Source organism: Dendrobates tinctorius, unplaced genomic scaffold, assembly GCF_039654945.1.
Source record: "Dendrobates tinctorius isolate UK_male_01 unplaced genomic scaffold, ASM3965494v1 ptg000011l, whole genome shotgun sequence".
NCBI classification, from domain to species: domain Eukaryota; kingdom Metazoa; phylum Chordata; class Amphibia; order Anura; family Dendrobatidae; genus Dendrobates; species Dendrobates tinctorius.
In genome coordinates this window covers 33,378,569-33,522,747 of record NW_027361679.1, presented here as the reverse complement: position 1 = coordinate 33,522,747, position 144,179 = coordinate 33,378,569, and the positions used below count along the sequence as shown (strand labels likewise).

Sequence of the window (144,179 nt, the reverse complement as noted above, 5' to 3'; positions counted from 1 at the left end):
GGAGGAGGACTGTGATTGAACATCAGGAGTCTCTGACTGGATTTAAGACAGCCGACTCCCTAATTTTGTGCTGGTGATTTTTTCCTGCCCTGAGGTTCTGGTTTCCAGTTCTGTTCCTGCCTTCTCAAGCTAAGTGTGCTCTGCTATTTTTTCACATGAGATTTGGTCTGGTTTACTCAGTTTTTGTGGTCAGCCAGCCCATTCTGGGGCTGTGCTGAATTTCCATTCTTATGTCTCTGTTTATGCCAGTTTGCTTTTTGTCCCTGATCAGATTGGTCTCTTTTTGCTCTGTCTACAGAATATACCAGAGTGCTGATATAGGGAATTGAAGTCTAGCGACTTCAGGGTTTTTGTTATCAGAAAGTGGTTTTTTTGGCAGGGTTTTGTGCATGATTGCAGACAGCATCTTTCCTTTCCTGTCCTTTCTAGTTAGTGTGGGCCCCATCGTTTGCTCAGCCTATCTTTCTATCTGTGCTTGTGTTTTCATCTTGTCTCACCGACAATACATGTTTGGGGGATGTCTATTGCTTTGGGGTCTGCTCTGGGGCAGTTTAGATTTCCCCTTTTCTTGCTTTAGGCTTATTTAGTTCTCTGGCTGTGACGAGGCATCTAGGATCATCGTAGGTACGCTCCACGGCTACTGCTAGTTGTGTGGATAGGATCAGGGGTCTGCAATCCGCTTAGTTACCAACCTCTCTGGTTTTCTGGGGCTTAGCTTGTTTTTCCTCCTTGGTAACTCATTCATAACAGAATCACCAGCCATACCGCAGATTCTAGGGTATTCAAAAGCTGGAGAAAAAAATTGTAAAAAAAAGTGTCAGAATTTTTTTTTTTTAATATGTATTTTTTCCTCTTTTTCACTGGGGCCGTTGGAGGATTTTTTCCTTAATGGAGATTAAGCAATTGTCTGATCGTGTGGAGCAGCTCACTGCTGAAGTGCGAGGAATTTCCACCTATCTCGTTCAATCAAATGCTGTTGAACCAAAAATCCCTACTCCTGATGTGTTTTCTGGGGATCGGTCTAAATTTTTGAATTTTAAAAATAATTGTAAATTATTTCTTGCCTTGAAGCCTAACTCATCGGGGAGCTCTGCGCAGCAGGTTAAAATTGTCAACTCCTTGCTGCGCGGCGATCCCCAGGATTGGGCATTTTCTTTGACACCTGAAAATCCTATTCTGACTAATGTGGATGCATTTTTTCAAGCCTTGGGGTTGTTGTATGATGAACCTAATGCTATTGATCAAGCTGAGAAAGCCCTATTGGCATTGAACCAGGGTCAGGATTCTGCAGAGTTATACTGTCAAAAATTCAGAAAGTGGGCGGTCCTTACTACATGGAATGATGGTGCCTTGGCAGCTCTCTTTCGCAAGGGTTTATCAGAAACCGTAAAGGATATTATGGTGGGATTTCCTGTTCCCTCTGGTCTTGACGATTCTATATCATTGGCCATTCAAGTTGATCGGCGTTTACGTGAACGTAAAACTACACGAGAGGTGTTGCCACCTTTTCAACAAATGTCTGAACCTATGCAATGTGATGGGTTTTGTCTAGGGTGCAACGTCAGGAGTATAGAAGGCACAATAAGCTGTGTTTTTTCTGTGGAGATGCCTCTCACATTATTTCTGTGTTCCCTAAACGAGAGAAACGTTTTGCACACACATTTGCTGTGGGTGGCGTACACCCTAAGTTTCTTTAGGCAATTACTCTGATATGCTCCTTATCCATATTTTCCGCCAAGGCTTTTGTGGATTCAGGAGCGGCTTTGAATCTGATGGATTTGGATTTTGCTAAACGTTGTGGTTTTCCCATGATACCTCTGCGGACGCCTATTCCTTTGAGGGGTATTGATGCTACTCCTTTGGCGGAGAATAAACCTCAGTTTTGGACCCAGGTGAAAATGTGGGTCACCCCAGACCACCAAGAAAATTGTAAATTTTTGGTACTGCATAATTTGCATGATACTATTGTTCTGGGTTTCCCCTGGTTGCAAATCCATAATCCAGTTTTGGATTGGAAATCTGTGTATGTGGTGAGTTGGGGCTGTCGGTGTGCTCTTGGTGACACTCCAGTTTTCTCCACCTCTCCCCAGTCTCATGATGTTCCTGACTATTTGGCTGATTTTTATGATGTATTTAGTGAGAGTAAGTCTGCGTCCCTGCCTCCTCATAGGAGTAATGACTGTGCAATTGAGTTGAGGCCTGGGTGCAAATTTCCCAAGGGTCGGCTTTTCAACTTATCTGTACCTGAACACGAGGCTATGCGATCTTATATTAAGGAGTTGTTGGAGAAGGGTCATATTAGACCATCTTCTTCACCCTTAGGTGCTGGGTTTTTTTTCGTGGCTAAGATGGTTCATTAAGGCCTTGCATTGACTATCGTTCCCTTAACAAGATTACGGTTAAATATCAGTATCCGTTACCCCTGATTTCTGATTTATTCTCCAGAGTTAAAGGTGCCTGCTGGTTTACTAAGCTTGACCTCAGGGGAGTGTATAATCTTATTCTCATCAAGCATGGAGATGAATGGAAGTTTGCGTTTAATACTCCGGAGGGACATTTTGAGTACCTGGTGATGCCTTTTGGGCTCACTAATGCCCCTTCTGTCTTCCAATCCTTCATGAATGATATTTTCTGGGACTTTGTGGATAAGTTTTTGATCATCTATTTGGATGATATTCTGATCTTTTCCAGTGATTGGGATTCTCACGTGGAACATGTTCGGCTGTGTTCCGGATTTTGAGGGAGAGCTCCCTGTATGTTAAGGGATCGAAATGCCTTTTTGGTGTACAGAGGATTTCATTTTTGGGATTTATTTTGTCTCCGTCAACTATTGAAATGGATCCGGCCAAGGTACAGGCCATTTATGACTGGGTTCAGCCCACTTCTTTAAAGGCTCTCCAGAAGTTTTTGGGTTTTGCTAATTTTTATCGTAAATTTATAGCTAATTTTTCTGGTATTGCCAAACCAGTGACTGATCTGACCAAGAAGGGCGCTGATGTGCTGAATTGGTCTCCAGAGGCTGTTTTGGCATCTCAGGAGCTTAAGCGGAGGTTCACTTCTGCTCCGGTTTTACGGCAACCTGATGTCTCACTTCCATTTCAGGTAGAGGTAGATGCTTCAGAGATTGGTGCAGGAGCTGTTTTGTCCCAAAAAGATCCGGTGACTTCTAAAATGAATCCCTGTGCCTTCTTTTCCCGAAAGTTCTCCCCATCTGAACGCAACTATGATGTGGGGAATCGGGAATTGTTGGCCATGATGTGGGCATTCGAGGAGTGGAGACATTGGTTGGAGGTAGCTAGACATCAAGTTGTGGTCCTCACTGACCACAAGAATTTGATTTACCTGGAGTCGGCCAAACGCTTGAATCCTAGACAGGCTAGGTGGGCCCTAAGAATATTAAGGCAGACGCCCTTTCTATGAGTTTCTTTGCTGATTCTCCTATTGTGGCCAAACCTACTACCATCCTAGGTGAGGGGGTAGTTCTTTCTGCCATCTCGCCCGATTTGAGACGTGCCCTGGAAGAATTTCAGGAGGACAAACCTGAGCGTTGTCCTATGGGAAAATTGTATGTTCCTGACCAGTGGAGGAAGAGAGTGATGTCTGAAGTTCATTGCTCCGCGTTGGCTGGTCATCCAGGTATTTTTGGTACCAGAGATTTGGTGAGTCGGTCTTTTTGGTGGCCCGCCTTATCTCGTGATGTCAGGAATTTTGTGCAGTCTTGTGGGACTTGTTCCCAGTCTAAACCCTGTTCTCGTTCTAGTGGGTTGCTGATGCCCTTGCCAGTGCCCAAGAGGCCATGGACCCATATCTCAATGGATTTTATTTCTGATCTTCCTGTCTCTCAGATAATGACTGTTATCTGGGTGATTGGTGATAGATTTTCTAAGATGGTTCATCTTGTACCACTCCCAAAGCTGCCATCTTCCTCAGAGTTGGTGCCCTTGTTTTTACAACAGGTGGTTCGGTTGCATGGGATTCCTGAGAACATTGTGTTGGACAGAGGAGTCCAGTTTGTCTCCAGATTTTGGAAAGCCTTTTGTTCCAAGCTGGGAATTCAGTTGTCCTTCTCCTCTGTATTTCACCCACAGACCAAATGGGCAGACTGAGAGAACAAACCAGACTTTGGAGTCCTATTTGAGATGTTTTATATCTGCTGATCAGGATGATTGGGTCTCATTTTTGCCCTTGGCCGAATTCGTCCTAAATAATAGAGCTAGTTCTGCCACATTGATGTCGCCCTTTTTCTGTAACTTTGGGTTTCTTCCTCGAATTTCTTCAGGGCAAGTGGAATCTTCAGCCTGCCCAGGTGTTGACACTGTGGTAGAGAGAATGCAGCAAATTTGGGACCAAGTGGTGGATAAGTTGTCCCTCTCTCAAGAAAAGGCCCAGCGGTTTTCCAACCAGCATAGGACCATTGGTCCCCGGTTTAAAGTGGGTGATATGGTTTGGTTGTCGTCAAAAAATATCTCTATGAAGGTTGCGTCTCCAAAGTTCAAGCCAAGATTTATTGGGCCTTATAGGATTTTGGGGATTCTTAACCCGGTTTCTTTTCGATTGGCTCTTCCAGTTACGTTTAAAATCCATAACGTGTTTCATAAATCTCTGTTGAAGAGGTTTGTTGAGCCAGTGGTTCCTATGGCGGCACCTCCTGACCCTGTGTTGGTTGAAGGTAATGTGGAATATGAGGTAGAGAGGTAGAGAAAATACTGGATTCTCATCTGGCTAGACGGAGACTCCAGTATTTGGTCAAGTGGAAGGGTTATGGCCAGGAGGACAATTCTTGGGTCTCTGCCTCTGACATTCATGCCGATAGATTGGTTCATGCTTTTCACCGGACCCATCCTGATCGGCCTGGTGGCGTGGATGAGGGTTCGGTGACCCCTCCTCAAGGGGGGGTACTGTTGTGAACTCATTTTCTGGTTTACCTCTGCCTTCTGGTAAGGGTGGTGGAGCTGGCTGTGTTGACCGAGGAGTCGTGAGTTCTCCATCCGGGCTCCCTCTGGTGGTGACAGCAGGTAATGAAGCTGATCTAAATGGCAGAGACCTGCCACCTGAGGAGGAGGACTGTGATTGGACATCAGGAGTCTCTGACTGGATTTAAGACAGCCGACTCCCTAATTTTGTGCTGGTGATTTTTTCCAGCCCTAATGTTCTGGTTTCCAGTTCTGTTCCTGCCTTCTCAAGCTAAGTGTGCTCTGCTATTTTTTCACATGAGATTTGGTCTGGTTTACTCAGTTTTTGTGGTCAGCCAGCCCCTGCTGGGGCTGTGCTGAATTTCCATTCTTATGTCTCTGTTTATGCCAGTTTGCTTTTTGCCCCTGATCAGATTGGTCTCTTTTTGCTCTGTCTTCAGAATATACCAGAGTGCTGATATAGGGAATTGAAGTCTAGCGACTTCAGGGTTTTTGTTATCAGAAAGTGTTGGACATTTTTTGGCAGGGTTTTGTACGTGATTGCAGACAGCATCTTTCCTTTCCTGTCCTTTCTAGTTAGTGTGGGCCCCATCGTTTGCTCAGCCTATCTTTCTATCTGTGCTTGTGTTTTCATCTTGTCTCACCAACAATACATGTTTGGGGGATGTCTATTGCTTTGGGGTCTGCTCTGGGGCAGTGTAGATTTCCCCTTTTCTTGCTTTAGGCTTATTTAGTTCTCCGGCTGTGACGAGGCATCTAGGATCATCGTAGGTACGCTCCACGGCTACTGCTAGGATCAGGGGTCTGCAATCTGCTTAGTTACCAACCTCTCTGGTTTTCTGGGGCTTAGCTTGTTTTTGTTTTTCCTCCTCGGTGACTCATTCATAACAGGGTTCATAGCTAGTACATATATAACCATACATTTTAGTTTTTAACACAAATTAGGTACTGTTCATCCTGATTCTGGTATGGAGTTTGATCCAATGTTCTTTTCACATCTGACACATAAGGAGAACATATAATTAGGGAAAGCTGTAACTAGTTCGTAAATATTTCTAATTGTAAGCCAATTACTACCGTTTGTATGTAATGTCCTAGCTCAATAGGTTTGCCACATCTTATAGGTTAATTTACTGGAACAAGCTTTTGGCTCGTAGAGATCTTTAAAGACATTTAGTAAGATGTTCCCAGGATCTGCCCAAGCAGTAAGTCAGATGAACTTGATATGTAGGTTTCCTAGTGAAACCAAAGGTGCTTTTTATCCATTGGTGCTACTTATAATATGTATGAGGGTATAAGTATTTAAGGATCAAACGCGAAACAATTACAAGACAAAATTGAAGTTGTTCCTCTACTGATAATGTATGTATTTATACAGTGCTCACCATAAGTAAGTACAATCCATTTGAAAAATATTTCGAACAATTTCCAAAATTTTGACAAAATGTAGGCCATTTTCAATTAGGGTTGTATTTACTTTTGTTGATAGCGGTGTACACATTAATGGCTGTGTGCTGAGTTATTTAGAGGGCGCACCAAATTTACACTGTTATACAAGCTGTACACGGACTACTTTATATTGTATCAAAGCATCCGATCTTCAGTGTTGTCCCATGAAAAGATATAATAAAATATTTACAAATATGTGAGGGGTGTACTCACTTTTGTGAAAAACTGTAGCTCTTTGATATAGATAAAGAAGCTTACATCATGGTTAATATTTTTATTTTGTTTTTTAGTCTTATTTATAATATGAATTACATCACAAACTAGTTTATTTTACTGCAGCGTTTTCGAAGGTAATATACACTCCTAGTTCTTTCCACACCTTAAATAATTACAGGGAAAGAGAAAACTTGTACTACCTCTGAGCGCTGCAAAATTGTAATGGATTTTGCATTTAGCTACACAAAACTCATACACATGAGTGTATTATAGCCCCATGCAACCTCAAAATTGTTAAGAGTTGTAGTATGGTGACCATAGGCTTCTCTTGGACTCTACCATATTTCTTTATTTCTCTATATCATATGAATGAAGAAAGATATTTCTATAGTCAGAAAACCTCTATAACTCAGTGCCATAAGGATACACCAAATGAGGCGCAAACAGTGCCAATGATCGAGTAGTTCAAGATGCAGGGATTACCTTAAAGAATTACTACGACCCATACTTGTCTTGATTCGTTATAATAAAAAATGTTGCTAGCCACCTTGCAGATTTTTGCTATAGTCACAATATTGCTTGAAACTTTTTCCAATAAAACACTGATTTTGTGGCACTAGTCTCAGTTATGCCCTATTTTATCAAATATTTTAGTATACATAGGTGTTTTGGAAATGCAGATGTTTCAAGTTTTCGCCCCAATGATAAGTACAATATTTGAATCTCGAACCATTAGAAGGGATTGGCATGGGATTACAGTGGCATGTAAAGGTTTGGCCACCCCTGGTCAAAATTACCGTTATTGTGAACAGTTAAGCAAGTTTAAGATGCAATGATCTCTAAAAAGCCTAAAGATAAAGATGACACATTTCCTTCCTGCAAAAAGGAAATGGGCTGATGCAAAAGTTTGGACACCCTTGCAGATTAGTGTGCTCGGATAACTTTGACCAAGGTTTCAGACCTTAATTAGCCTGTTAGGGTTATGTCTTATTCACTATCATTGTTAGAAAAGGCCAGGTGATGCAAATTTCCCAGCTTTATAGAGCACATGCCGCCTCTAACCTTGTGCCAAAAAAACAACAGCCATGGGTTCTTCTAAGCAGCTGTCTAGCACTATGAAAATGGTAGAGGCCTACAAATCAGAAGAAAGCTATAAGAAGATAGCAATGCGTTTTCCAATTTGCCCTTTTCTCAGTATGAAATATAATTAAAAAATGGCAGTTAACAGGAACAGTGGAGGTCAAGATAAGGTCTGGTAGATAAAGCAAAATTTCAGTGAGAGCTGCTAGAGAGGAAAATCAGAACCAACACAAAAGACCTTCAGAAAGATGTAGGAGACTCTGGAGTTGTAATACATTGTTCTACTGTTCAGAGACACCTGCACAAATGTGGCCTTCATGGAAGAGTCATCAGAAGAAACCTCTCCTGCATCTTCCCCTTAAAATTCGGCTTCAGAAGTATGCAAAAGAACATCTAAACAAGCCTGATGCATTTTGGAATGCATGTGGACCGATGAAGTTAAAATAGAACTCTAGACCACAATGATTAAAGGTATGCGTGGAGAAAAAAGAGCACAGAATTTCAGGAAAAGAACATCTCGCCAACCATTAAGCATGGAGGTGGATCAATCATGCTTTGGGGCTGTGCTGTAGCCAGGGAACATTTTATGGGTAGAGGGAAGAATGGATTCAATGAAATTTCAACAAATTCTTGTTGCAAATACTGTATAATACCATCTGTAAAAAAGCTAATGTTCAAAAGAAGATGGCTGACTACAAGAAAGCATTTACAAGCTGTGATACTTTCAAAAGGAGGTGCTATTAGGTACTAACCATGCAGGGTGCTGTGGTACAGTAAAGGGTGTTTTACTCGATGGGAGATACAGTATTGTGGAGAGAGAGTGCCTGGCCATCAGGCAGCACAACGGTCACAGAGTCGGGTCTATAACCGGGAGGCTCGGGTAAGAACCTTTAGCCCTGGGGATCGGGTGTTAGTGCTTGTGCCTACCGTAGATAGCAAATTTCTCGCAAGGTGGCAGGGACCCTACGAGATCATGGAGAAGGTGGGGCCAGTAGACTACAAAGTACACCAGCCAGGATGGAGAAAGCAGGTTTACCATATTAATTTGCTTAAACCCTGGAAAGATAGAGAGCACCTTGATGGGGATAGTCCGCTGCCAGCGTTTCAGATGGAAAAGGCTCCATTACCTCGGGGCGAGGCAGGAGAAGCCCAACCCGGTGTCAAAATTGCTGATGCTTTGTCTCCTAGACAGGTTCAGGAGGTCCGGGAGTTCATTAGCCGAAATACAGATGCTTTTTTGGAGCTCCCTGGACGCACCTCCCTAATCCAACATGACATTGTCACAGAGCCACAGGCCAAAGTCCGACTAAAGCCTTATCAGGTGCCTGAGGCCCAGCGACAAGCCATCTCGGGAGAGGTAAAAGGTATGCTACAGTTAGGGGTCATCAAAGAGTCTCAAAGTGAGTGGGCCAGCCCAATAGTCCTAATACCCATGCCTGATGGGTCTCTAAGATTCTGTAATGATTTTAGAAAACTCAATGACATTTCAAAGTTTGACGCCTACCCCATGCCCCAGGTTGACGAGTTGATAGAGCGCTTTGGGCAAGCACGGTATTTTACAACTCTGGACCTCACAAAAGGTTATTGGCAGGTACCCCTAACAGAGGCGGCGAAGGAAAACCCTTTGGGTTGCATGGCACTCCAGAAACGTTACAGCGGTTAATGGATATTGTGCTCCGTCCCCATCGCCGCTATGCCTCAGCCTATCTAGACGATATCATTGTGTACAGCACCGACTGGGAAAGCCACTTAGCAAAAGTACAGGCAGTGATAGACTCTCTGTGACAAGCAGGGCTAACTGCCAACCCAAAGAAGTGTTCCATAGGGTTGGAAGAAGCCCGGTACTTGGGTTATGTCATTGGGAGAGGAGTTCTCAAGCCCCAAGTAAACAAAGTAGAGGCAATCCAGAACTGGTCCCGTCACCTCACAGCAAGACAGGTAAAAGCCTTTTTAGGTTTGGTGGGATATTATAGGCGGTTCATTCCCAACTTTGCAACCCTGTCCGCGCCTTTAACAGATTGCTTAAAAGGAAAAAAATCTGTGATGGTCGATTGGAATGATCAGTTAGAGGAGGCCTTTACAAAGTTAAAATGGGCACTGTGCGGTACTCCAATCCTGATCACTCTAAATTTCAAAAAAGAGTTTGTTGTGCAGACTGATGCCTCTGAGATAGGGCTCGGTGCCGTGCTGTCTCAGGAAGTTAACGGGGAAGAGCATCCCGTTAGTTTCCTGAGCCGGAAGCTTACCCCAGCTGAAACCCGATACAGTATTGTGGAGAGAGAGTGCCTGGCCATCAAGTGGGCACTAGAGTCTTTGCGCTACTATTTGCTGGGGAGAACATTTCGGTTGGTGACAGATCATTCCCCTCTTACGTGGATGAGTCAAGCTAAGGAGCGGAATGCCCGAGTCACCAGGTGGTTCCTGTCCCTGCAAAATTTTAAGTTTTCAGTGGAACATCACGCAGGCAGACTATAGGGGAATGGAGATGCCCTGTCCAGAGTTCACTGTATGTCATGGGTCCACCCCCTTAGGGTTGAACATAGGGGGGATGTATGTGGTACAGTAAAGGGTGTTTTACTGGATGGGAGATATGTTTCTCCCAGCAGATTAATGTTTGGCCGGGTTTTTCCCTAAAGACAGGACCTGCGATGATGTCAGGGTCACGTAATCAGCCCATGTGATGTCTATCTCACTGGTGGGAGGGGTTGGGCCCTATGTAATGGAGGTTGGTAATTGCCACAAGGAGAGTGTGTTTCTGGAAGCTACAGGAACTTGGCTGACTCAGCCTGAAACTTGTATACAGGATTCGCATGCTGCAGGACTATAGCAGCAAGACTCGGAAGAACCCCGGGAATGGCACCTGGCGGATGCCGCAGGACCTGACAGCTGCTTAGTTAAGCCTGTCCTGTGCAAGGGGTGAGTCTGGGACCAGTGGTTCTCCAAGCTGGAGTATGTGTATGGCTTTTTCCTTATGTTCTGTTAACCAGCTGGTTACTAAGTGACATTAAAACCACTGAAACTGGACTTTATGCCTGTGTGTTGCCTTGTTACTGCTACCCTGCCATTGCCTACCAGAGCGAATCCCTACAGTACCCAAACTTTTGCATTAGCACATTTTCCTTTTTGTAATTTTTAAAATGTAAAAAATGAAAATATTTATTTTTTTTGCCTAAAATACTAAAGAAATGTGTCATCTTTAACTTTAGGCCCTTTAGAGATCATTTAGTCTTCAACTTGCTTAACTGTTCACAACAACAGAAATTTTGACCAGGAGTGTCGAAACGTTTACATGCCACTGTATAAGTATACCAAAGGAAGACTTTTTTTATTATGTGGTTTAATTTGATAGTGGAAAGTGAGTGGACTGTTTAATGTTTTGTGTGATGATGGTGGGTGTGGACTTACTGCGCCACTGGCCGGGCTTAACCTGGAGAACCATAACTAAACGACTACCTGGTATTCACTAGAGCCTCTGATGGTGAGGATAGGCTTGGTCCGTTAGGGTAGTCACCAGGTGCCACTCCATAACAATACCCTGACCTGCAGGTCAGATGCATTAAAATGAAGCACAGATGGTGGCGGGCAGCACAGGTTTAAAATACAAAGCCGGGGTTAAGAGTGGAGAGAACAGACTGAATGAATAAAGAAGCAAGGTCGCTAACAGGAGAGTCAAACAATAATGCTCCTTGACAGGCATCTAGTGACAAACTGCAGCTAGGAACTAAGTTCAGGCCAGGTGTGGAGGGAGGAGCTACCTATTATATCCACTTCTGGCAAGGGATAGGCCAGAGAAGCAAAACTCTGCAGAACACAATAGTTATAAATTCCTGCAGAGTCTGGCCATGCCTATAGCTGAGTGAAGACTTTCCAGTAACAGGAGGATGTAGCATGGCTGCAAGTGTTGCACGAGGCAGCTCAGCGAGATAGTCTGACACTGGGAGGAGCAGAGCAGTGCACATAGTGAGTAGGATGGCACTTACAAACTGTACGAGTCCCTGGCATGACTCTTTCTTGGTTGTGGTGGTGGTGGTTAGATCTGATCTTATGGCTGGGCTGTTATCAGAGTCTGGTTTTAAAGTTTGGTATATAAAAAAAGGTTTTAGTTTATATTGGATTTTTTTTAACTACCATATAATAAAGATGTGCATGCAAGAGAAGAACGGAGTAACCAGGTGAATGAAGTAAAAACATTTTTCAATCTTTATTCAAATTGGTAGAAAAACATAGTATCAAAAACATGGTTAATAACATGACAACACCACAGGGTAGACACAGCTAAACCCAGGGCAACACCCACTGCCCAAATACCTTATATACCCAAGGATACATGCGGTGTGTAAATAAATATATAAATAGCAAGTGCAAGTGTTGTCATGTTATTAACCATGTTTTTGATACTATGTTTTTCTACCTATTTGAATAAAGATTGAAAAATGTTTTTACTTCATTCACCTGGTTACTCCGTTCTTCTCTTCAATGCATAATTTTTGGAGTGGGTGTTTCTTCTTCTAGAGGGAGCACATTTTATCTCCCTTACTGTGACACTAAGGATGTCACTGAGGTTTTTGTGTATAATAACATATAATAAAGATGAATATCTTTCCTTCATTTAATTTTGTTCCCCTTTTTAGGCATTATTATGTTAGGTTTTTAGGTATTGTTGTGTGTGCTTTATAATCACATGTCACATCTTAAATTAATGTAATAATACGACTCTATAACACATGTCAAACTCTGGCCAGTGGGACAAATATGGAATGCAGGGTGAGTTTACTTGGCTATGTGGGGTCCATTATAATGTTTGGAGGGTTGTGTGGGGATTACAGTTGGGGAATCACACTGCGATGGGGTCATCATATTTTGCTGGGGGTACAGTAAGGTCATCATACCATGCATGTGGAGGAATTCACTGTGGTGGGGTATCATACTGCGGGGGGCACTTTGTTGGTATCATACTTTACTATATGTATTACTATATGTATTATTCAAGGTTTATTTTATCATTTGTTGTTACATATTTAACTTAAGCTATTGGGCCATATGTGTTTTACTGCTCTTACAGAACATATTATTCCAATATTTTATTCTAAGATCTATTAATTAAAATGTACTTTGTTCGTGGTTCAAACCCTTTTAAATTTGTTTCCATGCGAAAAGGTTCATTGCTATATTTGATAAGGAAAAACTTCCTCAATTGTAGACACTTTTTTTTAAAGAAATGTTAAGGTTAGACTATTTCTTTGACTTAGACTTTGTCCAAGCTTTTAGTTTTGACCCTCTGTGCATTTGAGTTTGACATTCCAGGTCTATAGTGTTACATCTCATATTAATGCAAAAGTCGCTCTATAGTATTACACCTTATATTAATGCAGAATTTCCTCTAGTTTTTTTTTTTTTATTTTACTCATTTATATACCGCCATTAATTCCTCAGTGCTTTACAGACATTACTGGCACTGTCCCCGATGGGGCTCACAATCTACTGTAGATTCCCTATTAGTATGTCTTTGGAAAGTGGGAGGAAACCGGAGAACCCGGAGGAAACCCACACAAACACGGGGAGAACATACAAACTCCTTGCAGATGTTGTCCTTGGTGGGATTTGAACCCAGGACCCCAGTTATGGCAGCTGAAAGACAGGAGGATGATGGCAGAAAACTTTTAAGGCTTCTCAAGATTCATCTATAGAGAGGGGAAAACTTACTAGTTAAAATGCACAACAATTTTGACAAAAATTTCTCCAAAAAGTCACAAAAATTGCATGTGTCATATTTGGTATGTGGTTTAGACACTTTTTAAGCCTCTGTCTTGGCTAAGAAACATTGTCAAATATGTCAGATTTCTTGTCCGCATACGCCATTTAGAAAACTGTCCCCTAACACATCTTTAAAAATAACAGTATAGTGAAGAACCCCTTTAATCTGTCCTACAGGGTCCAATGGGAAATACAGTCGTGGCCAAAAGTATTGACACCCCTGCAATTCGGTCAGATAATACTCAGTTTCTTCCTGAAAATTATTGCAAACACAACTTCTTTGGTATTATTATCTTCATTTAATTTGCCTCAAATGAAAAAACACAAAAAGAATTGTCCTAAAGCCAAATTGGATATAATTCCACACCAAACATAAAAAAGAGGGTGGTCAAAAGTATTGGCACTGTTTGAAAAATCATGTGATGCTTCTCTAATTTGTGTAATTAACAGCACCTGTAACTTACCTGTGGCACCTAACAGGTGTTGGCAATAACTAAAGCACACTTGCAGCCAGTTGACATGGATTAAAGTTGACTCAACCTCTGTCCTGTGTCCTTGTGTGTACCACATTGAGCATGGAGAAAAGAAAGAAGACCAAAGAACTGTCTGAGGACTTGAGAAACCAAATTGTGAGGAAGCATGAGCAATCTCAAGGCTACAAGTCCATCTCCAAAGACCAGAATGTTCCTGTGTCTACCGTGCGCAGTGTCATCAAGAAGTTTAAAGCCCATGGCACTGTGGCTAACCTCCCTAGATATGGACGGAAAAGAAAAATTGACAAGAGATTTCAACGCCAGATTGTGCAGATGTTGGATAAAGAACCTCGACTAACATCCAAACAAGTTCAAGCTGTCCTGCAGTCCGAGGGTACAACAGTGTCAACCCGTACTATCTGTCGGCGTCTGAATGAAAAGGGACTGTATGGTAGGAGACCCAGGAAGACCCCACTTCTTACCCCGAGACATAAAAAAGCCTGGCTGGAGTTTGCCAAAACTTACCTGAAAAAGCCTAAAATGTTTTGGAAGAATGTTCTCTGGTCAGATGAGACAAAAGTAGAGCTTTTTGGGCAAAGGCATCAACATAGAGTTTACAGGAGAAAAAAAGAGGCATTCAAAGAAAAGAACACGGTCCCTACAGTCAAACATGGCGGAGGTTCCCTGATGTTTTGGGGTTGCTTTGCTGCCTCTGGCACTGGACTGCTTGACCGTGTGCATGGCATTATGAAGTCTGAAGACTACCAACAAATTTTGCAGCATAATGTAGGGCCCAGTGTGAGAAAGCTGGGTCTCCTCAGAGGTCATGGGTCTTCCAGCAGGACAATGACCCAAAACACACTTCAAAAAGCACTAGAAAATGGTTTGAGAGAAAGCACTGGAGACTTCTAAGGTGGCCAGCAATGAGTCCAGACCTGAATCCCATAGAACACCTGAGGAGAGATCTAAAAATGGCAGTTTGGAGAAGGCACCCTTCTAATATCAGGGACCAGGAGCAGTTTGCCAAAGAAGAATGGTCTAAAATTCCAGCAGAGCATTGTAAGAAACTCATTGATGGTTACCGGAAGGGGTTGGTCTCAGTTATTTTGGCTAAAGGTTGTGCAACCAAGTATTAGGCTGAGGGTGCCAATACTTTTGTCTGGCCCATTTTTTGGAGTTTTGTGTGAAATGATCAATGTTTTGCTTTTTGCTTCATTCTCTTTTGTGTTTTTTCATTTAAGACAAATTAAATGAAGATAATAATATCAAAGAATTTGTGTTTGCAATCATTTTCAGGAAGAAACTGAGTATTATCTGACAGAATTGCAGGGGTGTCAATACTTTTGGCCACAACTGTATCCCTTCTGCGGTGTGGTATTCTCAGGATATGTGTCTTTTTATATCAATAGATCTATTAACTTCTGTGTTCTCAAACTAAGTAAATTGTTTGCAGGTATTCCAAAGCTGATCACGGCAGACATGGTAAAAGATGGAGCTGCTGTAATAGATGTTGGCATCAACTACGTGCAAGATCCAGTTACTGGAAAAACAGTATTAGTTGGAGATGTGGATTTTGAAGGTAGTCCATTTTTATTGTCAAATGTTCATATATATGATAATATAGCCATAACAGTCAAATTAGCTGCTTAACCCTTTCCTCCTCATTTTTTTGTTTTTGCACTTTAGTGTTTTCTTGCTCTTCTTCCAAAAGCTATATCCTTATTATTTTGTGTGGGGAGATCATTAACAACACAGCAATCTCCACTCACGCATCTAACGACATAAGTGATGCTTTCAGTAAACGACAGTGGCATGTAGGGAGTGAAGTCCAAAGAATTTGTTATTCCAACCAGCCGTTGCCCGCTATATGGCAAATTCACCCTCTTGAACCAGTTTCAAACACCCTCACTCAAGTGTACAAATACATAATAGTCAAATCTTACATTACAAAAATAACCTGCAACCTACACATAATAGTGTTGACTTTGCCAAAAGAGGTACAAGATTAGGCAACGAGTGGTGACTGGTAATTAAAGGTTTATGGTTCATCCGGATCTACAGATAAATCAATAATAAGCTGCATAAAAAAATGTTACTATGCTTGGGTGAGCTTTCAGAAGAGCAATGTGTCTAGTTACTTAAGGGGAATCTGTCAGCAGGTTTTACTTAAGGAATCTGAGAGCAGGATGATATAGGGGCAGAGACTTTGATTGCAGTGATATGTCACTAGACTGCTTGGTGCAGTTGTGATAGAATCCCTGTTTTCTGTCTTGTAGATGTAGCAGTGGTCAGAATGATGAGCCTTGAATAACCCCGCGCACACCACTGATTTCTGAGCTGTCTATAGCCCCGCTTACATCTTTGAATGGCAGCTCTCTGTGTATACTTTACAGGAAACTGCCAAACGGTGGTGGGGGTGGGGCTACAAGGCTTTTCTGGACTGCCTGGCACACAACACCTAGTCCAGCAGTGATACAATCACTGTTTTATCAGCAGGAGATTATTAAAACTATAGCAAGCTACTGATCAAGTGTGATATCCCTGGAATCAGGGTCTCTACCCCTACATCATGCTGCGTTCAGATTAAATAGTAAAACTTGCTGATAGATTCCATCTAAATTATCCTTTATTCAATAATTGGATTGCATCTGCCAATTCTCAGCTCTAGGGCTATGTAATCCTAGTAAGTGCAATAAATAAAGTGATTGATTTAAAAGAGAAGTGATCCATCAAGGGGTCTATGCCAGACATCTTGTGTAAAACATCTTGAAATGTTTTTTTTTTCAACTTTTGGCATTTTTACTCCAGTCCTGCCCAGTTTAATCAAAGTGGGCGCAGCTATTCGTGTGTGATGAGTGGCCACAAATTTATCAAAAGCTACACCAATTTAGTCTGGCTGGAGTAGCATTTCTGGTGAGGTGCATGGAAGCTGCAAGATACGCCTAATTCACTAAGTGTCATGTACCTCTTAATGAAGTAGGCGCATCTTACTCCAGCACTGCCTTCTTTAAGACTAGTGTGCAAAACGCTAGTCTTAATGAATTGGGCCCTGAATATTTTTACGTTATTGTAATTATTTGTTTTAAATAATTTTACAATTAACTTAGAATTCAGGCAAATGAGGCAGGACCAGTTTAACAATGTGCCTCCTCCCTCAGAATATTGCTGCCTGGGATATTCTAATCCCCTTCCCTGGTTGTGATTGACAGTCTGTAGTGTCGGTGGTGGGGTGCCGAGCTGGGGGGGGTGGTCCTACTTTTATACCGCGCAGAGATGACAACAGAGACACGATGGAGGCAGATTCTGGGTGCAACAGGTCCAAGTTTATTTCTTCACTTGCCGTCCGACTGACGGCACACCTCACGGCCCTCCGTTTCCAGAGCCGCTTCTCACACCGTACACTGGAGACGTGTCTGCACACACCGTCCCCTCCTTTACTGTCGACGCTCCTGACAGTTCCGTCACTGTGGCCGCCTTAGGCCCATTAACCAACAGCGCTTCTACTGCTCAGTCGTCGTGTCACATACGGTGTCTTACACCCAGTACCTCGTCTCAACTGCGGTCCTTTCCTGTCAGGACCACCCCCCTGACGTCCTCTCTCCTCAGTCCCCCTGGTCTGGATTCTCCTCAGAGTGCACAGACTGTCGTAGTCCTCCTGTCACTTGAGCTCCCCCTGGGGACTGGAATCTTCTGGAACCCTCCCTCAGAATTTATAGCTCACCCGGTTCCTTGAAACTGTCACTCCAACTGTCACCTCGCCCCCCATGACCAACGGTTTCTAAAGCCCTAAGCTGCTGTAAAGTCCTTCGCTCACACTCCACCCTGCCATCTAATGGTCATCCCAAGGTACTGCATGTCCACTACACTTTCCTAGTTGTTTCCCCACTGTAATCACTGACTCCTACCTACACTGTGCAAACCTATCTTTCTTCACTCTGACTAGTCCGTCCGTCCGTCAGGTCACCTTCCCTACACTCCACCTTCCTTTGTCCATTGTCGTCCTCGACAATCGTCATCCCTGCCTTCGTCGTTCTGAATCTACACCTACATTCTGTTGTCGGACCAGAAGTTGAGCCAAACCCACTATCTGCGGGGCCGAACCATACTGGGAGCACTATGCTCTGAGCAGCCTACTGCTACTCACCACCGCGCACGCCACATGACAACGTCTTTCAAATTGGGCAAGGTACACCCGTATTCTCTCTACGGCGTGTATCTTTCCCCTACTCTCCCCTACTGTTACCTTTCACTATCCGGTACGCCATGATCGAGGCCACTCACCTACCAGATCATTGCCGGCGCCCGCCTTTCCTTCTTCAGGGGTGTCCGTGGTGTTGGGGACCTGACCTAGGACGGCTGTCTTTCTCACGTCTTCCAACTCATTTTCCTTCTTTCAATTACATGTCATGGTCGGCGTCCCGGTCTCCCAGACCTCCTCAACTCTTAGATCCCTACCGGATCTCACACTTTCCTTTGGTCCCGCAGACCTTCCCTTACCCGAACCTGTTGCATTTTACTTTGCATATTATACATCATACAACTTTATAATAGCACAAGTACCCCATTTTTTTATAATTTTTTTTTTTTTCCGTTTTCTTTTGCTCATTTTAAAACCAACATATAACAACATAACATTGCATGTCTTCTTTCTCCCCCCTTCCTTGGACATGGACACTCCCTCTCTTCTAAGTATCCCCGCTCTGTCAGTCTAACAAGTAAACACAAACTATCCTGTAAGAGGAACATAGAAAAACAGACATAAAAATCACAGATAAACATTTCTTTTTTTTTTTTAAAAGCTGACCGCGAACTGTCCTTTTGACCTGCACAACGGTGCAACGAACTCCTGACAGTTCAATCCTCCTTTCGGTGGTCAGTAGTATGGGACCCCACAACCGTGGAGCTCCCAGGATGCAAGAAGTGTCCCTTTCTGCAAGATAGTAAAAACGAGCCGTCCCGGGGGTCGTGCAGCCGCCATGCCAGCCTCTCCCCTCTCATGGAGCAGGTTCCAGACTTCCTGCCCCCTGGCCCTCTTCTTCTCTATAACTCCTGCGACCCAAACAGAGGGTCCGGCATGAGCCCTGGAGTCCGGTGGGCGGGACTTAACCGAGGAAGGACGTGGATCAGAGGCGGCCGATGATTCCTGCGGCTCAACAGCCGCTGGGGCCAGGTGGCAAATGGGGACAACCGGGTCCTTGGAGGCTGGAATCACAAGGCCCACTAAGTCGGCCGCAGTCGACTTCAGCAGCGGCATAACCGCGGCCTCAGGACAGGCCGCATCCACTACTTCCAATGGAGCCGGAGTAACGGCCGGTTCCAACGACGCAGCTGCTATCAGCAGGGGGAACGCAGCAGCGTCTTCTTTGGATGACTTCCGCACTGGCGGCTCCAGGCGGGGTACCTCAGGGTCTTGAGCAGGGGCCTCGCACAACTCTGCATACACCACTGGGCCCGATGTACCCAGGCCTTCCGGTGCGCAGGGGGCAGCGTGCTGCGGCGGAATGATGAGGGCCGCTGGCGGAGGCACTGGTGGTGCCGGGGGTACTCTCACCTTCCCCGGCGCTGCGGCCTCCATCACATCAATACGCGGCTTCACCCGCAGCCTCCGTCCCTCGCTCCACTGTCCCGCGGGTCTTTCCCCCAAACTCGGGGGCTCCGCTGAGAAGTCCTCTGCTGGTATTGGTGGCGGCCGTTCTCGCTGACTCCGCTCAGGCTCCGCTCCCCAGCTCAGCATCCCACTGCTCTCCCGTGGCTCTGAGGGCGACTTCTGGCACAGCTCCATCCCCTGCCGCCAGTGCCACTCTACGCGGCCGATGCCCCGACACCTGCAGAGTCTCATACCATCCGTTGGGCAGCACTCAAATGGCATCAGACAGCCGCAGCCAAGTTTTTCTTCTGTGCCACTCCCTCTGTGAGGTGAGGTGTCGGCAGGCCTCTCCACCCTCCTGTCAGGGTCCAATATATGGAAGCGTCGATCTCCAGGCACATACTGCTTCCTTTTGGGATACGTTGGAGGGGGTCCCAGTCCATTCAACATGACTGCAAACACCCGGACCTCTCCTCTGCGCTGAAGCAACACTGCCATACTGCACAGTACCTGGTACCGCCCCGGTTCCTCTGCTGGCCACACAGATCCGCCACAGCGCTTCCCATTTGTATTCCACAGGTAGGTCATTTGTAATCCACAGGTAATTGTAATCCAAAGAGTAGTCCAAGTCCTTTTCCAGTCTTTGAGGCAGGCCTGCCGCAGAAGATGATGTATTAGCGGCGTCTATCCTGCCGACTACGCCAAATGTAGCGTCGGTGGTGGGGTGCCGAGCTGGGGGGGGTGGTCCTACTTTTATACCGCGCAGAGATGACAACAGAGACACGATGGAGGCAGATTCTGGGTGCAACAGGTCCAAGTTTATTTCTTCACTTGCCTTCCGACTGACGGCACACCTCACGGCCCTCCGTTTCCAGAGCCGCTTCTCACACCGTACACTGGAGACGTGTCTGCACACACCGTCCCCTCCTTTACTGTCGACGCTCCTGACAGTTCCGTCACTGTGGCCGCCTTAGGCCCATTAACCAACAGCGCTTCTACTGCTCAGTCGTCGTGTCACATACGGTGTCTTACTCCCAGTACCTCGTCTCAACTGCGGTCCTTTCCTGTCAGGACCACCCCCCTGACGTCCTCTCTCCTCAGTCCCCCTGGTCTGGATTCTCCTCAGAGTGCACAGACTGTCGTAGTCCTCCTGTCACATGAGCTCCCCCTGGGGACTGGAATCTTCTGGAACCCTCCCTCAGAATTTATAGCTCACCCGGTTCCTTGAAACTGTCACTCCAACTGTCACCTCGCCCCCCATGACCAACGGTTTCTAAAGCCCTAAGCTGCTGTAAAGTCCTTCGCTCACACTCCACCCTGCCATCTAATGGTCATCCCAAGGTACTGCACGTCCACTACACTTTCCTAGTTGTTTCCCCACTGTAATCACTGACTCCTACCTACACTGTGCAAACCTATCTTTCTTCACTCTGACTAGTCCGTCCGTCCGTCAGGTCACCTTCCCTACAAGTCTACATGATGTGCAGTCAACATTCTGCCCTACCATGGAGGTCTGATTAGGTGGGATTAGAAGATCTGACTCAGGACTAGTCCAGGGGAAGAGACATCCCATGAGACCAGTCCTGCCTCATTTGCAAATGTAATGCTGCACTTACACTTCATTCTTCAAACATTGCACTGTTAGTAAATATAGAAAACACATTAAAGGGAATCTGTCAGCCTTTTTTTTGCTATGTAATCTGAAAATAGCGGGAGATAGGGGCTGAAACAAAGATTTCAGCGATTTGTCATTAATGAGTCTGTGTGCTGTTGTTTCCCTACAATAAATGCTTTATCACCAGGAGATTATCACTTCCTGGACTACAGTGCACGTGAGCCCTAGTCCAACCACGCCCCCTCCTCAGCTTCCTGTCAATAGACAATGTACACAGAGAGCCTGGTGTGGGCAGGGTTAGGCATCAGAGAGCTCTGCTACATGCTACATCTGAAAACTCTGATTGTGTCACAACTGCTGCACCCAGTAAATTAAGTGATACATCGCTGGAATCAGGGTCTATTTTCCTACATTATGTTGTCTTCAGATGACTTAGCAATAGCCTGGTAAAAATGTCATTTAACAGATTGCAGAAATCCTTATGAATACCGCTACATTAGTGGTTAGGGACAGTAAGGGAATCTGACTGGTTGCATTAGGTAAATTTGGCATATTTTTTAGTCTCGGCCAGGAAAAAATGCTTCAGCATTGGTTATGAGCAGACATAAATTTGATTATTTAACCATTTCTACTTTGTCACTTTCATACATTTGGAAAAATCACACCCTTATTGCTAATTACTGCAAGTCTTAAGGCCCCGTTACACATAACGATGTCCCAGCGATCCCATCAACGATCCGACATGATGGGATCGCTGGGACATCGTTAGTCTGACCGCTGGTGAGCTGTCACATAGACAGACCCTCCAGCGATCAGGCCGCGGCTCCTGGATACCCGCTGTTTACCTTGGAAACCGGCGTACACGCTGGTTTCCAAGGTAAGCATCAGGTATCTAAGAGCCGTGCGGCTCCTGGATACCTGATGTTTACATTAGAAACCAGCGTCCAGCATCGCTGGTCTCTCGCTGCCACACGCAGCGATGCATGCTGGCCAGCGGGAGACCAGCGATCGAAAAACGGCCCAGGCCGATCCAACCCGATCAGCAATACCTGGCAGGGGGGCCGGTCGCTGATCCCCATCACACACAGTGATCTCGCTGGCGAGATCACTGTGGCATCACAAAATCAGCGATCTCGCCAGCGAGATCGCTGTGTGTGACGGGGCCCTTACACGTGTTGTGAAAATCACAAAACCTCTATTTCCTGCTCCATTTGTATTCTCATGTGCCAGTGAGATGTGTTCAGCTACTCTCAATAGAAGAGAATTAAGAGAAGTCGGATGAATATAGTCAGCATGTCAAGGCCAATATGCTAATCACATACATGCAGTCTCATAACCATCTGCTTGCACTGGAAATACCGGAGAATTGTAACATTGGGCGCACCGCAAGTTGTCACCATTTGGCGGTCTACAGTGACTTCAGACTTTTGTCCTAAACCTGGACAACCCCTTTAAACCAGTTTTTGCAATATATAAACTTTGTGAAGAAATTGACCCTGCTGGAATATATACCTTTCTGTTTATAACTAATTTTTTTATAGCATTATTCACTCAACGTTTATTAAATCTTCAAAGTCAGTTCGTTACAAGCACATTAAAGAATCTATGATGTGGCTGTAATTTTTTTTAAACTAAGTTTAATTATATCAATAAATTGATTTGCATTTTTCTAGATTCACTTGGCTGCAACTAAAATATGTAGTAGATTAATGTACAGATCTCATGCCTAAAATGAAATATAAGTGATATTAATTGCAGGTATTTTTCTGTCTTTTATAGAAGTCAAAGAAAAGGCGGGCTATATTACACCAGTTCCAGGAGGTGTGGGACCAATGACTGTTGCAATGCTTCTGAAGAACACACTAATGGCGGCCAAGAAACTTATTTATTAACTAGAAATCCAGCATTTGGTCTTAAAATGTAAACATACACATGTACAAGAAGCCATTTACTCCATCACTCATGCAAATTAGGATTCCAAATAAGTGTCTATAACCACGTTTGGGCCATAATATGGAATGCTTGATAGGAAATCATTATGTCCTTATCATCCAATAGTATCATCCATGATTGGCCTTGACGACATTGCATTAGTATGTCTACATGGCTACATTCTTAGGGTACCGTTACTCTTAGCGATGCACCAGCGATCCCGACAATGATATGGATCGCTGGTGCATCGCTAAGTGGTCGCTAGTGAGCTGCCACACAGGCAGATCTCACCAGCGACATAGCAGCGTTCGGGGGTCACTACTTACCTGTCAGACGCGGTGATCCTGACGTCCTCCAGCTCGCGTCCACGCGTCGCTCGTCGGCGCCACAGGAAGCCCAGCAGGAAGCGCCCGACGAGTAATGGTCCAGGACGTTCTCACGTGACCAGCGATAATCAGCGGGGAGCCGGTCAGAGGTAAGTATCAGACATAGCGATATCGCTAGCAATATCGCTGCTACGTCACAAAATCGGTGACGTTATAGTGATATTGCTAGCGATATCGCTATGTGTAACGGGGGCTTTTGTCATTTAATATGACATTAATTCTTCTTTTGAAAGGACTGCCCTGCCCTGAAAAGGGAAATCTATATGCACAAATAATAAATTGTTTGGGTTGGATTACTTGGCACAAAGACAAGCTCAGCCTAAGTGCACACTCCTAGTTACTAGTGTATTTTTCATTTCATGGGCTACATGTTGGGATTTCTAGGCAATTTTAAAAAGCAACAGTTCTTTTTTACAATATAGATCTAAAAATCATTTAGAAATCTCTTGGAAATTGCTTGTAAAGGTTTATAGAAAAAGTCATTATGGAAGGTCTACATGTAGCCCTACTGTAAGGCATTGAGTGTACGTCTGCTATTCTCAGCAGTTCAGGGTTTCATAATTGCATCAGTCTATAATGATAACTCCATCTAGGACTATAAAGCTTTATAGCAGAATGCACTAGTTAATATTCTCCTAGACTATCTTAGTTTTCAGTCCAAATGGCCTTGTGGGAAATGACAGCCACTCTTAGCACATATACGTACATTATGTGTCCACACTCTGTGACTAATGAAAACGTGAGTTGCACTATAGCTTCACAGGCTCGGACTGGCCCACAGAGGGACAGATAAATCTCCCGGTGGGCCCTATGTGCAGGAGTTAGCCACTTACCCCTCGACATGAGCAGTAGTTAGCCCAATACATTTGACTCACTATCTGTAGGCAAAAGCAGCATCTAATCATCCATTCAACAAGGGACCTCGTAGAAGCCTAGGTACATTTGTGAAGGGTAATGTAACATATGCATGTAGCCACCTATTTTGTTAGTTACAGATACTATAACATTCAGATATACCATAGCTGAGAAATATAGGCAAAATCCTTTAGAAAACTGCATGATTCTACACGATCTGAACCAAAACACGTTTCAGATTTTACACTCTGTGCATCTCTGCTCTAGGTTGATGTAAATTCAATCTGTGGCCTATAGGCTGCTCAGGATTAGTTGCAAGCCTCAGTCATTGACAAGTAGGCAGAGTTTAGGTGTTAATTTTGTAAGGTGAATTCTTCCATACACTGAGATAAGATCTTTTCTAGATTTATTATATACTGTGAAGGGAAGAAAGGTATAATAGCTGCAAAAGTAAAATGAATGAATGAATTTATGCCAATTGTCTGTTGTAAATACATTGAAAACTAGGTGCAATTTACAACCTCAATTTAAAAAAAGTTTGGAGGCTGTGTGAAATGTGAAGAAAACAAGAATGCAATGATTTGGAAATCTTTTATAGGAATTTTATTCGCAATAGAACACAGAATGCAGATCAGAAGTTTTAAACATTTTTCCATTTCATTCGAAAAAATTAACTCGGGTATGTAACGGGAGTGGTGGAACCACTGTGCTTTGGTCCCAGGAGAGCCTGGAGGGGCGTGACTAAGTGCGTACCTGACTTTACACTAGAGCCTCTGATGGCGGGGTTAGGCTTGATTCCCGATTCCCACTATGTGCTACTCCATGACAGACCACGGATGCACAGCAACTGACCCTCAAAGGATTGGCAGCTGGAATGACTTGTTGATAAAGGACAGGCTGGCACTGGCAGGTATGGATTGGTGTGACTGATATACAGACTTGCACAGGTCCAACTGATATACAGATTGACATAACAAATGTTGGCGGGTCCAAGTGATGTACAGACTGGCACGGCAAGGCAGATGCAGGAGGGTCCAGCTATTGTACAGACTGGAACAAGAAGTGCAGGCTGGTTCGGTTGTTATACAGACTGGCATGGCAGGCACAGGTGGATTCGGCTGCTATACAAATTGGCACAGCAGGTGCCGGTGTGTCTGGCTGAAATACAGACTGACAAGCCAAGTACTAGCAAGGAGGTTAGGAATGGACAGACACTAGCGGGAGTAGCAAACAGCGACCTGAGAACTAGCAAACGTGTTTGGGAACAGACTAACAACATTGCACAGGCACCTCCGTGCAAGTGGAGGTGCCTTAAATAATAAGTGTCTCACAGCATTGGCTGGGGACACTTTAGAATGGCACACGCGGCTTCCTTAAGAAGGAGGGAGAGCGTGCTTGCCCTAAGCACAGTGCCCAGGGATCTGCGCTCCGTGCACGCACCTCAGGCAGCATCTAACAAGGAAGGAGGACGAAGTGTGGAATGGGGGCCATGGAAGTGAGTGAGTCGCCGTCTCTGCCGATGGAGAGGGGCAGCATGTAGGAATGCTGATGCTACAATTTAGATTCAGCAACACATCTCCAAAAAGTTGGCAAAGGGTTAACAAATGTCTGGAAAAGTAAGTGGTACTACTTAAAAACAGTTTGAGGGTCAATTTTTAACTAAGTCATATGTTGTGCATAAGAAAAGCATGTTGAGAGGTAGAGTCTCTCATAAGCAAAGACGGTCAGAGGTTCACCAATCTCTGAGCAACTGTTTCTAAAAATTGTGGAACAATTTCAAAAAAATATTCCTCAGTGTAAAATTGAAAATACTTTGAGTATCACACCATCTACAGTACATAATATCAAAAGATTCAGAGATTCTGGAGGAATCCATGTGCACATGGGACAAGGCTGACACAGCATTATGGAGATGCAGAAACAGAGTTTGGGTGATGAACTGTCCGCCGGCAGTCCTGACCATTCACTAATAGAAAACATTTGGTACATTATGACATGAAAAATCTGTCAAAGAAGACCCTGGACTGTTGAGCAGCTAGAATCCTACATCTGACAAGAACTGGATAACATTCCTCTCCCAAAACTCCTGCAATTGGTCTCCACACTTCCCAGTGTTTTATAATCCATTTTCTCTGTCTCATCTGTTTCAAGTTATGATTTTTAAATGAGCTAATTTTTTCAAATGAAATGGAAAAAAATTTAGTTTTCAGCTCCTGATATGTTCTATGTTCTTTTCACAGCGACTACTTTTTTTGGAATTGGGGTTGTATATGAAGTCATGCCTAACATGACTAGTAGTATTACTACTTCTAGTCTACTACTAAATTTCTAACTATTAAAGTCCTAAAATTCAAACTTATCGTTTGTAGCCTGATTCACCAATGGAGTTGACTAATCTGCTCTTCTACAGGTATACTTTGTGCAATGTGTATTACTATTAATAGAGCTCCCCTATACACTCCAAGATCTGTTATAAAATTAACACAAAAATTACCATAATAAAAAATTAGTAAATTCCTCAGATGGTTCACACTAAATTATGCTATGGATATTTATTATTTCTTTGTGCACCTCCTGCTGTTCCCTTTTAATATGCTCATTTATAGAAGATACCCGTCTCCACAGAGCTGAGAATGGAGGTGAAGGAATTCATTCTGTACTTCCAGTCACAAAATATTCTCCTAAGCCCAAGAATCGCTGTGGGTTTGTGGATACTTTACACCAAGGCACATATGACATGGCGAAAAGAGCCTAAGTTTTCTGAACGTCTGCTTGAGTCATCAACTGTTTCTATACGAAGATCGCCTACACCACCCTTACTTGGTCTGTAATAAAAGCTGTGAAAGACCAGCGCCATAAATGTGCTGCATAGTGATCATATGTGCCAAGAGTCAAGATTTTGCTGTGATGGTCCAGTGAACCATGTTGCAAAAGGGGCATGGTTTAGCAAAACTATGCCCCCAAATTTTGATAGTGTTCCTGGGTGTCTTGAGTCGTCCTGGGGATGGGTGTAAATATCCTAGATTTTGCATTCTGAATGCTATTAAGCAGGGGTGATGATGCCGGCACAAAAACTGTGATTGACAGATGACCTCAAATAGCAGCAACCAAGAGCAGAGCGAGCACGGTTCCCAGCTGTTTAACCCATTAGTATAAAAGTGATCAAATCAATGGGATTCATCTATAGCAGACCTCCGCATTCAAACAGTATAATAAAAAAAAATTACAATGCAAAACCATACCTCCCAACTTTTGAAGAAGGGAAAGAGGGATAAAGGTTGCGGTACACAGAGCGACGTGGCAAATTTTACACCATGCCCTGACTACACCCATTTCACAACTAGTCACACCCATGTCCATGCCCCAACCACACCCATTTAGCACTACTGATCACACTGACTGGTACTGAGGGCACAGTGGCTGGCATTATGGGCACAGTGGCTGGCATTATGGGCACATTGACTGGTACTGAGGAAAAGAAAGAAAAGGGAGAGAAAAAAGAAAACAGTGAAAGATAGAAAGAACAGAGAGGGAAAGAAAGAACAGAGAGAGAAAGAAACAAACAAAGAAAGAAAAAGAATGAGGGGAAAGAAAGAGAGAACAGAGAAAGAGAAAGAAAGAGGGGAAAGAAAGAAGAAAGAAAGAAAGGAACAGAGAGAGAAAGAAAGAAGGGACAGAAAAAAAGAACAGAGAGAGAGAAAGAAAAAGAAGAAAGAAAGAACAGAGAGAGAGAAAGAAAGAACAGAGAGAAAGCAAACATAGAGAGAAAGAAAAAGATTAGAGAGAAAGAGGGGGAAAAAAGAAAGAAAGAACAAAGAGAAAGAAAAAGGGGAAAGAAAGAACAGAGAGAGAAAGAAAGAAAGAAAGAAAGAAAGAAAGAAAGAAAGAGGGGAAAGAAAGTAGCAGAGAGAAAGAAAGAAAGAAAAAATAGAGAGAAAGAAAGAAGGGACAGAAAAAAAGAACAGAGAGAGAAAAAGAAAGAGGGGAAAGAAAGAAAGAACAGAGGAAGAGAGACAGAAATAGGGGAAAGAAAGAACACTGAGAGAAAGAAAGAGGGGAAAGAAAGAACAGAGAAAGAAAGAAAGAAAGAAAGAGGGGAAAGAAAGAAACAGAGAGAGAAAGAAAGAACAGAGAGAAAGAAAGAGGGGACAGAAAAAAGAGCAGAGAGAGAAAAAAAAGAATGAGGGGAAAGAAAGAACAGAGAGGGAGGGAGAAAGAAAGAGAAAGAAAAAACAGAGAGAGAAAGAAAGATGGGAAAGACAGAACAGAGAGAGAGAGAAAGAACAGAGAGAATGAAAGAGAGGAAAGAAAGAGAACAGAGAAAGAAAGAACAGAGAGAGAAAGAAAGATTAGAGAGAGAAAAAGATTAGAGGAGAAAGAAAGAACAGAGCAAAAGAAAGAACAGAGAGAAAGAGAAAGAAAGAGGGGAAAGAAAGAATAGAGAGAGAGAAAGAAAAGAAGAAAGAGAGAAAGAAAGGGGAAAGAAAGAGAGAAAGAAAGAGGTGACAGAAAAGATAGAGAGAAAAAAGAAATAGGGGAGAGAAAGAAAGGGGAAAGAAAGAACAGAGAGAGAAAGAAAGAATGAAAGAGGGGAAAGAAAGAACACAGAGATGGAGAGAAAGAAAGATGGGAAAGAAAGAACAGAGAGAATAAAAGAGAAAGAAAGATGGGAAAGAAAGAACAGAGAGAATAAAAGAGAAAGAAAGAACAGAGAGAAAGGACAGAGAGAGAGAAAGAAAGAACAGAGAGAAGGAAAGAACAGAGAGAAAGAGAAAGAAAGAGGGGAAAGAAAGAAAGAAAGAAAGAGGGGAAAAAGAAACAGAGAGAAAGAAAGAAAAAAAGAACAGAGAGAAAAAATAGGGGACAGAAAGAAAGAACAGAGATAGAAAAAAAGAAATGGGGAAAGAGCAGAGAGAGAAAAAAAGAAAGAAAGAGGGGAAGAAATAAAGAACAGAGATAGAGAGAAAGAAAGATTGGAAAGAAAGAACAGAGAGAGAAAGAACAGAGAAAGAAAGAACAGAGAGAAAGAAAGAGAGGAAAGAGAAAGAAAGAGAGAAAGAGGGGAAAGAAAGAAACAGAGAAAGAAAGAGGGGACAGAAAAAAAGAACAGAGAGAGAAAGAAAGAGGGGAAAGAAAGAACAGAGAGGGAGAGAGAAAGAAATGGGAAAGAAATAAAGAACAGCGAGAAAGAAAAACAAAAAGAAAGAGGGAAAAGAAAGAAAGAACAAAGAGAGAGAGAAAGAAAAAGAAAGATCAGAGAGAGAGAAGGAACAGAGAAAGAAAGAACAGAGAGAGAAAGAGAGGAAAGAAAGAACAGAGAGAAAGAAAGAAAGTGGGGAAAGAAAGAGAACAAAGAGACAAAGAACAGAGAGAGAGAGAAAGGAAGAACAGAGAAAGAAAGAACAGAGAGAGAAGGAAAGAAAGATTAGAGAGAGAAAGAAAGAGGGGAAAGAAAGAACAGTGAAAGAAAGAACAGAGAGAGAAAGGAAGAGGAGAAAGAAGGAAAGAAGAGAGAGAGAGAAAGAAACAGAAAGAGAAAGAAATAAAGATTCTATAAAGATACTATAGCAGCCCGAATCACATTGTAATGCCCACCTGAGCCTCCTAATGCAGGACATATCATGATCCGCTCACATGGCCAACATCCCTGAGTCCAAAGCAATCGCGCTGTCGGAGGAGGACACGGTGATGGATCTGAAGCATTACCTCCACGGTTCCGTCACAATCTCCTCCCAAAATTACCTAATTTCCGGTCAGCTTCCAGCACGTCACTTCCGGTCAAACGTCACGTGCGAATTTTAAAGTGCTCCTCGGGGCTCTGCCGTGTACTCGGGAAAAGTAACCTCACGGCTGGGGCAGCGGGGCATACTCAAAATCAGGACTGTCCTGCTGGATCCAGGACGGTTGGTAGGTATGAATGCTCCCCACAATACACCTTGTACATGCATGGCTCTGCACACCTTATACACACGCGGCTCCGCTTTGTATGCCTCATACACACACGGCTCCGCTCCGTACACCTCGCGCACACACGGCTCCACTCCGTAAACCTTGTACACATGTGGCGCTGCTCCGTACACCTTGTACACACGTGGCCATGCTCTGAACACCTTGTACACACATCTCCACTCCGTAAATCTTGTACACATGCGGCTTTGCTCCATACACCTTGTACACACGCAGTTCCGCTACGTACACCTCGTACACACAAGGCTCCGCTCCATACACATAGCTCCACTCCGTACACCCTGTACTCACACTGCTCTGCTCCATACACACGCAGCTCCACTCCGTACCCCCCCCGTACACACACAGCTTTGCTCAGCTCTGTAAACACACGGCTCAGCTCCGTACACTTTGTACACACAGGGCTCCGTTCCATACACCTTGTACACACACGGCCCCGCTCTGTACACCTCGTACACACACGGCTCCGCTCCATACACCTCATACACACACAGCTCCGCTCCCTACACCTCGTACACACAAGGCTCCGCTCTGTACACCTCGTACACACGCGGCTCAGCTCCGTACACCTCATACACACACGGCTTCGCTCTGTTCCATACACCTTGTACACACACGGCTCCGCTCTGTACAGCTCGTACACACACGGCTCTGCTCCGTACACCTCGTACACACACAGCTCCTTTCCGTACACCTCGTACACACACAGCTCCGCTCCATACACCTCATACACACAGCTCCGCTCCCTACACCTCGTACACACAAGGCTCCGCTCTGTACACCTCGTACACACGCGGCTCCGCTCCGTACACCTCATACACACATGGCTTCGCTCCGTACACCTCGCAAACATTTGGCTTCGCTCCGTACACCTTGCACACGCACCGCTCTGCTACATCCACACTGTAAACCCCTCCTGACCCCACACATAACCTTCCCTGATCCAGCACCATGACGGCCAGCACAGCAGAGTCCTGCATATATCGAGGCTCCTGATCATGTGACCCCTGACTCTTCCCCTCCTGTGACCTCATCACAGACCCTGTGCGCACAGAAGAGAACACAGCCTAGCGTCATCATTGCAGGCTGTGAGTGGCTGCGGTGGGTCTCGGAGGGCGAAGATGGGGTGCATGGGGGGTGTGTGCGGCTTATCTCCCTGCAGTGCGGGAAAAATAGAGTCCTGGGCATGTGGGCGGGGCAAAAACGGGGCTGTCCTGCCGAATCAGGGACGGTTGGGAGCTATGGCAAAACTCTCCTAAAACAACAGTATGACTGCATTTTTGGTACCTAGAAAATAGGACAGCATGACAACCTTTAGGTCAAAAATATTGTGCACCCCTGATCTAGAGGTTTATAAAGAACAAAACAGTGAGTTAAGTTATTATATTTTAATTCATTTTATATACTATCTTGTTTTACTCATTCACAGGCTGAAATGCAAACATTCCATACGTTATTCTTTCTTTACAATTGATGTTTATGACATATATTGTTTTACAACCATTTATTACCTGGGATATAAGCTTCAGTTATATTTTATAGACACATAATATTGTGAAATCTTTGTATAGTATTTACTGATAAAACCTTTACATCCTATCTATGCAGTAAATTATTAAGAAACATGTTGTTTGTTGAAAGCATGACTTACTGTATGTATTGTGTTACATCAGAAAAAGTTACTTTGATATTTACGGAGATGCAGGTGTCAGGGGAGTTTTTTCATGAACAGTGAGACCTGCTGGACTATGGCCGTTTCACACCTTACTGGCGCTTCTGCTGGTCAATAAAAGTGACTTGGTGACTGGAATAACCCTTCTTTGTTTGAAATGATGTATTGTTTTTCTAGTAAACTGTATTTGGCTATTTTCTGATCAGCCAATGCAAAAATTAGATTAAAACCTTGAAATAAAACTGATTTACGCAATAAATTAATTTAATGGACAAATTAATGACTGACTTGTTATTGTTATTGGTCAAGCATACTCTTGGGTGCAGCCATCTTTGACTATTGTTCTCCCCCACCACCTCCATCTTTACCCTTTCCACCACCTTTATTATTGCCCTATCTACCACCTTCATCACTGCCCTCTCTACCACCTCCATTATTGCCCTCTCCACCACCTCCATTATTGCCCTATCCATCAGCTCCATCATTGCCCTCTCCACCACCTCCATCATTGTCCTCTCCACCACCTCAATCATTGCACTCTCCACCACCCCAATCATTGCACTCTCAACCACCTCCATCATGGTTCTCCCCCTCCTCCATCATTGCCCTCTCCACCACTCCAATCATTGTTCTCCCCCTCCACATCCATCATTCCCTCTCCACCAGCCCCTTCATTGCCCTCTCCCCCACTCCTATCATTGCTCTCCCCCACCACCCCATCATTGCTCTTCCTCACCACTATCCCCCACCACCTTCATCATTGCTCTCTCCACCACCTCCATCATTGCCCTCTCCACTACCTCCATCATTGTCCTCCACCACCTCCCCAATGTATTGTTAAAAATATATAACCACTCACCTCTCTACATGTTCCCCCACAGCTACAGCATAATTGTTGCTTGAAGTTTTCTGTCTGACACAGGTTTGCGCTGAATGCTGACATCATCCAGCTGCGTGTCTGTGTCAGACAGAAAGTGTGGGCAGGAAGCAGAGGACGGATCCATGCAGGCCAGACTGTCCTCATTAGTAGCCACCCTGCAGGGGTCCCCCTCCAACTCGGGGCCTCAATGCAACTGCACTGGCTTCACAGGTGGTACGTCCACACCTGAAATATCGCTGGAGCTCGAGCGTCATGCTCGTGTCCACGGCCCGCATGTTTTGTAGCTGTTAAACAGCAAATAAACATGCAAGTGGGTCGCCCTCCCAGGGCTGTGAGGTACTCGGTACCGGGCCGGTCCCTCAGAGGGGAATGTCACAGCAGCGGTGACCCGGTCCGTGGCCCTGGGCGCCCATGTAAAAGAGGATTGAGTGGTGGAATAAAGTTTATGAGTGATTCATGACGCCACCTGCGATGTTCGGCAAGGGAGGTGTTAAGCCGACACTGCAGACAGATCCTCTGGGACAGATGGTGGGGTGCAGCGGTGATGTTATAGCCCTCCACAGGTAGGGCTGTAGTCCCAGGGCAGAGTAGATGAAGAGGATAGGTGTTGAGGAAGAGGGTGTAGTGTCTGGCACAGAGATGTAGCAGTGCTGAGGAAGTTGCAGGAAGAAGGCAAGGACACAGCAGAGTGTAGTTTCTTTACCTTTACTTTGTAAGTGCAGTCCAGGGTCAAGATTACAGATGGCACAGGAGCTGATTAGCCTGGAAGCAACTTAGGAATCTCTCTATGAGATGGGTTGTGTAGTCTCTTCTCTAGCGCTTACTTGAGGTACATGCAGTACTGTGTTACACTGACGTGCCTCCTTCTTCTTCCCTTTTGGATCTACCTCGTATGGCAGACAGCTGTAGCCTTCTATCTCCTTTGGCTCACACGTCGCTGTTGTGCCTCCGAGTCTTGGATGGGAATCGAGCATTTACAGCTTCCTATTCCTCTGGTTTCTGTTGCAGGACCTTCAGTATCCATACAACCTTGGAGACCAGGCTCCAGATCATACGCTCCAGCTGGGAACGAGCTCTCAACTCCGCTCAGTCTCTCAGCTTCTCTCTCCACGTCTACACACTTCGGCCTCCTCGCACTGACTAATTTCCCCTCCTGGCCCCCAGAGAGAAGCTCTTCCCCTTAGTATTGGTTCAGAGCTCCCTCTGCTGGCCTGGAGTGGGAACTGTGTTGCATGTTATGGTTAACTGCCAGAGAGACCCTTCATTGCTTCCAAGTCTGACATCACCCTCCCTGGAGAAAGGCAATGCTAGCGTGGCGACCATACTCCTGGGGGCGCCACATTCCCCCCTAGTGCAATTCAGTACTCCTGGACCGATAAAAAAAAACATATGAACATATAAACAAATGAACAATTATCAATGTACAAGATTTAGAAAAAATGAAAAATGCAAAAACCAAAAGCTCCAAAAATAGTCCTGTGACGATTAGTCCATGCGTCAATGTCCATGGTCCATTCCTGGGCAATGGTTAAACTATATACAAGGTGTTCTTACAGAGTCTCTGTAGGCACAAAACTTGAAACGTTACATATATACATGTACAGGTTAACATTTACATTCTTTGCATAACTTATTTAGATGCGAAACCTGAGGGGTGGTATGCCTTGGTTACTATGGACAGACCTACGTAGCTCTGGTGTGGGTAAACTGGGTAGTAGCCGTCTACGGACTCTTAGACTCACCATGGGTATGACAGATTCACCACTGGCAGGGCGAGTATTCTCTGGCTCCACTGCTGGTTTGGCATCTGCTGCCTGAGCTTCCTGATTTTCAGAGTTCTCTTGAGTCACTTCTTCTTGTACTACCAATTGGGTAAAGGTCAAAACTGGCACCACTATGGCATTATTTGCTCTAGTCCAATTTGCAGGGAATTCTCCAAGTACAGTGCTTTCTTCTTCTTCTTCTTCTTCTTCTTCTTCTTCTTCTTCGTTGTTTTGCTCTTCCATTCTTTCTTTTAACTGGTCAGGGCACAATTTCAAATGTTCCCTTGATACTGCTGCTGAGGTTTCTCCCCCATCCTTACTGATAAGGCACATCTTGGTGTTATCGAAGTTTGATGGTAAGATGGTGTAGGGTTCAGCTTCCCTTTGGTCATCTAATTTATGCATCCTCCTCTTCCTTTTTAGGACTTGTTCTCATGGTGACAAGGGAACTGCAGGTGCATGGTGATTGTAGTGCCTTTCTTGTTTTTGTCTTGCCTGAGCTAGACTCTTTTCTACACACTCTTGTACTCTTCGATACTGATGCTGCCTCTCTGTGTCCCAGTCAGCATCTGGTGACGTCACCTCAGGTGTAAGGACTCCCATATCCAAATCAATAGGCAGCTTACCAGGCCTCGCTCTCATTAGGTAGGCTGGAGTGCAGTTGGTGGAATGCACAGGAATGTGGTTGTAGAGGTCTACCAGATCTGGCAACTTTTCTGGCCACAGATTCCTCTCTTCCAAAGGCAAGGTCTTCAGTAGGTCGATCATCACCTGGTTCATCTTTTCACACATGCTATTGGTCTGTGGATGGTACGGTGTTGTCCTTATCTTCTTGCAACTGTTCAAGTTACAGAATTCCTGGAATACTTCCGCCTCAAAGGCTGGACCTTGATCTGTAAGCACTCGCTCGGGGTATCTGTGTGGTTGACAAAAGTGCTGTTGGAAGGCTCTGGCTGCTGTCCTGGCTGTTTGATCCTTGACAGGCACAACTACCAAGAATCTTGAGTAGTGGTCAACGATGGTAAGAGCATAAATGTAGCCTGAACAGCTTGGGACCAGCTTCACATGGTCCAGGGCGACCAACTCAAGTGGCTGTTTGGTTATTATTGGCTGCAGAGGAGCTCGCTGGCTGTTACGGTCCTTTCTGCGCAGGATGCATTGTCCACACTCCCGGCACCAATTTTCAATGGCTTTCCTCATACCAGCCCAGTAAAATCTCTACTGGAGCAAGGCTTCCGACTTCTTCCATCCGAAGTGTCCAGCTCCATTATGGTATGCTTCCAGGACCATTGATGCTTCTCTCTTTGGGACTACCACCTGCCAGACCAGCTCATGAGTGTGGGCATTGATACTCCTCCGGCACAGCTTTCCTTCATAGATGAACAGCCGACCTCTTTCCTTCCACAACTGTTGGGTTTCTTCAGGAGCATCCAACTCTGGGCGTGAGTCAGCTTGTGACAGTAGCTCCTTCACCAGGTGGACTGCGGGGTCACTATCCTGAGTTTCTGCCCAGTCATGATGAGGCAATGGATTTAGGGTGGCCTCTTTCAAGCCAGACTGTCTGTTTCTTACTGCTTGGGCACGTTGGGCCGCAATTGGCCGGTGGAAGACAGGTAACTCGATTTCTTCAAGTGCCTCAGGGTCTTCTCCTGCATATGGCAGATTAGGCATTCTGGTCAGTGCATCAGCATTGGCGTTCTTGTGCCCCGCTCGGTACTTGATGGTGAATTCATAGTTAGACAGCCGAGCCATCCATCGCTGCTCCAGTGCAGCTAGTTTGGCAGATTCCAAGTGAGTCAACGGGTTGTTATCCGTGAAGATGGTAAACTTGGCTGAAGCTAGGTAATGCTTGAATCGTTCAGTCACAGCCCAGTCTATGGCGAGGAACTCCAGCTTGAAGGAACTGTAGTTGTCAGGGTTCCTTTCAGTGGGACGAAGCTTCCTGCTGGTGTAGGAGATCACTCTTTCTTTGCCATTCTGTACCTGTGACAGTACTGCTCCCAGTCCCACGTTGCTGGCATCAGTATACAGAACAAATGGTTGGTCATAATCTGGGTAGATCAGAACTTCATCTCCTGTGAGAGCCATCTTCAGTCGAGTGAAGGACCTCTCCAGCTCCTCATTCCATTCAAATGTAGGACTCTGCTTTCTGGCCTTCTTGGGCTGACCCACCAGAAGATTTTGCATAGGAGTGGCTATCTCAGTGAAGCCTTTGATGAACCTTCGGTAGTAGCCTACCAGCCCGAGGAATTGACGTACTTCATGGAGGTTGCTGGGCTTCTGCCAGTCCCGGATGGCTGTGACTTTGTCAGGATCCGGTGCCACACCTTCGGCACTCACTACATGACCGAGGTACTGAACCTTGGGCTTCAGGAGGTGGCATTTGGAAGGCTTCACCTTCAGGCCAAAGTTGGACAAGGTTTCAAACACCTCAGCCAGGTGCTTCAGATGGTCTTCATAAGTCTTGGAGAAAACAATTACATCATCAAGGTACAACAGGACTGTCTCGAAGTTCTTGTGCCCAAGACAGCATTCCATTAGCCGTTGGAATGTCCCTGGAGCGATGCAGAGCCCGAATGGCATGTAGTTGAACTCACAGAGACCCATTGGGGTGGTAAACGCTGTTTTCTCCTTGTCTGCCTCTGCCACAGGAACCTGCCAATACCCACTAGTGAGATCTAAGGTGGAAAAATAGTTAGCAGTTTTAAGTGCAGCTAATGACTCCTCAATTCTGGGTAATGGGTAGGCATCTTTATGTGTAATGCTGTTAATTTTTCTGTAATCAACACACATTCTCATGGTACCATCCTTCTTTTTCACAAAGACTATTGGGGCTGCCCACGGGCTACAACTGTCTCTGATCACCCCAGCCTCCTTTATTTCCCGCAACATACCTTTGGCACACTGGTATTGTGTTGGGGTACAGGCCGGTACCTTTCTTTTATGGGTGGATGATCTCCAGTGGGGATATGGTGTTGAACCCCTTTTGCCTTCCCAAAGTCTAGGGGGTGTTTACTGAATACCCGCGGATTCTCCTCGGTCACTCTGTAAATCCCATTCTTTTGGTATGAAATGGTGGAGTCAGTTCCCACCTGCAGTTGCTGACACCACTCCTCCAGCTGCTTTACAGAGCCATTGTCCTCCACCTGGTCGGACGAGACCAGGGTTTCTGCTGCCCATATGGTGTTGCTGCTGACAGTAAGCAGCTTAGCAACTGTGGCATACCGAGGTACTATGGCCTCCTCCTCCCCACAATTCAAGAGGCGTACAGGTACTCTCCCTTTGCGAACATCAACTACCCCTCTGGCTGTCAGGACAGTGGGCCGGCTGTCAGAGTACACTGGTTGTACCAATGCTTGGTAATCTTTTCCTCTGAGGCCTATGGCTGCCCGACACCAAATTAACATTTCACATCTGGGGGGTATCACAATGGCGAAAGAATCACTCACTCTGACGCTGCCAATTTCTCCGCCAGAGAGTTCTACCTGCTGTCTTTGCATCAGGGCCTTGATCTCCTTCTGCAGGACTCGTTGTTCACTGGAACCAGCAGTCTCAGCCACCTGTTGCAACAACAAGACAATAACCTTGGAAAGACAATTTTAAATCACATTGGTACCAAGAGTCATCATTGGGTTACATTCTCGTCGATCAATATCTACAACTATCAGACCTTGAGATTTTAACTCTACTCTACCCACTTTAACAGTAATTTCTTTACATCCCACTTGCGGTAAAGACTGACCATTACTGGCAACTACTGTGAGTTCATCACTTAGGCCGCGAGAAAGTTCAGTATCAGCCCAATACCGCTTGTAAAGGATATAGGGCATAGTTGTCACCTGGGAGCCAGTGTCCAGCAAAGCGTTCATGGGGATGCCGTTAATCACCACTGGGAGCACTGGTCTCCCTCCATCATACTTGGCTCGCCAGTTCTTTGGGCCTTGTGGTCCTACTCCTGGGGGTTGGCCCTCTGCCCCAGGGGTTGCTCGTTTAAATAACAGAATCTTGCAAGGTAGTCTGCCTTGTGGCAGTGACGACAGATGGGACGTCTGTCCTTGTCATAGCGATCATTGTTCCTTCCTCGGAATGGCGGGATCCTCTTCTTCTTTAACCACGGGACATCCTCTGGAATGGAGGCGAGCTGGATCTTTTCCTTGGAGGATACCTGCAGGGACTGCACGGTTTTAGCAAATGCAGCCATGCCCTTGGTCAACTCCTGGACCTGAAGACGCAGTTCTGCAGATGGATCTTTGTCCAGAGTCTATGCATCAGCCTCCACAGGGATGGAAGGGAAAGATGTTGCTTCCTGGTGGTATGTAATCGCTGGGCGCCAAGGGGGCGCTGGACGGCTGACATTTGGTTCATGCAGCAACCGGATAGCCCTGTCTTTGAAATCAGCAAAGTCTAGGTCAGGGTTTTGTAGGGCTATGATGCGCAGCTGTGCTCTGTGGGTACTGGATAGGAGTCCCTCAATGAATTGCTCCTTTAACAGTCCGTCTCCATCTTTCACACTGTCTGGATCAATCTGCTTGACAGCCCGCAGCGCCTCCTGCAGGTTAAGAGCATAGTCCTGTATACTGTCCTGCGCTTTCTGCTTCCCCCAAGAATCTCATCTTGATTTCAGCAGCAGTGAGGGTGTCAAAGGTGCTTCTTAGCTTAGTCAGGATCTTTTTAACTGTCTCCTTATCAGTGTCCTGCCAGGCTTTTACCTCTCTCTGTGCTGCACCTGTTAGCTGCCCAATAAGGATGTTCACCTTCTGGCTTTCAGACAGAGGATACACTTCAAACAAACTGCACAGTCTCTCTTTGAAGTCACTCAGGGTATGTTACTCCCCTGAATACTGCGGAAGCCATGCTGCTCCCGGTATGTAAGGCATAGACAGAGGCATTATGGGGACCGCTGCGGTGGGTGCTATTGGAGCCGCAGCTGCGTTGGGCCCTGCATCTTGCGGCGCTGAGGGGTTGGCGGGGGCATCTGCCGCTACATTGGCTCGTGCCGCTGACATTCTCTTCCCCCCTAGTTAACGTTAGCCAGGCCCCGGGGTTGAGTAGGCTTACTGGCTGCAGGCCTCAGCTCCTCACTTCTCACGCGCTGTCCTCTTCCTGAGCGGAACTTCACTGTTTCGCACTCCTCGGCAGGCTCCGCCCATGATGGCCCGCCTCTTTGGGTTCCCGCGTGCGCCAAGCAGCGGGATAATGACGGCAATGGTACAAACTGTCTAATGCACACAACACAGTCTCTGGCACACAGGACCCGGGGATACCAGGCTCCGTAAATCCTGTTCGTGACGCCAAAATGGGTCGCCCTCCCAGGGCTGTGGGGTACTCGGTATCGGGCCGGTCCTTCAGAGGGCAATGTCACAGCAGCGTTGACCTGGTTCGTGGCCCTGGGCACCCATGTAAAAGAGGATTGAGTGATGGAATAAAGTTTATGAGTGATTCGTGATGCCACCTGCAGCGTTCGGCAAGGGATGTGATAAGCCGACGCTGCAGACAGATCCTCTGGGACAGATGGTGGGGTGCAGCGGTGATGTTATAGCCCTCCACAGGTAGGGCTGTAGTCCCAGGGCAGAGTAGATGAAGAGGATAGGTGTTGAGGAAGAGGGTGCAGTGTCTGGCACAGAGATGTAGCAGTGCTGAGGAAGTTGCAGGAAGAAGGCAAGGACACAGCAGAGTGTAGTTTCTTTACCTTTACTTTGTAAGTGCAGTCCAGGGTCCAGATTACAGATGGCACAGGAGCTGATTAGCCTGGAAGCAACTTAGGAATCTCTTTATCAGATGGGTCATGTATTCTCCTCTCTAGCGCTTACTTGAGGTACATGCAGTACTGTGTTACACTGACACTCCTCCTTCTTCCCTTTCGATCTACCTTGTATGGCAGACAGCTGTAGCCTTCTATCTCCTTTGGCTCACACGTCGTTGCTGTGCCTCCGAGTCTTAGATGGGAATCGATCATTTACAGCTTCCTATTCCTCTGGTTTCTGTTGCAGGACCTTCAGTATCCATAGAACCTTGGAGACCAGGCTCCAGATCATACGCTCCAGCTGGGAACGAGCTCTCAACTCCGCTCAGTCTCCCAGCTTCTCTCTCCATGTCTACACACTTCGGCCTCCTCACACTAACTGACTAATTTCCCCTCCCTCCCGGCCCCTAGAGAGAAACTCTCCCCCTTAGTATTGGTTCAGAGCTCCCTCTGCTGGCCTGGAGTGGGAACTGTGTTGCATGTTATGGTTAACTGCCAGAGAGACCCTTCATTGCTTCCAAGCCTGACATCACCCTCCCTGGAAGAAGGCAATGCCAGTGTGGCGAACATACTCCTGGGGGCACCACACAAGCATCTTTGCTACTGGTATTAGTGTGATTGGCCGGCCGCATTGCATCATTGGGTTTTATAGAGGACCCGGTGACAGGATGCTCAGCACACTCTCCTCTAAAAGCAGTTCAAGGAGAGTTGTTATAGGAGGGAGAGCTTAATGTCTGCCCTTCTTAGATACTTGCATCCTTCAGTGCATTTCATATGGCATTGAAGGATGTTTTTAACCTTTTTTAAACTTATTAAACAATTTTAAAAAATGATGTGGAGTGCCCCTATATTTGATATGCAGCCAAGGTAAAGCTGACAGATGCGGGCTGATATTATAAGGCTGGTAAGGTCCATAGATATTGACCACTTCCCAGCCTAAACATATTTGCCTGCAGCCACCTCAGAATTGGTGCATCATATTAGATGCTCCAATTCTGGAACTTTGCCTGGCTGTTTCCAATTGCCCTAGTGTGTTGGCAATTGTAATTTTTTTAGGGTTGATGTCAGCTGTGTAGTGTCAGCTGGCATCAAGCCCAGGGGTTAGTAATGGAGAGGCAGCTGTCAGTGTTAGGAACGGCGGAAAGCACTAGATAAAAATATAAATAAAGTGCTATGGCGCAGGCGCAATGTCAGACGCTAGCATCTGAGTATGGAGCAATAGCGCGCTGGCACTGGTAGTAACTCAATCCCTCACACAAGCGTATTATCAAAGGGAAGGGGTTTCAAATGAGTCATTCACCAGATCATGCATCCATCAAACATTCACTCAGCAGCAAGTATGACTATACTAGCGCATGGCGGAACAGCCGTGCGCGCCTTTTATAGCAGCCGGGACCTTCTGCACGCCTCCAGATCTCTGAGATGGACAAATGAGATTTGGAGCAGGACCTGAGCACATGACTCCCGATCTCCAATGGGAGATCGTCCCATGAGCATGCTCAGTAAGAGGAGAGAAGGACTTAGCCTCAGGAGAGATTTGCTGCAAGGCAATCTCCTCTGCAATCTCCTCTGCAGTGGACAAAGAGCAGGAGACTGCAGAATGTAAGGGTCTGGATTTCTGCATAGCGACCGCAGAAACCTGACTCCTAACAGTCAGACACCAGCATTACTAACCTAGTAAGTTAAAAGGAAAAGAAAACACACAAAAATATTTTCTCTTTTAAAAAACTCCCAGACTGCTCTGGTTCACCAATTTATTAATTTAAAAAAATCCAAGCAGGTCCGAAGTAGTCCAAGGACTCCGTAGTCCACAAATGGCAACCTGAAAGACATAAAATGAGAGAATTACATAAAGGCAAGAGACAGTCCCTTGTTCACCAATTTATTAACCCTGCAGCTCCAACATGGTATATCGCGTTCCCACGACGTCCATCTATTCTGTAGTACAACCTATGGAGCCTCGTTCTAATACCGAATCTTCATTGGTTACACCTTGTCAGGCTGCGCTTCGTGAGACCTGGTGAGAGTGGTGATGTTAGTAAAAAAAATTTTCTTCTATTAATAAATTGGTGAACCAAGGAGTCGGGGAGTGTTTCTTAAATAAAATATTCTTTGTGTGTGTTTATTTCCTGTTAACTTACTGTTTTAGTAATAGGGGTATCTGATAACCACCCTTCCATTACTAACCCCTGGAGTTGATTTCAGCTGACATTACACAGCTGACATCAACCTACAAAAATATTACGCTGATTGCCAATTTTCTTCTGAATTCAGTTTGAATATATACTTTTTTAGTAATAGGGGTATCTGATAACCACCCCTCCATTACTAACCCCTGGACTTGACCCCAGCTAACATTACACAGTTGACATCAACCTACAAAAATATTACCCTGAAACAAGAGGGGATTATAGGGAGAAAAATGGGAAGCACAAGCTTCTAAGTGTAGCAGTTAATTATCAAACGTATATACTCAGTGTGAATACACTCACCTATTTGGTGTCTTGAGATACTGCATGTAGATCCAATCCCTGGATCACTCCATTCCTCTTTCCATTCAGTTTGCTGCAAAGATCTGGGAACTAGTGAGAGCACTGGACAGCGCTTTCATAGGTTATAACACTTGGTGAATGTTTTTCCCAGCAATATGCGCTCCTGAAGGATGATGATGGAACTTGATATTTAGATTCAAGAATGATTTTTATTTTTAATTCAAAATAGAATACAACCGGTTTCGACTGCTAAGAGTCTTCCTCAGGTATAATGTCAAGAATATTCTTGACATTATACCTGAGGAAGACTCTTAGCAGTCGAAACCGGTTGTATTCTATTTTGAATTAAAAATAAAAATCATCCTTGAATCTAAATATCAAGTTCCATCATCATCCTTCAGGAGCGCATATTGCTGGGAAAAACATTCACCAAAAATATTACCCTACTTGCCTATTTTTTTTTAATTCAGTTTGAATATATACAATCGACTCACTCTGACTTCCCCATTAACTGGCCTAATAGGGGAAGCAACCATGTCTCGTCCATCACTTGTCAGACAATTGTGTAATTGTCCTGATGATTGGAGGCAGCGGAGTTGCGTTCCCCTGTCATAAAGGTCACAGAGGGAGGATCTACGCAATCCACCTGGGCGTGATCTTTGACAACTGGTGGCAAGCAGTGGGATATTACAGAGCATCAGTCATCTGGTTTCAGATATCTCTCCTGTCACTGAAAATGTACATGGTTCTTGCAAGAATTCTGTGCAGAGTTTTGAAGATCAGACTCAGTTTTATTTATTTTTACCTGGTACCCTGGGACAACACTGTACGTGCAGCAGTTACACCTCTCTCCCATCTCTTATTTTTCTATCCTATCTTTTGTTTGGCAATTATGGCTGCAGTTGGAGAAGCGTGGTACAAACAACAGACCAATTAATTTCTTGCTACTATCTGTACGACAAAAACTATTGACTCCACTGGCAAAACCAGGCAGCAAATGATTGCGAAACTGTTGCAATTTAATGCAGAGTAAACCCGTCACCTGAGCCCTGATGAAGGGGGGGACAGACATGGCATAGAAGGCGATGCTGTAGAGGTCCCACCTGTGGATGCAAGCTACATCCGCAACCAAAGTAGTTTGGACTCCACCTGCAGATGGCCATACGGCAACTCGGCGAAAACGATCATGAGGAACGAATGAAGCTGATTCTGCAATTCACAGCAACAGGCCAAAAGCAGAGCAGCTCGCCCAAACTAATCAAGAGGCTGCAGTGCGAGAGCGATAAGCTCAGAGAAAATATGAACTGCAGATAACCCAAATCTGGATATAGAGATCTTCCCCATCGAGCAGTGAGTCCAGCAATGCCAACAGCATTTTCCTTTGATGGAAAGGGATGGGACTTGGACATATTTCTGCAGGGGTTTTAAAAACTTACAGACAGTAAGACATTACAGTCTTACATACATACAGTAAGACTTACAGACAGTAAGACAGAAAAGACATCCCAGACCGTCATCTGTCTGGAATGATTTAGGGAATCCTGCTTTGAGAAGGGGGTTGGACCAGATGACCCAGGAGGTCCCTTCCAACTCTACCATTCTATGATTCTACAGTACCATTTGCCCAGTTACCAGTTGGCATGATACTTAACTCCAGGGCTGCGAGACAAGACCTTGGAATTGTTCACTGTTCTCCCTAGAGATCAAGATGAAGACTACGAGGTCATCAAACGGATTCTGATAAAGTACCAGCAGATTCCTGAGGTGTACCGAAAAAAGTTCCGGACAAACCAGCATGGACCCCACGACAGCTACAGTGATGTGGTGGATAAGTTCAGAGTCAACTTCAAGCAGTAGGTCCAAGGAATATCGGTCACCACCTTGAAGGAACTGAAGGACTTGATGGTGAAGGACCAGTTTCTTCTTCTTTGCCCCATGAAGATAGGACAATTTTTGCTGGATTGGGAGCCAAAGAAGGCTGCCAAGGCTGCACAGATTGCAGATACTTATGAGGCCAACCATACACCTGAGGTGTTGAAGTCAGCTGCCGCTAGTTGGAAAGTGGGTTAGCTGGCAACCACCACCAATGCCCCTGCCAGTTAATCTGCAGGTGGTCTCGCTTCCAGGATCCAGCCTGCAACTGATTCCAGCAGTTGCTTTTCCTGCAACCGGACTGGACACCTCAGCTCCACTTGCCCAGCAAGGCAGAAGAATAACCCCACATATAAGGCTAAAGGGCCTAGTGCAGCTGTTCTTTTTGTGGGCAGGGCGGTTGGGAGGGCTGGTGAAAACTTCCAACCCGTTAACGTGGGTGACATCATCACTGTGTGGCTCAAGGATACCGAGGCCGGATTAACCCTTATCCACCCTTATTTGCTGTACCCTGAAGACCTTATTCTTGGGAAGACCCTGTCACATGGATTGGGGAAATCCACCGACCTTTGCTGATGGCTCGGGTTTTCCTAGACTGGGTTGCCGGGAGGGAGTTATGGAAATAAAAAATGTCTTATTGGGAACTGATCTGGGACGTTTGGTTGCCCAGTACATTCCTGACAATCCTCCCAGATCTGGTATGTTGATAATTAGTGATGGGTGAGCACTAAAATGCTCGGGTCCTTGTTGCTCGGGTTGAGCAAATTGGAATACTCGGGTACTCGGACAGAACAACGAGCCCAATGTAAGTCTTTGCGAGACCCAAGCATTTTTACCGTGTTCCCCCCTGGGGGACCTTTTAAGGTCTAAAAGTGTCTGAAAATGATGTAAACACTGCTGAAATGACAAGGGGACATCATAGGGATGACCCCTGGAAGCGTTCCTGACTCCTAGTTCACAGCTTTTAGCAATGTTGTCAGAGTTTCATGCCATTTTTACCGGTGCACCAAAAAACATACCAAAACGGATTTTGCTGGGAAATATGATAAGGTATATCCTTACCAGGATAATGACTTATATACGAGGCAAAATAATTATCACCCGGCCCAAAATGTTCCTCCACCACTTGGGCTATATTCAGACGCAGTGTTTTTGAAGCGTTTTTCAACTTTAACATAGTTTTCAACCAAAACAAATGTATTCACTGGGAAATGCCATTGCAACATTTAATAACCCTAGCTGGCCATGTGGTGTGTGACACATGAGCAGACATATCTTGTTTCATTTATGAAGGAGGGACTTTTAAAGTCACAGAGCCTATTTTTACAGGGACATCAGGCAGTATTAATCTGCTTAAAGGGCCATTATTAAATAGTGGGTCTCCTAAACTGTTATAGCCTATGCAGTGAGTGGATGGGCTGCCAAGAATTATGGCACACCCCAATACCCGTTTTACGAGATGTCCAGAAGGGCTTCAATAAAAAATGTTGCATTGAATGCAAGGCCTGCCCGGCTACCAAGTCATATGCACCCCAATAAGCCTTTGAACCCACACACTGGATGGGCATAGTAAAATCCACTTAACATTATTCATTTTGTACTCCCATACTCTTTTCTTATGCATTGAAGGCAAGGCCTGCCCTGCTGCCAAGTCATCTGCACCTCAATATGCCTTTGAACCCAGGTAATGGATGGGCACAGGAAAAGCCACTTCACATTATTCATTTTGTACTCCCATTCCGTTTTCATATGCATTGACTGCAAGGCCTGCCCTGCTACCAAGTCATATGCACCCCAATAACCCCAATCCCCCCTGGAAGAAACATGACTGTCATGTCCGCCATGTCTGGCATGCCGCAAGATGCCTGGAGCAGTGTGCACGCGCGCCTTACCTCATGGCTACACGCTGTTGCTGGGTAACCATCCATCTCTCTCTAATTCTGCAATCTGCTGTATTCCTGGAAACCCCTGATCATGTGACATTTTCTATGCTCCAGCCCTGCTCTGATTCTGCAATGCGCTGTATTCCTGGAAACCCCTGATCATGTGACCTCCTCTATGGTTCTATCCAGGCTGCTCTCTATGATCCTGGAGGATCTGAACCCAAAGTCCCTCCCTGGTTCTGACCCGGAAGTACTGGTGCTATGGTGCTATATCAGACCGCCCCTCCCTATGGTCAGGGCCTGAGTATCGTGTTGCTTCCCTGCATGGCTGCTTGGCCTGCTGGGTCGCTCCTGTATTCTGTGCCCCTGCACTTTGCTCTGTCGTGCGTCTCTGCACACGCTCTGTGCTTGTACTCCGTCTCTTGTCCCGTGCCTTGTCTTATGTTTGTCCGTTGTGCCATGTTTCGACCTTGTCCTGCTTGGACTTGTGATCCTTCCTATGTTCTCGGTCTTTGCTTGTTCTGCCTTGCTCTCTTCCTATGGTGCTCTGTAGTGCCTCCTGGCATACGCACCAATCCTCCTCTCTTACCTTTTGTGCTCTCTTGCACATTTCTATGTCTAGTCCCAAGGCTCCGCCTTGGCCCGACTCTGGGCTTCGGCCTACGCTCCGCTGCTAGACTCTGTCCTCTGGTGCTCTCTAGCACACTCCCTGACTAGTCCCAAGGCCCTGCCTTGGTCCGGCTCTGGGCTTCGGCCTACGCTCCGCTGCTAGCTCTGTTCTCGCTCTGATCTGACTGTGTGTTTCTGCCTAAGTTTCCGCTCCGTGTTCCGTACCTGCCTAGCTCTGCCTTGTTTCTTGTCTTGCTTTGCTTTGTTGCTTCGTGTGCCCTTTGCATGTGCCTGGCCTTCCTAGCCTCCTGCTTGTGCCTCAGCCATGCACAGCGGGTCTTCTAGACTTGTAATGCCCATACCCTAAGTGTGTTGGCTGGCCAACATTTTCCCCTGTGGGTACACCTCAACCTTTTCCATAACAAGTAATTAACGCCCAGCAAAACCACCCACCCTTGTTCAGAATTGGACACTGGCTGTAGCAGCACGGAACACCTTAACGCTGGTGATCTAGTGGTGGCGGATGCTGAGACCTGGAGAAAAGACTGATTAAAAACTATGCCCAATTTAAAGGAGCGGGTTTCCTAGACTTGTAATGCCCATACACTAAGTGTGTTGGATGACCAACATTTTCCTCTGTGGAGTACACCTCAACTTTTTCCATAACAAGTATTTAACGCCCAGCAAAAACACCCACCCTTGTTCGGAATTCGACACTGGCTGTAGCAGCACGGAACACGTTAATGCTGGTGATCTAGTGGCGGCGAATGATGAGACATGGAGGGAGGCCTATTTTAAAACTGTGCCCAATTTAAAGGAGCGGGTCTCCTAAACTTGGAATGCCGATACACTAAGTGTATGGCCTGGCAAACATTTCCCCCTGGGAGTAGATATCAATATAGTGTGTAGCTTTTTTTTTAGGGGCATCTTAAACACCTTGCAAAACTGCAACATGGTTTCCTACACAGTTGCTGCTGGGAAGGTGCATGGTTTTAGTAACAATATGGCGGACGAATTGTTGGATGAAGTGATCTGGCAGGAATGGAAAAGTACATGATTAATAACAGCAGTGGCTATGGGAGGTATGAGATCCAGGATACAGCCAACAATGATTCGTCGTTTAGCCACCATCAATTACCAGAATCGGTTTCATGCCCATTTGAAGACTGGTGTAACAGATGAGTGTGTGAGACTTGGCCTAAGAAATGCCCATCCAAAATATGTTGCCAAAGACGCACGTGTCTGTATAAAGAGCAAAGTGCAACATGTTCGTGAGATGCTGAATTAGAGAAAGCAGATAAGTGTTGGAGGAAAACCAAACAAACTAATGGATACTTGTGAAAAACTAAGTTTAAAGAGGAGTGCACCATCCGTAACTATAAACACACCCGTGGCACAAGCTTCTTCATCTTCACCCATACATATTACCAATAATATCCTAATGTTCTAGTTTAAGATTAATTGTCCTAGTGTAACGAACACTGTTAAAGGAATGGCACAAAACGTACATAACCACGACCCTTGGAAACACCTGATTTCCTCTTTACAACATATAGATGATGATGGTATTGATGATGACTTAGAAATTTACCACATCCACACCAATAAGATGAAGATCACAGCTGCAAAAAATGTGCAAAAAAGGCAGTGAATGTTTGGAAAATAATTTTCTCTAGGGCAAAGTTTACCTCTTACTAAAGTGGTACCGAATGAGGCATACATTTTACAAAGTCAGCTACAGCTTCATCCGCCCTTGCCGTGATTCAGCAGCGCTTGCAGCTTCTGGCTCAACGACTGGTGTGTGATGCCCCCAGGCCTTCGAACTCTACACTGCAGATGTTGGAAAAGATTTGTGAGCAGTTGGTGAATAGTCTACCAGCATCAACAAGGTTGTCGGTATTCAATTATGTCTTCACACATAACATCTGAGAAGTGGACATGGATGTCTGACATATGTAACATCCTCCAAAACTTTGACGAATCCATAAAAAGAGGGTGAGCGTCAATGACACCATAAATAATGTCTGCATCCTGCTTATCTGTGTTCTAATTTGAAGATTGAGAGTTATTATAGAGCGAAAACATATTTACAGTTTAACAGTTTCAAACACAACAGTCCTAAGTAACAACGATAATAATAATCCAATAATTAAAACAAAACAAAACTAACCTGCTGGTGATAGCTTACAATCTACACTAAGTAACAACGATAACAATAATTGAACCCAAACAAAACAATCCTGCTCGTGACAACTTACAATCTAAATTGAGGTGGGGGAGATAAAAAATTCAGGAGTGTATTTACAAGAAGGTATTTACAATGATGTTTGTACAATGGTATTACTGAGGTTAGTTCTAAAGGCCCCGTCACACTAAGCGACTTACCAGCGATCCCGACACCGATATCAAGGTGTCAGGATCGCTGGTAAGTCGCTATGTGATCGCTGGTGAGCTGTCACACAGACAGCTTCACCAGCGATCTGCACAGCGATGCCGAGTGCCCGGCATCGCTTGCCATCGCTGTAAAAAATAGAATCAAAATAAAACATATAGTTATTCTCACCTTCCGACGTCGCGTTCAGCCATCCTGCCTCTCTCCACGCTCCGGTCCCAGTAATCCTTTGCACGAATGACCGCGAGATGTCACGGTCTCGCGGGAGCGCGAAGTCTCGCGGTCATTCGTGCAAAGGATCACTGGGATCGGAGCGTGGAGAGAGGCAGGATGGCTGCGCGGGACATCGGAAGGTGAGAATAACTATATATTTTTTTTTTTTTATTATTTTTTACACCTGATCGCTGGTCTCCCGCCTGTCACACGCAGCGATGCGTGCTGGCCAGCGGGAGACCGGCGACCAAAGAAATGTCCAGAGGTTTCTTCCAGCGATCAGCGATACCGGCAGGGGGGCCGCTCGATGATCGCTGTCACACATAGCGATCTCGCTGGTGAGATCGCTGTTACGTCACAAAAGTTGTGACTCAGCAGCAATCTCGCTAGCGAGATCGCTTAGTGAGACGGGGCCTTAAGTGTTGGAGGCCTGAGGACAAGGAGGAGGAGGAGAGCATGGTCAGTTGTCCTGTTGGTGAGGACACGGAAGTATTGACTGTTAGCAGTCTTGCACGCATGGCTGAGTTTATGTTACGCTGCCTTTCCCGTCACCCTCGTGTTATCAAAATTTTGGGTGACGGGCATTACTGATTAGTGACACTTTTAGACCCATGCTACAAGGAGAACTTTACAGTTCTTATTCCAGAGGAAGACAGGTGTACTAAAATGTTAGAGGAACAGAAGGCCCTTCTTGCGGAATTATTAAAAAATTCACATCTGAAAATGCTGGCAGCAGAGGTCAAAGTTTGCTGGCGAAGCAAGGAGTACAGGTGAGAGAGACACAACTCCAAGCCAGGAAAGGCAGTGGATAACTGGCAAAGTTTGCCGAGAGTTTTCTCGGACTCCCATAGCCCTGTCCCTGAGATGCGGGGGACTCTCACATGGAGTGCAAGTTTTTGAAAATGCTGAGGGAGTACCTTGCTGAGCATACCAAAGTCCTCTGTCATTCCTTTGTGCCTTCTAATTATTGGTTATCCATGCTGAACACGTGGCATGAACTGGCTCTCTCTACTGCGCACGTGCACTGTACTCACGGTCAAGGAACGCACGGCGCCTCAATCTCTGGCAGTTACTGGGCAAATGGCGCCTTGGTAAATGGCAGTACCACTTTTAGTGGTGGGAGACAATGGGAACTGTCCTTTGCAGCACCACTGCACTAGGGACGGAGCACGCTACTCAGCCTCCTATGCACTGCTTGTCCACGCCAAAAATCTTTGATGTCTTGCCCGCTTTCTCTTAAGCTGGCCCATGCCTCTAGGTCACCAGGTCTGTCTGCTGCATTTCACCACAGCGTCAGCGCTTCAGGTGCATAGTGCACTTCCCCCTTGCTGCTTACTTGGTCACAGCTGGGGATTCACTCCTGCTTTGCTTTTTTTCCCTCACCTTCTGGCCAGGTTCCCTGTCTAAACACGACCCCTCTTTCTGTGTAATGGGGTCTGTCCTTTACCCTATTCCTTCTGTCGGGAAACAGGGGAGGCTGCCTTGACAGTTCCGGACACGGTGCAGCACAAGTACCCGCAGCCCAATCATCCTGACTCGGTACATATCTGGCAAATCAGTTCTTTAATGCAAGCAGCATAGAAGACATATACTTCCAATTTTCTAGAGAAAATTGTACAGTACATCCAGAATAGTTTCAATTTGAAGGACTTTGTGGCTTATATTCCTCAAGATGACACTAGTCTCATACTTAAAATTTTTGGTGGAAAATAATTTCCCCATTGATAGCTTGTGTATGTTTAGAATTATGTTACATCATTTGTGTGATTAATTATTCATACCTATTTGGTTCACATTTTTCTTCAAGGCTTTGGAATATAATGTTGTAAGAGTTAAAGCAACTCGTTGAAGTGTGTTTTACCTCAAATGTGAAACTACTTGTCAATTGTCATCTTTACTATTTCTCCATTGCATGTGCGACTAACCACCTCATTGATGTTATTGAGTTTCTTTATCAAGAAAACAACAGCTACACCAATACCACGTGCTTTTCCTATTAATTCATCATGCTGCTGAAGGAGAGGTGAGATTACAGACCTACATAACATCTGGGGACTGTAGTCAACAAGACACTGTGCCAACACCCACTGGAATATAGCTACCAAGTTGACATAGTTTGTGCACAGCTGAACAGAGTTGTCAGAAAAAATAAAAATTCCTTGAATAACATGTTTGATGGATTGTCTAGTGGAAACACCCTTACAATATTATTATTCAGTTATTTATATAGCGCCATTAATTTCATGGTGCTGTACATGACAAGGAGTTACATACATAGAAGGGCATGGATTTAAACAGACAATAAAACACTATTAACATACAAAAAAGTTAGACTCGAAGTAAAATTGGAACCCTCTCCCATTAAAAACTTCCACATCCTAAAATTCATGTGCAAAACAAAAAAAAGTAACAAAAAAGCCCCAAAACTTTCATTCAATTCTTGGGGTGATAAGGCGCCTAAACGATAAATCCAATGACTCTCTACATATTAATTATTATTCCCTTGTCCAAATGGTGCAAGAGTTGCAGCCATGCGCTGCTGTCATCACGCTGGTCAGTCCTGCTCCTGGCACTTGATGATAGCGGTGACATCCGCCCAGCTTAGGCCAGGTGGAACGCATGTGTTCCATCCTAGCCGGAAGTGTGAGGTCCCTTGCCGCAGTTACATCAGGGTTGTATGCGTCGAGGTTCCCTGACACCGGTGTATCCTACGGACAGGATTGGGGCAAGCGAGATGTAACTATGGTGATTGGTTTTTCCCTCACATGGACATTCACATGTCTACGCAGTTAGTCTCGGATTAGTCCGCGGGTATGTTAAATATCAATTGGCCTCTCCAATTGAGCATGGCCAAGACACCTGCTAACATACAAGTAATACAGATTGGATAGTGATTCTGTCTACCAGATAGCTGCTGGTAGAGGAGCGTGTGACCAGCTTCCAACTCTACGATTCTATGATTCTATGATTCTAAGAAGAATAGGTGAAACGCGCGTTAAGGTGGGACATAGCAACCCTGACTCACAACCTAGGTATATATTCATACAATATGCACTTAATCCATGTGGTTTGAGCTGTAGTACTGCACTGACTATAATTTCAGGTGATAATTGATTTTGTTTACATCTGCACTTTCCGCACAACGAAGGCCAATTGACCCTATAGGTCCTTACAATTGTAGTCACAATGACAGGCCCAAACTGTCAATCTTTAGGAGCGCACAACCCCCTGGGATCAAGAAAGGTGTACTGCTGAATAAAAAGCAATATGAACAACCCTTTAAAGCCTCCGTCACACTAAGCGAGATCGCTAGCGAGATCGCTGCTGAGTCGCAAGTTTTGTGACGCAACAGCGATCTCACCAGCGATCTCGCTGTGTGTGACACGTATCAGCGACCGCCCCCCCCCACCGGGTATCGCTGATCGTGCTCTAATGTCCTGGACATTTTTTTGATCGTTTGTCTCCCGCTGGCCAGTACGCATCGCTGCGTGTGGCAGCGGGAGACCATCGATCAGCAAGCTCCCAGCGCTGTACTGGGAGCTGGTATCCAAGGTAAACAGTGGGTAACTAAGCGTGCACGTCACTTAGTTACCCACTGTGTACCTTGGATACCAGCGTGCTTGCGCTGGGAGCTGGTATCCAAGGTACACAGTGGGTTACTAAGCGACACATGCGCTTGTTACCTGCATCGTCGCTGGTCCTGATCGCTGGCGAGATCTGCCGTTTGACAGCTCACCAGCGATCATGTAGTGACACACCAGCGATCCTGACCAGGTCATAGCGTTGTCGGGATCGCTGGTGCGTCGCTTAGTGTGACAGGGGCTTAAGTCATGTGTGTTAGGCCTGTAGAAGGACAAAAGGAGTCCTTGAAATAGTTGACCACTTTATCTTCATTTTGTGACACCTGCTAACATACAAGTAATACAGATTGGATAGTGATTCTGTCTACCAGATAGCTGCTGGTAGAGGAGCGTGTGACCAGCTTTCCTATGTGAAATGTTTTCATTTGGAGGATGCCAATGAACCAGTTTGGTCACATACCCCGCCAACTACTGGAATTTGGAGAACAGGAAAGCTGTTCAGACTATGAGGCAGGCTTCACTAACAAAGAGCAGGAGCCCCCTGCAGTAGGTGACCAGGAATGTGCACAGTCAGAGAGGAAAGGTATCGCTAGTGTAAGAGTACGAGCAGGAAGGCGGGATTCAGTGACAGGATGCAGGCAGAGCAAGGGTTAACAGGTTTATTTACAGGGGAATACTCCACGCAGAGAGGTAAATAGATAAACAGTAAGGAGATAAAGGGTTAGTCAGGGGAGACAAACGGTACATTAAAGGCAAAGGATATAACATCAGTTCAGATGATGGCAGTTCATTAGCATAAATGTAAGGCAGTCGTTAAACTGAAGCTCCCGCTGCAAACTCAATTGCGCCGCAACGGCTGATGCAGGGTCCTCTCTAGTGGGGTCAGGTAAATGATAATACCCCATCTTCTGGTAACAGTGGTCGGTCTCTGGTACCTTCCACTGCCCCTTGTCCATATAGTGCTGTGGCTATTAAAGGCACAGGCCACAGACCGGTACGAGCCCAACGTGGCTCCTTAACTGATGTAGTGAGGTCACAAAGATCAGGACAACTATTTTGTGTCCACATCAACGTGCGAGTGTCAGTCCTGTGTGGTTTCTCTTAAGCAGCGTGTATGCGGTACTCACGGTCAGGTCGTGTAAGGCACCTGGTACTCTCTGGCTGTCACTGGACGCACACCGCACGTCCCACTCTCCCTGGTCCCCGCTGTTGGCGGCGGGTTATGCTGGTCTGCCTGGCGCTGGTACTCCAGGCCAGAGCACTCCTCTCTTGGTCTGCTGCGACACCCAGCTCGTCTCCGCTCTGGGTGCACGGCTCTGCACAGCTCTCACTGCTGGCACGGCTCTGCTCCGCTGACATGGCTCTCCCTGCTGGCACAGCCCTGCTGGCACGGCTCTGCTCTGCAGGCGATGGGGGCTCCTTCTATATGGCCCGTCACCACACTGAGACACTCTGATGGGGGAAGCAGAGCGAGCTGCTCACCACTCTGCGTGCTGCCCTCTGCACTGCTCTGCGCCAGTGCCAGACTCATTTCTTTTGGCGCGCTTTCTTCTTTTATCTGCTGGCTGCTGCGCGCCCTTTTCTGGCTCTCCCCACGCTCTCCTGTCAGCAGGAACCTCTGTCTCTCTCAGGCTTCTCTCATGCAGCAGAGGGAGGTCCGCCCCACTCAGGCTTCCCCCCGGGAACAGAGAATGCAGCCCTTCTAGGTCCAGACCCGGCATGTAGGTACCCGAGGTCTGGTCTATCTCCTTACACCAGCACAGTGTTCTTGCCCCTTTAGTCTCAGGATCAGTAAGGGTCCCTGGGGCCATACCGCCATTCCATATCCATAGCTACTTACCAAGAATGGGGCTCAAGATTCCAAGAACTGAGATCTGTGGAGCTCAATCTTGAATGGAGCTAAGGTGCACATGTTCTTACTTTGCTCTATTCAATGCTTGCAGAACTCATGGAGAAAGCCAAGCCTATTTCAGGATCCAAAATCTTTTTCCTGGGATTGCTTGGTGTTCCATCAGTCTTACCCCTAGCAATAAGTAAGTCATTACCAATCTTATGAATAACTTTTAATTTTAGGCAAACCCCTAAGTGATGGTATATCTAAGTTATGATGTGATATCTTACTGCACAGTGCCCCTCTACCTTTCCGATACTGTCCTCACCTTTCAGAGGTTTATAAGAATTCATACACTTTTAAACGTCTTAAGTTCAACCTGCATGTAATATTAAACATTTCTGCCCCATGGTTACAAAAGTTTCAGATAATTAGCCTACAAAACTGAATTCGCTGACTTTCTCTGAGACTAATGTCTACCCTCGGCATACTATCTATAGAAGTATCCTAATTGCTGAGACGAGAAAGTGCTGTAAATATTTGTGACGTGATTCAGTTCACCCACGCGTTTCGTTAAACTGATGTCCCTAGGGAGGTATGTGGTAGGTGGACATCCAGACAGTTGTGACTGGTTTGAGAAGACACATTATTCTGTGTTCTTTATAAGTCAACAGAGGAGAAACTTCTCCGGTCTAATACTTGGGAGGAGACAGAAGGTAGCAGGTTAACAATGGCTTTACACATTGAATTCTTAGTACTGACATGTGGTAGGTTTCTACTTTTACTTTTCATGTAACAAATGTCTTCTGTATTATTAGACTCATTTTCTATTTGACTTATCTGAGGTTATGGCTGTTCGTCTAGTTCTGTCAGTGTGTTTGTCTGAAAAAGAATGCTACGCTATGTAACTTGGACTCATATCTTTCCTTGACTAGGGTTCAACTTTTGATATATCAGTAGGATCCATGGAAGGGTGGGTTTAACACTTGAAGAAAAGAGTGGCTGTCTAGGCACTTTGGATAATAATTCAAGATAACATAGGTTTATCTCTGATTTTGGAATTTTCTAAAATAGGTGGCAAATATACAGTATATTTAACAAATGACATAGTTGTACCTTAATTATGGCTATGTGGTAGACCCTGCATTTTCTGTAGCACCTACCTTATAAAGTTGCAGAACTACTATTGACATGACTCAGTGTGGACCAAACTGATTTATAGATTAAACAGAGTAACATGAAAGAACATGTTTAGGAAATCCCCTTGTGACATAATATCACACACGACATAGTAGAGGTGGTTCATATTTACTCTCCTCTGTTTATCGATAGCTCCATGCTTATATTTATAATTATTTTATGTGATTTATAATTATTTAAAGGCATAATATTACCAACATGTTTAGCCTATTTTTACTAACTATGCAGTGGATACGGAAAGTATTCAGACCCCTTTACATTTTTCACTCTTTGTTTCAATGCATCTATTTGGTAAATTCAAAAAAGTTTATTTTTTTCTCATTAATGTACACTCTGCACTCCATCTTGACTGAAAAAAGCAGAAATGTAGAAATGTTTGCAAATTTAATAAAAAAGAAAAACTGAAATATCACATGGTCATAAGTATTCAGACCCTTTGCTCACTCATATTTAAGTCACATGTTGCCATTTCCTTGTGATCCTCCTTGAGATGGTTTTACTCCTTCACTGGAGTCCAGCTGTGTTTAATTAAACTGATAGGACTTGGTTTGTAAAGGCACACACCTGTCTATATAAGACCTCACAGCTCACAGTGCATGTCAGACCAAATGAGAATCATGAGGTCAAATGAACATGCCAATGAGCTCAGAGACAGAATTGTGGCAAGGCGCAGATCTGGCCAAGGTTACAATAGAATTTCTGCAGTACTCTAGGTTCCTAAGAGCACAATGGCCTCCATAATCCTTAAATGGAAGAAGTTTGGGACCACCAGAAGTCTTCCTAGACCTGGCAGTCCAGCCAAACTGAGCAATTGTGGAAGAACAGCCTTGATGAGAGAGGTAAAGAAGAACCCCAAGATCTCTGTGGCTGAGCTCCACAGATGCAGTGGGGAGATGGGAGAAAGTTCCACAAAGTCAACTATCACTGCAGCCCTCCACCAGTCAGACCTTTATGGCAGAGTAGCCTGACAGAAGCCTCTTCTCAGTGCAAGACATATGAAAGTCTGCATAGAGTTTGCTAAAAAAAACACATGAAGGGCTCCCAGACTATGAGAAATAGGATTCTCTGGTCTGATGAGATGAAGATAGAACTTTTTTGTGATAATTCTAAGCAGTATGTGTGGAGAAAACTAGGCACTGCTCATCATCTGCCCAATACAATCCCAACAGTGAAACATGGTGGCAGCCTCATGCTATGGGGGGTGTTTTTCACCTGCTGGGACAGGATGACTGGTTGCAATTGAAGGAAACAAGAATGTGGCCAAGTACAGAGATATCCTGGATGAAAACCTCTTCCAGCGTGCTCTGGACCTCAGACTTGACCGAAGGTTCACCTTCCATCAAAACAATGACCCTAAGCACACAGCTAAAATACCAAAGGGGTGGCTTCAGAACAACTCTGTGACCATTCTTAACTGGCCCGGCCATAACCCTGACCTTTAGCATCTCTGGATAGACCTGAAAATGGCTATCCATCAATATTCTCATCCAACCTGACGGAACAGGAGAGGATCTGCAAGGAAGAATGGCAGAGGATCTCCAAATCCAGATGTGAAAAACTTGTTGCATCATTCCCAAGAAGACTCCTGGCTTTACTAGCTCAAAAGGGTGCTTCTACTTAATACTAAGCAAAGGGTCTGAATACTTATGAAAAAAGCACACATGAAATGATAGGTAGACTCACCAAAACCTTGACTAATGCACTAGCAGGATGCAGCAGACCTCCATTGATAAAGGCTGGGGCAGCACAGGTGCATCCCACTGATGAAGACAGCCAGTCACCCAACCAAGCAATGGAGGGGCTGGCTGCCTAGTGGAACAATGCACAAAAATAGGCTTGAATAGGACATAAGTCACACATATAAGTGTGGTGCAAAGTGTCTGAATATTAGCAGGCAGGCCGCTCAGCACTATATATATATGAATCACACAGAAAAACCAAGCCAACATAAAGAGGCCTAGCTGCATCCTGCAAAAATGATAAAAAGTGCAAAAAAGATGAAAAAACATGGGGTATTAGTTACTATTTTGGCCAGACAGATAAGCTCGCAACCCACACATCAAGGGTCCCCAAATTTTGTGAGTCCCTAACACTAATCTCAAATAGCGAACATAGAAAAAATCCAAAATAACACATGAAATGAAAGGTAGACTCATCGAAACCTTAACTAATGCACTAGCAGGATGAAGCAAACCTCCATTGATAAAGGCTGGGGCAGCACAGGTGCATCCCACTGATGAAGACATCCAGTCACCAAACCAAACAATGGAGGGGCTGGCTGCCTAGTGGAAAAATGCACAAAAATAGGCTTTCATAGGACATAAGTCACACATTGTTTGGTTGGGTGATTGGCTGTCTTCATCAGTGGGATGCACCTGTGCTTCCCCAGCCTTTATCAATGGATGTCTGCTGCATCCTGCTAGTGCATTAGTCAAGGTTTTGGTGAGTCTACATTTCATTTCATGTGGATTTTTTAAATTTTTTCTATGTTCGCTATTTGAGATTTGTGTTAGGGACTCGCAAAATTTGAGGACCCTTAACATTTGGGTTGTGAGGTTATCTGTCTTGGCCAAAATAGTAACTAATACCCTTTTTTTTCATCTTTTTTGCACTTTTTATAATTTTTGCAGGATGCAGCTAGGCCTCTTTAGGTTGGCTTGATATTTCTGTGTGATGCATATATATATAGTGCTGAGCGGCCTGCCTGCTAATGTTATGGCCATCATTAATAGGCTGTTCAGACAATTTGCACCACACTTATATGTGTGACTTATGCCCTATGCAAGCCTATTTTTGTGCATTTTTCCACTAGGCAGCCGGACCTTAAATTGTTTGGTTGGGTGACGGGCTGTCTTCATCAGTGGGATGCACCTGTGCTGCCCCAGCCTTTGTCAATGGAGGTCTGCTGCATCCTGCCAGTGCATTAGTCAAGGTTTTGGTGAGTCAACCTTTCATTTCATGTTTGTTTCTTTGAATTTTTTCTATGTTTGCTATCTGAATACTTGTGAACATGTGACATTTCAGTTTTATTTTTAATAAATTTGCAAAAATTTCTTTATTTCTGGGTTTTTTTTCAGTCAAGATGGGGTGCAGAGTGTACATTACTGAGAAAAAAAATGAACTTTTTTAAATTTACAAAATGGCTGCAATGAAATAAAGAGTGAAAAATTTAAAGGGGTCTGAATACTTTCCATACCCACTGTATATTGGTGTACTTAAGAATAGGTTCTCATTTTTTCCCCTTCAATTCCATTATGTTATTTTACTTCTACCAGGTATTATATCTGCTTGCTTCCTTAAGATAAATGTCAGTGGAAATGCCCATTGAAGCATTCTGAACTTAAAGAGCTGTCACTTTTTGTAAAAATTTTTTTAGTTAAATCCTTATAAAAATCCATGAATTCCCCTGATTCTGCCACTATATTACAGAGATATTCAAATTTGTTCCTTCTAGAGAGCAATATGTGAATTCTCTGCATGCAGACCAACTGGGCATTTCTTCAAAGTTTTCTCTGGGGGAATGTGCTTTGACCCCTCCCTCCCAGATGCTGCCAATTACAGCTTGGCAGTTGATCTAGCATTCTTGTACACTGCCGAGCTGTGATTGAAAGTATCTGAGAGGTAGGAGTGAAAGTTCACGTCACCAGAGAATACACTGAAGAAACATCCAGTTGATCTGCAAGCAGAGATTTCACATGCTGCACTTCAGAAGAAAGACATGTGAATATCTCTGCAATGGAGTGAAGCAGCACAAAATGGAAAAGAATGGCAGAATCAGGGGAGCTCGGGCATCTTTGCAAGATACTTAACTCATTTTTTACCAAGTGATACGTTCTCTTTAAGACAAGCAGTTCCCCTGTCTGCTATCTTCCTTTTGTCTTACTGAAGGCAGTACAATAAATTTTTCATTCAGCCATTAAGCCTTCTCTTGTTAGTCATAGTGAACTGATAGCATTCAATCTTGTACTGTAGGCTACAGGATATGTATCCTCTTGATGTCAGAACCAGTGAGAACAGAGAGTGTCAAACTGATGCAGCGTAGAGCAAGTCCATATTTGATGAGGTCTGAAAGGAACTGGCAGTTAGAAATAGGTTAACCAGGTTGGGAGTGAGGTAGAGTTGGTGGTGCTATGTTGATGATAGTAGGGTTAATAGAAAAGCAGTGCAATCAGTAGAATACCATTTAGTGTGGATGTTGCATATTCCTGCTCATGAGTCTTGATTTGGAAATAGCATGTGACACCCTAACACAAATTTTGGTAGCTGGTGTGAGATCTTTAGGTGCTGATTCTGTAGGTACAATTTAAGGAGAGAAGGTCAAGAATGGTACTCCTATTCAATTCACCGGTTTTAAAATAAACTGGAAAGCGGTACCATGAACAGAATCCCTGGACTGCTGTGGTGTGAAAGTGTAATACAAGGGGCACCGGGGTGGTAGTCCGGACCGGGCTTACCCACTAAACACTGTCTGTAGACACCCTGGCCCCTTGTGCATGCAATCTGTGATGGATTCAGTCTTTTCCCCAGAGTTACCTTCTCTCCTCGGGCCACAGCAGTCCAGGTAGTTAGGAGTCCAGAGATGCAGCTATATTCCAACAGGGAAAACGTCACTTTTTTTTTAACAGATTCTAAATGATGGACATCAAAGACAATTTTCAAAACTGGATTTCCTGCTCTCGCCCTGATATTTGCTGCAGTCATACCCACAATGGCCGCAGCAGCCGAGGATCACAATTATCCAACCGCTGGAACCTGGGCCCCTGAGACCCCTTCAGCGAAGGCCCCTCCAGAATCCAGAGGGCCTGTGTTGCAGTCCATTTTAGTCCTTGGTGGTCTTTGGCCAGGAGCAACAGACCTCTCCCATCTGGGGGGTCTGGCAGTGCCCTGTCTGTCTGCACTAGTCAAAGATCCCAGCAGTTCTGAGGAAGCAACAGCTTCCTCCTTCCTCGTGGCTGCAGACTCAGCCCCTTGTTAACCATTGCTATCCCTAGCTCTTATGGCATTTAACACCTTTCTGACATATGACGGACTGTCCCATCCAGGTGACCTGGTCCCGTATGACCGTGGACGGGATAGTACGCGATACCGGTCTGCCGTGCTAAGGGGGGAGTGCGGCTAATTGCGGCCTGGTATCAGCTGATTCTCACAGCTGACACCCTGCACTAAGTGCCATGAGTGGTCACAGACCGCTCTCGGCACTTTAACCCATGGCACACTGCGATCAAATATGATCGCAGTGCTCCGGGAGCAGGCAGAGGGGCTGTCAGCTGTGACAGCCCTCTGCCTTTGGATCGGAGACCCCTCGGCATGATGTTGGGTCCCGATCGCTCCCATGGTAACCTGATGTTGTCATGACGACATCCGGGTTACCAGAGCTCAGAGACTTCCTGTCATGGGCAGTGCATGCCAGGAAGTCTCTGAGGTTAGTGACAAATCCCTACAGCACTGACAGCTTACATGGCATACAGATCTGCATGCAATATAAGCGATCAACCTGCACAAAATGAGTGTCCCATAGTGGGACAAGGTGCAAAAGTTAGAATGAAATCAAAAAAATTAAAATAATTGTAAAAATATAAAAAAAATAATAAAAAATAATAATAAAAAAAATCAATATTTATTCCATTATTAAATCAATATTTGAATAAAAAAATCTAAACAATAAAAGTACACATATTTAGTATCGCCGCGTCCGTAACAACCTGACCTATAAAACTGTCCCACTAGTTAACCCCTTTAGTGAACACCATTAAAAAAAAACAAGGCAAAAAAACAATGCTTTTTCTTCATACCGCAAAGCAAAAAGTGGAATAAAACCCCATCAAAAAGACAGATATAAATAAATGTGGTACCACTGAAAATGTCATTTTGTCCCACATAAAACAACCCGCCTTATAGCTCCATCAGCAGAAAAATAAAAAAGTTATAGCTCTCAGAATAAAGCGATGCAAAAATAATTATTTTTTCTATAAAATAGTTTTTATTGTATAAAAGCACCAAAACACAAAAAAACATATAAATGAGGTATCCTGTCATCGTACTGACCCGAAGAATAAAACTGCTTTATCAATTTTACCACACGTGGAACGGTGTAAACGCACCCCCCAAAAGAAATTCATGTATTGCTGGTTTTTGTTCATTCTGCCTCCCAAAAATCGGAGTAAAAAGCGATCAAAAAATGTCATGTGCCTGAAAATGCTACCAATAAAATCGTTAACTTGTCCCGAAAAAACAAGACCTCACATGACTCTGTGAGCCAAAATGTGGAAAAATTATTGCTCTCAAAATGTGCTGATGCAAAAACTATTTTTTGCAGTAAAAAGCGTCTTTTAGTGTGTGACAGCTGCCAAACATAAAAACCAGCTATAAATAGTAAATCAAACCCCCCTTTATCAACTGCTTAGTTAGGGAAAAATATTAAAATAAAAAAGTGTATTTATTTCCATTTTCCCGTTAGGGTTAGGATTATGGTTAGGGCTAGGGTTAGGATTAGGGTTATAGTTAGGGTTAGAGCTGGGGCTAAAGTTAGGGTTGCAATTAGGGTTAGGGGTGTGTTAGGGTTAGGTTTGTGGTTAGGGTTATGGTTAGGGTTGGGATTAGGGTTAGGGGTGTGTTGTGGTTAGGGTTGGAATTAGAATTGGGGGGTTTCCACTGTTTAGGTACATCAGGACATCTCTAAATGCGATATGCGTCTAAACTCAATTCCAGCCAATTCTACGTTGAAAAAGTCAAATGGTGCTCCTTCCCTTCCGAGCTCTGCCATGCGCCCAAACAGTTTACCCCAACATATGGGGTATCAGCATACTCAGGACAAATTGCACAACAAGTTTTGGAGTCCAATTTCTCCTGTTACCCTTGGGAAAATAAATAATTGGGGATGAAAATATCATTTTTGTGAAAAAAATATGACTTTTTATTTTTACGGCTCTACATTATAAACTTCTGTGAAGCACTTGGGGTTCAAAGTGCTCACCACACATCTAGATAAGTTCCTTAGGGAGTCTACTTTCCCAAATTGTGTCACTTGTGGGTGGATTCCATTGTTTAGGCACATCAGGGACTCTCCAAACGCGACATGACGTCCGATCTCAATTCCAATCAATTTTGCATTAAAAAGTCAAACGGCGCTCCTTCACTTCCGAGCTCTGCCGTGCATCCGAACAGTGGTTTACCTGCATATATGGGGTATCACCATACTCAGGACAAATTGTACAACAACTTTTGGGGTCCATTTTCTCCTGTTACCAATGGTAAAATAAAATAAATTGGATCTGAAGTAAATTTTTTGTGAAAAAAGTTAAATGTTCATTTTTTTAATCATTCCAAAAATTCCTGTGAAGCACCTGAAGGGTTGATGAATGTCTTGAATGTGGTTTTGAGCACCTTGAGGGGTGTAGTTTTTAGAATGGTGTCACTTTTGGGTATTTGATATCATATAGACCTCTCAAAGTGGCTTCAAATGTGATGTGGTCCCTAAAAAAAATGGTGTTGTAAAAATGAGAAATCGCAGGTCCACTTTTAACCCTTATGACTTCCTAACAAAAAAAAAAATTTTGGTTCCAAAATTGTGCTGATGTAAAGTAGACTTTTGTGAAATGTTATTCATTAACTATTTTGTGTGACATATTTCTCTGTTTTAAGGGTATGAAAATTCAAAGTTGGAAAATTGCAAATTTTCCGTTTTTTTCACAAAAAAACACGTCATATCAAAGAAATTTTACCACTAGAATGAAGTACAATATGTCACAAGAAAACATTGTCAGAATCATCGGGATCCATGGAAGCATTCCAGAGTTATTACCTCATAAAGGGACAGTGATCAGAATTGTAAAAATTGACCTGGTCATTAACATGCAATCCACCCTCGGGGGTAAAAGGGTTAAAGGAGAACATACATAATATAGTATAATACATTGCAAGATATAAGACACACATATAACCATACAGGTACATCACTTAGGTACATGGGAAGTACTTGGGGGGGGTCACACGGAAGAAGGAGGGGGTGCAACTGAGGGGACTGGCCACCTCATTACAAATGAAGGCTCAGTTATTAAGCTAGAGTGTGTAAAAGAACCATCCAACACTGGAAATTGAGAGTAAATATATTTTATCTGAAAGTGGGGCATGAGTTAAAATATACTTACCAAAACTTACCCATGAAATCCCTTACAGCTCTGGTCTCTTGCCTTCAGGCAGATAATGTGCTATCAAAATAAGTGACTGCTGCGTTGATAGCACCAAGGCAAGTCTAGTAATTGGATGAAATGATCATGTGGATAGATAGTAAATGATCACCTACCAGGTGGGAGATTAAATGGATGAATATTGGCTAGTTTATTGTTTCAAGGTATTCCCTGCCCTTTGAAAAAATATTTCCGGAACAACCAGGTTTTACCATTAATTTTCCCATACTACATAGTCAATCATGTGTACAACATTCCAATCATAGAATATGTCAGATTTTATTGCTATATGAATACACATGACAAAAAAGAGCACCGCCAACTTTCAAAGACTTATACTGTACATCCTAAAGTAAATGTATCTGTTCAGATGATGGTGTCCCTTTACTATAATAATGTAAGGTTCATTTTCTTTCAAGCTGTAATGACAGTATTTAGTGAGGATCCTGCAGGCACCTTATCCCCAACGGCCAAAAGAAGAAATTCAACGCCAGGTATTTTAGAAATATATTTTCTTCAATAATAACTCTGAAATATCAGAGCTTGCAATAATGAGGAAATACAGTGGCTTGCAAAAGTATTCAACCCCACTGGCTTTTTACCTATTTTGTGTTTGAATATTTTTGTAATCCGAATTGTGTATGATGCATCAGCACTAAATAGTCTAAGTTGGTGAAGTGAAGTGAGAACAATATAGGCATAAATTATATTTATGGGATCAAATAATAGAAAAGTTGGCATGTGCATATGCATTCACCCCTTTTGCTATGAAGCCCTAAAATTTTTGGTGCAAGCAATTATGTTCATAAGTCACAACACAAGCTTAGTACCGTTACACATAGCGATGCACCAGCGATCCCGACAACGATATGGATGCTGGTGCATCGCTAAGTGGTCGCTAGTGAGCTGCCACACAGGCAGATCTCACCAGCGACATAGCAGCGGTTCGGGGGTCGCTACTTACCTGTCAGACGCGGCGATCCTGACGTCCTCCCGCCCGCGTCCACGCATCGCTCGTCGTCACAGCAGGAAGCCCAGCAGGAAGCTGACGACGAGAAATGGTCCAGGACCTTCTCGCGCGACCAACGATGAGCAGTGGGGGAGCCGGTCGGAGGTAAGTATCACATGTAGCGATATCGCTAGCAATATCGCTGCTACGTCACAAAATCGGTGACTTTACAGCGATATTGCTAGCGATATCGCAGTGTGTAACGGGGGCTTTAGTGAAAGGAAGTCCATTTGTGTGGAATCTAAGTGTCACATGGTCTGTCAGTATATACACACTTTTTCTGAAAGGCCACAGAGGCTGCAACACCATTAAGTAAGGAAGGACCACTAACCAAACACTACGAAGACCAAGGAGATCTCCACACAAAGTCAGGGACAAAGTTGTTGAGAAGTACAAGTCAGGGTTGATTTTTAAAAAAAACAAAACAATCTCTGATGATCCCTAGATGAAATTTATCATCACCAAATGGAAGAGACTGGGGTACTTTCCACACGACCACAATAAGCTGTGCACTCCATAGACGTGGCCTTTATAGAAGAGTTGGACAGAAAAAAAAGCCTTTACTTACACACCAAAATTGTAAGGCTCGTTTAGAGTTTGTCAAAAGACATGGGAGACTCCCCAAATGTTTGGAGGAATTTCCTATGGTCAGATGAGATCAAAATTGAACATTTTGGCCACTAAGGTAAACGTGATGTCTGGCGCCAAAGCAACACTGCTCACCACGTCAAGAACACCACCCCCACAGTGACACAGTATAGTTCTAATAATGTTACTTGAATTTTGATAAAATGCAAAATGGATCTGATTTTGCCCACAATATGAGAGCCCTCTATTCACATCAGTGTATGCCGCTACACGTAGTATATGACGTCCACTGCATTGCTGTCAAACAGATGTGCTGAAAATGCACAAAGTGATTAATTTAGTGTAGATTTTTTTTATCCATGGTTACTTCTTATCATGTAATGATTTAACCCCTTCCCAAAGTGGTCAATTTTAATTTTTGCAATTTAGCTTTTTCCCCTTGCCCTTTTCCAAGAGCCATAACACTTTTATTTTTGTAAATATAGCTGTATGAGAGCTTGCTTTTTGCAGGACAACTTATATTTTAGATTCACACTATTCACTTTACTATACAATGTGCAGTAAAATGGGGAGTTAAAAAAATTGCGCTATTGCTTTTTGGTTCTGTTTTTTACGACACTCATTGCGCAGTAAAAATAAGGCATCATCCATGGGGCCTACAGGTATGACTAGTTTGAGCTGTCTACAACCTGTATGCCCATATTAATAGGTCACATCGCTCAAATGAGGTGACAGATTTTCTTTAACTTGTCTGCTGGATCTAAAAATTGGTTAAATGTCATTTGTGCTTACAGTATGTCGAAATAGGTTAGGTATGCTGAGATTTTTTGCCTTTAATGACCCTTTAGTCTATAAATCAAGTCACACCTGCACATACCTGAATGTGTTACGTAAGACTGCACCTTTTCTCTAACCTGTGGTTATCTTATTAGAATGGAAAGACAAAGTGCTATATGATGGCGAGTGCCCCGAAGATTTGGCCAGCTTCTGTATTAATGGTCACTGTATTATTCTTGAATCTCTTGAAGAGCCCTTATGCAGGTATTAGACATCATAAACTACATATTGCCTCTTAATATTAATAGAATTCTCAATGTATCAATGAACTATATAACAGCAATCTAATATTGGTATTTTTATTTAAGAGAATTGCACAGTTCTACATATCACAATAATCCTAGCAACTGTGGTGGGGGGTCTATTTATCAAAAAAACTTCTAGCATAAGGGTATGTGCACACGGTGCGGATTTTGCTGCGGATCCGGATCCACAGGCATTGTACAGTACAATGCAAATCCGTGGGATTTAAAAACCGCAGTGCACATGATGCGGATTTTTCCGCGGTTTTAGATCCGCAGCATGTCAATTCTTTCTGCCGATTCCGCAGCGGTTTGACACCTGTTCCATTGTCCAGGTGTCAAACCACAGGAAAATCCGCAGGTAAACCGCAGGTCACTTTACCTGTGACTTTACCTGCAAATCCGCTCGGAAAAATCCACAGATGATTCCGCACTGGATGCACTCACCCTAACGTGGGATCCAGTCTTTGAAATTGACACTCTTTTGCTGCTTAGAAGTCTAGTCAATCACTAAATAGGCTCATCCAGTGGACGCCTTGGCATAAAAAGAGAAGACATTTTAATAAATGCAATTTATACTGAAAGTTTTCCCACCAAACTATCTATCAATCTGCTCTGCTCAAATAAAACACCATATGTAACGCAACAGGTGCCTTTTTATATACCATATACACTATATTAAAGAAGCACTCCTACTCCCATCAAAGTTTTTATCCGGTTAATATTTTGTTTAATAATATTACACAGACCTGTATACTTACAATTGATCATTTTTCCCTTCTACCCAGCTAATTCTTCTCTTTGCTGTATGTAGAAGCAGAATGTCTCTTGTCCCTGCATTTATCATTCCTATCTTCAAACCCTGACTCAGTTGCTCCCTCCTCACCTCTGCCAAGGACTTTTTCAGTGACTCATGACTCTTACAGGGAAAATTGACCTCCTGTTTATATACAGAGCATTGAAGGATTGAGCTTGTTAGTTTTTAATCGTGATGTCACAGGTCTGATGGAAAACAGAAGAATTAACTGGCTAGAAGGGCAAAATAAGCAATTGTAAGTACACAGTGCTATATATTATGATGACTGCAATTTAGTAAGAGGATACAAATTTTCATGGGAGGAGGGCTTCCTTAAGTAGGTTCAAACCACAGAACAGATGTGATCTTCTGTGTTATTCTCTTTCTATGTAAGTTCAATCCCTTGCTTTTGTTGGTTTTGGTTTACAAGTACTGATGCACATTGACAAAAACACGTCCCATGAAACTTGTCTAGTGTGTATTAAGGTTTATTTTTCTGCAAAAATGGATCAAAACCAAAGAAGCACCCAAGAAACAACTGAGTAAAACCACCAGCTGAAGTAAAGCCAGTCTTAAGCATGTGCTTTGCTTAATGTCAGTGTCACATGAGTACAGACATAGTTTAAATTCCATTTTCATTAATATGTGGGTGGATTGTAATGTAAAAGCCGTGACATACATAGCATGTGACAAGAAACACTAACAATGAATGTCACCATCCTTTGGAATATAGTTAATATTATAGTTAATATGTTTTCTGCAATGTACGTACAGTATGTAGTAGAGCCAAATTTGCTAGAGTTAATAGATCTTAGTTTTGTTGCTTGCCTCAACTCATCAGAAAATTTTATAAAACTACAGTAGTGCTAGAAAGTTTCAGAATCCTGCACAATTTTTCACATTTCTGCACAAATTTAACCTAAAACTACATCGTATTTTCACACAAGTTTTAAAAGAAGATAACTAAACCAAGTCAAACAAATAGGTCAAAAATATTAGATCTGGTCATTTTTTTTATTGATGAACATGATCCCATATCATTTGTCTGTGAGTTTACAAAGTATATGAAACTTTAGGCTGTGTGCACACGTTGCAGATTTTATGCGTTTTTGCAGCGTTTTTTCGCTGCAAAAACGCATACAAAAATCAACCCATTGCATTCAATGGGATTCCGCTCATGCTGTGCTAATGCTGCGTATTTTTCCACGGCGGAATCGCATCGCGGAAAAATACGCAGCATGCTCATTCTTTGAATCGCAGGGATTCCGCACACATAGGAATGCATTGATCCGCTTACTTTCCGCATGTGGCTAAGCCCACCATGCACAAAGTAAGCGGAAAATGTGCGGATGGTACCCAAGGTCTGGAGAAGCATAGGCAATCTCAATAGTAAAAAGTGTTTGACGAGTGTGACCAACCTGTCAATCAGTTTTCCAAGCGATGCTACAGATTGCTAAGATCTATTTAAGTCTGATCTTCACAACACGTTTGTGGATATGTACTGTATCATGAAGAGGAAAACAAGGAGTCAGCTCATCCATTCTGAAATACAGAGTTCGGAGACCGCCAATGCCACAGGATGATTAATCAAAACCAAGGATTCCTGCATCAAAGATCTTCTTAAAAACATCAACATTCTTTGATAAGTATAAAAATCAGGTTATAGTATAGAAGTCATGCAATGACTAAAGACCTTTCTGCCTGAAATGCGCCTGCCCTAGTAAATTCTTCATTTAGGTTGTGGCTAGTGATGGGCAAGCACTAAAATGCTCGGGTGCTCGTTGTTCGGGTCGAGCAAATTGGAATACTCGGGTACTCGGACAGAACAAAGAGCCCAATGTAAGTCTATATGAAAACCCGAGCATTTTTACCTCGATCCCCCGGGGGTTCTTTTAAGGTCTAAAAACGTCTGAAAATGATGGAAACACTGCTCAAATGACACGGGGGCATCATGGGGATTGCTCCTGGAAGCGTTCCTGACTCCTATTTCACAGCTTTAAACAATGTTGTCAGAGTTTCATGCAATTTTTACCGTTGCACCAAAAAACATACCAAAACGGATTTTGCTGGGAAATATGTTAAGGTACATCCTTTCCAGGTTAATGACTTATATATAAGGCAAAATAAATAACCCCAGACCAAAATGTTCCTCCACCACTTGGGCTATGTTCAGACTCAGCGTTTTTGAAGCGTTTTTCATCTTTAACATTGCTTTCAACCAATACAAATGCATTCACTGGGACTTGTCATTGTAACATTTACCAACCCTAGCTGGCCATATGGTGTATGACACATAAGCAGACAAATCTTGTTTCATTTATGAAGGAGGGACTCTTAAATTCACAGAGTCTATTTTTACAGGGGCATCAGGCAGCATTAATCTTCTTAAAATACCATTATCAAACAGTGAGTCTCCTAAACTGTTATAGCCTATGCAGTGAGTGGATGGGCTGCCAAGAATTACTACACACCCCAATATCCCTTTCACGAGATGTCCACCAGGGCTTCCATAAAGAATGTTGCATTGAATGCAAGGCCTGCCCTGCTACCAATTCATATGCACCCCAATAAGTCTTTGAACCCACATACTGGATGGGCACAGGAAAATCCACGTCACATTATTGATTTTGTACTCACATTCTGTTTTCTTATGCATTGACTTCAAGGCCTGCCCTGCTACCAAACCATATGCACCCCAATAACCCCAACCCCCCCTTGGAAGAAACAGGGAGGAGGATCTCTTAGCAAAAAATGTCCCATTAAAAAGGAGCTGGTCTCATAGTCTTAGAATCCACATACACTTAGTGTATGAGCTAGCAAACATTTCCCCTGTGGGGTACACCTCAACCTTTTTCAGAACAAGTATTTTACGCACAGCCTAACCACCCACCCTTGTTAATAATTCGACAATGCCTGTAGCTGCATGGAACACGTAAACCCTTTTGATCTAGTGGCGGTGGATGATCAGACATGGAGGAAGGCCTGATTAACAAATAGGCCGAATTTCTAGGAGCGGGTCTCATAGACTTGGAATGCCCATACACTTATTGTATGGGCTGGCAAATATTTCCCCTGTGGGATACACCTCAGCCTTTTTCAGAACAGGTATTTTACGCGCAGCCTAACCACCCACCCTTGTTAATAATTCGACACTGCCTGTAGCTGTACGGAACACGTAAACCCTTTTGATCTAGTGGCAGTGGATGATGAGACTAGGAGGAAGGCCTGATTAAAAAATAGGCCCAATTTCTAGGAGCGGGTCTCATAGACTTGGAATGCCCATACACTTATTGTATGGGCTGGGAAATATTTCCCCTGTGGGATACACCTCAACCTTTTTCAGAACAAGTATTTTACGCACAGCCTAACCACCAATCTTTGTTAATAATTCGATACTGCCTGTAGCTGCACGGAACACGTAAACCCTTTTGATCTAGTGGCGGTGGATGATCAAATGTGGAAGAAGACCTGATTAAAAAATAGGCCCAATTTCTAGGACCGGGTCTCATAGACTTGGAATGCCCATACACTTAGCGTATGGGATGGCAAACATTTCCACTTGGGGGTGTACACATTTTTTGTATTTTGGTGACGGGCATCATAACACCCTTGCCAAAACACAGAGTGGCCAGAGCATGACTGAATACGTTCACCCTGGTATTCAAGTGGTGGTGGACGGTGAGGATGAGGAGAAGGAAGAGGAGGACACCAAATAACCAAAATCAGGAAGCGTATATCCATGTTTGGTTGTGAAGAGGTGCATGGGAATACACCTCCCAAAAAAACACTACATTGGAGTTTATGCTTCACTGTCATCATTTGGTGGTGTAGAGAAGTCAGGCTCAATCCATCCCTTGTTCATTTTTATAAGAGTCAGCCTGTCTACATTTTCTGTAGAAAGGCGAATGCACTTATCTGTGATAATGCCACCAACAGTACTAAAAACCCGCTCAGACAAAGCGCTAGCGGCAGGGCAGGCCAGGACCTCCAATGCTAAGAGAGCCAGCTCATGCCACGTGACCAGCTTGGATACCCAATAATTAAAAGGAACAGAGGAATCATGGAGGACGTTTGTACGATCTGCAAGGTACTCCCTCAGCATCTTAGAAAAGATTGCATTCTTCAGATGCATGGGCGATGGGAGGGTCTTAGAAAACTATCCCAGAACTTTGCCAGTGTTCCCCTGCCTCTGCTGGAGTGGACGTGTCTGTTTCGCTTGTCCTGCTTGGTTGGCCAACGAACTGTTATCTCTGCCGCCAGCGTTTTGAGATGGGAATTTTTTTTACTAATTCTGCAACAATGGCCCTATGTCTGCCACTGGATCAAGAGATTGAAAGTTATTCTTGTTCCATGGGTCTAAAAGTGTCACTAGTCAGTAATGACTGGTACCCAATATTTTGACAATACGAGGTTCATGGGAAAGGCAGCACAACATAAAGTCAGCCATGCGTGCCAGTCTGGTAACAGGCAAGCCTTCTGTGTCCTCACCAATAGGATGACTGACCAAGGTGTCCTCCACCTCCTCCTCCTCCTCTTCCCTGTCGTCAGGCCATCCATGCAGAACAGATGGTATGACAGTTGTGTTTGTAGTCCCACCTATAGCGCATGAAAGTAGCTACTGTTCTTCCTCCTCCTCCTTTTCCTGTATGGTTCCTTGTTCCATGTCCTCATGCTCCACCTGCAATGCCTCCTCTTTCATTGTGAGCAGAGAGCTTTTCAGAATGCAAATGAGCGGGATGGTGACGCTAATTATGGCATCATCGCCGCTCACCATCTTGGTGGACTCCTCAAAGTTTTGGAGGATGCTACATATGTCTGACATCCATGTCCACTCCTGAGGTCTTATGTGTGGAGTCAAACCTGAAAAACGCCCGTCTTGTTGATGCTGGTATTCAACAACTGCCCGCTTCTGATCACAAATGCTTTCTAACATATGCAGTGTAGCATTCCAACGCGTGGGGACATCACATACCAGTCAGTGAGCCGGAATCTGCAATCGCTGCTGAAGCATGGCAAGGGCAGCTGAAGCTGTAGCTGACTTTCTAAAATGTGCACACAGGTGGCTTACTTTAACCAGCAGATCCACCAGCTTCGGATAGCTTTTTAGAAAATGTTGAACAACGAAGTTCAGCATATGGGCAAGACATGGTACATGCGTCAATTCGCCTCGCCTCAAAGCCGCCACCAGGTTCCTGCCATTGTCACACACAATCATGCCTGGCTGGAGATTCAGCGGTGTCACTCAGACATTCACACATCTGCCTGCTCTTTCAGAGCTGTCAACAACTCTTCAGCATTGTGCGGTTTGTCACCTAAGCAAATTAGCTTCAGCACAGCCTATTGCTGCTTTGCTTTGGCAGTGCTGCAGTTCTTCCAGCTTATGAATGATGTGCTCATGTCGGACATGGAGGCTGAAGAGGAGGAGGAGGTGCAGGAGCTGTACACAGTGGGGGCATCCCTGATTGACGTAGGGCCCGCAATCCTTGGCGTCAGGAGGACGTGTTCCATCCCAAGGTCTGACTGGGTCCCGGCTTCCACTATGTTAACTCAGTGTGCTGTCAGCGAGATGTACCGTCCCTGGCCACAAGCATTTGTCCACATGTCAGTGGTTAGGTGTACTTTCCCAGTGACTGAATTGTTGAGGGCACAGGTCTGCTTGTGTAATGCCGGGATAGCACAGCGGAAGAAATAGTGGCGGCTGGGGACAGAGTACCTTGGGACGGCCACCACCATCAGGTTGCGGAAAGCTTCCATTTCCACGAGCCTAAAAGGCAACATTTCGACCACAAGCAGACGAGAAATATGAGAATTGAGTACTGTGCCCTGTGGGGCGTTGGCTGCGTATTTCCGTTTATGTTCCTCTGACTGGGGTATGGGCAACTGAAGGCTGTGCTGGGACAAGGACGTGGACGTGCTTGATGATGGTGCTATTTGACTGTGGGCAACGGTAGGTTCAGGGCAGGAGGCATCTTCGCATGCACCGTGGACAGGGGATTGGTTTGCACGCACAACATTGGAAGATGTGGTGTCAACCGCAGACACTTTTCCTGCAGTATGGGGTTGGGCCCACAAAGTCTGGTGCTTTGCTGCCATGTGCCTGATCATGCTGGTGGTGGTATGGCTGGTGGTTTTGCTACCCCTGCTGATGCTGGCATGACAGGTGGTGCAAATGGCCTGTTTGGGGTTATCGGCAGAGTCTTTCAAAAATAACCAGACTCGGGAAGACCTAACAGTTGGACTGGCAACTTCCGTCAGGTTGGTGTTATGGGGAATGGTTGCACTCCTTCTGTCTGCAGCCATCACACTGCTTCTTCCTGCCTGAAGTGGTACCATGCCTACCTCCCCCTGTGTGCTGCTGTCCTCGCTCTGCATGTCCTCCTGCCATGTTGGATCTGTTACTGCATCATCCACCACCTCATCTTACACTTTCCCACCCTGGTCCTCCACCTGACTTTCTGGCAATTGTGTCTCATCATCGCCCACCTCTTGTGACCATGGCTGCTCAAAGATATATGCATCACTACATGGAATATTATCTTAACCCACTTCAAGTGGCCCGGGTGAGAGGCACAATTCTCCAAATGGAAAATTGAACAGCTCTTCGGAGTGTCCGAGTGTGGGATCAGTTGTCTCAGGGCACTCAGCGTGGTGGGAGGAAGGAGGATCAGGGTAAGGAATATGAGAAAGAGATTCACGGCTATAGCGCCACCTGTTGGTAGTAGCGATCCTACAAGTCACAATCAACCCTTTAACGAGTCTTGTAATATGACTTAGGATAAAAGCCAAATCAGAATCTCAATTTGCAGACACTTTCAAGTCCTATTTTTCTCTGAAGAGGCAATTTGCATAGAATATTATACACGTTCACTACAAAAGGGTGAATTGGGAGGCAACTTGTATGCGATACGTGTGCTGCAAAAACAAAATTTTACCTATCTGGACTTTAGGTAAAAATGTGCTTTGCCTTATCAGATTTAATAAGTACATTAACAGACTGCAAAACAAATTCAATGTGTAGGCCTAAAATGGCCAAATTTCTGACAATGATAAATGAGGCCTGTTAGGGACATACCAAAACGACAAATGTGTGGCCTATTTTTTTTGTTTTTCTTTTGGGCTAACTACTGCTGAATATAAGTACAGTGACACCCAGGCCAAAAAATGGAAAACCAGCCTAAACTGGCCAAACTTTCAGCACACACAAATATGATCTGGCACGGAGACACCACACTGAAAAATGTGTGGCCTGTTCTTTTTTTTATTTTTTTGCTAAATACTGCTGTATATAAGTACAGTGACACCCAGGACAAAAAAAGAAAACCACCGTAAACTAGCAAAACTTTGAGCACGCACAGATATGAGCTGGCACGGAGATACCACTATGACAAATGTGTGTTTTTTTTTCTTTTTTAATTTTTTTGCTAACTACTGCTGCATATAAATACAGTGACACCCAGGCCAAAAAATGGAAAACCAGCCTAAACTGGCCAAACTTTGAGCATGCACAGATATCAGGTGGCACAGAGATACCACACTGAAAAATGTGTGGCCTGTTTTTTTATTTTTTTGCTAAATACTGCTGTATCTAAGCACAGTGACACCAAGGACAAAAAAAGAAAACTGGCCTAAACTGGCCAAACTTTGAGCACACATAGATATGAGCTGACACAGAGATACCACACCGAAAAATGTGTGGCCTGTATTTTTTTATTTTTATGCTAAATACTGCTGTAAATAAGTAGAGTGCCAGACAGCAAAAAAAAATTGATATAGGGCTAAAAAGACCAAAATTTTTAGCAGACGGATGGATGAAGTGTGTCACAGGTATACCACACTGTAAAATGTGGCCAATATGTTTTTTTTTTTTTGGGGGGGGGCAGAAAAATAGTGTCAAGAAATTGTGTAAGATACTCAAAAAAAATCTACCCAACTCTACCACATGAAAATTAAAAATATTTCTCTGCGCACTCAAACGGGATGTTTAGGACTCCTTTAAAATTGCTAGATTTTTGCGCTGTGCTAGGAAAAGGATTTGGCTGTATTGTGCACTATCAAAAAGCAAATGGAGGGAAAAAAAGGGCTCTGGATTACTTTGCAATAAAAAAAGCTCTATTAGCCCTGGCCAAAAAAATTTCAAAGCCAATTACACCTGGGCTAGCTATATGGCCAATATATCCCACAGGTAGCAGCAGCAGCAGCACCAGAACACAGGAAGGGAATGGACCCTATTGATGTATGCAATGATCTATATACACACATACAGTGCCTGCAGGCCTTGCACTGATGTGTATAGAGCGACGTACACTACCCTGCCAACCTAACTCTAGAACCTATATACTCTGTAATTACGGTAATACGGTCTGTATTTTATGGCCGAAAAACGCAGAAATGTTCCCTGAACAGTGATCCATATGTCATCCGTTGGCAATACTAGGATGCGATTTTTGTGCATCTAAGCATCCGTATGACATCCGTTTTGCATCCATATGCCGAGGTTTTCTCGCCGGCTTGCAAAATGGACACATAATGAATCCCAATGACAGGTTTTAAAACACAAATGAAAGAATAGATATAGACACATAGAATATATATATATATATATATATATATATATAAATATATATATACACTATATATACACACACATGTCATGACTAGAGTTGAGCGATACCGTCCGATACTTCAAAGTATCGTATCGGATGGTATCGGCCGATCTTTAAAAAAAGTATCGGTATCGCCGATTCCGATACCGGAAGTCCCATTCAAGTCTATGGGACTTCCGGTATCGGAATAAGAAAAACCCTTTCCTGCCCTTGTACAGCCTCTCTGGGGTCTGTACGGGCCTTTCGGGGGGCTGTGCCGGCCTGCCAGGGGGTCTGTGCAGGCTCCGGTGGTCTGTGCCGGCCTGCCGGTGGTCTGTGCAGGCTCCGGGGGGCTGTGCCGGCCTGCCGGGGGGCTGTGCCGGCCTGCCGGGGGGCTGTGCCGGCCTGCCGGGGGGCTGTGCAGGCTCCGGGGGGCTGTGCCGGCCTGCCGGGGGGCTGTGCCGGCCTGCCGGGGGGCTGTGCAGGCTCCGGGGGTCTGTGCAGGCATCGTCCGATGGGACTACAAGTCCCATCGGGCGATGCCTGCTACCATGACAGTGATTGACACATTAGCCAATGATGGGACAGTAGTAGTCCCATCATCCGGCTAATGTGTTAAATGTAAAAAAAAAAAAAAAAAAAAAAAAATTACATGCTACATACATACAACATGCATACTACATACATGCTACATTCATACTACATACTACATACATGCTACATTCATACTACATAAATACTACATGCAACATACATACTACATATATACTACATGCATGCTACATACATACTGCATGCTACATACATACCACATATATACTACATATATACTACATGCATGCTACATACATACTACATGCTACATATATACTACATGCATGCTACATACTACATGCTACATACATACTACATATATACTACATGCATGCTACATACATACTGCATGCTACATGCATGCTACATACATACTACATACATACTACATGCTACATACATACTACATATATACTACATGCATGCTACATACATACTACATGCTACATACATACCATATACATACTACATGCATGCTACATACATACTACATGCATGCTACATACATACTACATGCTACATACATACTACATATATACTACATGCATGCTACATACATACTACATGCTACATACATACTACATATATACTACATGCATGCTACATACTACATGCTACATACATACTACATACATACTACATGCTACATACATACCACATATATACTACATACATACAATACATTCATACAATACATACATAGACATACAGTACATATAACATAGAGTAACATACTTACCAATACTTGTCACATTGTTCCCCGAAGCCATTGTCTTTTCCGGGATAAATATTAACATAACAAACCACAAAAATACTCACCCACGATCCGAAGCAGTCCACGAGTGTGTCCCACGACGATCTTGGGTAGAGAACTGCAGCATCAGATGATGCTGCCGTTCTCTACGGGCTGCAGGAATCCAATGACGGAAGGTAGGTATCCTTCCGCACTGTATTCCTCCGCCACTTAAAAAAAAAAAAGTCCCTAGTCTCACTTTATGCCATTGCTGTGTGGGAAATTCCCACGCAGCAATGGCATAAAGTGAGACTAGGGACTTTTTTTTTTTTAAGTGGCGGAGGAATACAGTGCGGAAGGATACCTACCTTCCGTCATTGGATTCCTGCAGCCCGTAGAGAACGGCAGCATCATCTGATGCTGCAGTTCTCTACCCAAGATCGTCGTGGGACACACTCGTGGACTGCTTCGGATCGTGGGTGAGTATTTTTGTGGTTTGTTATGTTAATATTTATCCCGGAAAAGACAATGGCTTCGGGGAACAATGTGACAAGTATTGGTAAGTATGTTACTCTATGTTATATGTACTGTATGTCTATGTATGTATGTATTGTATGAATGTATTGTATGTATGTAGTATATATGTGGTATGTATGTAGCATGTAGTATGTATGTAGTATGTATGTAGCATGCATGTAGCATGTAGTATGTATGTAGCATGCATGTAGTATATATGTAGTATGTATGTAGCATGCATGTAGTATATATGTAGCATGTATGTAGTATGTATGTGGTATGTATGTAGCATGTAGTATGTATGTAGCATGCATGTAGTATATATGTAGTATGTATGTAGCATGTAGTATGTATGTAGTATGTATGTGGTATGTATGTAGCATGTAGTATGTATGTAGCATGCATGTAGTATATATGTAGTATGTATGTAGAATGTAGTATGTATGTAGTATGTATGTAGTATGTATGTGGTATGTATGTAGCATGTAGTATGTATGTAGCATGCATGTAGTATATATGTAGTATGTATGTAGCATGTAGTATGTATGTAGTATGTATGTAGTATGTATGTGGTATGTATGTAGCATGTAGTATGTATGTAGCATGCATGTAGTATATATGTAGTATGTAGTATGTATGTAGTATGTATGTGGTATGTATGTAGAATGTAGTATGTATGTAGCATGCATGTAGTATGTATGTAGCATGCATGTAGTATGTATGTAGCATGCATGTAGTATGTATGTAGTATGTATGTAGTATGTATGTAGCATGCAGTATGTATGTAGCATGTATGTAGTATGTATGTAGTATATATGTAGTATGTATGTAGCATGTAGTATGTATGTAGCATGCATGTAGTATGTATGTAGCATGCATGTAGTATGTATGTAGTATGTATGTAGTATGTATGTAGTATGTATGTAGCATGCAGTATGTATGTAGCATGTATGTAGTATGTATGTAGCATGCATGTAGTATGTATGTAGCATGTAGTATGTATGTAGCATGCATGTAGTATGTATGTAGCATGTATGTAGTATGTATGTAGCATGTAGTATGTATGTAGTATTTTTTTTTTTTTTTTTTTTTTTTTAACATTTAACACATTAGCCGGATGATGGGACTACTACTGTCCCATCATTGGCTAATGTGTCAATCACTGTCATGGTAGCAGGCATCGCCCGATGGGACTTGTAGTCCCATCGGACGATGCTTGCACAGACCCCCGGACATCAGCACAGCCCCCCGGCAGGCCGGCACAGCCCCCCGGCAGGCCGGTACAGACCCCCACAGGGTGCACAGACCACCGGCAGGCCGGCACAGCCCCCCGGCAGGCCGGTACAGACCCCGGGCAGTCCACACAGCCCCCCGGCAGGCCGGCACAGCCCCCCGGCAGGCCGGCAGAGACCCCCGGAAGGCCCGAAATGACGGCGCATCATGATGCGCACACACCGCGCATCATGATGACGTCAGGCCGTCAATCAACTGAACTTCCGATTCCGATGCCGAATTCCGATATTGAAAAAATATCGGAAGTCGGTATCGGAATTCCGATACAGCAAGTATCGGCCGATACCCGATACTTGCGGTATCGGAATGCTCAACACTAGTCATGACACATATATATATTTATATTTCATAGAGTTCTACATAGCATAATAGCCGCTAAATTAATTGCTGGCTTCTGTAAAATCATTACAAAACCCGACATGAAATGACACATGGTTTACATACATTAAACCATTTCATTTAGTTTTTTATATGTCTTTGAGTAATAATTAGATTAGGGTATGTGTGTAAAATTTGGACATGTAGGTGTTAAATTAACAGGTTAATTCGTTGAAAAAAATTGCGTGGGCTCCTGTGGTATTTTCACCACCAGAGAGGGAAAGCCAGTGAGTGAGGGCAGATATTAATAGCCTAGAGAGGGACCATTGTTTTTGGGCCCGCCTGGCTAAAAAAATCTGCCCCAGCCACCCCAGAAAAGGCGCATCTATAAGATGCGCCTTTTCTGGCACTTAGCCTCTCTATTCCCATTGCCTTTAGCGATGGATCATGGGTTAATAATGGGTTAATGTCACCTTGCTATTGAAAGGTGACATTAAGTCGAGTTAATAATGGAGAGGTGTCAATAAGACACCTATCCATTATTAATCCTATAGTACTAAAGGGTTAAAAAAAGACACACACACATTAATTAAAAATTCTTTTAATGAAATAATGACACCAAGTTTTTGACAAAATTTATTATGCTGCCAATACAACAAATGCCCTTGTTCTGTAAAAAAAAACTAAAATAACAAACCAATAATATCCATGCCTGGCTAAGTGCCAGAAAAGGAGCACCTTATAGATGCGCCGTATCTGGGGTGGCTGGGGGCAGATTTTTTTTAGCCAAGGGGAGCCCAAAAACAATCCAACCAGATATATTTTGTGCAAAAGAAGAAATTCAAGACCATTATTACATTACGCCAGGAGTGGTCGACTAACAAAGATGAAAGGTGAATAATTGTCCTCAAAGTCGCAAAGGGACTCAAGGTATTGTCTACACAACTAAAGGTGTCTCTCTCATGTTAATTTTTATGAATGAGTCCATCATCATGAGGCCACTAATCAACAATGGTGTGCATGGCAGGATTGCAAGAAAAAGCCACTGCTCTCCAAAAAGATCACTGCTGCCCATCTGTAGTTTGGTAAAGATAACCTGCACAAGTCAGAAGGCTATTGGAACAATTTTTTGTTGATGGATGAGACTGACAGCTTTTTGGTTAAAATAAGAAGCGTTATGCTTGAAGAAAGGAAAACAGAGAATTATAGCATAAAAACTGATTCCATTTTTGAAACACCGTGGCGATAATGTTATGGGTTGGTTCTGTTTTGCCACATCTGGGCCAGATCTGCTTTCCATAATTGTTGTAACAATGAATTATGATTTATTTTGGCAAATTAAAAAGGAAAATGGCAGGACATCTGTTCATGAACTGAATCTCAAGAGAGTATGGGTCATGCAGTAAGACAATGTCCCACAAGTTGTTTTACAAAAGAATGGCTAAAAAAGAATAGGGTTCAAGTTTTGAAATGGCCAAGTTACATACCCGACCTTAATGGTATAGAAATTTTGTGGAAAGACCTGAAGTGATTGTAAGATGGACATATTGCCTCCTTTTCCCCCTTGAATAACAAATGTATTGTTATATCATGTAATGTGAATTGTGTGATGCATTAATGGTGTAAATGATGTGTGTTGCTTGACAGTATAGACAGTAAGAGTTAATGGTTGGGACTAGCCCTGAGTGGGAGGGGTTAAGAAGAAGGGACATGTACAGTTTCCTGTCAGGAAGTTAGAAATGGCCCAGAGTGCATAGAAAGAGGACCTAAGGTCTGATGTGAATAGTTCCGCATGACATGGGTGTCACTAAAGAGAGAGGAGGAGACAGACAGAGGATAGTGAAAGCCTAGCTAAAAGAAAGAGAGAGAAGTGACAGAAAGAACAGAGTGATCGATCGGAGACTGGTCCTGGGTCAGGATGCCAAGCAGTGTGACCCAGAGTTTATAACTCATAGAGGTCACGGGGCTAGATGGGACAGAGTACGTAAGACAAAGAGAGTGCCCTAGGCGGGAGTTCTAGAGCATCAGAAACAGAGAAGGTAAGTAGCAGCCATACTGATAATATAGTTCCCTAAAGCGGAAATAAGATGCAAAACTGTGGTTTGAGAATAGGATTCATACTAACTGGACTGTAGAACTAAGCTGGGTTATAGTGAAGTAGAAAGGAATTTTGAAGATAGAGGATAAGTGAGTAAAGAGGAAGAAATTGGAACTGTGTGTGAAAAGTTCATCAAGTTCTGTGCTTTCTATCTCCTGTATATAATCCCCTCCAAGTTATCATTGAAATTTTTTTTTATTTTTGACTGGTGGTCTCCCTCATTGAACTGTCAAACACCGAGTCCTGGCCAACCCAAGTCATTGGTTACGTGCAGCCTGCAAAGGTGTAACACCCCCCAAAGCACAAGTCAACACACCCAGCCAGGACCCCCATCTTCACGTAACGTGCCACGCAATTACACGAGCAGTTCATCTGAGAAAACTCACCAACACAACCGAGTTGAAGTTGTTTTGTAGTGAGGAATTGACTAAAAGTCATCCAAGACGATGTATAGGATTAAGAAAAAAATTACTGGAATTGTTTAGATGCAGTTAAGGCAGCACAAGAGAGTTACACCAGATACTGCAAGCAACAATTCACATACTTTTGCCCCTCACAATTGTGATAATTGATTATTTTCCTCAATAAAAAAATTATGATATTTTTGACTCATTTATTTGATTTGATTCTCTTTATCTACTTTTAGGATCTGAATAAAAATCTAAAATTTGTGCAGAAATATGGACAATTCGGAACAAATTTTCAAGCACTACTGTAGTTTTTTTTTGCAAGGATTTATCCCAATGTATGAATACACTGAATTACAAATCTTCTTTATTGTGTCCAGCTATAGAAATACACAAATTAAATTAGTGCTGCTGCAATGTCATGCTTCTATTTCACTACATACAGAATGCCCAAGGACACACTCATACAGATTGCTGCAGCTCTTATCAGTGTGTCCGTCACATGTCTCAGATAAGGTTTTATCTTGTGGAAGTAAACAATAAAGGCTTTAATTTGCAGGTGTAATTCTGAATTCACAGGAGAAAGATGTGAACAAATTATTTTGTCAGCAATAAAGATAAAAGAAATGGAAGCAGCACATATCGCCATTGGGATAGGAATAGGGTTATTAATAAGCGGATTGATTGTCGTTATCTGGTTGAACAAGGAAAAAAGGTATGCATCAAGCCTCTCTGTTCTAATGCTGCATTGCACATATTTATCTTTTTATCCTTTTTTAATTGGTTTTATCTAATGGAGTGAATTTAACTGAAATATTTCAAAATCCATGTTATTTGTATTAATGATACTAAGGAAACAATTTATGCATTAACCCTCACTATAGGAATAGGATATAAAGCGCAGTGCTCACCAGCGGACACCAAATGGTATACAGAGCTTCAAAATTCCTCTCCGCACATTGCTTACATCCTTAACGACCGCCGATCCGCCTTTTAACGGCGGCAGTTAAGGGTACTTATTCCTCAGTGCCGCTTTTTAATGGCGCTGAGAAATAAGGGTATTGCGCCCCCCAGCATCGGAATTTCTCCGGGGTCTCCGGTACTGCGGGTAGCTGAGACCCCAGAGAACATGATTCGGGTTGGTTTTTACCGACCCCAGTGTTTCGATTGCCTTTATTCACGGAATAACGGCGACCACAAAAAAAAAAGACTCAGATTTCCCATTTAATTTCTCTCTCCTCTGATGTGATTGCACATCAAAGGAGAGAGAAATAGGGTCCCCTGATTCCCCCCGATACCTCTGGTGTCCCTGCATTCCCCCTGTGAAGTCCCCCTGCCGCCGGCGTCTTCTTACATGAAGAAAATGGGTACATGCACAGTGCGCCCTCCGAGATCTGTCGGCTGGCAACAATAGATTTTTCCAATTGGTTAATTTTGATCACTGTGATAGGGTCTATCACAGTAATCAAAATAAAAAAATAGTAAATCAAACCCGCTTTTATCACCCCTTTAGTTAGGTGAAAATAATAAAATAAAAAAATGTATTTGTTTTCATTTTTCCATTAGGGTTAGAGTTGGGCTAAAGTTAGGGTTGGGCTAAAGTTAGGGTTGTGGTAATGGTTGGGATTATGGTTAGGTTGGTATTAGGGGTGTGTTAGAGTTAGATTTATGGTTATGGTTAGCGTTAGGATTAGGGTTAGGGTTGTGGTTAGGGTAATGGTTAGGGTTGGGATTAGGGTTAGGGGTGTGTTGGGGTTAGGTTTGTGGTTAGGGTTATGGTTAGGGTTGGGATTACATAGTAACATAGTATTTAAGGTTGAAGGGAGACTTTAGGTCCATCTAGTTCAACTCATAGCCTAACATGTTGATCCAGAGGAAGGCAACAAAAAAAAACATGCTCAGACTAGTTCACTGGATCAATGCCCTATCAAGGAATATAATATATATACCCTATAACATTATACTTTTAAAGAAAGGCATTCAGCCCCTTCTTAAGTTTTAGTAGTGAATCACTCATTGCAACATCATAAGGCAGAAAGTTCCACAGTCTCACTGCTCTTAGAGTAAAGAATCTGCGTCTGAGATTATGATTAAACCTTCTTTCCTCCAGATGTAGAGGATGCCCCATTGTCCCTGTCACAGGTCTAAGAGTTAAAAGATCATTAGAAAGGTCTTTGTACTGACCCCTCATATATTTATACATTGTAATAAGATCACCCCTAAGCCTTTGTTTTTCCAAATTAAATAACCTCAAGTGTAATAACCTGTCTTGGTATTGCAGACCCCCCAGTGCTTTAATAACCTTGGTCGCTCTTCTCTGCACCTGCTCTTGTTCAGTTGTCTTTCTTATACACTGGAGACCAGAACTGTACACAGTATTCTAAGTGTGGTCGCACTAGAGACTTACATAGAGGTAAAACTATGGTCTCCTCATGGGCATGTATGCCTCTTTAATGCATCCCATTATTTTATTTGCTTTTGCAGCAGCTGCCTGACACTGGCCACTAAATGTGAGTTTGTCGTCCACCCATACACCCAGGTCTTTTTCAGTGATGGTTTTGCACAGTGTTTTACAATTAAGCACATAATTATACATCTTATTTCTTCTGCCCAAGTGCAGGACCTTACATTTATTCCCATTAAAGCTCATTTGCCATTTATCAGCCCAAGCTTCTAGTTTACATAAATTTTCCTGTAATATTAAATTGTCCTCCTCTGTATTGATTACCCTGCAGAGTTTAGTGTCATCTGTAAATATTGAAATTCTACTCTGTATGCCCCCCAAAAGGTCATTAATAAATATGTTAAAAAGAAGCTGGCCCAACACCGATCCTTGCGGTACCACACTGATAACCGTGACCCAGTCTGAGTGTGTGTAAGAGGGTGAAGAGGAGGAGGAACCTAAATGGGGTTACCTTTCCTGCTCCATGTCTGGAACCACCTGGCCAGGCAGCAGCGTTTCCTGATGGAAGGTTATCAGACCTGGACCGACCCTTCCATGTGACTGCGGTAGGCGGGGACCTGTTAGAAGGGGCTGCGTGCAGGAAGCAGAGGAGTGTCAGGGCGGGAAAGTACAGCACTGCAGAGAGAGCTGCGAGTTGCCCCACTTCTTTGGAGCGTGAGAACTCTCCGGCTGAGGACTGAGACAGACCGACAGCACGCAGTGAGCGCCCTTTGTGTGAACGCGGACCCGCTAGCCTCCGTGACTGGAGGAGACTCCTCTGACAAGTCTGAGACAGATGCTAGTGCCTGCAGACCTAGGGTGCGTATTGACAGGCCAGAGCACCTGAGAGAAGTCGCTGAACTGACCAAGGAGCGTGGTATCATTCCTGTGGATACACGTACTGAGTGTAGACTTGTGACTCAGAGTGGTGACAGCAGGACCCCCTCTCACCGCCCAGCATCCTATTGTTTACCCCAGAGGCCATTTATTCTTTCTGGACAGAGACTTGAGAGACTGCATGTGCCGCTGTTGATGGTGCCAACGTTGGAGAATTAGACCCTTCAAATCAAGCCTTCTTCAGACTGATAAGTTTATTCTGCTTCGGTTTATTAACTTAAATACCGTATTACCATTTATCTGTTGCAATTTCCCCCCTGGTGCTCCTCCCTGCATGGAGTGAATATCCTTGTAAATAAACCCTTTAACTCTTGGTCTGTCTCAGATCGGTGGCGACATCCTTCGTACCTGCAGGTTATCACAATTGCTCCATTAATAACCACTCTTTGTTTCCTATCCCTGAGCCAGCTCTTAACCCACTTACACATATTTTCCCCTATCCCCATAGTTCTCATGTTATGTATCAACCTTTTGAGTGGCACCTTATCAAAAGCTTTTGAAAAGACCATATACACCATATCCACTGCATTCCCTTGGTCCAGTCCAGAAATTACTTCTTCATAGAAACTCATCAGATTAGTCTGGCAGGAACGGTCCCTCATAAACTCATGTTGATATTGGGTCATGACTAGTGTTGAGCGATACCGTCCGATACTTAAAAGTATCGGATCGGATGGTATCAGCCGATCTAAAAAAATATCGGGTATCGCCGATTCCGATACCGGAAGTCCCATTCAAGTCTATGGGACTTCCGGTATCGGAATAAGAAAAACCCTATTTTTGCCTTGTACAGCCTCTCTGGGGTCTGTACGGGCCTTTCGGGGGGCTGTGCTGGCCTGCCGGGGGGGTCTGTGCAGGCTCCGGTGGTCTGTGCCGGCCTGCCGGGGGGCTGTGCCGGCCTGCCGGGGGGCTGTGCCGGCCTGCCGGTGGTCTGTGCAGACTCCGGTGGTCTGTGCCGGCCTGCCGGGGGCTGTGCCGGCCTGCCGGTGGTCTGTGCAGGCTCCGGTGGTCTGTGCCGGCCTGACGGGGGGCTGTGCCGGCCTGCCGGTGGTCTGTGCCGGCCTGCCGGTGGTCTGTGCCGGCCTGCCGGGGGGCTGTGCTGGCCTGCCAGTATTCTGTGCAGGCATCGCCCGATGGGACTACAAGTCCCATCGGGCGATGCCTGCTACCATGACAGTGATTGACACATTAGCCAATGATGGGACAGTAGTAGTCCCATCATCTGGCTAATGTGTTGAATGTAAAAAAAAAAAATTACATGCTACATACATGCTACATACATACAACATGCATACAACATATATACTAGATGTAACATACATTCTACATACATGCTACATACATGCTACATACTACATACATGCTACATATATACTACATGCATGCAACATACATACTACATATATGCTACATGTAACATACTACATATATACTACATGTAACATACATACTACATACATGCTACATACTACATGCATGCTACACACTACATGCATGCTACATACTACATACATGCTACATACTACATACATGCTACATACATACTACATACATACTACATACATACTACATACATACTACATGCATGCAACATACATACAACATATATACTACATGCATGCAACATGCATACTACATATATACTATATATACTACATGTAACATACAAACTACATATATACTACATGCAACATGCATACTACATACATGCTACATACATACTACATACATAATACATATATACTACATGCATGCAACATACATACAACATATATACTACATGCATGCAACATGCATACTACATATATACTATATATACTACATGTAACATACATACTACATATATACTACATGCTACATACATGCAACATACACACTACATGCTACATACAGTGGGGAAAAAAAGTATTTAGTCAGTCAGCAATAGTGCAAGTTCCACCACTTAAAAAGATGAGAGGCGTCTGTAATTTACATCATAGGTAGACCTCAACTATGGGAGACAAACTGAGAAAAAAAAATCCAGAAAATCACATTGTCTGTTTTTTTTTTCATTTTATTTGCATATTACGGTGGAAAATAAGTATTTGGTCAGAAACAAGCAATCAAGATTTCTGGCTCTCACAGACCTGTAACTTCTTCTTTAAGAGTCTCCTCTTTCCTCCACTCATTACCTGTAGTAATGGCACCTGTTTAAACTTGTTATCAGTATTAAAAGACACCTGTGCACACCCTCAAACAGTCTGACTCCAAACTCCACTATGGTGAAGACCAAAGAGCTGTCAAAGGACACCAGAAACAAAATTGTAGCCCTGCACCAGGCTGGGAAGACTGAATCTGCAATAGCCAACCAGCTTGGAGTGAAGAAATCAACTGTGGGAGCAATAATTAGAAAATGGAAGACATACAAGACCACTGATAATCTCCCTCGATCTGGTGCTCCACGCAAAATCCCACCCCGTGGGGTCAGAATGATCACAAGAACGGTGAGCAAAAATCCCAGAACCACACGGGGGGACCTAGTGAATGAACTGCAGAGAGCTGGGACCAATGTAACAAGGCCTACCATAAGTAACACACTACGCCACCATGGACTCAGATCCTGCAGTGCCAGACGTGTCCCACTGCTTAAGCCTGTACATGTCCGGGCCCGTCTGAAGTTTGCTAGAGAGCATTTGGATGATCCAGAGGAGTTTTGGGAGAATGTCCTATGGTCTGATGAAACCAAACTGGAACTGTTTGGTAGAAACACAACTTGTCGTGTTTGGAGGAAAAAGAATACTGAGTTGCATCCATCAAACACCATACCTACTGTAAAGCATGGTGGTGGAAACATCATGCTTTGGGGCTGTTTCTCTGCAAAGGGGCCAGGACGACTGATCCGGGTACATGAAAGAATGAATGGGGCCATGTATCGTGAGATTTTGAGTGCAAACCTCCTTCCATCAGCAAGGGCATTGAAGATGAAACGTGGCTGGGTCTTTCAACATGACAATGATCCAAAGCACACCGCCAGGGCAACGAAGGAGTGGCTTCGTAAGAAGCATTTCAAGGTCCTGGAGTGGCCTAGCCAGTCTCCAGATCTCAACCCTATAGAAAACCTTTGGAGGGAGTTGAAAGTCCGTGTTGCCAAGCGAAAAGCCAAAAACATCACTGCTCTAGAGGAGATCTGCATGGAGGAATGGGCCAACATACCAACAACAGTGTGTGGCAACCTTGTGAAGACTTACAGAAAACGTTTGACCTCTGTCATTGCCAACAAAGGATATATCACAAAGTATTGAGATGAAATTTTATTTCTGACCAAATACTTATTTTCCACCATAATATGCAAATAAAATGAAAACAAAACAGACAATGTGATTTTCTGGATTTTTTTTTCTCAGTTTGTCTCCCATAGTTGAGGTCTACCTATGATGTAAATTACAGACGCCTCTCATCTTTTTAAGTGGTGGAACTTGCACTATTGCTGACTGACTAAATACTTTTTTTCCCCACTGTACATGCAACATACATACTACATACATGCTACATACATACACACTACATGCTACATACAAGCAACATACATACTACATACATGCTACATACATGCAACATACATACTACATACATACTACATACATGCTACATACATACCACATGCATGCAACATGCATACTACATATATACTGCATATATACTACATGCATGCAACATTCATATATACTACATACAATACATACACTCACTGGCCACTTTATTAGGTACACCTGTCCAACTGTGTGTTAAGACTTAATTTCTAATCAGCCAATCACATGGCGGCAACTCAGTGCATTTAGGCATGTAGACATGGTCAAGACAATCTCCTGCAGTTCAAACCGAGCATCAGTATGGGGAAGAAAGGTGATTTGAGTGCCTTTGAACGTGGCATGATTGTTGGTGCCAGAAGGGCTGGTCTGAGAATTTCAGAAACTGCTGATCTACTGGGATTTTCACGCACAACCATCTCTAGGGTTTACAGAGAATGGTCCGAAAAAGAAAAAAAATCCAGTGAGCGGCAGTTCTGTGGCCGGAAATGCCATGTTGATGCCAGAGGTCAGAGGAGAATGGGCAGACTGGTTCGAGCTGATAGAAAGGCAACAGTGACTCAAATTGCCACCCGTTACAACCAAGGTAGGCAGAAGAGCATCTCTGAACGCACAGTGCGTCGAACTTTGAGGCAGATGGGCTACAGCAGCAGAAGACCACACTGGGTACCACTCCTCTCAGCTAAGAACAGGAAACTGAGGCTAAAATTTGCACAAGCTCATCGAAATTGGACAGTAGAAGATTGGAAAAACGTTGCCTGGTCTGATGAGTCTCGATTTCTGCTGCGACATTCGGATGGTAGGGTCAGAATTTGGCGTAAACAACATGAAAGCATGGATCCATCCTGCCTTGTATCAACGGTTCAGGCTGGTGGTGGTGGTGTCATGGTGTGGGGAATTTTTTCTGGGCACTCTTTGGGCCCCTTGGTACCAATTGAGCATCGTTGCAACGCCACAGCCTACCTGAGTATTGTTGCTGACCATGTCCATCCCTTTATGACCACAATGTACCCAACATCTGATGGCTACTTTCAGCAGGATAATGCGCCATGTCATAAAGCTCGAATCATCTCAGATTGGTTTCTTGAACATGACAATGAGTTTACTGTACTCAAATGGCCTCCTCAGTCACCAGATCTCAATCCAATAGAGCATCTTTGGGATGTGGTGGAACGGGAGATTCGCATCAGGGATGTGCAGCCGACAAATCTGCGCCAACTGTGTGATGCCATCATGTCAATATGGTCCAAAATCTCTGAGGAATGCTTCCAGCACCTTGTTGAATCTCTGCCACGAAGAATTGAGGCAGTTCTGAAGGCAAAAGGGGGTCCAACCCCTTACTAGCATGGTGTACCTAATAAAGTGGCCAGTGAGTGTACATATAGACATACAGTACATATAACATAGAGTACATACTCACCGTCACTTGTCACTTTGATCCCCGAAGCCATTGTCACCTGAGGGATAAATATCAAAATAAAAAAACACCAATATACTTACCCCGATCCGCAGAAGTCCACGAGGGTCCCACGTCCATCTTGCGTGGAGAACAGCAGCATCAGCTGATGCTACCGTTCTCTACCAGCTCCAGGAATACAATGACGGGAGGTAGGTATCCTTCCGCACTGTATTCCTCCACCACTTAAAAAAAAAAAAGTCCCTAGTCTCACTTTATGCCATTGCTCCGGCACAGACCACCGGAGCCTGCACAGAACACCGGCAGGCCGGCACAGCCCCCCGGCAGGCCGGCACAGACCCCCGGAGCCTGCACAGACCACCGGCAGGCCGGTACAGACCCCCGGACAGTCGGCACAGCCCCCCCGAAGGCCCGAACTGACGGCGCATCATGATGCGCACAGACAGCGCATCATGATGACGTCATTTCGGCAGCCAATCAGAGCCACAAAAGTGGCTCATTGCATTTTGGACTTCCGATTCCGGTATCCGATACGAAAAAAGTATCGGTACTCTGTATCGGAATTCCGATACGGCAAATATCGGCCGATACCCGATACTTGCGGTATCGGAAAGCTCAACACTAGTCATGACGTTATTCTTCTTCATCTCTTAGAAAACCCTCCAGGATTTTACCCACAGTAGAGGTTATGCTTACTGGCCTATAATTTCCAAGTTCAGTTTTTGTCCCCTTTTTGAATATTGGCACCACATTTGCTATACGCCAGTCCTGTGGTACAGACCCTGTTATTATGGAATCTTTAAAGATTAAAAATAATGGTCTATCAATGACTGTACTTTTCTGCAGTACTCGGGGGTGTCTTCCATCCGGGCCTGGAGATTTCTCAACTGTAGTGTAGTAGACGCCGCTATATTTCCTACTGGGTTAAACAGGTGACATTTAATGGAGAATTTTTTGTTATCACTGATCATGTTATCCATCATGGGATTTTCTTGTGCACATACTGTTGAAAATAGTCATTTAGCATGTTGGCTTTTTCCTCATCCTCATCCACCATTTCACCCAGACTATTTTTAAGGGGCCAACACTATCATTTTTTAGTTTTTTATTATTTATGTAGTTAAAGAATATATTGGGATTATTTTTACTTTCTCTGGCAAGGAGTCTCTCTGTCTCAATCTTTGCTGCTTTGATTTGCATTTTACAGAATTTATTTAATTTTCTGAATTTATTTAATGCCTCATTACTACCTACTTGCTTTAATTCTTTAACTGCTTTCTGTCACTTATTGCACCCATTTAGCCATAGTGGTTTCCTCCTATTTCTAGCATGTTTATTCCCATGGGGTATACAGTATACTGTGCTCAAGTCCTATTCAGGATGCTAATAAACGTCTCCCATTTTCCTTGTGTACTTTTATGTCTCAGAATATTGTCCCAGTTTATTGCACTAAGATCATCCATTGGAAATTTTCCTTCCTGAAGTTTAGTGTCCTTACATGAAAACTTATTATTTTGTAATCACTATTACCCAAGTGACTCCCAACCCTTATATTTGATATACGGTCTGGCCTATTGGTTAATATCAGGTCTAGCAGTGCCCCCCTCTTCTTGGGTCCTGAACCAGTTGTGAAAGGTAATTGTCAAAAACCTATTACCGTATATACTCGAGTATAAGCCGAGGCCCCTAATTTTGCCATGGAAAACTGGGTAATCTTATTGACTCGAGTATAAGCTGGGTATACATTGTCCCCTCATCCCTGTCCTGCTCTGTGTGTCTCTCCCATCTCCCAGTATGCATGGTTCAGCTCCCCCGTCCCATCCTTCTATGTATGGCTCAGCTCCCTGTCCTCCCCATGCTCCGCCATCCATCTCCATGTTCCTCAGTGCACCCCCGCCCTTCTCAGTGCTCCCCCTGTCCTGCTCCATGCTCCTCTGTGCTCCCCAATCATGCTCTGTTCTCCCCCCGTCCTGCTCTGTGCTACCCCAATCCAGCTCCCTGCTCCCCCATCCTGCTCTGCGCTCCCCCCATCCTGCTCTGTGCTCCCCCCATCCTGCTCTGTGCTCCCCCCCATCCTGCTCCGTGCTCCTCCGTCCTCCTCCTCTGTCATACTCACCCTCCTGTGCAATCGTTGAACGTCCCCTGCATCCACCGTTGTCCCGAGGCTGGCAGCTTCTTCCTGCATTGAGCGGTCACATGGTACCGCTCATTAAGGTCATGAATATGGATGCCACGCCTATGGGAGTGGAGACGCGTCCATATTCATGACCTTAATGAGCTATTTGTCATTGTCTAACTTTGTCATTTGTGCCAATGTGCACCATGACCGCTGGATCCTCACCAGCCCCTCCCAATAATCTGTCAACCTGATCAGCGATGTGTTGGACTAAAGCGCCAGGTAGGCAGCGCACTGTTTGATGATCCCTGTTTCCCTAATAATTGAATCCCCCACTATCAGCACCTGTCTGGCCTGCCCTGCTCACCTATTTCCCTCCTTACTGGAGCAGACACTCCTCTGGCTTTCAGAGGACTTGTCTTGTTGCAGCAGTGCTACCCCTGTACTGACACTCCCCTGAGCTGACAACTTAGCAAACTTATTGGGGTGTGTCAGGACTAGTCTCCCTGGCACTCTTCCCTCTACCCCACCTTCTAACTGTCACGATCCTCCCCCACATCTATCCCATTGAGCATCTGCTCAGTAAGCAGCAGACTCCTTTACATATTGTCTATGGATCTCAGTGTCGCCAGTTGCATATTTAGATCCAGTAAGTGGCTTCCAAATGCACAATGTGCTCACATTTCGCACAGCAGTATGCACCCTCGACCGGTTATACAAGGATTGCATACATGTGGCAAGATGTACACTGGATGGCATTGCCAATAGTGGAGCATATTTCCTAATGGGTATTTCACCAGACCGAAAAGTTAAGTAAAAAGAAATAAAAAGTATTAAATAAAATATAATAGCAATTCAGTAATAACTCCCTTGGAAACTCCCTGAATCCAAAGTCACTGAATCACAAGTCACACACTTACCACCGTTCACACTTATGCTCTGGTCACACTAATCTCGCTCACACTCGCACAGGCAGAAGATTTAAATACTTTTTTTTCTCCCTAAACCAGCAATCCACCCTGCAGCTCAATTCACTTCCAAAAGGAAGCTACATCAGGAGGTTTCCAAACACGACATGGCACCACCATTGATTCAGGACAATTTTGCGTTAAAAAAATCAAACGGTGCTCCCTCCCTTCTGAGCCCTGCCATGCGCCCAAACAGTGGCTTTCCCCCACATATGGGGTATTGGCGTAGTCAGGAGAAATTTCCCCAAAAATTTTTTGGTCCATTTTCTCCTGATACCCTTCGAAAATAAAATAAAATCGTTCCAAATTAAAAAATTTTGTGAAAAAAGTAAAGTGCTAATTTTTTCCTTCCACATTGCGTTAGTTCTTATGAAGCACCTGAAGGGTTAATAAACGTCTTGTGGTGTGCTCACCTTAAGGGGTGCAGTTTTTAGAATAGTGTCACTTTTGGGTATTTTCTGTTATATTAACCTCCCAACTCACTTAAAATGTGAGGTGGTCCCTAGAAAAAATGGTTTTGTAAATTTTGTTGGAAAAATGAGAAATCACTGGTCACCTTTTAACCCTTATAACGTCCTAACAAAAAATATTATGTTTCCAAAATTGTGCTGATGTAAAGTTGACATGTGGGAAATGCTTTTTATTAACTATTTTGTGTGACACCACTCTGATTTAAGGGTGCAAAAGAGGGATTTTGGGTTCTTACCGTAAAATCTCTTTCTTGGAGCCTTCATTGGGGGACACAGAATACCATGGGTGTATGCTGCTGCTGCTAGGAGGCTGACACTATGCAAAACAAGAAAATTAGCTCCTCCCCGGCAGTATACACCCACCGACAGGCACCAAGCACCTCAGTTGGTGAAAAAGCAGTAGGAGAAGCAACCAAAAGCAATGAACATATGTACCAACCCAACAAGGGACTCGAAGACCCAGCACGGTACAACTTAAACAGGGAGGGTGCTGTGTCCCCCAATGAAGGCTCCAAGAAAGAGATTTTACGGTAAGAACCCAAAATCCCTCTTTCTTTATCGCCTTATTGGGGGACACAGAATACCATGGGACGTTCCAAAGCAGTCCCGAGGGTGGGAACAGCAATAAAAGGAACGACAGAAGGAAGGGCTTAGGTCGGCCGATGCACGACCGCCGCCTGCAGAACCTTCCTACCAAGAGCTGCATCAGACGAGGCCTGGGTATGAACCCTGTAGAACCTCGCAAAGGTGTGCAAAGACGACCAGGTCGCGGCCCTGCAAAGTTGTGAGGCCGAAGCCTGGTGTCGCACAGCCCAAGAAGCCCGAACAGCCCGGGTGGAGTGGGCTTCCACTCCCGGAGGGGGCCGTTTCTCCTGAAGTCGATAGGCTTCCAGGATGGTAGACCGAATCCAGCGAGCAATTGTGGATTTGGAGGCCGGAAAACCTTTCCGGCAACCCTCAGAAATGAGAGGCAGGGAATCAGATTGGCGAAAAGAAGCGGTCCTGGCAAGGTAAACATGCAAGGCTCTCACTACGTCCAGTTTGTGGAGTGACTTTTCCAGAGGATGAGCAGGCGTAGGACAAAAACGATGGAAGGACGATATCTTCGTTAATGTGAAAGGGAGATACTACTTTTGGAAGGAAGGAAGGAACTGGCCTGAGAACAACCTTATCTTGGTGGAGGATAAGGTACGGAGAACGACAGGATAAGGCCGCCAGCTAAGAAACTCTCCTGATGGAAGTAATGGCGATTAGAAAAGACACCTGCCATGAAAGACAGAGGGATGTCCTGGATTAGGTCGAATGGTGCCTTCAGGAGGGCGCCAAGAACAAGATTGAGATCCCATGGATCTATCGGAGAATGATGAGGAGGAGCCACATAGGCGACTCCTTGGAGAAAAGTCTTCACTTGCGGTAAGGAAGCTAGATCCTTCTGGAAGAGGATTGCTAGGGCAGACACCTGGCCTTTGAGAGTACTGAGGGATAGGCCCACATCCAAACCAGACTGGAGGAAACGAAGAATGGATGGAATGGAGAATGACAGTGGAAAAACCTCGTTATCGCTCCAACGGAAAAAGGCCTTCCAGTACCTATGGTAAATGCGGGAGGAAGCTGGCTTCCGAGCCTTGATCATGGTCTGAATGACCCGGCTGGAAAACCCTGAATCCTTCGGAATGGCATCCTCAACGGCCATGCCGTTACACTCAGAGACTGAGAACTCTGGTGGTAACGAGGGCCTAGCGAGAGAAGATCTGTACGGTCTGGAAGCCTTCGTGGGACGTCCACGAGCATGTTCACCAACTCCGCGTACCAAGGGCGTCTCAGCCAGTCTGGAGCCACTAGGATGACTGGAATGCCCTCTGACTATCTTTTTGACCACTCTAGGAATGAGGGCAAGGGGAGGAAACAGATAAGGCAGCTGGAACTGGGACAACGGAATTACTAGGGCGTCGCAACCGACGGCTAGAGGATCCCTGGACCTGGCTACAAAGTGAGGAACTTTGTTGTTCATGCGAGATGCCATGAGATCGACCTCCGGGGTGCCCCAACGCTGGCATATTGGGATGAAGGGACCATTCGCCTGACGCTAGACCTTGGCGACTGAAGAAGTCAGCTGCCCAATTTTCCACCCCTGGAATGTGAACAGCGGAGATCGCCGGAACGTGACGCTCTGCCCAGCGCAGCATCCTTGCCACTTCTGACATTACCTGCCTGCTGTTAGTACCGCCCTGGTGGTTTTTGTACGCCACAGCCGTGGCGTTGTCTGACTGAATGCGGACTGGTTTGCCTACGAGGAGATGCTGCCAATGAAGGAGAGCAAGGAGGATTGCCCTGATCTCCAGAAGGTTGATGGGCAGAAGAGTCTCCTAGGCGTCCCAGCGCCCTTGGGCCGTTTTATGATGGTACACCGCCCCCCATCCTAGGAGACTGGCATCGGTGGTGAAGACCTGCCACCGAGGCGGAAGAAAAGACCTTCCGCGGAGAACTGACGCCGGCAATGTCCACCAAGTCAGCGATTGTCTGACTCTGAGCGGAAGAAGAATGGGGCGGTCCAGAGAAAACGAGGTCTTGTCCCAGACTGACGGGAGGAACAGTTGGAGAGGGCGAGAGTGGAATTGTGCGAAGGGCACCGCTTCCATGGAAGCTATCATCGTCCCCAGGACCCTCATGCAGGACCGAAGGGACTTGATCCTCGAGCGTTGTAGAGACTGGATCCTATTGGAAAGGGTTAAAAACTTGTCCCTCGGTAGAAACACCCGGGCTAGATTCGTGTCGAACTCCATGCCCAAAAAGGTCAGGACTTCTCCTCGTTGACTATCCATCCGAGGCGGCTGAGGGCATCCAAGGTTATCTGAAGACTGTGAAGACAGTCTTGGCGGGACGAACCCTTGATCAGGAGATCGTCCAGGTAAGGGATGATAAGAATCCCTCTGGATCGAAGGATGGCCGTGACTGTTGCCATCACCTCCATAAAGACACGGGGAGCGGAGGCTAGTCCAAAGGGGAGGGCCGTGAACTGATAGTGATTGTCCTGAATCGCAAAGCAGAGGTATCTCTGATGCCGCAGAGAAATGGGGATGTGGAGGTAGCCCTCCTGTATGTCCACAGAGCAGAGAAACTCTCCGGATCTTCACGTGGCGATTGAGCAACTTGAGGTCCAAAATTGGACGAAAAGAGCCGTCCTTTTTCGGGACTACGAAGAGATTCGAGTAGAACCCTATAAACCGTTCGTCTGCAGGAACGGGAACGATGACCCCTGCGGAAAGGAGGGAGGAGACGGCCTGAAGGAACCCTGTAATCTGTGATCGCTGTCTTGGGGATCGAGACAGAAAGAAGCGACTGGGGGAGAAGAAAACTCGATTTTGTATATGGATGTGATGATTTCCCTGACCCAAGCGTCGTCGATAATGGATAATCATGCGTCTTTGAAAGAGGAAAGTCTGCCTCCCACCCTGGAAAGATTTCCAGGTGGGGATGACCCGTCACTTAGATGAAAATCTGCCGGATTGGGAGCCTGAGGACCTGGAGGGCTGACCTCTGGATCTCCAGCGGGGAGCTGGCTTATAAGAAGGCTTTCTCCGGTCTCTGGAAACAGGATGCCGGTACTGCTGGGATGAACCTTCTGCGGGAGAGGAGGGGCGAAAGGACCTAAACGGCCGAGAAGCCTTCCTGTTAAAGAACCTCTTAGGGCGAGACTGGGGAAGGGAAATGCTCTTTCCACCAGTGGCATCAGAGATTCGCATTCCACGACTTCAACCAAAGAATGCGGCGTATGGCTACTATGTTGCTGTTAGCTCTTGCTACGCACCCAGCCGCATCCAAAGAGGCAGCCAAAAGGTATTTGCCCGCATGACTAAATTGGTCTGCTAAATCCGCCAGCTTGTCCTGAGGGGCTGCTGCTGAAATGCGTTTGCGCAGAATCTTTGCCCAAGCTGAAATGACCTTCGCCACCCAAGCGGAGGCGAAGATAGGTCAGAGGGGAGCGTCGGATGCCTCAAAAATTGACTTAGCCAACAACTCTATTTGCCTGTCTGTTGGATCTTTAAGAGAAGCTCGGTCCGGAAGGGAAAGAACCGTCTTAGAGGAAATCCGAGAAAACTGGTGGATCTACGTCGGGAGCTTTGGTTCATTTTGTGACTAGATCTCGAAGGGATATAGTACATCTGAGTACTTGCGGCCTGAAAAACGTTTCTCAGGATGTTGCCAGTGATTGGCTAAGGAAGTGTCGAACTCTTTGTGATTAGGAAAGGTTTGAGATGGAGGCCTCGCTTTCTTAAAGGAAACAGGGCATTCCTGAGGGGGTGCCTTATCCTCCTTTATCTTGAGAGTTTGGAATATAGCCGATATGAGACTATCTACCATATCCGAGTTCTAGCTATGTTGTCCGCTTCTGAGTCAGATCCAGATTGGGAATCATCGTCTGACCTAGGATCGTCTGTTGAGGATGGAGACAAAGAGCGTAGCCTGGGAGAAGCGGAGGGACCCTGCGAACTGGAAGACGAGCCAGACAGGACCCGCTTCCTAGAGCCCCTACCCGGCTAGTCCGTCTGAGGGTCGCGGTCAGGTGCTGGCGACTCACCGTGAGAGGCGGTCGGCGCACAGGTGGCTGCAGATAGCTGGGGTAACCGCTCTAAGACCTGGACCAGAGATTGAGACACTTTCGTGAGATCAGAGACCGACTGAGACCGCCACGGCCCACTCAGGGGGTGGGGTGCTCTCAACCCGGGGCTCGGAGTGCTCCTGAGGGGCAGACATGGCGGAAGGGCTGCAGGACGGACAGAAGGGAGACGACTGACCTGATACCCACTTCTTTTTACGCCGCGCGCAGGCGTAGTGAATAACGGTGGGTCCTAGAGCAGAGAGCTCCTGCAGGATTGGGCATATGTCAAAGGGGTAGAAACACTGCCTGATGTGGAACTGTGGATGGGAGCTAATTCTAGCGTCAGCTGAAGCAGCGCCGAGCCTACCGAGGTTCAGGTGCAGAAAAACCAGCGTTGTGTCCCCCAGGAAGAAATCTTGTGAAGAGAGAGGTAGGAAGAGATGCTAGCGATGGGCGGGGCTTAATCGCCAAGCCCTGATTGGAAGAGGACCGAGGAGGGGGCGCGGTAAATGTCCCACTGACAGGGCTGAAGTGAAAGCAGCCCCGTGCTATGCTGTAAAAGTGCGCGAAGAAAGCGCGCACAGGGAGAGGGGAGAAGCTTCCTTAACTTTTTTTTTTTTTTTTTGAAAACGAAAGTGAAAGTGCTCCCTCTGCCCTCATGAGCGACGGCGCACCCGGAGCAAAGAAACCACAGGGACAGGACCCACAGAGACCGGGAGGCCACAGGGATAGGAAGGTCACAGGGACAGGGCAGCTACCGGGTAGGATGCTGCCTGTGGAGGCCACCGCTGAACCCCCCGATGATAAGCGCGTCTAACAGCGCTTGGAGAAGGAAAATTCAAAAAGGGGTACTGATCCTGATAGCGTGGTGCAGGGCTGTATTTTAATACAGCGCAGTACTGGCTGTAACGCTGCAGGGCTAGGGGCCATATTTGAGAGCGGGGCTGGAGGGGACATCTGGATCCGCTTACCTGACGTCCTTGAGGAGGATGACCGCAGGGGCCCACGATAGCCAGCAGGCCGCTGGGAGAAACGATCCTCAGTACCCGCACTATGTCCGTATGGTGCAGAAGACGGCCATGGTAGGGGAAACATCACCGCTGGCGACCGCCGTCTTCCTCTCAGCCCTGTCCCGGGAGAGGGGTGAGGAGGGTACTCGGCTAGGACCGGCCACCGTTATAAGCCCATAGCACCCGAGGGTGATAGGGGAAGGTCCTGCTTGCGGTCCTGAGAGTTGCGATGTGGGTGACACCACACTGCTCGCTCAGCCGCATTAATAGGAAAAGCAGGATGAACTCACATCCCGTTTCCTGATGCTGTATCTGAAAAAGAAAGGGAAAATCATTAAAAAAAACACAACTAAAACCTGAAAAGAAAGGATTAAATACGGATCTGGGGAGATCCCGGTCCACCTCCTACAGACACTAAGCACAAACTGAGGTGCTTGGTGCCTGTCGGTGGGTGTATACTGCCGGGGAGGAGCTAATTTTCTTGTTTTGCATAGTGTCAGCCTCCTAGCAGCAGCAGCATACACCCATGGTATTCTGTGTCCCCCAATAAGGCGATAAAGAAAATGAAAAGTTTGGAAATTGCAAAATTTTCAAAATTGTTACCAAATTTCAGTTTTTTTCATAAATAAATACAAGTTACATCAAAGAAATTTTACCACTATCATGAATTACAGTATGTTACAAAAAAACAATCTCAGATTCATTAGGATACATTGAAGCATTCTAGAATTATAAACTCATAAAGTGACAGGGGTCAGAATTGTAAAAATTGGCTTGGTCATTAAAGCGAACCTGTCAGCAATTTTGGCCGATGTAAGATACGGTCACTGCCTTTTTAGGGTTAACGACAGCATTCTGTAGTACTGTAGATAAGTCCCCGATCCAACCTGAAAGATAAGAAAAATAAGTTTTATTATATTCACCTGGGGGGCTGTTGGGTCCGACGGGTGTCGCTGGTCCGGGTCCGACCCTTCACATCTTCTTGCGATGCCGCCCTCCTACTTCTTCATGGCTCCCCAGCATTGCACTCCTGTGCAGATGTATTTCTCTGCCCTGTTGAGGGCAGAGCAAAGTACTGTAGTGCGCAGGCACTGGGAAAGGTCAGAGAAGCCCGGCGCCTGCGCACTGCAGGAATTTGCTCTGCCCTCAACAGGGCAGAGAAGTACACCTGCGCAGGAGCGCGATGCCGGTGAGCCTGTGATGCAAGCAAGAGGGTGGCATTGCAAAAAGATGGGAGGTGCCGGACCCGGACCGCCCTGCAGGTGAGTATAATAAAACGTGTTTTTCTTCTCTTTAAGGTCGTATAGGGGGCTTATCTACAGTATTACAGAATACTGTCGATAAGCCCTGAAAAGCAGTGGCTGTATCTTATATTGGCCAAACCTGGTGACAGGATCCCTTTAAGTACCAAATTGGCTCTGTTGATAAGGGGTTACATCCTGCCAATGTGTCACGTCCCCATCAGACCCGAGGCCTGCTGTCCCGGCCTCGGCCACTAGGAGGCGCCGGAGTGTCACGTCGCCGTCAGACTCGGGGCCTGCTGTCCCGGCCTCAGCCACCAGGATGCGCCGGACTGTCACATCGCCGTCAGACTCGGGGCCTGCTGTTCCTGCCTCGGCCACTGGGTTGCCCCCGAGTGATGGCGGCGACAGAGAAGGGGCTCCTGCGTAGGCATCTGGTAGACGCAGGCTCCACTCCTCTGTCAGTCATGAAGGGGTTGGTGCATCACCATCTGACCTGGTCCTGGGGGCGATCCTGATGACATCATCAGTCCGGGAGCCTGTGAGGGATAATAATAATAATAATAAATTTTATTTTTATAGCGCCGACATATTCCGCAGCACTTTACATTTCAGAGGGGATTTGTACAGACAATAGACATTACAGCATAACAATAATCACATACAGTAGATTATAACAAATAACAAGAGGAGTGAGGGCCCTGCTCGCAAGCTTACAGTCTATGAGGAAAGAGGGAGACACGAAAGGTGGGTGGTAACAGTTGCTCTGATTGTATGGACCAGCCATAATGTTAAGTGTGTAACAGTACAGACACAGAGGGCTAATGGATGCATAAAGCATGTGGGAACATGATGCTGGGAATCTGGTTATGGTAAAACTTTTGGCTCTGCCACACAGGGATAGGTTAGGTTAATGTGTTGAGGCGATAGGCCAGTCTGAATAAATGCGTTTTCAGGACATGCTTAAAATTGTGGGGATTGGGGACTAATCGTATTGACCTGGGAAGTGCATTCCAAAGAATTGGCGCCGCACGTGTAAAGTCTTGGAGACGGGAGTGGGAGGTTCTGACTATTGAGGATACTAACCTCAGGTCATCAGCAGAACGGAGGGCACGGGTAGGGTGGTATACTGAAACAAGGGAGGAGATGTAGGGTGGTGCTGAGCCATGGAGGGCTTTGTGGGTGAGGGTAATAAGTTTATACTGAATTCTGGAGTGGATGGGTAGCCAGTGTAATGACTGGCACAAGGTAGCGGCATCGGTGTAACGATTGGCGAGGAATATGATCCTGGCTGCAGCATTCAAGACAGATTGGAGAGGGGAGAGTTTGGTAAGAGGGAGACCGATTAGAAGAGAGTTACAATAGTCGAGACGAGAATGAATAAGAGAAACAGTAAGAGTTTTTGCAGAGTCAAAAGTAAGAAAAGGTCGAATTCTAGAAATGTTTTTGAGGTGCAGATGACAAGAGCGAGCCAGTGATCGAATGTGGGGGGCAAAGGAAAGCTCGGAATCAAGTATGACCCCAAGACAGCGGGCATGTTGCTGGGGAGTAATAGTGGAACCACACACAGAAATAGCAATGTCGGGTATAGGTACATTAGTAGAGGGAGGAAACACCAGGAGTTCAGTCTTTGACAGGTTCAGTTTCAGATATAGTGAGGACATGATATTAGACACAGCGTTTAGACAATCGCCAGTGTTTTCTAGAAAGGCTGGCGTGATGTCAGGAGAAGAAGCGTATAATTGGGTGTCATCAGCATAGAGATGGTACTGGAAACCAAATCTACTGATTGTTTGACCAATAGGGGCAGTGTACAAGGAGAAGAGGAGGGGGCATAGAACCGATCCTTGAGGAACCCCAACAGTAAGGGGAAGGTGAGAGGAGGAGGAACCGGCAAAAGAAACAGTAAAGGAGCGGTCGGAGAGATAGGAGGAGAACCAGGAGAGAACGGTGTCCTTGAGGCCAATGGAATGGAGCATAGTGAGGAGGAGCTGATGATCCACAGTGTCGAATGCTGCAGAGAGATCCAAGAGAATTAGCATGGAGTAATGACCATTTGATTTAGCTGTTAGCAGATCATTAGAGACTTTACTGAGGGCAGTTTCAGTGGAGTGTAAAGAGCGGAAACCGGATTGGAGAGGGTCGAGAACAGAGTTTTCTGAGAGATAGCGGATAAGACGGGAGTGGACCAGGCGTTCCAGGAGTTTATGACCTGATCCCTCAAATATCTTGGGACTGGTCTTGCAAGCCGCTGGATATATTCTTGGTTCCCCTATGTGCTTCTGTGTGATTTGCTATTGTTTGACTCTGACCTCAGCCTGGATTTCTGACCTCTCTACTTCCTGCCGTTTTTGTACCTCCGTCTCTCTCCGCTTTTCGACACTGACCTCGGCCTGGATTCCTGACCCCTCTACAGCCTGACGATTTTGTACCTCTGCTACTTTTTTGATTTTGTGACCTTGGCCTGGACTATCGACTCTGCCACTGCCTGCCGTTCTTGTACCTCCGCCGCTCTCCCGATTTCTGACTACGTTTTTGGATCCTGCCTTCTTCCCTATTGGCGACCGTCCTGCTCTAGTCCACTGCTCCGCTAGACAGCTACCCCCTGGGCCTTGTTACAATTCCAGATCCCTGTATAGGGGTTAAGGGTCTCGGGGTTTCTCGGGGGCTGTCCCTACTGCAGTCCAGATCTGTGGACGGACATCACAAAATGTAGATATCAACTGATCAGTGTGTTGGACAACCACCAATCTCAAATTGATGATGTATCCTGCAGAAATATAATCACTAGTTCAGCCTTGGCCAACTCCCTTAAGCTCTAAGCTCCCACTAATGGCAACTAGAAAGTATTTGACCACTGACCTCTATATCCATGTAAGGTTTTCTGTATCAGTGAACATGTGTTAAGATCTAGGGTAACCTAATAATATTGGGTCTTTTTCCATAAAAAGGTTCTTCAGTGTGGACATTCACTTAAAGGGTTTATCTGAATTAAATTGATTTTCCACTATGGTAATATTGATGACCTATCCACTGTAAACAGTGTGACACCACTGCTCTGTCACAATGTTTAGTGACTATTCAATTGAATGGAGATTCATGAGGGCAGCAGCTGATTGGTGAGGATATTAGGTGTCAGTCACCGAGTGACCTGACATTGATGTCCAATCTAAAAGGGGTTGTCCACAAATGGTTTTTCTTAATATGGGCCTAAAAACTAACAGGCAGGTAGATTTCAACAGAGGCAACTACCTGCCTGTTCTACCCGCTCATGCCAGTGTGATTCAGCTGCTTCGCATCAACAGCGCAGCTCTTCTTCTAGGCTGCTCTGTTGACTTGACGTGACTGGCAACAACATGCTAATTGACAATTGGCTCCTCACAGCTAAGCAATGGAAGTCGGCTGTCAATCAGCATGATGTCAGCAGTCAAATCAGCATTGGCTGCTGGACTGCCTGTAGCAGCGGTCAATTCTGACCAGCCAATCATCCTGTTTTAACAATAAAGTTTAAAATAAAAAAATCCCGATGCGGCATGCTGTGATTGGTGCTCCCTGAGACAGCACCAATCAAAGCAGTCAAAATGTATGGGGTGATCATGATATCTTCTCTGTTTGTTAACCTTTTTGGCGACAATTGGCTGAACAATAGTTACTGACCAATAGACGCCAAAAGGGTTGATTTAAAATAACGATCAAAGCTCTGAACGTCATGTTTTCCTCAGATCTGGCATGCAGAGCATTTGTGTAGATCCCCTGTGTACCTGAGAAAAAGAAAAATCATTAGTGGCCAGTGTGATCCTTCTGCATCCTCCTGTGATCACAGCAGTAGAAGCTCCCAAATCTCTGTTCCAACTCTTTTACACCAGCATCCCTCTCTGTCAGAAGTACAGTTGCAAGCGGCATTGTATGAAGAAATCAGAAAGGCCTCCATAAGCCACTAAGTGGGCAACTGCTGAAAAACGATGAGAACATATCCAATGTAGCGGCAACATGCTGGTGAAGACCAGGGGCGTACCTAGAAGTCATGGGGCCCCATAGCAAAAGTCTGAATGGGCCCCCCCCCCAAAAAAATAAAATAAAATAATGGGCACCATATATTACTTCATACAGTATAATGGTCCCCATATATTACTTCATACAGTATAATGGGCACCATATATTACTTCATACAGTATAATGGTCCCCATATATTACTTCATGCAGCTTAATGGGCCCCATATAATTCTTCTCCCCAAACCCCGCTGCTCTGGTCTCCTCCGTGTATTCTGATCCTCCGCACCGCTTGGCACAGGGACATCATTAACTTTACGTATATAATTGTCCACTTGGACTGATAGTAATAGTGATTTGTTTGTACTCTGTTGTCTGGGGCTGGCCCACTTTATGGGGGTGCGCAGGGCATATGATTATACACCAGTAAAAAGTATGAGAGACTCAATATGACCAGTGCCATCTAGTTTCCTACCCCTCTTATTCTACTGGTACTGTGTGCACACTGACTGGTACTGAGGAAAAGAAAGAACAGAGAGAAAAAAAAAACAGAGAGAAAGAAAGAAAGAACAAAGAGAGAAAGAAAGAGGGGAAAGAAAGAAAGATGAGAGAGAAAGAAAGAGGGGAAAGAAAGAAAGACGAGAGAGAGAGAAAGAAAGAGGGGAAAGAAAGAAAGAAACAGAGAGAGAAAGAAAGAACCAAGAGAGAGAGAAAAAAAAGAAAGATTAGAGAGATAAAGAAACAGAGAGAGAAAGATATAAAGATATTATTGCAGCTCGGCTCCCACTGTAGTGCCCACCTGAGCCTCCCGATGCAGGACATATCATGATCCGCTTACATGGCCGGCAACCCCGAGCCAAAGGCGATCCTGCTATCTGCGCTGTTGGAGGAGGACACGGTGATGGAACTGAAACATTCCCTGAAGTGCCTCCATGGTTCCGTCACAATCTCCTCCCGAAATTACCTAATTTCCGTTCAGCTTCTAGCACATCACTTCCGGTAGAACGTCACGTGTGAATTTTAAAGTACTCAGCGGGCGTCCGCCGTGTACTCCTGTGTCCGCGGGAAAAGTAAGCTCCCAGGCGGGGCAGTGGGACAGAATCTCTCTCAAAATCGGGACTGTCCCGCTGGGAGGTATGAATGCTCCCCACTATACACCTTGTACACGTATGGCTCTGCACACATCATAAAAACACGATTCCGCTTTTTATGCCTTGCACACACACAGCTCCGCTCTGTACACACATGGCTCCACTCCGTAAACCTCGTACACATGCGGCTCTGCCCGTACACCTTGTACACACGTGGCCACGCTCTGTAAACCTTGTACACAAATGGCTCCACTCCGTAAACCTTGTACACATGCGGCTTTGCTCCATACACCTTGTACACTCGCAGTTCCGGCCTGTACACCTCGCACACACGTGGCTCCGTACACCTCGTATACACGCATGGCTATGCTCCGTACACACGCACGGCTCTGCTCCTTACACCTCGCACACACATGGCTCCGCTCCGTACACCTCGTACACATGCGGCTCTGCTCCTTACACAGGGCCGGGCTGAGAGCAAAAAGCAGCCCTGGCACAAAAAAAAAATTCACTAGCCCACATACAATGAATGTCCTCACCCAAATCGTAGAACACTGGCAGGTTGTGCCAACTTTTACTTTAGCTCACACACACACACGTATCACACAGCTCACACAAGTAGCTCACACGCATCACACACACACAGCTTACATGTATCACACACACAGCTCACACGTATCACACACAGCTCACACGTATCACACAGCTCACACGTATCACACACACACAGCTCACACGTATCACACACACAGCTCACACGTATCACACACACAGCTCACACGTATCACACACACACAGCTCACACACACACACAGCTCACACGTATCACACACACACAGCTCACACAGCTCACACGTATCGCACACACACACACAGCTCACACGTATCACACACACAGCTCACATGTATCACACACACACAGCTCACACACACACACACAGCTCACACGTATCACACACACACACAGCTCACACAGCTCACACGTATCGCACACACACACAGCTCACACGTATCACACACACAGCTCACACGTATCACACACACAGCTCACACACACACACACAGCTCACACGTATCACACACACAGCTCACACAGCTCACACATATCGCACACACACACACAGCTCACACGTATCACACACACACAGCTCACACACACACACAGCTCACACGTATCACACACACAGCTCACACAGCTCACACGTATCGCACACACACACACAGCTCACACGTATCACACACACAGCTCACACGTATCACACACACACAGCTCACACACACACACAGCTCACACGTATCACACACAGCTCACACCTCACACGTATCGTACACACACAGTTCACACGTATCACACACAGCTCACACGTATCGCACACACACAGCTCACATGTATCACACACAGCTCACACGTATCACACACACAGCTCGCACGTATCACACACACAGCTCACACGTATCACAGTTCACACATATCACAGCTCACACGTATCACACACACAGCTCACATGTATCACACAGCTCGCACGTATCACACACACAGCTCACACGTATCACACACATCTCACACGTATCGCACACACACAGCTCACATGTATCGCACACACACAGCTCACACGTATCACACAGCTCGCACGTATCACACACACAGCTCGCACGTATCACACACACAGCTCACACGTATCACAGTTCACACGTATCACACACCCAGCTCACACGTATCACACACACACAGCTCACACGTATCACACACACAAACAGCTCACATGTATCACACACAGCTCACACGTATCACACACACACAGCTCACACGTATCACACACACACAGCTCACACATATTGCACACACACAGCTCACACGTATCGCACACACACACAGCTCACACGTATCACACACACAGCTCACACATATTGCACACACAGAGCTCATACGTATCACACACACAGCTCACATTGTTGTGAGATCATTCTCTGGTTCACTAGTTGTGAGTTCTCCTTCCAGACTCCCTCTGGTGGTAACAGGAGGTAGTGAGGCTGATTTGATTGGTGGAGATCTGCCACCTGAGAATGAGGATGACGATTAGACCTCAGGAGTCTCAGATTGGATTTAAGACAGCCGACGCCCTATTCAGTTGCTGGTGATTCCTTCTGGCTTGTCAGCTCTTAGTTTTCAGCTCTGTTCCAGTCATCTAAAGCGAAGTTTTTCTGCTAATGTTCACACTTGATTTTGTTGGTCTATTCAGTTTTTTGTGTGGTCAGCCAGCCCCGGCTGGGGTCTGTGCTGAATTTCCACTCTTATTTATCAGTATTTTGCCAATTTGCTTTTTGTCCCTTACTAGTTTGGTCTCTTTTTGCTCGGTGTCAGAATATTTCATAGTGCTGATATAGTGGGAGGAGTCTAGTGACTTCAGGGTTAATTTTGCTATCAGAAGTGTTCGACATTATTTTTGTAGGGTTTTTTGCAGGTTGCAGACAGTGTCTTTCCTTTCTAGTTAGTTTGGGCCCCATCATTTGCTCAGCCTATTTTCCTGCCTGTATTTGTGCCTTCATCTTGTTTCACTGTCAATACATGTATGGGGGCTATCTATTCCTTTGGGGTCTGCTCTGGGGCAGTTAGTTTTCCCCTTTTCATGCTTCAGGCTTATTTAGTCCTCCGGCTGTGACAAAGCGTCTAGGAACATCGTAGGTACGCTCCACGGCTGCTGCTAGTTGTGTGGTAGGATCCGGGATCTGCAATCTGCATAGTTACCAACCTCTCTAGTTTTCTGTGACTTAGCTTGTTTTGCTTTTTTCTCCTCGGTGACCCATTCATAACATCACACATATCACACACACAGCTCACACGTATCGCACACAGCTCACACGTATCACACACAGCTCACATGTATCACACAGCTCACACGTATCACACACACAGCTCACACCTATCACACACACAGCTCACACGTATCACACACACAGCTCACACGTATTACACACACACACAGCTCACACGTATAACACACACACAGTTCACACGTATCACACACAGCTCACACATATCACACACACAGCTCACACATATCACACACACAGCTCACACGTATCACACACACAGCTCACACGTATCACACACACAGCTCACACGTATCACACACCCACAGCTCACATGTATCACACACACAGCTCACACGTATCACACACACAGCTCACACATATCACACACCCAGCATACACGTATGACACACACAGCTCACACACGCATGTATCACAGCTCACACACACAAGTAGCTCACTCAAGATGACAGACAGCAGTCCTGCATAAACCAAGGAATGATGCGCACAGGACCTGTGATGAGGTCACAGGAGGGGAGGAGTCATGGATCACATGATCAGGGGGCCCTGACACCTTCCCTCCTGTGACCGCATCAATTACAGCCTCTTGCACGACCGCAGCATCAGCGTGCAGAGACTAAATTGTAGGTGCTGCCATGGGTAGAGGAGCGCATAATGCCGTAACCTGCTGCCTGCCGCTTGAGTAGCTGGTGCAAATCGCCTCATGTACTTAACTGCACATTACCGGGTAGCGCTGATTGGAGCCGGGGACCTGGGCCCCTAACTGCTTCGGCTGCTACCCCGGTAGTTACGCCAGTGGTGAAGACAGATCGTAAGGATACGAGGCATGTCCTTATCTTGACCACAATACATTGTGTCCACAGCTTCCCTGTCACTGTCCGTGGTACCACAACAGTAGTTTCAAAGCCAGATTGTATCTTGGATTATAATAAGTTCATGAGCGGAAAATTCTCTCTCATATCAGGTCATCAAACCATACAGTACCATGTGAAAAGCAAAAGTATGGTACAAAAAGTTGGCTGAACACATTGTACAGATGGCACTGTACAATGCTTTTGTGCTTTTTCGATCTGCAGGTAATACAGGGACCTTCCTTCAGTTTCCGGAAGTAGTCATCAAGGCCCTAATATTTGACGGTTAGGAAGATGAGGATAGCAGTACTTTTGAATCTGAAGAAGTGCGTATTGTACGAGCGGTTTCCCGACTATTTGTAAGAGAAGAACACAAAGAAGGTGCTGAGTATGCTCCAATAGGGGAATATGAAAAGACACAATTTACCATTATGAAACCTGGTCTTTGCATTAAGGATTGCTCCAAAGCGTACAACAATTTAGTTTTACCCTGTTAACACAACACCCTGATGTCTTATAGTTTGATGTTCTCCACACAACTTACACATACCACCTGTCACACTGTGATGGTCTTCAGTAAGGAAGAGGGGCTTCAAACTGTCACTGGAGCTGGGACTCTAACTATCCCTGTCCTAGGGGAACCCTAATCTGTCCCCCCCCCCCCAACTTTTAAGCATTGGACAGAAATGAAAGGTAAACCAGACACAAAGACAAAACAGGGAAAACAGAAAGCCTCGATCATACAAAAACAGTAACCAAAAATAGGGAGGAGGATAGGGACTGGGAGGAATAATCTAAATGGGACCAGCAGATACACACATTCAGCAACAAACTACAGAACACCTCAACTCCATCTCCAAACTTCAACTACTTGGCTTTAGCACACAGCAAAGCATCTCCTAAGAGCAAGGAAGCAGAGTTTTCACCGACAGGACAAAGAGGGACTGGCCAGGTTTCACAGGGAGAGTTAGGCTATGTTCACACGCTGTGGTTTTTGCTGCGGATCCGCTGCGGTTTTGGCCGCTGCGGATCTGCAGCAGTTCTGCAGACAGTGTTCAGTAGCATGTAAATCTATGTGATTTACAATCTGCTGTGCACATGCTGCGGATATTTAACTGCGGAAAAGCTGCGGTCTTGATTCCGCAGAAAGAAATGACATGTCACTTCTTTTCTGCAGATTACCATCTCCTCCATTGTAGAGGTGATAAACCGCAGGGGAAAACCGCAGGCCAATCCGCAGGTAAAACCGCAGATCATTTTACCTGCGGTTCCGCAGATACAAATCCGCAGACCAATCCACAGCGTGTGCACATAGCCTTAACAACCAGGACAGAAGCAGCTTAAATGAAGCTGCATAATCAGCATAGGAAGCATAGGAAGGGTCATTAACCTCTTCAGTACCAAAGGAAATCAAACTTATTTAATGTGGGAACCAAATAAACAGGCTAAATGGAAGATCTCCGATTCTCAATATGCAGTGATCTTCTACCCCAACATCTCCCAGATTGGTATGTCACACTCGTGACACTACCTCATTATAAATTCATGCACCAGCAAAACCTAAAGCCTTAGTATCATTACTACAACTATGCCTCTAGATAAATGTTTGAGGAGTTTCCCAAATGGGGTCACTTGTGGGGGGTTTCCACTGTTTAGGCACATCATGGTCTCTCCAATTGCGACATGGTGCCGCAGACCATTCCATCAAATTCTGCATTCCAAAACATAATTTCTTCTATCGAGAGCTTAGCAGTGTATACAAAAAGTAGTTTCCCACTACATACAGGGTATCGGCATACTCAGGACAAATTGACAACACATTTTGCTGTCCTTTTTTTCAGTTACCCTTGTGAAAATATAATATTTGGGACTAAAGCAACAGTTTTGTGTGAAAAATGCAATTTTTTATTTTTATGTCTCAACGTTATAACATTCTGTGAAGCAGATGACACCAGACATCTAGAAAAATTCATTGAGGGGTGTAGTTTCCAAAATGGGGTTACTTGTGGGGGGGTTTCCGCTGTTTTGGTACATCAGGGGCTCTCCAAACACAACATGGTGTTCGCTGTCGATTCCAGACAATTTTGAGTTCCAAAAAGGCAAAGGGAGCTACTTCCCTTCCGAGCCCTGCCATGCATCCAGACAGTATTTTCCCACCATAAACAATATATCGATATACTCAATAGAAATTGCAAAACAAATTGTATGATCTTTTGCTCCCGTTACCCTTGTAAAAATGCAAAATTTTGGGCTAAAACAAAATTTTTTAGGAAAAAAGTTATTTTTTATTTTCTCAACTCCATGTTATAACATTTTTTGAGCACCAGGGTGTGCAAGGTGATCGCCACACATCTAGATAATTCCTTAAGGGGTGTTGTCATGATTCATTTTTGGATTCGTGGCAGCTCTGGTTTCTGCTATAATTTAAATTAAGATTTTTTCCTTTTTGGGCCTGCAAGGGTTAATGTCAGTATACTTGCTGGCAGCTGCTTTGTTTCTGATCAGCTGATGTGGGTGGTGACCACTCCCACCATCCTTTAAACAGTTACATGACACATCAGCTGACTGTCGGTAATAGAGTTACTCTATGAGGACCTGCCTGGAGTTAAGGAGCACTCTAGGCTCAGTGATGTATCTTCTGTTTCTGTGGAGTTTGGGTTCCTGGTGCCGTATCCTCAGCTGTTTGGAGCTTTGCAGCAGAAGCAGTTGATTATTATTTCTCTTTTCTTTGCCTGTCTCATATTTGTCACTTCCCCTGTGTTGTTTACCATCTGCAGTGGTAAGGCTAGGGTCTTTGCCAGTCAGTGCACTAACCAGGGAATACTGAGGTGACATTTATGGACTAGGCATGTGATGGCGGTGGTGGGAAGGACCCACTTAGGGCTTAGGAAAGCTTAGGGATAGGCACAGGTTGGAGTCTGGAGGTGTCCCATCCCTTGCTCCCTACTGTTAGGACCTTCCTCTCCTTATTCCATTCCGTTGTTGGTCTATGTTGTGCCGACTTCCTCGTTTCCGTGTGTGACAGATGTATTTCCAAAATAGAGTCACTTGTGGAGGGTTTTCCACTGTTTAGGCACATCAAGGGCTCTGCAAACACGACATGGCGACCATTGTTGATTCCACCCAATTTTGAGTTCCAAAAGTCAAATGGTGCTACTTCCCTTCTGAGCCCTGCTGTACGTACTGATAGATGCTACAGTGCCGTAGAGAAAAAACGAATTTGGCTCCATCAAAATGCTGCCTGCTCCATCTTGATGGAAACTATTTTTTTTTCCTAGCAAAATGCACCTGCGCAGTAGCATCTATCAGAATGCAATAGATGCTACTGCACAGATGTGGCCGCCAGCGCAATTTTGATTGAAATAATTTTTTTGTATTTGAAAAACAAAATGCCAAATAGAACAACAACCCTAAGTATACTGCCAGAGCTACAATGAAATGGTTTAGATCAAAGCATAGTTATGTGTTTGAATGGCCCAGTCTAAATCCTATTGAGAATCTGCGGCAAGACTTGAAAATTATTGTCCACAGACGCTCTGCATCTAATCTCACTAGATTAGCTAGAGCTAGTTTGCAAGGAAGAATGGGCAAAATATCAGCCTCTAGATGTGAAAAGTGGGTAGAGACATACCCCAAAAGACTTGCAGCAGTAATTGCAGCAAAAGGTGGTCTTACAAAGTATTTTCAGATTTATATTTTTAAAATAATTATAAAACTATATATTACTCTCTTTACACTTCACAAATACTTGTTGCTTTGTGTAGGTATATCACATAAAGTTTAAATAAAATACGTTTAAGTTTGTGAGTGTAACTTGAAAAAAATGTGGAAAAGTTCACTGGGTATGAATACTTTTTTAAGGCACAGTAAATGCATATAGATAAAAAAACAAATGGAAATATTCCATCTGAGAAGCCAAGTAAAAGAGGAAGAACAAGGGCGTGAGTTTGCATACATACAATATACAAGGTCCATTTATTATATTTGGTCCAACCGGTTGACAACTTCCGCATTTCGTCTGATAACAGTCACATATCTTTTGCCCTTTATTTTTTAATACTTGTAACGACTATTTTAAGTTGTAAAAATCAACATATACCGTACTCATGTATGAAGAACTGCGCCAGGAGCCTAATACACCTCTAATCTTGACCCTGAGAAAGTTCACTAGTCGGACACTATATTAGGGTATTACACAAGAAATCCTTTTAATTCCAGCTGAAACGTTAGACGGAAGGTCATAAACAAAACTGTAGTCTCATCGTCCATTTAATCTTCTACACTTTTCTCTGTGGTCATTAAAATAACATACTAATGACACAGTGTCTCTGTCTATGCAAAGGTTAAAGGGAGATTTGCAATAGTTCAATACACCATACAATGATCATAAAGCAAATTCTATCATTTCTAGAAAATGGCAGTTAGTATCAGTAAGATACATGATAGATTGCCCCTCTGTACTTGGCGTAGATTAGTGGGGAAGAATTCACAATTACATTAGCTCTATTTAATAATTCATACATCAGTGGTCCCCAACTTTTCTGACCTTGAGAGCCACATTCAGCTCATTGAAAGGGTCGCGAGGCACAATCAGCTTCGAGAGATGATCACAAGCCACATCCAGGTCCTGCCCCCCTCACAGTAGTGCCAACCAAAGCCTCCATTATGGTTATAATAATAACCAAAGATTTTTCACAGAAATCACCCCAAAGCAGTACACCAATATTCAAGGGTTCCAACAATACCCCCTTCCAGTATTCTGCCATCAAGCACTCCCAACACACTGTAGCGTCCAGCTTCAAGCACCTCCTCTAACTTGTAGTATCATCCTGTCTAAAGCGTACCATACTTAAATTTTCTCTAAACCCCTAAGACCAGTATATGTGCATCCAGATCTGGGGGGCTACTCACAAAATTCACCATTGTGAGATGTGCTCTTCATACCTGTTTGCTAGAACTGGAGCTAATGCACCAAGCAGGCAGACAATTGTGAGCCACATATCATAGGCCCGCGAGCCACATGAGGCTCCCGTGCTACAGGTTGGGGACCCCTATTATACATGGTAGACATTAGTACCAAGAAAATGTTTTAATGCCTAAACTCAGCTGTGCTCAGTTTAGACGTTTGACTTAGCTGATAATCTAAAATATTTTATAGATTTTTTGGGGGAGGATTTTTTCCAAAAATTCACTTGTCATAATAAAGCCATTATGATGATCAATCCCAGATCTGGCATCTTTAACCCCTTCCTGACATGTGACGTACATATACTGCTTTCCAGGAGCTGCATTCCCACAAACAGCAGTATACAGCTCTGGCAAAAATTAAGAGACCATAACATCAAAACTCTGTCATGGGCAGCCCATTCTCCAGATCTGAACCCCACTGAAAACCTCTAGAATGTAATCAAGAGGATGATGGATAGTTTATTTTGACCATTTCTCCTTTCCAGAAAAAAAATACAAAATTTATTGCTTGGAAATTCAGAGACATAGTGTCAGAAGTTTGTAGACTAAAAGAACCATTTACATTTTACTCTAAAATATACCTATAAAGAGAAAAATCAGATAAACTGAACATTTGAAAGTGGTCTCTTAATTTTTGCCTTACGCTGAAAGCTGACTCCCTGCAGCAACGCCGACGATTGGTGCTAGAACCGATCGTGGGAATTTAACCCTCTGATGCCGCTGTGATTAGTAAGTAGAGGAGCATCGCACAGGGAATGGGCTTCTGACAACATGTCTCCAAATTTCCAAGCAATAAATTTTGTAAAAACAGCTTTCATGCGTCTTTTCATGCTTGCCACCAATCTTTCACACTGCATCTGGCGCAAACATTTAAGCAGTTCTTCTTTGTTTGATGGCTTGTGACTATCCATCACCCTCTTGATTACATTCCAGAGGTTTTCAATGGGGTCAGGTCTGGAGAATGGGCTTCCCATGACAGGGTTTTGATGCAGTGTGGTGGTCTCTTAATTTTTGCCAGAACTGTTTGACCTTGGCTGTTGCATTCAGGGTAGATTGGAGAGGAGAGAATTCAGTAAGAGGGAGACAAATTAGTAAAGGCTTTCATTAGTTCAGACAAGAATAATTCTGAGGTATTTTAAATTTTTGCAGTTTGTAAAGTAAAAAAAGGTCAGATTCTTGAGACAGTTTTGAGATTCAGGTGACGTGAGTGAGTGAGTGAGTGAGTGATTGGATATACAGCTCTGGCAAAAATTATGAGACCACCACATCAAAACCCTGTCATGGGCAGCCCATTCTCCAGACCTGAACCCCATTGAAAACCTCTTTAATGTAATCAAGAGGATGATGGATAGTCACTAGCCTACAAACAAAGAACTGCTTACATTTTTGCGCCAGAAGCAGTGTGAAAGACTGGTGGCAAGCATGCCAAGAGGCATGAAAGCTGTGATTAAAAATCATGGTTATTCCACAAAATATTGATTTCTGAACTCTTCCTGAGTTAAAACATTAGTATTGTTGTTTCTAAATGATTATGAACTTGTTTTCTTTGCATTATTTGAGGTCTGAAAGCACTGTTTTTTTAAATTTTGACAATTTCTCCTTTTCAGAAAAAAACCCCAAAATTTATTGCTTGGAAATTCGAAGACATGTTGTCAGAAGTTTGTAGACTAAAAGAACAATTTACATTTTACTCAAAAATATACCTATAAAGAGAAAAATCAGACAAACAGAACATTTGAAAGTGGTCTCTTAATTTTTGCCAGAGTTGTCGTGAGTAGAGGAAGGAACTGAGTCAAATATAACTCCAAAACAGGGTCCCTAATGCTTGGTTGTTATGCTAAAACCACCCACAGAATAGTAATATTGGGTTTAGGTAGGTAAGTAGATGGATAAATCCCAAGAAGTTTAGTTTTGGAAAGATTCATATCCAAATAGATGTCAGAGACAGCAAACAGACAAACCCTGGTATTTTGTAGTAATGTGGTGGTGATGTCAGGAGAAGATGTGTATAATTGGTTGTCATCAGCATATAGATGGCACTTAAAACCAAATTTGTTGATGGCTTGTCTGACAGGGGCGGAGCATTGAGAAGAGAAGACGTACAACTGAACCGTGAGGAACCCCAACAGTAAAGGGAAAAGGAGAGAAGGAAAGCCTGTAGAATATACAGTGGATCAGTCAAAAAGATAGAAGAACAAAGAAAGAACGGTATCCTTGAGACCGATACAGAGGAGCATAGTAAGGAGGAGCTGGTGATCCACGGTGTCAAATACTGCAGAGAGATCCAGGAGAATCAGAAGGAAATAATGACAAATAAATTTAGCTGTTAGTAGAACATTAGAGACTATGGTAACCACGGTTTATACGGAATGTAAAGAGCAGAAACAGGTTTGTGAAGAGTCAAGAAGTCAAGAGTCAAGTGTTACCTGAGAGATAGCGTTCTGAGACTAATATTTCTAAACAGAAAATATCCTGAAAACAATAACGTCAGGTAAAAATACTTCCCCAAAAATAATATTGTGCCCAGATCGTAGCAGTCCACCATACAATATGCGCTTTTTTTCTGTGCCATAGAACTTAATATAGATCTTCTTAGTGCTCCTGAACAGTACGAATGACTCACAAACTAACATTGGCCACATAATGAAACACTGGCTACAATTGTGTCCTTTACAGAGTAATTTTTCTTGATTGCGCTAAAAAAAAGTAGTAAAGCCCCATAAGTAATGCCTCTTTTTGTGTTCCTAGATAGTAATAGGTTCCCTTCTTATAAAGTAATAATTCCCCTGCACAGACCCTTCAAAAAAGTAATTATGGATCCTGGTATCCCCTTGAAAGATAATAATGACTCGAATGCATTTTTATAAAGTAATAATGCTTCCTTAGTGCCCAATTAAACTTATTATGTCCTTTTATAAAGTAATTACGCTCCTGTATTGCTTCCTTTAAAAATAAATGTCTCCTTAGTTCCCCCATTAAAAGGTAGTTATTCCTCTTGACTACCCTTTAATAATAATAATAATAATAATAATCTTTATTTATATAGCGCCAACATATTCCGCAGCGCTTTACAGTTTAACAGTTTCAAAACACAAGTCATAAGTAACAACGCTAACAATACAATAATTAAAGCAAAATAAGACGAAATAAGACGACCCTGCTCGTGAGAGCTTACAATCTACAATGAGGTGAGGGAGATACAGAGTACAGGTGTGTATTTACAATGGTGTATTTACAATGAAGGTCCAGCCATCTTGCAGGAGTGAAGGATGGATGGAGATAGTGAATGGGCTACGCACGCACACTTACACAGAGAATGACTTTGATTAGTGAATGTGATAGGCCGCTCTGAACAGGTGTGTTTTGAGGGAGCGCCTAAAGCTATGCAAATTGTGGATAGTCCTGATTTCTTGGGGTAGAGCATTCCAGAGGATAGGAGCAGCACGGGAGAAGTCTTGGAGTCGGGAGTGGGAGGTACGGATTAGTGCAGAGGTTAGTCGAAAGTCGTTTGCAGAGCGCAGCGATCGGCTAGGCCGATAGACAGAAATGAGAGAAGAGATGTAAGGGGGTGCCGCACTGTGGAGAGCTTTGTGGGTGAGAACAAGTACTTTGAATTGGATCCTATAATGAATGGGCAGCCAATGTAAGGACTGGCGAAGAGCGGACACGTCCGAGTACCGATTACCCAGATGGACGATCCTGGCTGCTGCATTGAGTATGGACTGGAGAGGGGATAGTCGAGTGACGGGGAGGCCAATTAATAGAGCGTTGCAGTAATCCAGGCGAGAGTGGATCAATGCAACAGTGAGGGTTTTTGTTGTTTCCATAGTGAGAAAAGGGCGGATTCTAGAGATGTTCTTTAGGTGTAAGCGGCAAGAGCGGGCAAGGGATTGTATATGGGATGTAAAGGAGAGATTGGTGTCAAACATAACACCCAGACAGCGCACCTGCTGCCGGGGTGTTATTGTGGTACCACCCACGGAGAAGGAAATGTCAGATTTAGGGAGGTTAGTAGACGGCGGGAGCAGAAGAAGTTCAGTTTTGGAGAGGTTGAGTTTCAGATAGAGAGCGGACATGATATTGGAGACTGCGGACAGACAGTCACTGGCGTTCTGTAGTACAGCGGGGGTAAGGTCGGGGGAAGACGTGTATAGTTGTGTGTCATCAGCATAAAGATGGTACTGAAAGCCAAATCTGCTGATGGTCTGTCCAATTGGGGCCGTGTAGAGAGAGAAAAGAAGGGGGCCAAGGACTGAGCCCTGAGGTACCCCAACAGCAAGAGGAAGAGGAGATGACGTGGAGCCAGAGAACAAAACACTGAAGGAGCGGTCAGAGAGATAGGAAGAGAACCAGGAGAGTGCAGTGTCCTTAATGCCTAGTGACTGGAGCCTAGAGAGTAGGAGATGGTGGTCAACAGTATCGAAAGCTGCAGATAGGTCAAGAAGAATGAGCAGAGAGTGGTCACCGTTACGTTTTGCTGTCAGAAGGTCATTGGTCACTTTGATGAGTGCAGTTTCAGTCGAATGTAGGGGGCGGAAGCCGGACTGTGAAGGGTCTAGAAGGGAGTGAATGGAGAGGTAACGGGTAAGGCGGGAGTAAACTAGGCGTTCCAAAAGTTTAGAGATGAAGGGGAGATTGGAGACTGGTCTGTAGTTGTTTGTGCAGGATGGGTCAAGAGCAGGTTTCTTTAGTAATGGAGTAACGATGGCGTGTTTGAAGGAGGATGGGAAAACGCCCGAGGAGAGGGAGAGATTAAAGATTGTAGTTAGGTGGGTTGTGACGACTGGAGAGAGAGACTGGAGGAGATGTGAGGGAATGGGGTCGGTAGTGCATGTAGTCGGACGAGAAGAAGAGAGGAGTCTGGAGACTTCTTCTTCTGTGATGGGATCAAATGTGGAGAGTGAGCCAGGGGAGATGTAGGAAGGGATGGGAGTCACAGCACTTGGTGGTTGGGAGCAGATTTCTTGACGGATATTATCTATTTTTTCTGTAAAGTGGGAGGCCAGGTCATCAGCACAAATGTCTGTGATAGGGGCTTGTGCTTTTGGCCTGAGGAGGGAGTGAAAAGTGTCAAAAAGTTTCTTGGGGTTGTTGGCTAGTGAGGAGATCAGGGTGGTGAAGTAGGTCTTTTTGGCAAGGTGAAGGGCAGCGTTATAGGTTCTTAACATAAATTTGAAGTGGATGAAGTCTTCTGGTGTGCAGGTTTTTCTCCATAGGCGTTCAGCACTCCTGGAGCATCACTGGAGAAGCCTTTTTACCCTTTTAAAAGGAAGTTTGCCCTCTTAAGAGTAATTGCCCCTCCATACTATGCTCCTAAAAGGTAATAATGCCCTCTTAGTACCCCTTTAAAAAAGTAATTGTACCCCCAGTTCCATATTACAAAGTACTGTAATAATGCTTCCACAGTGCCCCCTTTAAAAAGTAATTATGTCCCCTTAAAAGTTATTATGTTACCTGAATGCGCCCTTCAAAGGGTAATCATATCCACTTTGTGCCCTCTTAAAAAAGTAATATTGCCCTCTTTCTGCTGTCCTAAAATGTAATAATGTATCCATAGTGTCACCTTAAAAATGTTATAGTGCGCTGTTATCGCCCTCGTCAAATTTATTAATGACCCCCTAACGACCTTTTAAATAATAGTGCCCTTATTTCTATCAATTAAATAGTAATAGTGCCACATTAGTGCCTTATTCAAAAGTAAAATTGCCCCTAAGTTCCCTTTAAAATTCATTTTGCCCCTGTAGTTCCCTTTTAAAAGTAATCATGCCTTGTTATTGCCCCATTTAAAAGGCAATTATGCCCATGTAGTGCTCTCATAAAAGTAATTATTGACCCTTAGTCCTACTTTAAAAAGTATTATTACTGTCATGATCCAGGCAGGGTTTTGTTTCCTAGTTCCTTACACTTGCCAGTCCTACGCTAACATGAAAACCACAGAATGAAGAAAAAATCCTCCACAAGGATAAGGAAAAAAACAGACAGGCCTAAATGAATCTGCACTAAAACAGGGTGCAGCGGACCCAAGTAAAATGGCAACTGCACAGGTGCAATAATACCAAATGAGACAGCCAGCCTACAATCAGGGATTGGCCATGTGGCACACCAGTGCAGGAAAAATAATCCACATATGTGGCAGTGTTTACACAGGGAATGCAGAGCTTCTGGTTCACAGCCTCTCAGTAACACTATATAGGGGGGCTGCCCAGTGCCATCTATATTGCATCCCATGTGAACAGAGGCCACAGTTTTACAGAACCATTTGGGCCCAACTGCACCTTGCAAAAATATATAAAGTGCATAAAAACATATAAATATATGTAAGGTATTGGTTGATATTAAGGCCTTAATACAGAAGCTGGCAAACTGCGTCAAAGTTCCTTACACTTGCCAGTCCTACTCTAACATGAAAATCACAGAAAGAGGAAAAAATCCTCCACAAAGATCAGGAAAAAAAACAGACAGGCCCGGGTTTTGTTTCCTGTCTCTTTTTCCCGGTCTGATCATGTCAAGGGTTAACTTTTCTCTGCCTCGTTCTGGCTTCAGGCCGGCTATTTCTCTCCACTGCATCCTGCAGGCGGTGTCAGTTATAGTTTCTGCCTATGGCGTGTGTAGCTGACTCTGCTTGCCTTGATTTGTCCTGCTGCTGTCACGATCCACTTCAGGATCTGTGGAAGATCTGGATTCTCACATATAGACATTTTTTTCCTTTCTGGCCATCGGGGGTTAATGTCTGTTTTTCCCCCGGTGGCCGCTGCTGAATTTGCTGATGCAGGCGGCGACCACACCCACCATCCTTTAAAACGTCACCTGATGCATCAGCTGGCCGTCAGTGTTAGAGGTCATTTTGCAGCGACCACTCTGGGAGAAGGAACTTACTAGGAGCAGTGGTGCCTCAGCTGATCATGGTGAATCTGGTGTCGTGATCCTGCTGTGCGGTGCTTTACAGCAGAAAGCTAACTGTTGTTTGTCTTCACCTTGTTTGTCATATCTTCCCTTAGTGTTGTTTTAGTGCAGCGATGGGACCAGTGTCCGCACTTGCCAATTCCCTACTTAGGGATAGGTGCAGGGCAACCAAGGGCTAAGGTATCCTGTTCGTCGACGGTTTGAAAGAAGCTGTATCAGGATAGACCAGGGTACAGCCTTAGGAGAGTGCAGGAGGTGTCCATTCCCTATTCCCTATCGCAGGACCCACCATTGTAATTGTGTCCCCGGTGTTCCCTTGTTTGTTTGCTGTTTGGTGACCAACCAATCGTTGAGTCGTGTCTCACTGGTGAGTCACCCCGTGACAGCTGCTTTTACTGACTGTACTCGTGTCTGTTTATTACCCTCTTCCCATCCCGACTCTGTGTTCCCCTTCTCGTGTTTTGACTCCCTGGTATGTAACTAGGCTTGGATCCTGACCCGCTGTTTGTTTCTTGGTTTTGGCACATCTGTCCTGACCGATATTGACCCATTTGGCTTGTTTCTGGCTCTGTGCTTGTTTATTTCTTTGGTACTGCACTAGAGACTAATATCGACCAGGCTTGTTTTACTATTCCGCTGCCACCAGGTGGTAGCCTCGCTGCTGCACTGCAGGTCTTCTCCTGCTGTGTGCAGTCCTCCCTCCAATCTATTGCCATCTAGTTGAGCTGCATCTGCCTGCATAGCAGCCAATTGCCAATTAATGCCCTCTTAAAAAGAATTAGGCCTCCTTAGAACCCTTCAAAACGTATTTATGCCCCCTTAAGGTCCTCTTAAGAGTAATTTTATGCCTTATTAGTACCATCTTATAAAGCAATTATACCAGCCCAATGCCCCCTTTGAAAGATAATTATGTCCCTCTAGTGCCCTTGTCAAAAGTATGCTCCATCAGTGAACTTTTAAAAAGTAGCAATGTCCACTTAAGGCTTTTTTAAAAAGGTAATTATGTCCCCTTAATGCCTTCTATTAAAAGTAATTAGGCCCTCCGAGTGTCTAACCAGCAAAGGAAAATTGCCACTTTTCTGCCCCAGATTTTTTTTTACTTACATTAACAGTATAGCAGTTAGCACAACAACAAAGCCCTCTTCTTCAGTTACCAGCAAAATGGAATACCACGATACATTGGTATCATTAGTCCATCTGTGTGCTGATACACTGAGCATGCCCAAGCCAGGTTAGATGGAGAAAGGTACAGAAGAGAAAATAAAGCTTCTTTCTTTACCATTACCGTCAATTGTAGATGTGTACCTTGGAAACCGATACAATAGAAATGGCACTCAATAGGGCATCGGGTGGGCCCATTCATGTAAGTGACCCTAGATCTGCTGCCATCTATGCCCCCTGCTAGCTATACTAGACACTTTTACTAAGGGTACTGTCACACTTAGCAATGCACCAGCGATCCCGACAACGATATGGATCGCTGGTGCATCGCTAAGTGGTCGCTAGTGAGCTGCCACACAGGCAGATCTCACCAGCGACATAGCAGCGGTCAGGGGTCGCTACTTACCTGTCAGATGCGGCGAACCTGACGTCCTCCCGCCCGCGTCGCTCGTCGGCACCACAGGAAGCTGATGACGAGAAGCGGCCCAGGCCGTTCTCGCGCAATCAGCGATAACCAGCGGGGGAGCGGTCGGAGGTAAGTATCAGACATAGCGATATCGCTAGCAATACCGCAATAACGTCACAAAACCAGTGACATTATAGCGATATTGCTAGCGATATCGCTTAGTGTGACAGGCCCTTTACTCAAGTGTGTTAGTAAGTTCTAAATATTTCCATTTAAAACACATCTAAACATACTGTAATTCTAATGGACAACCACATCAAAGTGAGAGTAGCAGTACAGAACGTGAGAAGCTGCCTATTATGGAATGACGGGGACGCAGCCTCTTCACTCAGGTGATTGGCACAAGTTGAACTTGATGGACCTAGGTGTTTTTTCAACCTACTGTATGTAACCATGTGTCTATGTAAGTGCAGAGAGTCTGGAATCAGTTCTGGAAAACACATTTTATTATTGCCCTATATTCTATAAAATAGTGTTGGGGGATACTTCGAAAATGTTGGTCATCTGATTCAGTTGCTTCTTTGAAATCTAACTTTGTCATTTTTCACTAATTGGAAGTTTTTGTTTCCTTCAGATGCAAAAGGTCAGCCCCCAACCATCTTAAACGTAATGCAGAGGAAACACTACAACGTGTCAACATTTTGGACTGATTGGCTTTACAGCGGAAAGAACAAAACAAGAGCAAACGAAACAAGCAATGGAGAAACTTGCTATTCATAGACATAACTTCACCAAGCAGAGCTTATAAACTGTTCATCAAACATGGCACAATCTTCTTCCAGAAACTGTCAAAACGTTTCTTGCTTCAGTTTCCACAATCTCTGAACCTAGATCTGACAGTTTTGAAATGAAAAATTGCTCTTAACTGTTTGCCATCACAGTGTTAGATTGTCACCACCTAATAAGGTTTAGGATGTGAATAGGCAACACTAGTTTTCCATGAGATAGTCATGCAGGGCTTCAACTATCTCATCCAGCCCACTCGATGCCACAAGTATGGACTTAGCAGCGGACAGTGAGGAGGTGGGTCCAGGTGAGGCACCCTTATAGGTCCTTGGATGCCACTGTCAAAAGCTACTGTGGCCTCTAAGCTGTTTAACATAGGGAGTGGGCTCTCCATGGAGCAGGATACAGATGCTTTACTACTGCTGCTGCTCAGCTTCAGCTTCTTTCTCACAGGCAGCCAGGGTTGCAATATTGTTGCAATGCAGCAGCGTAGTGAGAGCTGCAGCTGCTATTGTGTTTGTAAGAAGCCAGCGTTCAGTTCAGTTCTAATGTATTAGTTACATGTCTCACACTGGTAACTCCCCTTTCACTTAAAATAAGCTCTGGAGGCAAATTCTCATGCAGATCTATGTCTAATTTACATAGAAGAAAAACATTGATATTTGTGGAATAAGACATTGGATCGCTGATATCAAGGAATCATTTTATTTTTCTTCCTTTGACTTAGATGACCTTATAGACTGCTTAGAAGGGTTGATCCTACTGACAGATGACCTCTAAATATGTATGCCAACCAATAGAAATTAGTTCTCATTATTCACCTCCTAAAATCACTAAAACAATTAGTATATTCAATAATAAATATAAAGAAACTGCGCTATAGACTAGTCGGACAGATGAGTCCCTGCCGGCTGTCCAGGATTGACAGGTCTCTGCATACGTTTGCATATAGTCAGACAAGCAAAAAAGGAAGCACACTGTAGCGCCATAGCATGCAAATATGAAAAATGAATTGCATTACTGCATTAGAAATATGAACAATTGAGAAAGTTTAGCACATAAAATGGCCAAGTTATGTGTACCTGGAAGCCACGTTAAGGCATTTATCGCTTTCCAGGTCCCTGTCTATGCCAATCCTCACCAAGACTGAAGTCTCCATCTGAACGGGAACCTATGAAAAATCCTCTGTTTAGACTGAAGTCTATATCTCTGTGGAGGGGAAGTGGCCCTGCTTTGATTAAAAATGCCTGCAGCTAACAGGTGGAGTGCTCAGTCAGAAAGTAAATGAATACAAATTTCAAAAACTGACCGTCACATCCAAGCAAAGTGTGAACAGGTACTTAACCTAGAGTGACCAACTCATATACATTCAAGCAAAAAAGGAAGCACACTGTAGCACCATAACATGCAAATATGAAAAATGAATTATGAATTGCATTTCTGCATTAGAAATATGAAAAATTGAGAAAGTTTAGCGCATAAAATGTCCAAGTTATGTGTACCTGGAAGCCACGTTAAGGCATTTCTCATCTCAGGGGGGTGAGGAATGTTTGTTATATTCATGAATTTTGCAAAAAAGTAATGTATGTGCATATTTACCTTGTAAGGATGCATTGGATATGTATCTCCTTTTAAATGTTTTTATCTTTTTGCTATTATGCAGTAATAAAGGCTGAACATTTTATGGCTTAACTTCGTTTTCCTTGTTTGATGGTCATTTTCAACATAGTACAGGAGAAGTCTTCAGAGCTGAACCATGTGGTGTTGATGGAACCATTCGTAGGAGAAGAGACAGAAAAATATGACAAATATTTTAGAACGTGATTGACTTGGATTGACTTTTGTTCTGGCCCCGGGGAAATGTTTGAGATAATAACTAGATAATAATTACTTTTTGCACTCAACCCCCTCTTTTCTTATTTCATCATCACTTATTATTTTAGATTAGCGAGCCTACATTTGTTTAACCCCTTCACCCCCAAGGGTGGTTTGCACGTTCATGACCGGGCCAAATTTTTACAATTCTGACCACTGTACCTTTATGAGGTCATAACTCTGGAACGCTTCCATGGATCCCGGTGATTCTGACACTGTTTTCTCGTGACATATTGTACTTCATGTTAGTGGTAAAATTTCATTCAAATAACTTGCGTTTATTTGTGAGAAAAATGGAAATTTGGCGAAAATTTTGAAAATTTCGCAATTTTCCAACTTTTAATTTTTATGCCCTTAAATCACAGAGATACAGCACACAAAAAACTTGATAACTAATATTTCCCACATGTTTACTTTACATCAGCACAATTTTGGAACCAAAATTTTTTTTTCTTAGGAAGTTAGAAGGGTTAAAAGTTGACCAGCGATTTCTCATTTTTACAACACCATTTTATTTTTAGGACCACATCACATTTGAGGTCACTTTGAGGGGTCTATATGATAGAAAAGACCCAAAAGTGACACCATTCTAAAAACTGCACCCCTTAAGGTGCTCAAAACCACATTCAAGAAGTTTATTAACCCTTTAGGTGCGTCACAGGAATTTTTTTGAATATTTAAAAAAAAATGAACATCTAACTTTTTTTCACAAAAAAAATACTTCAGGTTCAATTTTTTTTATTTTACCAAGGGTAACAGGAGAAATTGGACTGCAAAAGTTATTGTGCAATTTGTCCTGAGTACGCTGATACCTGATATGTGGGGGGGAACGACTGTTTCGGCGCATGGCAGAGCTCAGAATGGAAGGAGCGCCGTTTGACTTTTTCAATGCAAAATTGGCTGGAATTCAGATCGGACGCCATGTCACGTTTGGAGAGTTCCTGATGTACCTAAACAGTGGAAACCCCCTACAAGTAACCCCATTTTGGAAACTAGACCCCCCAAGGAACTTATCTAGATATGTGGTGAGAACTTTGAACCTACAAGGGCTTTACAGAAGTTTATAACGTACAGCGGTACAATTAAAAAATCATATTTTTTCCACAAAAATGATCTTTTCACCCCAATTTTTATTTTCCCAAGGGTAACAGGACCCTAAAAGTTATTGTGCAATTTGTCCTGAGTACGCTGATACCCCACATGTGGGGGTAAACCACTATTTGGGCGCATGGCAGAGCTCGGAAGGGAAGCAGCACCATTTGACGTTTTTGGCTGGAATTGAGATCGGACACCATGTCGCGATTGGAAAACCCCTGATGTACCAAAACAGTGGAAACCCCCCACAAATGACACCATTTTGGAAACTAGACCCCCTAAGGAACTTATCTAGATGTGTGGTGAGAACTTTGAACCCCCAAGGGCTTCACAGAAGTTTATAACGTACAGCCGTACAATTAAAAAATCATATTTTTTCCACAAAAATGATCTTTTCACCCTCAATTCTTATTTTTCCAAGGGTAAAAGGACCCTAAAAGTTGTTGTGCAATTTGTCCTGAGTACGCTGATACCCCACATGTGGGGGTAAACCTCTATTTGGGTGAGTGGCAGAGCTCGGAAGGGAAGCAGCGCCATTTGACGTTTTTGGCTGGAATTGAGATCGGACACCATGTCGCGATTGGAAAACCCCTGATGTACCTAAACAGTGGAAACCCCCCACAAATGACACCATTTTGGAAACTAGACCCCCTAAGGAACTTACCTAGATGTGTGGTGAGCACTTTGAACCCCCCAGTGCTTCACAGAAGTTTATAACGCCCGGGCGTGAAAATAAAAAATTCGTATTTTTTCCACAAACATGATCAATTAGTCGCCAATTTTTTTATTTTCCCAAGGGTAACAGGAGAAATTGAACCCCAAAAGTTGTTATCCAATTTGTCCTGAGTACGCTGATGCCCCATATGTGGGAGAAAAGTACTGTATGGACACACGTCGGGGCTCGGAAGGGAAGTAGTGACGTTTTGGAATGCAGACTTTGATGGAATGGTCTGCGGGTGTCATGTTGCCTTTGGAGAGCCCCTAATGTACCTAAACAGTGGAAACCCCCACAAATGACCCTATTTTGGAAACGAGACCCCCTAAGGAACTTATCTAGATTTGTGGTGAGCACTTTGAACCCCCAAGGGCTTCACAGAAGTTTATAATGCCCGGGCATGAAAATAAAAAAATCGTATTTTTTCCACAAACATGATCAATTAGTCCCCAATTTTTTTATTTTCCCAAGGGTAACAGGAGAAATTGGACCCAAAAAGTTGTTGTCCAATTTGTCATGAGTACGCTGACACCCCATATGTGGGAGAAAACTACTGTATGGACACACGTCGGGGCTCGGAAGGGAAGCAGTGACATTTTGGAATGTAGACTTGTGTCATGTGCGTTAGGAGAGCCCCTGATGTACCTAAACTCCCCACAAGTGACCCCGTTTTCGACACTAGGCCCCCACGGAACTTATCTAGATGTGTGGTGAGCACTTTCAAACCCCAAGTGCTTCACAGAAGTTTATAACGCTCGGGCGTGAAAATAAAAAAATCATTTTTTTTCCACAAAAATGATATTTTTGCCCCCAATTTTTTATTTTCCTAAGGGTAACAGGAGAAATTGGACCCCAAAAATTGCTTTGCAATTTGACCTGAGTAGGCTGATACCCCATATGTGGGGGTAAAACACTGTTTGGGCGCATGGCAGAGCTTGGAAGGGAAGGAGCACTATTTGACTTTTTCAACTCAGAATTGGCTGGAATTGAGATCAGACGCCATGTTGCATTTGGAGAGCCCCTGATGTGCCCAAACAGTGGAAACCCCCAATTCTAACTCCAACCCGAACCCCAACACACCCCTAACCCTAATCTCAGCCCTAACCCTAACCCTAGCCCTAACCCTAACCCTAGCCCTAACCCTAACCCTAACCCTAATGGAAAAATGGAAATAAATACATTTTTTTTATTTTATTATTTTTCCCTAACTAAGGGGGTGATAAAGGGGGGTTTGATTTACTATTTATGGCGGTTTTTATGTTTGGCGGCTGTCACACGCTAAAAGACGCTTTTTATTGTAAAAATAGTTTTTGCATCACCACATATTGAAAGCTCTAATTTTTCCGTATTTTGACCCACCGAGTCATGTGAGGTCTTATTTTTTGCGGGACGAGTTGACGTTTTTATTGGTACCATTTTCGGGCACGTGACATTTTTTGATCGCTTTTTATTCCTATTTTTGGGACGCAGAATGAACAAAAACCAGCGTTTCATGAATTTCTTTTGGGGGGGGTGCGTTTACACCGTTCCGCGTGCGGTAAAATTGATAAAGCGGTTTTATTCTTCGGGTCAGTACGGTTACAGCGATACCTCATTTAGGTCATTTTTTTATGTTTTGGCGGTTTTACGCAATGAAAACAATTTTATATAAAAAATAATTATTTTTGCATCGCTGTATTCTGCGAGCTATAACTTTTTTATTTTTTCACTGATGATGCTGTGTGGCAGCTCGTTTTTTTGCGGGAGAAGATGACGTTCTCAGCGGTACCATGGATATTTATATGCGTTGTTACACTTTTTGCTCGGTGGTATGATAATAAAACATTATTTTTTGCTTCATTTTTTATTTTTTAAGGGGTTCAATAAAGGGGTTAACTAGTGGAACAGTTTTATAGGGTGGGTCGTTACGGACGCGGCAATACCAAATATGTGTACTTTTATTGTTTTTTTTATTTTCAAAAAATGAATTTATTAGGGAATATTTTTTTTTTAATTTATTTAGCGATTTTTTTTTCATAAATTATTATTACACTTTTTTTAACTTTATTACATTGTCCCAGGGGGGACATCACTGTCAGGTGACAGATCGCTCATCTGTCACATCACAGATCGCTGTGACAGATCAGCGATCTGTCACAGGCAGTGCAGAAGGCTTCCTCGTGCCTGCGCTTAGCAGGCATGAGGAAGCCACCTCCCTGCAGGCCCCCGAAGGTCCCTGCCGCCATTTTGGATCCGGGGACCTGCAGGGAGAGAGGCCCCAGCAGCAGCGCTGCACATTGCGCTGCTGCAGGGGTCTCAGGGAAGCACGGAGGGAGCCCACTCCCTCCCGATGCTTCCCTAAACCCTGGTACACTGCGATCGTGTTTGATCGCAGTGTGCCAGAGGTTAACGTGTCAGGGTGGTCCGTGACCGCCCCGACACATAGTGCCGTGTGTCAGCTGTGATAATCAGCTGACACCCGGCCGCGATCAGCTGCGCTCCCCCCGTGAGTGCAGCTGATCGCGCTAGACGTACTATTCTAGTACGACAACTAGTCAGACAACAAGAGGCAACAACAATGTACAAGATGGGGTCATTAGGGATATAGCCATCTAAACAGTTAGATAGAGCGTGGCTCCCTCTTTCACTCCATCGGCCCCAATGAGGTTACCATGGCAGCCAGAAGCCTCAGAATGGCCCATTTGTGCTTTTTTAGTTCTTCTATGAAGCCCTGCCACAGTGAGAGCTTAATAGACTGTACTTCAGGTCCCGAGTCCCCTGCGTGTGCTGAATTTCGGTTTACCGCGATTTTCTCAAGCACTTTCCAAGCGATTTGAAGCATCGCTTGGAAAGTGATTGACAGGTTGGTCACACTCGTCAAACATAGTGTTTGACAAGTGTGAGCAGCTTTTTACTATTGAGGCTGCCTATGCAGCCTCAATAGTAAAAGATAAAATGTTAAAAATGATAAAAAAATAAAAAATCGGGGTATATTTACCCTCCGACGTCCCGTGCTACCATCCCGGGCCTCAGCGTTCCCAGCGATGCCTTGCGAGACCTGAGATGACGTTGGTCTTGCGTTACTATACCGATCTCGCGAGACCACGTCATCACAGGACCTTGCCGCAAGGCTTTACTGGGAACGCTGAGGCCTGGGATGGCAGCGCGGGGCGCTGGAAGGAAACGATTTTTTATTCTTTTTTTTACAGGGGTATGGTACCCAGGGCCTGGAGGACAGTCTCCTCTCCTCCACACCGTGGGTACCAACCGCACATGAGACGCTTAACTTACCGCATGGTGGGCATAGCCACATGCGGGAAGTAAGCGATTCTCATGCATTCCTATGGGTGCGGAATCGCGGCAATTCTTTGAGATTCCGCACAAAAGAATGATCATGCTGCGATTTTTTCCGCGATCCGTTTCCACCGCGGAAAAAAGCGCAGCATTAGCACAGCATGTGCGGAATGCCATGAGGGGCGTGCTGTACAAGATTTTTAAACGTTTTTGCAGCGTTTTTGTGCCGAAAATCGCGGCAAAAACGCTTAAAAATCGCATCGTGGGCACACAGCCTAATTGTACAGTGTACACATAAAGCCACCAACAGTGGTGTGGGCGCGGTTATGCAATGCTCAGCATTCTGAGCACTTCTAGATCTGCAGCAATGATTCTATCAAAATGACAGCATTCAGGCCAGCAAGTGACAGATCGTTTGAATCAGGGAATCAGCCCCTACGGTGCATCTGCTGCTCCCAGAATGCATAGTAAATACCTGCTGACAGATTTCCTGAAATAGGAGAATGGTGACAGCACAGTACATTACGCTGCAATACCAAAGTCTTGCAGTATATTGAATCAGTGATCAAGTAACCTCATGTTGAAGTGATGAAAATTTCAAGTGGTGTAAAAAGCTATACAACAGCATTCAGCCTATAATGAATACATGAAATTTACTACAACATAAAAAATGAGGTAGTGTACAGCTTTCACCCAAACTGCATAAGTCATCCAGCAGTAAGGTGATCTCAAAGGATTGAATTTAACTCTATTAACCCCTCCACGACCGCTGACGTACATTTACGTCTAATGTCGTGTTCCTGACTTTGATGTGGGCTCACATGCCGAGCCCACACAAAATGTACCTGTAACAGCCGAAATCCCAATGCCAATTACCATACTCACAGGTAGATTTAATAAGAACCAGCCAGAAGAGCGTCATTCTTCCTGCCCATCAGAGAGCCCATCACTCGATCACAAAGCGACGACAGGTTATCATGGCAGCTGAGGGTCTGATGATGACCACCATGCCTGTCATTATGATCCTTCTGTGAATGCTGGTGATAGGAGATCGTGGTTTCTGCTATACACAGAGCACTGAGGCTCTGCTATGTATAGCAAGCGATCAGAAGATCACAGCTGCAAGTCTCCTAAGAGGACTATTAAATGCAGTAAAAGGGGAGAAAAAAAAGTTTTAAAAAATATCAAAAACACAAAAGGTCAAATCACAACCCTTTTCCAACATTGAAAATAAAACAAAGAAAAAACACACATATTTTGTTGTCGCTGCATTCAGAAATGTCCTACCTATCAAAACATAAAATAAATTAATCCGAGCAAGAAAAAGAATAAACTCGCCAGAGTTATGTTTTTTTTTACCCAGCGCAACATTGAAATAAAATTCAATAAGAGGTGATCAAAACATCGTATCTACCTCAAAATGGTAATAAAAAAATCACATTAGTGCGCAAAAATAATCACTCGCACAGCCTCAATTCAGAAAAATGGAAACGTTACAAGTCTCAGAAAATGGCAAAAAAAAAAATTCTTACAAATTTCCGAAATTTTTTTCATCATTTAAATGAAATAACCACTATACGTTTGTTATCTGTGTACTCATACTGACCTAGGGAATCATATTTGCCGGTCAGTTTTATCATATAGTGAACATGGTAAATAATATGCAAATTGCTTCTTCAGATAGACAGAGGACTTGAACTCTATAGTGCCACCTGTTGGAAGTAGCGATCCTACAGCTAGATAGATATGACATATATAATAGATGAGAGATAGATAGATAGATAGATAGATAGATAGATAGATAGATAGATAGATAGATAGATAGATAGATAGATAGATAGATAGATAGATATGGGATAGATTTGGTTTGGTGAGAACTCTGCAGTTAATGAACGATCATCCATTAATTTATACAGTAGATTTGACAAGATATCTTTATAAACTAAAGTAAATATGAATGGCCTATAATGTGTTATATGTTTTCAAGATAATCTTGGCATGTGAGGTAATTGTTGACCTTTAGCATATAGCATAGGAATTTTGCTGTAAGCTGTAGAACTTTTACAAGTACTAAAAAACATAAAACCGCAAAGGTTGAATTATAATATATAACATTCTATGTAGTGAGAAGCCTTGTAGTGGACACTTTAATGAACAAATAAGACCACAGCCACAGTTCTCTGGTACAATGGAACGTAAGACAGAGATTCGCACACACCCAACTATAAAGGACAGAAGAGCTTCTCTGTTTTCTCTGGTTCTCTGGGTGCACTGCGGTGGCTTTTGTGGATCGCCCGCCAGGGCAGTGGGGATACTCATACCGGGCCGCTTCTTAAAGGGGAAGTTTCACAGCTGCAGTGACCCGGTCAGTGGCCCTGGGCTTCCAATTAAAGGGGATATTTACAAGGGAGATAAAGTTTATAAAGTGTTTGTAACACCACCTGTGGTGTTCGGTCAATAGGACCGACGCTGCTTTGCAGATCCTCTGGGATGGTGACAGGGAAGCAGAGATGGTTTAGCTCTCCACAGGTAGAGCTGTATCCTAGGGCAGCTTGGATGTAAGTGTTAAAGGCGATGTTGGTAGATATGGTGCAGGGCAGGTGACGCAGGAATAATTTAGAATACACAGCGGGGTGCAGTTTCCAAAGGTTTACTCACTGTTTTGGTGCACACAGATGCCCGCTTGGTGCCATGTCCTCCGGGTGAGGAGTCCAGCCAACTCCCAGGTAGGTCAGGATACACCTTCCCAGGACTCCCTTCAGTATAAGCCTCTCCTGGCCGACTCCCTGTGCTGGCTTTACGTCTCTCCAGCCCAACACCTCACAGGCTGTGTCCAAGGTCAGCAGCCGCGGACCTTGTCAGGTGACATCCTCTCTGCGTCCCCTTGCTCCCTTTTGGCTGCCTTTCCGGCGAAGATAACTGTGGCTTGTAGCTGAAGCACCTACAGGTGCCTCTGCTTCCTGCTTTCTAGTTGAGTCCGGTGATTGCTCCACTAGGCTAGGGGGCCTGTACCTTCTTGTGACATGGTCTCTCCACTACTGGACCGGGCCCCATGGGTGGCTATCGCACGTCCTGTGCCCCTAAGACCCCCTTCTGCTCTGCGGGAGCTTCTTTCTGTCTGTTTCTTTCGGCTTCCCAGGAAGCAACTTGTCACCACGTCTGCTCCCTTTCTTTCCACACACTCATTCTGAGCTCTCTACACTGTCCTACTTTTCATTCTCTTCCTACCAACTCCACCCACCTCCCAACACCCTTTACCACTCAGCCATGGATGAGACCATCCTCCCTTAGGGTACATCCAGGGTGCCCTGCTACTGTAGTTTGTGTTGGGTGCAGGTGTTAGAATCCAGGGTGGTGCTGTGTTATGATTGGGTCACCAAGGAGGAGAGCAAGCCCAAGCTAAGCCACAGAAAACCAGAGAGGTTGGTAACTAAGCAGATTGCAGACCCCTGATCCTATCTACACAACTAGCCGTAGCCATGTAGCATGCCTACGATGATCCTAGACGCCTCGGCACAGCCGGAGAGCTAACTAAGCCTAAAGCAAGAAAGGGGAAATCTAAACTGCCCCAGAGCAGACTCTAAAGGAATAGATAGCCCCCAAGCATACAGTTGTGGCCAAAAGTATTGACACCCCTTCAATTCTGTCAGATAATACTCACTTTCTTCCTGAAAATGATTGCAAACACAAATTCTTTGGTATTATTATCTTCATTTAATTTGTCTTAAATGAAAAAACACAAAAAGAATTTTCCTAAAGCCAAATTGGATATAATTCCACACCAAACATAAAAAAGAGGGTGGACAAAAGTATTGGCACTGCTTCTCTAATTTGTGTAATTAACAGTACCTGTAACTTACCTGTGGCACCTAACAGGTGTTGGCAATAACTAAATCACACTTACAGCCAGTTGACATGGATTAAAGTTGACTCAACCTCTGTCCTGTGTCCTTGTGTGTACCACACTGAGCATGGAGAAAAGAAGACCAAAGAACTGTCTGAGGACTTTAGAAACCAAATTGTGAGGAAGCATGAGCAATCTCAAGGCTACAAGTCCATCTCCAAAGACCAGAATGTTCCTGTGTCTACCGTGCGCAGTGTCATCAAGAAGTTTAAAGCCCATGGCACTGTGGCTAACCTCCCTAGATGTGGATGGAAAAGAAAAATTGACAAGAGATTTCAACGCAAGATTGTGCGGATGTTGGGTAATGAACCTCGACTAACATCCAAACAAGTTCAAGCTGCCCTGCTGTCCGAGGGTACAACAGTGTGAACCCGTACTATCCGTCGGTGTCTGAATGAAAAGGGACTGTATGGTAGGAGAGCCAGGAAGACCCCACTTCTTACCCCGAGACATAAAAATGCCAGGCTGGAGTTTGCCAAAACTTACCTGAAAAAGCCTAAAACGTTTTGGAAGAATGTTCTCTGTTCAGATGAGACAAAAGTAGAGCTTTTTGGGCAAAGGCATCAACATAGAGTTTAAAGGAGAAAAAAAGAGGCAGTAAAAGAAAAGAACACGGTCCCTACAGTCAAACATGGCGGAGGTTCCCTGATGTTTTGGGGCTGCTTTGCTGCCTCTGGCACTGGACTGCTTGACCGTGTGCATGGCATTATGAAGTCAGAAGACTACCAACAAATTTTGTAGCATAATGTAGGGCCCAGTGTGAGAAAGCTGTGTCTCCCTCAGAGGTCATGGGTCTTCCAGCAGGACAATGACCCAAAACACACATCAAAAAGCACTAGAAAATGGTTTGAGAGAAAGCAGTGGAGACTTCTAAGGTGGCCAGCAATGAGTCCAGACCTGAATCCCAAAGAACACCTGTGGAGAGATCTAAAAATGGCAGTTTGGAGAAGGCACCCTTCATATATCAGGGACCTGGAGCAGTTTGCCAAAGAAGAATGGTCTAAAATTCCAGCAGAGCATTGTAAGAAACTCATTGATGGTTACCGGAATCGGTTGGTCACAGTTATTTTGGCTAAAGGTTGTGCAACCAAGTATTAGACTGAGGGTGCCAATACTTTTGTCTGGCCCATTTTTGGAGGTTTGTGTGAAATGATCAATGTTTTGCTTTTTGCTTCATTCTCTTTTGTGTTTTTTCATTTAAGACAAATTAAATGAAGATAATAATACCAAATAATTTGTGTTAGTACTCAGTTTCTTCCTGAAAATGATTGCAATCTGACAGAATTGCAGGGATGTCAATACTTTTGGCCACAACTGTATATTGTCAGTGAGAGAAGATGAAAACACAAACGCTGGTAGGAAAATAGACTGAACAAATGATGGGGCCCACATTGACTAGACAGGGCAGGAAAGGAAAGACACTGTCTGCAATCACACAAAAAAACCCTGCAAAAAGGTCCAACACGTCTGATGCAAAAATACTGAAGTCGCACGACTTTGCCCACTATATCAGCACTCTGGTCTCTTTTTGGCTCTGCTTTCAGAATATATCAATCTAATAAGGAACAAAAACAAACTGGCACAATCAGTGATTCAGCCGGAGCTGGCTGACCCACACAAAACTGAAATAGACAAAACCAGATCAAATGTGAACAGAATAGCAAAAGAACACTTAGCTGAGCATGCAGGGACTGAGCTGGAAACTAAGACCTCAGGAGGAAGGCAAAAATCACCAGCAGGGATAGAAGGAGTCGGCTGTCTTAAATCCAGTCAGAAACCCCAGATCTCAAATCATCATCATCATTATCAGGTGGCAAGCCTCTGTTAATCAGATCAGCTGCATTACCTCCAGTAACCACCAGAGGGAGCCCAGAAAGAGAAATTGCAACCCCTCCATCAACCTGACCAGCTCCACCACCTTCAGCAGTAACCAGAGGTAGGCCAGAAAGCAAATTCACAACAGTGCTCCCTCCTTACGTGAGAGTGGAGTACCTCACCTCTGGATGAGGTGCAGTACCTCTGTGGTGACTGAACCCTCAGGGGCGCCACATTTGCATCTCCAAGACTTCATTTTGCAGATATTAATGTATCTCTGTATGTTTTTTTTATAAGTAGGTGGTCTGTTTTTTCTAACGTGCTGTTTAGGAAAGTCTTTCCTTTGGATAAGTCAAATGATTGTTTTAACCCCTTTCCTACAATGGATGTAATATTCCATCCATGTGACTCTGGACCTAATTCCCATGGATGGAATATTACGTCATAGCAATCAGCGGTGCCCACGTGGTGAGCGCTGCTGATCGCGGCTGGGTGTCAGCTGATTATCACAGCTGACACCCGGCACAATGTGTCAGGGGCGGCCACGGACCGCCCCCGACATGTTAACCCCTTGCACACTGCGATCAAACACGATCACGGTGTACCGGGGGTTAAAAGGAAGCATCAGCAGGGAGGGGGCTCCCTCCGTGCTCCCCTGAGCCCCACACAGCAGCGCAAGGTGCAGCGCTGTTGCGGGGGGCTCCATCCCTGCAGGTCCCCGAATCCAAGATGGCGACGGGGACCTTCGGGGGCCTGCAGGGAGCTGGCTTCCTCATGCCTGCAAAGCGCAGGCAAGGAGGAAGCCTTGTGCAGTGCCTGTGACAGATCGCTGATCTGTCACAGTGATCTGTGACAGATCAGCGATCTGTCACAGGACAGTTATGTCCCCCCTGGGACAATGTAATAAAGTTAAAAAAAATGTGGAAAAATAATTTTTTAAAAAATCGCTAAATGAATTAAAAAAAAAATATTCCCTAATAAATTCTTTTTTGGAAATAAAAAAAAAAACAATAAAAGTACACATATTTGGTATCGCCGCATCCATAATGACCTGCCCTATAAAACTGTCCCATTAGTTAACCCCTTTAGCGAACTTCTTAAAAAATAAAAATAAAAAACGAAGCAAAAAATAATGATTTATTATCATACCGCCGAACAAAAAGTGCAATAACGCGCGATCAAAAAGACGCATATAAATATCCATGGTACCGCTGAAAACGTCATCTTGTCCCGCAAAAAACGAGCTGCCATACAGCATCATCAGCAAAAAAGTTATAACTCGCAGAATAAAGTGATGCAAAAATTATTATTTTTTATATAAAATAGTTTTCATTGCATAAAAGTGCCAAAACATAAAAAAAGACCTAAATGAGGTATCACTGTAACCATACTGACCCGAAGAATTAAAGTGCTTTATCAATTTTACCGCTGGCGGAATGGTGTAAACGCACCCCCCAAAAGAAATTCATGAAACGCTGGTTTTTGTTCATTCTGCGTCCCAAAAACCGGAATAAAAAGCGATCAAAAGATGTCACGTGCTCGAAAATGATACCAATAAAAACATCAACTTGTCCCGCAAAAAATAAGACCTCACATGACTCTGTGGGTCAAAATATGGAAAAATTATAGCTCTCAATATGTGGTGATGCAAAAACTATTTTTACAATAAAAAGCGTCTTTCAGCGTGTGACAGCTGCCAAATATAAAAACTGCCATGAATAGTAAATCAAACCCCTCGTTATCACCCCCTTAGTTAGGGAAAAATAATAAAATAAAATAAATGTATTTATTTCCATTTTCCCATTAGGGTTAGGGTTAGGGCTAGGGCTAGGGTTAGGGCTAGGGTTAGGGCTAGGGCTGAGATTAGGGTTAGGGGTGTGTTGGGGTTAGGGTTAGGGTTAGAATTGGGGGTTTCCACTGTTTGGGCACATCAGGGGCTCTCCAAATGCAACATGGCGTCTGATCTTAATTCCAGCCAATTCTGCGTTGAAAAAGTCAAATGGTGCTCCTTCCCTTCCAAGCTCTGTCATGCGCCCAAACAGTGTCTTACCCCCACATATAGGGTATCAGCCTACTCAGGACAAATTGCAAAACAACTTTTCGGGTCCAATTTCTCCTGTTACCTTTAGGAAAATAAAAAATTGGGGGCAAAAATATCATTTTTGTGGAAAAAAATTATTTTTTTATTTTCACGCCCGGGCGTTATAAACTTCTGTGAAGCACTTAGGGGTTCAAAGTGCTCACCACACCAGGACCGACATTGATTCTGGTTCAGGTACCGGTGCTGGCAGAGCAGTTTCAGTTCTACATACCACTGTAGTGGTTTCAGATTCAGGTATCGCTGGAGCGGTTTCAGGTTCAGAAAACATGGGTAACAGGAACAGGGTCTGGATTAGACAGGACGGTTCAGGGTACAGAATCAGATAGGACAGTTCAGGGTACAGAATCAGACAAGATGGCTCAGGGTACAGAATAAGACAGGACAGTTTAGGGTTCAGAACCAGGTTCAGGCAGGATAAATACAGCAATAGGTTCAGGTTCTGGGTTCAGGATTAGGATCAGGAAGAATGGATTTAATAGGTTCAGGTTAAGACTGGGACATGTTCAGAATAGGTTCAGGTTTAGACTAGGACATGTTCAGGGACCTAAACTAGTGGGAACAAACTCAAACTAAACACTAAATAAAGGGTTGTACAGGCACCTCCCTAAAGGGGAGGATATCTTAAGTACTAGATGCCTCTCAGCTTTTGGCTGGGGGTAATCCGGAGTGTGCACGCTACCTCATTAAGAAGTGGGGAGTGTGTGCACGCTAAGAAGCTGCAGCACGACAGGGAGACACCGCCGAGCGGCTGTGGTGGTGAGTATGTCAGCATCCCTGTTGGAGGAGGGAGACGGACCATTCAGGGACACCGGTATTGGCGTTGCAACCAGCACAGTCACAGAAAACTTGGGCACTTTCAGAATGGCTTACTCCTCCTCCTCCTCAGTACCCAGTCAGGGTAATAACTTTTGCCCAAGACAGCGGAATCCCCCGCAATTAACTCAATACAGCCAAATCAGCAGTTCTTAAAAGTGGCCTAAATACTTTACAGGCAGTCATGGGCCCTTCTGTTAAGCACCAATGAACCATTAAGTTGAAGTTCCTAATGTAGTATTTAACTTCACTTAAAATACATTCATTACAAATGTTTTTATCATCCTATTCCTAATTACACAAGCTCCAAGCTAAACCTTGACATTACTAACTTTCACATAAAATACTGTGGAAATGACCTGCCAAAATTACTGCGTAACTAGTTTCCTTCAGTCTCTGTGACAACCTGCTTAAAATTCCTTTATGATGTAAAAAATTCTCGAGGCTGAAAAGACAAGGAAGTATTACTCTGACCAGAAATGGATATGATGAAGAAATTGGGAAAATACTATTACTTTCTAAAGAGGAAAAATGTTAATGAAGGAGAATCGCAAAGCATTACACGAGTGATCAAAGTTTGCATGTTCATGTCCCTGACTAACTATTTGGAAAGAATGCCTCTTTCTCCATAAAAAGTTACTTTCTTTGCAAAAAAACCCCAAAAAACAAAAACTACACATAATTGGAATTGTCATATAAAATAGATGTATGTATCACAAAATTGCACCAATGAGAATTCAAAGTCTCTTACAAAAAACTCCCTAAAGTGTTTAACATTGCTCAGTCAGCTAAAAATTAGGGGGAAGTTTGAAAACTTTCTGAACGAAAAACAGTTTTTGCCAGATACAGCAACAAATCACAGCACAGCTTTCATTTTTTTATTTTGCTTTTTGGGAAACAAAGCTATGCTGTGATTGGTTATTATAGGCAACAAAGACAGTTTTTTGAAATCCTTCCCAAAGTGGATGTACCTTCCAGCCATATCGGCGATGCAGTCAGAGGTCACAGTCAACGTTCACTGTGAGCTTCCTGTAATCACTCCCTGACACTTTGATTGACAGCCTGCTCTGCACACATGTTGTAGGCTGTCAATCAAAGTGCCGGGAAGTGATTACGCAGTATAGGGAGCTGTTACTGTGGCACATCTACAGTATAAGATTGGAAGCAAGTGATCACAGGGAGGATATAAGTTCATTTTCTCCCTGTAGCTGTGTTTCCAGTAAGGCAGGCACAATTTACTCATATTTACCTTCAGATTAACCATATACTGGAATTAAATTTCATTTCTGGACCTGACAGGTTCCCTTTAAACCTTCTCTCTATTCTTTCAATTGAGTCATCATGGACTTTCATTCCTTGTCAACTGGAAAGCTGAAGATAATAAGTGATCAATTTGTTCTTTTTGGAAATTCATTTTGAGTAACTAGTGAATCATCTGCACGGTAGCAGTAGCTATTTTATTTGAGATATCCAGGAAGTCATATTTTTTTATTATCCTGTATAAATGGTTGTTTATGGTAATCTGTTGCATCTAAACTCTATTATAAACATTCACAGCTGCAGTGAAGTACCATAGGCCGGGGAGATTGCATAAGAGACAAGAGCATTTCCGGAACACAATCATGTTTACGTTCCATTGCCTGTCATGCTTATTAAATACAATCAATAACATCCTGACTTTGCAATAATTTTGGGGTGAACATACATGCCAAGAAATTTGCCTGACCAGTTTGTGAGGCAATATGAAATGCTAACGCAGAGAATGGTCACACTTCTGTGGTTTGGAATTTGGGTTATTGCATCACTAAGTGAAATATTCCAGAAATAGGTAATCTGAAACGATGAGTGATTTCAGTAAAAGTTGCTAGAGCGAAAAAAAACAATCAAGGTCTCTGTAATAAAATATCATCTGATGTCTTCCCTATTAAAGAACACGCATGACACCCCTTTTAGCCCTGGATTAATAAACTGCGTTGAGATTATTTGTAACTTGGATATTGTTTTAATACTGCATATTACTTATGCTTTTTGTAGTAATTTTATATAGACTGTATATGACTTATTTTGACAATCTTAAGTCGGCTATTGTTGACACTGATATTTAGCCTGTATAAGTAAAATTGCATGCAGAGCGATGCACCTACCAGAATACCAGATGTGGCCATTAGAGTTGAGCGAAACGGGTAGGTAAAATTCAAAAATAGCCGACTTTCGCTAAAGTCGGGTTTCGCCAATCGAAACCCGACCATAGCGTGAGGTCGGCCATGAGGTCGCCGATCAGAGCGCCAAAGTCGCGTTTCAAATAATGCTTCCAGCACCTTTTCTCAGCCAATGATGGAGGACGCACACGACAACGCGATGACATGCACATTGGCTGGCATTGTGTGGAGTCACAGTGGGTATAAAAGGCCGTGTCAGCCGACCACCATCTTACTTCTGCCGATCTTACAATAGGGAGAGGTGCTGCTGCTGCTGATTCTGAATAGGGAGAGCGTTAGGCAGGGAAGAAGAAAAAAAAAATTGCTTCTGCTGCTAGAGCTTTTCACTGTACAGTTAGTGTGCAGTGAAAGGGGAGGATATTTGTTCTGTACAGCAGCGCTGGTGGTGATTAGGCTGCCTTTTAAGGCTACCTGATAGCTGCATTGCTGTGTGCACACTGCTGTTCAAACTGCTTTTTTCAAAGAACTCCAACTTTTATTATTTTGTTCTGGTGAGTTAGTGAGCGTTCATTTTTTCACACACCGTATAGCGGTGTACGCTCCTCACACACTACCGTGTACTGGCTGCTATCATGGACAAATAGAAGCTATCTGGGTGTGACTATGGAAAAACAAGCCGAGGAGTTTTTCCATTTTTCCAGACCTACACCTTATAGAGCTGTCCGCTTTTCAAACAGTTTCGTATATCTGCTGTTTGATAACGGTTAAAACTGACAGAGACAGCGTGTGTCAGTCTGTATACAAATAGACGGAGATTGACAATTTTCCATACACACACCGTATAGCGGTGTATGCTCCTCACACACTACCGTGTATCGGCTGGTATCACGGACAAATAGAAGCTATCTGTGTGTGACTCTGGAAAAACAAGTTGAGGAGTTTTTCCATTTTTCCAGACCTGCACCTTATAGAGCTGTCCGCTTTTCAATCAGTTTTGTATATTTGCTGTTTGCTGTTTGATAATGGTCAAAACTAGACAGAGACAGCGTGTGTTAGTCCATATACAAATAGACGGAGATTGACAATTTTCCATACAGACACCGTAAAGAGCTGTCCGATTCTCAAACAGTATTGTACAGTATATCTGCCGTTCGCATTACAGTCACACAGAGTCAGCGTGTGTTTGTAACAGTTCATAAATACATATACGGAGATTGTTAGTTACACAAAAAACGTATACAGCTGTACACTTCTGATATAGTTCCGTATATCTGCTTGTTTGATTACAGTCAAATACATACTGTGAGGGCGTCTGTGACTAACAAAATATATACATAGATTTAATTTTTTTAATACACCTTACACAGGTGGACGTTCCTCATACAGTACCATCTCTCTGCTGGTATTTTTGGTACATTTTCACAAACATGAGGAAGTATGGTGGAAGAGTCCGCAGATGTGGGCAGGGGGGCGCCGCAGGTACTGATGGTGGTGGTGCATCAGCTGGTTCTGGCAAAAGCACAATAGCAGCTAAGGCAGGAGGTGTGCAGCCTGCGTCATCGTCTGGCCCAAGAAGGCCAGTAAGGTTCCCTTTTCTTGGAGTAGGAAAACCACTTTTAAAGCCGGAGCATCAGGAACAGGTTTTGGCGTACATTGCCGAAACAGCCACCAGCCTCCTCTTCTGAATGTTCGAAACCTGCAAGCACGGAGTCATCAGTGCAGGGTTCTGGTCAGGAAAAACACCTTTCCTTGTGTCCTTCACCCCCACCAAAAGTTAAGGATGCGGCAGTCCACACTTCAGATTACTCTATGGAGCTCTTTTCACATACCATGCCTGGGTTATCCAGTCAAATCCTGAATTCCCCAGTCCAAGATGAATCTTACATGGAGTGCACTGATGCACAGCCACTGCTAGATGATTCTGCTGGTACATTGACCCACAGCACTACTTTGCCCTCGCAGTCTACTGAGCCAGAATCTGACCCTGATGAAACTCAGGTGCCCCTTACCGCATACTATACCACCTTACACGATGACACAGAGGAAGGTAAACAGGAAGGTGCAGATGACTTTGAAGAGGAGGTGATGGATGACCCAGTTCTTGACCTGGATTGGCATCCATTGGGGTGGGTGGTGCTGGCAATAGTTCAGATAAG

General features: G+C 44.4%; 2 protein-coding genes across 2 annotated transcripts in view; both read left to right on the top strand.

Moving 5' to 3' along the window:
* Positions 1 to 22,979, top strand: part of MTHFD2L (methylenetetrahydrofolate dehydrogenase (NADP+ dependent) 2 like) — a 265,099-nt gene extending 242,120 nt beyond the window's left edge. The window contains exons 7-8 of the mRNA XM_073587998.1: positions 15,339 to 15,464; positions 22,867 to 22,979. Coding sequence (XP_073444099.1) covers positions 15,339 to 15,464; positions 22,867 to 22,979 — 239 coding nt within the window. The remainder of the gene's footprint in view (positions 1 to 15,338; positions 15,465 to 22,866) is intronic.
* Positions 22,980 to 55,888: 32,909 nt separating this feature from the next.
* On the top strand, positions 55,889 to 125,831 carry EPGN (epithelial mitogen). The gene is made up of 5 exons (XM_073587986.1): positions 55,889 to 55,925; positions 64,964 to 65,038; positions 67,074 to 67,182; positions 83,117 to 83,272; positions 124,122 to 125,831. The coding sequence occupies exons 1-5, from the start codon at positions 55,889 to 55,891 to the stop codon at positions 124,195 to 124,197; spliced, it is 453 nt and encodes a 150-aa protein (XP_073444087.1). The 3' UTR covers positions 124,198 to 125,831.
* The last annotated feature ends 18,348 nt before the right edge of the window (positions 125,832 to 144,179 follow it).

What these genes read in the sequence shown, in the direction of transcription:
- EPGN (XM_073587986.1), top strand. Translation starts at nt 55,889, where the DNA reads ATGGCTTTACACATTGAATTCTTAGTACTGACATGTG. An exon ending in ATTCTTAGTACTGACATGTG is followed by an intron (nt 55,926 to 64,963) that starts GTAGGTTTCTAC and finishes TTTTCTTTCAAG; the next exon opens with CTGTAATGACAGTATTTAGT. An exon ending in CTTGAAGAGCCCTTATGCAG is followed by an intron (nt 67,183 to 83,116) that starts GTATTAGACATC and finishes TTTAATTTGCAG; the next exon opens with GTGTAATTCTGAATTCACAG.